The 144179-nt window shown below is 44.3% G+C and overlaps 2 protein-coding genes across 10 annotated transcripts; one reads left to right on the forward strand and one right to left on the reverse strand.

The window, feature by feature from the left end:
• Positions 1–8540: 8540 nt before the first annotated feature.
• On the reverse strand, positions 8541–10138 carry LOC149124656 (DNA-directed RNA polymerases I and III subunit RPAC2). The gene is made up of 2 exons (XM_089304291.1): positions 10020–10138; positions 8541–9136 (listed from the first exon to the last, which is right to left on the reverse strand). The coding sequence occupies exons 1-2, from the start codon at positions 10043–10045 to the stop codon at positions 8761–8763; spliced, it is 402 nt and encodes a 133-aa protein (XP_089160417.1). The 5' UTR covers positions 10046–10138; the 3' UTR covers positions 8541–8760.
• Positions 10139–11333: 1195 nt separating this feature from the next.
• Positions 11334–105855, forward strand: LNX2 (ligand of numb-protein X 2). Of its 9 annotated transcripts, none has more exons than XM_008275210.5 (12): positions 11334–11576; positions 59366–59474; positions 61898–62006; positions 65604–66122; positions 80725–80972; positions 82181–82380; positions 87688–88056; positions 91982–92122; positions 96032–96209; positions 98366–98597; positions 101763–101921; positions 103647–105855. In XM_008275210.5, the coding sequence occupies exons 4-12, from the start codon at positions 65716–65718 to the stop codon at positions 103780–103782; spliced, it is 2070 nt and encodes a 689-aa protein (XP_008273432.1). In that variant the 5' UTR covers positions 11334–11576; positions 59366–59474; positions 61898–62006; positions 65604–65715; the 3' UTR covers positions 103783–105855. The 9 variants fall into 9 exon arrangements, with proteins under 9 accessions (XP_008273432.1, XP_008273433.1, XP_008273435.1 ...); XM_089304287.1 differs by lacking the exon at positions 11334–11576 and adding an exon at positions 26029–26146; XM_008275213.5 differs by lacking the exon at positions 61898–62006 and having other exon boundaries at positions 11367–11576.
• Positions 105856–144179: the final 38324 nt, after the last annotated feature.

Raw genomic sequence — 144179 nt, forward strand, 5'->3', positions numbered from 1 at the left:
GGACTTGTATTCTGGTGGCTCTCTGAATATAAAAGGATCAGTGGATGAGTGAACAAAGTATGTCATTATGAATCAGTAGTCCTTCTTTGCAGTTTCTCCTCTCTGTTGTGACAGTCATACATTCCTTCACTGACTTGAATGAATGTTAATGAGAGCCAGCTTGTGCATCTCACATGGCCTTTTATGTGTTGGGGACATAGAGGCAAACAAGGATAGTGTGGCTGCCCTCAGGGAGCCTTTATTTGACTTAAACAATAAACAGGGGCAGTGCTGTGGCATAGAGGGTAATTTATGGAGCAATGCAACTCAGTTTTAAATTCCATTTTCTAATTTAAAAAAAATCTTAGGGGCCAGCGCTATAGTGCAGTGGGTTAAATCTCCAGCCTGCAGTGCCAGCATTCCATGCTGGTTCGAGACAGCTGCTCCACTTCCTATCCAGCTCTCTGCTATGGCCTGGGAAAGCAGAAGATGGTCCAAATCCTTGAGCCCCTGCACCTGCATGGGAAGACCTGGAAGAAACTCCTGGCTCCTGATCGATGCAGCTCTGGCCATTGCAGCCAACTGGGGAGTGAACCAGTGGATGGAAGACCTCCCCCCCGGCCCCGCCTCTACCTCTCTGTCTCTCTCTGGTAACTCTTTCAAATAAATAAATAAATAAATCTAGAAAAAAATCTCAATGCCCAGAGTCCTATATAAACTCTTCCCTAACACTCCCCTCCAAACCGATGCTTTCTTTAAAAAACAAAACAATAAACAGATAAATATACAATGTAATGTCAGTGAATAATGAGCACTATGAAGGAATACAGCAAGCCAACGGGATGGACGGTGATGGAGGCTTGTATGTAGGCATACATGCACACATACTATTTCAGAGGTGGCTGTGGGAGGTGGCCTCGAACATGGTGCCAAGGATCCCATCTTCTGGTATTCAGATCTTGCATAATCTCCCCTTGAGTGTGGGCTAGACTTACTGATTCATGGATGTCACTTGTGAGATTAGTGTATAAGAAGGCTGGCTTCCAGCTTGAGTTTAACTATTTTGGATTTCCTACTCTGGGGCCAGGCAGCTGCCATGGAAATCAAGTAGTTTCACAAGAGTGGAACTGAATCCTCACCAGGTGGGCCTCACAATGGCAGCCAGGTGACTCCACATCAGGATCATTAGCCAAGGCCACCCAGATGCCTGACTCACAGACTGTGGGAGATGTCTGTTGTTCCTGCCACTAAGTTTCAGAGTAATCTGTATGCAGCAATGGGTAACTAATACAGTGGTATGAGCAAATGACCTGGGAAAGGCCATGTGAAGATTTAGGGGGGCCAGCACCGTGGCTCACTTGGCTAATCCTCTGCCTGTGGCACAGGTACCCCAGGTTCTAGTCCTGGTTGGGGCACTGGATTCTGTCCTGGTTGCTCCTCTTCCAGTCCAGCTCTCTGCTGTGACCCAGGAAGGCAGTGGAGGATGGCCCAAGTGCTTGGGTCCTGCACCTGCATGGGAGATCAAGAGGAAGTACCTGGCTCCTGGCTTCAGATTGGGCAGCGCGCTGGCCGTAGCGGCCATTTGGGGGGGGTGAACCAATGGAAGGAAGACCTTTCTCTCTGTCTCTCTCTCACTGTCTAACTCTGCCTGTCCCCCCCCCCCCCAAAAAAAAAAAAAAAAGATTTAAGGGAAGAGAGTTCCAGGAAAGAACAAGTGCCAAGAACAGAAACAGGGAACAGCTCAACATAACTTAAAGAAGTCAGGCAGCCTGGTAACCAGTCACAGGTGATAAACGTGGAAAGAAGACATGGCCAACTCAAATGAGCAAGCCCTGAGGGCTCCTGTGGTCAATGAGACACAACCAATACTGTGAAGACTATTATTCTACCACCACTCATTCATCACAATAGTCCTATGAAGTAGGTGCTATTTTATTAGTCCAATTTTACAGATAAGGAAACTGAGGCTCAGAAAGGTAGATTCCCTCACATTTATAAGCCATTGAGTGATGGAGCCACCAGGCCCTCCAAATTCAGTCCCTACCTTTGCCTCTATATGACACTGCCTTCAAAGAAAGGTCTCTAGGGAAAAGACAAGTCTTTCCTACCCTTGAAATAAAAACAAAAACCCAACCCCAAACTGCTATTTAAGCCAGGTGGTTCAGACTCTGCCTGATTAGATGCTCCAGGCAATTTGACTTTCTCTTAGAGTCCTTTTAATAGAATTGGTTGAGGTATTTTCTATATTTTTTCTTTTTTTTGAGGTTTTACCTAAGTCAGGAAGCAAAAACTTAGAAATGCACCCACATAGGTTTTCTTTTTTGACATATGCTAACATACAGAGAATTTACTGAGGAAAATATCAATAAAGTCTATATTAAGCAGTTTTAGGCTCACCAACCCAGAATGAGCCCTGGCCTCTGACCAATATTCTAGATACCTGGCACCAAAACAGGTATCCATCTGCTAGATTTGCTTTTCCTTCTTCTTAATCTTTATCTTGAAGCTTGGGAAGGATTAGGAATGTTCCATCAGAATCAGTTTATTTTTGAAAAGAAGAGAAACACAATCCATTTATCTTTCACTTTTATCTCTATTCTATAAATAGGAATGCTATTTTAAAATATCTACTCAAAATCTGTAACAGACTGGTAACCTCAGATTTGTAGAAAAGTGCTGTCTTTGGCTAAAAAACCCCAGAAGGCCATTAAGGTTTTTTGTTTCAAAATTTACACCAAGAAATACGACCAAATCAGCTTGCTTAACAGAATTCGTAACATTAATTGTTCACATTGATAGAGAATATGCTACACATGTCAGGCACTATCCTAAAGCACTTTGAATATGTTATCTAAATTAATAGTTAAAACATCCCTCTCCGAGGGCTGGCATTGTGGTACAGCAGGTTAAGTTACCACATGTAACACCAGCATCCTATGTTGGAATGCTGGTTTGAATCCCATCTACTCAGCTTCTAATGTGCCTGGGAAAGCAGCATATGATAGTTCAAGTACTTGGGCCCATCACCCATGTATAGGAGACGCAGATGGATCTCTAGACTCTTGGCTTGGGCCTGACCCAGCACCAGCTGTTGTGGCTACTTCAGGAGTGAACCAGTAGATACAAGATCTTTTTTTTTTTGTATTTGTCTCTTTCTCTTTCTGCCTTTCAAATAATTTTTAAAAGATTTTAAAGATCTTTAAAAAATTTATAAAGATTTTTATTTATTTATTTGAGAGGTAGAGTTACAGACAGTGAGAGGGAGAGACAGAGAAAAACGTCTTCCTTCTGTTGGTTCACTCCCCAAACGGCCACAATGGCCAGAACTGTGCCAATCCGAAGCAGTGGCCAGGTGCTTCTTCCCAGTCTCCCATGCAGGTGCAGGGACCCAAGCACTTGGACCATCTTCCACTGCTTTCCCAGGCCATAGCAAAAGAGCTGGATTAAAAGAGGGGCAGCCAGGACTAGAACCAGTGCCCAAATGGGATGCTGGTGCCGCAGGCAGAGGATTAACCTACTATGCCAGGGAGCCAGCCCCTCAAATTTTTAAAAAATACACACATAGATTAAAAGCAACACACATTTAGGCGCTAATAAAAACCATACACATGGCCGGCGCCGCGGCTCACTAGGCAAATCCTCCGCCTGCGGCTCAGGTACCCCAGGTTCTAGTCGCCATAGGGGCGCCAGATTCTGTCCCAGTTGCTCCTCTTCCAGTCCAGCTCTCTGCTGTGACCCAGGAAGGCAGTGGAGGATGGCCCAAGTGCTTGAGCCCTGCACTCACATGGGAGACCAGGAGGAAATACAGCACAGGCCGTGGTGGCCATTTGGGGAGTGAACCAATGGAAAAGGAAGAACTTTCTGTCTCTAACTCTGCCAGTCAAAAAAAACAAACAAACAAAAAAAACCACACACACACAAAAAACAAACAAAAAACATACACACATACAGAGACACAAATTTAAACTGCTTATTTCTTTCAAAAGTTTCATAATATTAAGGTTTCTTTTTAAAATTCTGGGCGTCACTCTCGTTTTTGGTCTCCTTTTCTCTGCTCAAATGATACAGCCTTGGGGACAGTGCTGTGGTGCTGGCATCCCATATGGGCGCCGGTTCAAGTCCCAGCTGCTCCACTTCTGATCCAGCTCTCTGCTATGGCCTGGGAAAGCAGTGGAAGATGGCCCAAGTCCTTGGGCCCCTGCAGCTGCATGGTGGACAAGAAGCTCTTGGCTCCTGGTTTGATGGCCGTTGTGGCCATCTGGGGAGTGAACCAGCAGATAGAAGACCTCCCTCTCTCTCTGCCTCTCTGTAACTCAGCCTTTCAAATAAATGACTTAATTGTCACTAATTGTTCAATTTCTCACTGCTATCATTCTTTCACTTCCTCTTTTAACTAAAATTGGATTATATATGTATCCATGTTTCTTTATTTTCTGTCTTTGATATTAGAAAATAAACCACATGTGAGCCAACCTGTTCCTTGTATTCCTAGTCCCTAAACTGCATCTGCATATAGTACTTGGTCAATATTATAGAACAGGGGTGGACATTTGGCCTAGGGTTAAGATGCCCATATCCTATTGAGAGTATTTGAGTTCTATTCCTGACTACAGCTCCCATTTCCACTGACTCTCCTAAGTAGGAACAGACTGTAGGGGAGAGGAGATGGTAAATACTGGTGTGCTTTTTGGTCTGAGGGAATGGCAGAGAAATAAAGGGGTAAGTGAACATGGATATGGGGCTCCCAAGAATTCTGGGGTCATTTTCAACCGTTCTCTCACCTTTAATTCTATACAGAATCTGATTCTTAAGTTACTTATTTTTCAGCAGAGTTTTATGTTCATCCTTTATCTCCATCGCTACAATTATACCTTCCTTTCATTACCCCTGGATTATTCCAAATGCAACCTAACTCCCTGCTGTCCTCCTGTGTTTCCTTCCAATCATCCTTTCTGCATAAGCATGGGTCAAAAAACCCAAACTTATGACACTTCCTAGTTCAAGCACCATTAATAGCTCCTTTATTCTGGGAAAGAGGAAATCATTTACTCTGCAACACAATTTTATGCCAACTTTCTAACTCTGTGAGTTACTAACAGGCAGACTGTGCCTGTCTGGTTTGCTATCCTCAGTGCCAAGACAGTGACTGGCAGAGTGGGAGCTCATTACAATCAATTCTTCAATCATCTCTCATCTATTCCATTGTACATCCAGTCATAATCCCCTGTACAGTACATTAGGTCACTTCACTGTAAATACAATTTGTTTTCTTTTTCATATGTACAACTCTTGAATTGCATTATGAAAAAAATACATAACCACACAGTAACTATAGCAGCAGATTATGAATTTTAAAAGTAGCAAAATGAAAATCAGCATTGAGAATTTGAGTGGAAAAGGTCTGGAACTGCAGGCCTTTACAAATACTTCAAAGCAGACAGGTAGATTTGGGTAAACTTCTGGGAGCTCATTTTGAAGGTGGCACAAAGATTGCCTCCAACTCTAAATTATGCTAACCTAAAAGATGACTTTTGTCCAGTGATCTGCAGACTGTAATATTAACAAATAATTAAGGGAAACAGAAAGAGTGGGAAACAGAACTTAATATGCTTTCGTATTTCTTGAAATGCAAGACACACTTTGGATTAGTACTGACTGGGTCATTTTTTATGTAGACACCTTTTCACCTCCACAGAGATTTTATAGGAACCTGTGTGTTATGTCTATTAATTTAGAACACTTAGGTGTTATAGCTACATGCAATTTATAAATAATTAGTTTTTAAAGTGCTTTGAAAATGGAAAGTGCTAGGTAAGTACTCAGAATTAGGTATTAAAAGCCTTTGGTATGTAATCATATTGTTGAATAATTGGCTCTTTAAAAAGCATAATTCACAGCTGAACAGAATTTCTGACCTTGAATGATTTTTGTGAAATGCTAGTAAGAGAGCAAATCAGAGACATGATCAAGGTATTTTCTCACAGAATATACAAATATAACACATCCTTTTTCCTCATCCTTGTGTAGACAAAGTGAGATTTCCCTCGATTCCTAGACTTCACACAGTGATTCCTTTCACATATGTGGGACACTTGGCTATCCTGCCCTGTTTCTTCCCTTGGCCCATCTGCCATCTGAAGGTGTTTTATATGAACCTGTGTTCAAGGCTACCCCAGGTTCAAGACCACATGCCACATGATCAATGACAATAAACCCTTTTAGGCATGATCAAAATGTGGTGGGTAGTCACTTGTGGGTGCACTTTTCCATGTATACTCTTTATTATTAGTTCAGTCTACTATGATCATTCTGTGTTTACTAATTGGATTTTGTTTCCATCTCCTGACAGGCTTTGGTTCAAAGAAATTAAAACTGCAGGCAAAGAATCCTGTTTACTATTTCTACAGGTCCAACCATGGGCAAAATTTTGGGAGTGGCAAAGAAATTTTTGTTCCTTTTCTACTTCGCACTTTTGGGTGTCCTTGCATCTTTTAAGTGCTAATGCCCGTATACTGACATTGGTTTTCCAGAATCTACATTGCCCTAGGAAAATATTCTACCTCCTTGCTCCATGTTTTTGATCTTTCCTAATCCCTGCTATTACCCAAATCTACCTCTCCACTATCCTCTGTAAATTTTCCTTGTCTGCGAAGCCTCAAACTAAGCAATTCCTCTGGAGAAGGAGTGTTTACTCCCCTCTGGCACTAAATTAACCCTAACCCTGTCCATCCTCCAGCGACCTCCACCTTAACTCCAACTATTTTTTTGTGCTCAACTGATTCATCCAACATCACTCTCCCCTCTTGGAAACTCTTCCACAACTCTTACTTTCTGCATTTTCCTACCACCTCACCAGTTGCCCCTCTTTTATCCAAACTTTAATACTGAGGTTGTTCAAGTGCTTGGTCCTGGGCCCACCTCTCTGTCACTCACTTTTTATGGATTATCATCTTATTAGCTTATCTCCAGCTTAGATCTCTTCCTTGACCTTCAATTCACATAAATACAACCTCTGGAGTTCAAAGAAGAAATTTGATCACCTATCATTTTTCCCACCTCCCATCCTTTTTGCCTCTTTGAGCATTCTCATTTCAGTAATTAGGGCCCTAACCTCAGTAAGTCATCTTTCTATTTTCTCATCTTCCATATCCAATCCCTGAATTGGTACAACCAATTCAGTTCCAAATTCTACTCTTTCCCCCATCATAGGCTTCTAATTGTACCAGGCTGCTTCAACTCTTACAGTTCTGTCTTTGCATTAATCTGACCACTCTATAATTCATTTCCCCTCACTATAATCAAGAGGTCATTCCCATCACACCAGCTTTCTCCCATCAGTCCAGAGAATAGGCCTCATCCTTGCCTACTTGCCTACAATCAAATCTTCCTTCAATACCTTCAGTTTCCCAGACCACTAGTTTTCTGCTTCAGGGCCTCTGTACATGCTATTCCCTCACAATGTTAATTTCCATCATGAGAGCCTTCTCTTCCTGTAATCTTGGGAAGAGCTTCCCTGACTTCCATACCTAAAGCAAAATTCTCTCTCATGCTTTCTATCTTGATATTGTATTTTCTTCCCCAGAATTACAACTTTTTAAAAATATTGTTTCTCTTATGCAACACTTATTGTGTCTCACTATTATACCTATCCCCAAGGTACAAACCAGAAGCTCTATAAATAAATATCTTTAAAGAGGCTCTAGGGCAGCTCAACTAAGAGTTACTGAAAAGCTAACATGCCATAACTACCTACAGGGATTCATCTCATATTTACTAAGTGTCCACCTGCTGTCCAGTGTTGTGCTAGGTCCCAGGATCACACGAATAAATAGGATCAACTAAGGCCCCAAAGCACAGTGCATTGGGATATGGGAGTGCTCAGGCTCTAGGGTTGACAGGTATTTAGGATAATTGAAGAAGGAAGTTCTGGTATGACTGGTATGAAAGATGTTGAAGATGTAGACAGATACAATGGCTCTTGGATGTGATTTCACTAATATTTCAAGTTTTCCAAGTCATTTTCTCCACATGGTATTTTCCCTCTGTGTCCTTTCTCTCAAATAGTGTTTCTTCTATATGACCCTAGGCTACAGTTGGATACCTACTTAGACTAAAAATGTAATTTGCTCATTCCAGGTTTCTCCTCAGGCAGTAAACAATTATTCTATAGATGGTACAAAGATGGAGCTGGATAACTCCTGAGACCCTCATGTGAAACCAGAATTCTCAAAATTCTTTCAAATTATTCCCTAACCTTACCCAATCCCCTAAGAGAAAAGGATACAACTTTCTCATCAGTAAAATATCTAAGAAGCCAAGTCCACATCCTGACCTTCTTTCTTTTTGAAACCCACCAGTCTATCTGCGTAATGGTCTATTCCATCTCCTCTTTGCCTCACCACCCCAATCCTAGTCAGGAATGTATACTCCTTTTGATTCCCATGATGAAACCACTATTTTGGGTGCCTGATGCTCTGTTTTATCACTTTAAATGTTGGCTCTACTGCAAGCAAATAAAGTCATCCTTGAGGATGTTGCAAGGAACAGAAACCACTCAAAAATAGTTTCAATAAAAGAGGGAATTTATTAGGAGAATACACAGGTTCTTGCGGGGATTCCAACAGCTGTGATGAATGGGTCAACAGCTAGAACCATTTTTTTTTTTTTTTTTTGGAAAGATAGAGCAGGTTGTTGTAATCACAAACTTCTAATTCTGGGTTCTGCACAATCATGAAGAAGAGTATCCCAGAGATTAGTCCTCCTTGTATCCTGCACAAGGGACTAGAATGTGGATTCACTTCTGCTTGCTTTTTGATCCTTATAGTGCTTTATGCTGGCCTCAAACTTGTCAAGCACATGTTGGCAGACATTCATGAGCTCATTCAGCCCTCTCTGAAATGGCTCAACAGCTGGAAGAGCACCTCGAGTCTGAATGCGCAAATTAATTTTGCTCTCTGAAGGATGGGTCGTAGTGTAACCACAAAATTCCACTTCCGGGTTCTTCATAATCATGTAACGCAGAGAATTTCCTAGGGTATGGTCCTCCTCGTGCAAAACAAATGTCACACAGTGTCTATCTGTTCCAGCTGCCTGGACCATTTCCAGGGCTGTCTTCCTCTCGCCTTCGGCCATTGAGGTCTTCAATCCAGACATTTTTCTACACACATATTTTTTATAAAAGTGAGATCATACTGAATATTGTAACTAGCTTTTTTTTTCATTTACTATATCACAATTGCCACACATCATTACTCTAATCCACAGCAATTACACACAGAACTGTCAGCCTCTCTCTTTTCTGCCTCCACCACTTCTACCAATGAATATTTAATTTGCTGACTCCAGTTTCTCCCTGCTCCATTAACTATCCACGTGGGCCACACGGAGCATCTTCTTAGAAAAACATACACTTAAGTGTCTGCAAAGACATTTCTTTTGGAAGAGTCACAAGAAAGGGATATAGCATAGGGTGAGCCCTGCTGGAAGAGGAAAAGGGAGTTGAAGGTGTAGAAAAACACAAGATTGCTCCAGCATATAAACAGAGACTACAGATTATCAATGTGCAGGCCCAACTATGGCTTCCACTTGCAAGAGGTAAGGAAGCTAGGAAACGGTAAGAGCTGAAACAGTACAGCGGGAGGGAGAAACAGAACTCAGCGCTTTGAGGCAGGGCTACACGGCTAACAGTCTGCACGGAGGAGGAGGGAGAGCGGTAGTGACGGGGGGGCTTAAGCCGGACTGAATACGCCGCTGTTCTAACGGGGTTGGGCAGTTTCGGGACCCAACTCTGCTCTGCCAACTGGTCCGCCCTCCTCGAGAACTACTGTCCCTCGGAGCGCCTCTATTCAAACACATCCACGACTCCTCCCTTCTCCTCCCCGTCGGGCCCCGTTCCCTCTCTCAGCGTCCCGGGTCGGGCCCCTGCTGCTCTGCAGGGCCGCGGAGGTTAGGCCCGGGCCGGGCCGCGTGCCCGGTACCGCCCGCTCCCCTGCCTGGGCGCGGCCTACTCCGCCCGCCCCGCCCGCCTTCTCGGCCGTTACCTCTCCAGCTCTTGGTCGTCCTCCATCGCGGGTGCCGGTTCCAGGATCCTCAGGTGGTGCTGGCCGATCGGAGGCTCTGCCCCATGCCGCGAGCTGAGCGGCTGAGGCAGGAAGGAAGGAACGACGGACGGAAGAAGGCGGCGACGGAAGGAGGGAGGAGGAGCCGCAGCGGCGCGGCAGGGTCCGGGCGCTGGGCGGGACGTGGAGGCTCCGCCCCCGGCCCCGCCCCCGGCGCGAGGAGGGCGGTGGCGCCGGGCCCGAGCCGCTCACCTGGCGCGCCCCCAGCCTGGCGGCGTGCGGGGCGAGCCGGGAGGAGGGCGGCGGAGGGCCCGCTGGCGTCGCACCCGGAGGCCCCGGTCACAGTGCGTGCGCCCGAGCTCCACCTTTGGTACCGTCTCCCCAACTGGTGGCGAAGGGGGCAGGGCCTTACCTGCCGCCCCCACATCACCTCCCTTCTTGGGACCCAAGTCCGGCCTGCTAGACTCGACTGGAACCCTGTGGCCTCCCGGGAATCCAACCTCTTGTGGGACCGCAGGCTTGGGCTATACCGTCCTTAAATAGGAGGGGCTGAGTCTCGTTAACAGAACGTGGTGCTTCAAGACAGTACTCAGTGGGGTTCTTGCAGCTAAGCATCTCCCCCGGGACACAGGACAAGCGTTTACCGTTTTCCTTAGGGGAGAAGTGGGAGTTTGGGAGCACACTCACCCACCCCGTCCTTTCCTTCCCCCGGCCATGCACCTCCCTTCCACCCTTTTCTTTACCCCTTCTGCACCCCACCCCCGGGGAACCTCCCTCTCATCTTTGTTCCCAGGCGTCCCCTACCCCGCTTCGGCAGCCTTTCCTCGGCGGGGTTCCCTCTCCGGCCCCTTCCTCTCTGGGAGTGTTCAGTGCTGCTCCCCGCTGCTCACCCCCGGCTCCCGCAACCTCTCTAACGCCGGCCAGCCCCGGTCGCTGCCCTCTACCCCGGCTGTCCTCTCGCCCAGCACACCTACACGCCTGCTCTCCCGCGCCACCTGTTCCCCTCGACCTCCCCCCACCCCGCTCCGTGCGTCCCCTGCTCAGCTGTCCCGCTGTCCCCGCGGCTGCCCGGCGCTCGCTCACACACTTGCCGAGCGCCTTCCACAGAGGAATCAGGCGAGCGGCGGGGACAGCCCCAGGCGGGTGGGGGAGGGCGAGGGGCGAGGGACGGAGTAGGTTCACTCTAACCTAGGAATGACGGCCCCTCCTGGTCCGCCCCCTGCGTTCTCTGATAGGTGGATCCGCCTCTGATCCGCCCCCTCCCCGCCCTGTGGCGCCGCCGATTGGCCCAGCAGCGTGTCGGGTTGGGCCGCTCAGCCCGGCGCTCGCCCCCGGGAAGGCAGCAGGGGCGGTTGAGAAGTGTAGTCTTGGCCAGAGTTTGCTTCTTGCCGGGAAACCCGCGACTGCGGCGGCGGCGATTCCCGGAGGAGCGGAGCCTGGCCGACTCCCGGCTCCCTCGGCGGGCCGCGGAGAGCGGGAGCTGGCGCCTGGCTGCGGCGCCGGGAGCCCCTGCGCGCCCCGGGCAGCCGCGCTTTCCCAGTGAGTAACTTTGCCTTGCCCTCCCCGCCGTGCGCTCTCTTCGCCGGCTGCCGGCAGCCGCCTCAGGTGCGGGGTGTGGGGCAGCGCCGCAGCCCGCGCTCGAGCCGCCGTCCTCCTCGGCTCCGTTTGCTCGCCTGGGCTGCGGGGCCAGCGCGGAGCCGAGTGCGGGGCTGGCCAGGCTGGTCCGGGGAGGAGGGGACGGCTGCCCGGCGCCTGGCTCCTGGCGCCCGGCGCCCGGCTGGCGAGTGGAAGGCGGGCGGCCCGGGGTTTGGCATTGGGTGGTTCTGGCCACCGCGGTGCGGATCTTTGCGTCGTTTGCTCTTTAGGGGAGACCAGAGGTGGTGGTGATTTTTTTTTTTTTTTTAATTTCGCGTGTGTGTTGGGAATGAGTGTGGCTCCAGCTGCTTCCCCGTCGGATTTCGTGCCCCTGGAAAGCAGTGGAGGGACATCGGCCCCAGCCTGTTGCCCAGGAATCCTCAGGCTGGAGACGAACTCCTGGGGGTAATTTCAAAATACGGATCTTGATTTGGAAGCATTGCACACAAAGCAACATGAGGCATTCAGGAAACACATCCCTCTCTTTATGCCACGTCTTAGACAACTACTTCCAACTTAGATGTAGGGTTTCTAATAGTATTTCAGTTATGGATCCTGACTTTTGGATTTGCCTAGAGTTAAAGTACATTCATGCATGGGCTTCCCTGTATAGATTTTCCTTTTTTTTTTTTTTTTTTTTTTTAAATCACAAGAATCAGAAACGAAGTTGAAAGAAAAGTGGTCTTAGGGCAGGAGGAACAGTTGTGAGCTCCAGTTTATTGGAACTGGCCTCACTAGGAATTTCGCATTCTTGAGGCAATAGTACTTACTTGCAAACTGGCCTTCTTCCCAGGAAAGATTTTGATTTTTCTGTTGCACACACTGTGACACAGCACTGATGCAGTTGGATACCAGTGGATCAATTTTAATGCACTTTGAAAGATTTGTTTCCCACCCCCACAGCCCTTTGGAAAGAGGACTTTGGCAGGTAAAGGAGGAAGGGGGAGGAGGGATCTAGTATCCTGTTGGGCCTGTCAGAGCTTTGTTGAGCCAGGAATAACAAAGTTTGGCCTTTTTAGCTTGTCCAACTCTCATATGTGAGTTTTCCCATAGGGATAAAATCTAGGCCAAGTCAGAGCCAAAGTAGAATAACTCTGCTCTTTATTTGGCCCACTTGTGTGTCAACATTCTTAATTCTGTATCTTGTTCCTCTCTTCATGAAATTTTGGAATTTTTCATTATTCATTCAAACCACTGATAAAATGCCTACTGCATGCCAGGCGTTGATGGCAGGGTCAGTTCTTGCTCAGAAGTTGCTCGAACTCTCATTTGGAAGCTGGTCCTCACCTCTGGTCCACTGCTTATCAGAAAGTAACTTGAACAAAGTGCTATGGGAACTTAGAAGATGGAGCATTTGCCTGGGGTTTGTTAGAGGAGGCCTCACATGGGCACTCTTCAGGTTGGTGTGGGATTTTACCAGGTACAGCCTAGGCCAAGGGACTGACATACATGCCCCTTGCAAGTGGCTGCATGTGTTAGAGAGTTGCTTTATGAAATCTGTGTTTGGTCAGCTTCACCAAGGGACACAGTGTCTGTAGTTGAAGTAGTAGTCAGGGGTGGTATGTTACTCATTTCAGACTTAGCATTTTGCCTTGCTTACAGCAGGCACTCAAATGCTTACTGAACTGACTTCAGCAGAAAAATGGAGGATTTTGCATAACGAATTAGAAAATTTGGACCTCATCCAGTCAGTGATATAGAGCTGCTAATTTTTAAGCAAGGAAATATCATAACATTTGCGTTCCAGAAAGATATCTGCAGTGGCCTGGGGGAGGATGGGCATCCAGGTGGGAGGTAGGGAGACAAAGTCAGAGGTTGTTAGAATGTAGGGGTTAAGTCCTCAGGGGCTTTTTATTTAGATATTTGGGTTTGAACTTGGCTGTGTCATTTACTGCACAACCTCTTTGTTCAGTAGGTTCTTCATCTCATAGGGCTCGAGGGACTAAAATGTAAAAGAAACCCCAAAATTCTGTATATTAGAATAGTGTGTGGCATGCATTGAGGACTTAGTATATACTAATTGTCTTTCTGTATGAAGGCAATGGCAGGACAGGTGATATGGCATTTAGGAGGTATGGCTAGGAGGCTGGACTAGGTAAGTGGGCAAGACTAATGAGACAAGGATAATGCCTGGGTTTTCTGACTTGAGGCATTGGCATGTACAGTATACAGGTTAAGCTGGCTTTGGAGTCAGAACAGGGGTTGAATTCTAATTCTGTCACCTTCCCTTAGGATTCCTGTCCCGAGTTTGGATTTCCTAACATTTCGGAGATGATCCTAGTACCTGTTTATTAGTGTTTGCGGATCAACTGAAATTACACATGTAAATTCCCTTGGAACAGTCAAGTGCTTAATAAATATTAGTTGTTCCTTTAGTGATGATGACATTAGTGAGAGAGTAGAGGGCAAGGGGATATAAGAAGGAGCAGTAAAAACAGCTTATAGGCCAGCGCCGCGGCTCACTAGGCTAATTCTCCGCCTGCGGCGCTGGCACCCCGGGTTCTAGTCCCGGTCGGGGCACCAGATTCTGTCCCGGTTGCCCCTCTTCCAGGCCAGCCCTCTGCTGTGGCCCGGGAGTGCAGTGGAGGATGGCCCAAGTGCTTGAGCCCTACACCCGCATGGGAGACCAGGAGAAGCACCTGGCTCCTGCCATCGGATCAGCGCGGTGCGCCTACCGCAGCACGCCGACTGCAGTACGCCGACTGCAGTACGCCGGCCGCAGCGGCCATTGGGAGGTGAACCAACGGAAAAAGAAGACCTTTCTCTCTGTCTCTCTCACTGTCCTCTGCCTGTCAAAAAAAAAAAAAAAAAAAACCAAAAAACAAAAACAGCTTATGGTAGAGGTGGGGAAGGCAGGATAACACAGTCAGTTTTGGATACACCCACAACATACCGAGTTGGATGCTTGAAGAGCAGTTGTTGGATTACATATGTCCAGGAAGAGCTGGAAAAGAATGGAAAAAAGAGTTCACACAAAGCCTTTGAACTTTATGGAAGATTTGGGGGAAAACGAAGCAAATGAGATTTACAGTGTAGTGGTACCATGAGTGTTAACATTTAAAAGCAAGTGTCTCTATGCTTAAAATGGAATTTGGCCACCAACAAAGGAAAACTCCAGGCTCATATAATCTAGTTGGCACTGTTCCCTGCTCCATTTTTTTTCTCTGATTGCCCTCCAAAAATCAAAATACATTTAAATTTATTATGCAGAGCCGTTTAGCCTTTCCTCTTGCTTATTGCACCACAGTTCCTTCCAAGCCCACCTTCCCTATCAAAACCCAACAAGGTTTCTCAAAGACCTTGTTGGGTTTTGATAGAGAAGATCTCATTTCATAGACTCCACACCACTTATGAAGCAGTGTTGGTTGAAAAACATAATGCGTATATCTTGCCTGTAGAAAACAGGCCTAGGGTGATCCTGTGACAAGGCCTGGAAGTTTTACCAAACAAATCCCCTTTAGCTGTCTTGTCTTGTTTCTTTCCCTCAAAGTACTAAGCGAGAGAAAAATCTATGGCTACGTAAGTTTCTTTGCTTGATTGAATTCAGAAAAAAATGGCTATTTTTATATTAGTCTAATGGGACATTATTAGAGGATTTTAAAAAAAGTTCTTAAACTTTTATTTGAAAGGCACAGTTTCAGAGAGAGAGAGTGAAAGAGAGATTAATCTTCCATCTGCTGGTTCACGTCCAAAATGGCCCCAATGCCAGGGCTGGGCCTGGCTGAAGACAAGAGCTTGAAACTACATCTGAGTCTCCCACATGGGTGGTGGGGGCACAAATACTTGGGCCATGTTCTGCTTTCTCAGGCACATTAGTAAGGTGCTGGATTATAAGTGGAGCTTCTGGGACTCTAACCAGGACTCATATGGGATGCCATTATTACAGGTGGTGGCTTAACCTGTTGCACCCCAACTCTGATCTCTGAGGATTTTATTTTTAAAAAGCAAATGCTCGTGATGGTATATTACAATAATAAATTGTCCTGTGGTTATTTAGGGTGCTCTTAAGGAAGCAGGCATTGTAGGTTCTGCTCTTTAGAAAGTATGCTTCCTAGAGCAGGGATCCCATCTGTTCTGCTTACTGCAGAATCTCAAAGCATATGGAACAGAAGATATTAATTTACATAAAAATGAATGAATTGGATTTATTAGCTTTGATCTGTATTGACTCACAGACTTCTCCAATCTTTGATAAGAGGAAAAGAGAGAATTGATTGAACAAGGAAGCTTCAAGTGCTTCATGTACTTACTGGAAGACGCAGGAACTGTAACAGAATTGATGGCTGTCATGATTCAACTGTTTTAGCACCAGATGCAGTAATTACTTGCATAACCTCCTTTTTATTGCCATACTTGTGGAGTGCGGTAAGGAGGAACAGCCTTATATAGCCATACAGCTTTATTCCGAGGTAGACTGACAACAGCTGCCTTGGAAGTTTGACCTCTCTGGGTCGTCAGCAAAACGCCAGGTCTTTGGGAGTCTTTTCCGATAGAGGAAAGATAGCTATGGCAGTGTTGTGTGCAGTGGCTTAACCTTTTAGCTTCCTTCACAGCCTGGAGACTTAGGACTATTACTGCTAGCAGTCAGTATCCCTCAGTGAACTAATTATGTGAAGAAAAAGTTATTTTTTTTCCTCAATATTAGGCTGAGTAGGAGAAGACAAATAGAAGCAAGTATAGAAAATAATAGACAAGCAACATGCTAGAAAGTATTTAAAAAGCATATTGCCTTCAACAGTAAAACCAGTGAAATTTTAGTTTTTTTTCTGTATTGAAAGAGTAATCTTGTAGTTTGATTAAGTAACAAAACTCCCTAAAGTGTGTAACTGGGGCCATTGTAAAAAAGTGTTTATAATAAGTTTTGAAGACCCCTGTCTTATGTAAAATAGGATGTACTTAGCTCTACTAAGGACCTGAAAACGCTAATTGTTACTTTGTTTTCCACATAAAAGTAAGGCAAGTCTTGAAACTATTCACACACCCTTCCTCCAGATTGGGATTATTAGCTGCCAATCTTAAATTAAATTTAAAATTTAATTCTTTATCAGAACGCTTATCAGCTAAACCACACAAATAACTATTGAACAAATAAATTGGAGCCTTTCACTTAAATCTTATTTCAATAATGTGACCATTGCCACTTTTTCTCCTATGTGATTTTACTGTTTGAACTTTGGCTTTCAACTTAATTATATATAACAAGTCCCTAACATACATCTTGTGATCAACACTGGACTGTGTGGCATGCAAGATTGTGTGTGTGTCCTTGGAGAACTTAAAATCTTGACATTCAGTCACAGGTAAATCATTCAAAGCAAAGTGACTAAAACCTCTGTCTTCGAATTCCCTGGTTCCTCAACTTCGGTGACCTTCATTTCTACCGTGTCATTAACATTTATTTGGTACCTTGTCAGTTCCCCAGATTTTCCACATTAGAGTCCTTAAACTTACATACCACTGTCTCCTGCACGAGGAAGCTGTGTATTGCCCACACTGTCTTACAGAGCCCTTCCTCAGAGTCCTGCTTTGCCAATCCCTTTATTCCACCCCACTGCTCCTCTCTGTTGCAGTGACTTCTGTTGGCCTTGCAGTCCTCCCTCTCCCTACCTGGTTTGGGTACCTGGAATCTGCTTTCACTGGCACTTATGCCTTCTTTTTTTTTTTTTTTTTTTTTTTTTTTTCCTTTTTAGAGTTAGACAGTGAGAGAGAGAGAGAGACAGAAAGGTCTTCCTTCCGTTGATTCACCCCCCCAAATGGCCGCCATGGCCAGTGCCAGGAGCCAGGTGCCTCCTCCCGGTCTCCCATGAGGGTGTGGGGGCCCAAGCACTTGGGCCATCCTCTACTACCTTCCTCGGCCACAGCAGAGAGCTGGACTAGAAGAGGAGCAACTAGGACTAGAAGAGGAGCAACTAGGACTAGAACCTGGCGCCCATATGGGATGCTGGCGCCGCAGGCAGAGGATTAACCAAGTGAAGCATGGCGCCAACCCTCTATGCCTTCTTTGAATTTGGCTTTGTGTTGTATCTGCCAGGTAATGCCCCCTGATCAGATTAACCCTGCTATTGTCTGTCCTTGGATTGCTTTGGTAACAACATTAGTTGGCTAGCCCTCAATCTAGGGAATTGTCTTAAACACCTCTGCCTGTTCCCCTCAGTCGATTTTGTAAATATTTTTAAAAATTTATTTAATTGAAAGAGAGAGATCTCCCATTCCCTGGCTCACCCCCCAGATGTCTGCAGTTGCCTAGGCTGGGCCATGCTGAACCCAGGAACTCAGTTTGGGACTCAAGCACTGGAGCCATCATCTGCTGTCTCTTAGGGGGTGCATTAATGGGGAGCTGGAATGGAGAACCTAACTGGGACTCAAACCTGAGTACTTTGACCTGGGGTTCAGGCTTCTCAGAGTTGGCTTGACTGCTGTGCCAGGTACCTGCCTCAATTTTGTAAATGTTTATTTGACACCAACCAAGTGCTCTGACAGTGAGCTAAGAATTCTCTGGTAACCTCATAGAGTTTATAATTTAGAGGATATAATAAATAATATCCTCTAAATAATAATAATAGAGACCTTACATAGTTACAAACCATAATAAGTTCTTTGAAGAAATAGTATAGTACTGTACTGTCCAATATTTTAGTCACTTGCCACATGTGGCTACTAAGCTTTTGAAATGTGGCCTGATTTTGAAGACTTGGTATCCAGAGAACCATAAAAATACCTCATTAGTGATTTTTACGTTGATTATATCTTGAAATAATATTTTGGGGACATTTGATTAAATATTGGAAATCATTCACCTGTTTTTTACTTTTAATGTGGCTTTTAGAATATTTTAAACTTGGCCGGCGCAGCGGCTCAATAGGCTAATCCTCCGCCTTGCAGCGCCGGCACACCGGGTTCTAGTCGCCGTAGGGGCGCCGGATTCTGTCCCGGTTGCCCCTCTTCCAGGCCAGCCCTCTGCCATGGCCAGGGAGTGCAGTGGAGGATGGCCCAAGTGCTTGGGCCCTGCACCCCATGGGAGACCAGGAGAAGCACCTGGCTCCTGGCTTCAGATCAGCGCAATGCGCCAGCCGCGGCGGCCATTGAAGGGTGAACCAACGGCAAAAAGGAAGACCTTTCTCTCTCTCTCTCGCTGTCCACTCTGCCTGTCAAAAATAAAAAAAAATATAAAAAAAGAATATTTTAAACTGTACATGTGGCACATGTGTTATTGTTTGTGGCCAGCACAGGTGTTATTACTGTTGGCCAGCGTAGATGTGGAGTGCTATCTGGGTTATAAGGAAGGGAAATAACCTAGTCTTCATGGGGGATCAGTGGGGCTTTCCCGGAGGAAGTTGTCCTGGGACAAACAGTTGGCTGAGTAGGTGTTATCCAGAGAAACCTTCCTCAAGGCAGCAATGGGAGGTGGGTAGGAGACAGCAGGGACACTGGCCTGGGATGAGGCTGGCAGAAGCTGATCAGGTAAGCCCTGTTAGCTCCAATGAGGATTTTGTTCTTCATCACTCATGGATTGAGCCCAACATTTAGAAATCCTTTTATCCAAATCCTCACCTCTGTGTAGTGGGTAAATAATCTGATCACTTCGTGGAGAAAACTGAAAGGATCTGCTGTGATTCCTCTCAGGTTTCTGTCCCTCTCCTTCCTGGCAGACTACCTAAGTGTCAGACCTGATGATGGCTGACTTTTCCATGGGAGCGCTCTGTCCCCGTCCTTTAATGGGAGAGGCCTCCCTCTTCTCAATATTTACTTGCTTCCTCCTTACTCACTTTTTCACACTGACCTATAATAAGCATGCTGCTATCTTTAACCTCAGAAAACAAACACACCTTAGTTGACCACACCTTCTCCTCTAGATATTGTTCTTAAAGTATAGTGACTTTTAAAACATCTAACATTTTATTGACAGTGGCATGTTCAAAATGGTATTAAAGGGGACCAGCATTGTGGCTCAGCGGGTTAAGCTGCCTCCTGTGACACTAGCATCCCACGTGAGTGCAGGTTCGAGTCCAGCTGCTCTGCTGCCCATCCAGCTCCCTGCTAACACCCCTTGGAAAGGCAGTGGAAAATGTTCCAAATGCTTGGGCTCCTGTACCCACGTGGAAGACCCAGATGAAACTCCTGGCTTCAACCTGGCCCAACCCGGGCCATTACAGCTATTTGGGGGAGTGAACCAACTGATGGAAGATCTCTTTCTTTCTCTCCTTGACTCTCCCTCGCTATAATTGTGATGGGTGGAGGTAATAGAGTGATGCAGTTTCCTTCCTGTTCAAGATGGAAATACTGCGCTGTAATGTAATATATACCACACTTTGTTTATCCATTCATCTGTCAGCTGGACACTGGGGCTGCATCAACCTCTAGGCTATTGTGAATTATTTGCCATAGAACTCAATCTGGGTCTCCAGGTGAGTGGCAGAAACCCAGCTACTTGAACCATTACCTCACCTGTTTGCTCCCAGGATGTATATTAGCAGGAACCTGGAATTGGAGCCAGTACTTGAACCCAGGTGCTTTGATATGGGATGTTGGATTCCCAAGCAGTTTCTTAACCACTGTGCCAAATGCTCACATCTTTAATCCATTTTGGGTCATATTTTTTAAATGGTATAAGGGTCCAAACATTTTGAACAGGTTTCTGATGCTTTGTTATGGTAATGAGACAAAAATCTAAATTAAAAAGTATTAATGGGGCTGGCGCCGCGGGTCACTAGGCTAATCCTCCGTCTTGTGGCGCCGGCACACCGGGTTCTAGTCCCGGTCGAGGCGCCGGATTCTGTCCCGGTTGCCCCTCTTCCAGGCCAGCTCTCTGCTGTGGCCAGGGAGTGCAGTGGAGGATGGCCCAAGTGCTTGGGCCCTGCACCCCATGGGAGACCAGGATAAGTACCTAGCTCCTGCCATCGGATCAGCGTAGTGCACTAGCCGCAGCGCGCTGGCCGCGGCAGCCATTGAAGGGTGAACCAACGGCAAAGGAAGACCTTTCTCTCTGTCTTTCTCACTATCCACTCTGCCTGTCAAAAAATTAAAAAAAAGTTAAAAAAAAAAGTATTAATGGAAAGCAGGGGAGTTGGTGTCAATGTTAGAGCTGCTACATAGTTCTCAAATAGTGCTTCATTGTGTATTGTACTGTGAATTTCTCTGTCCTTTTTGTTTCTCATAGCTGTATGACACCAGTATGGAAACAATTAATAGTCTTGATTTATTTTTAGCAGTAGCTAAAATATAAACTTAGTGAGGAGAAGCTAGTAGCAGGAGTATGTGTGGCTACGTTCTTAGCCTCTGTTCATAGTGTATTTGCTCAGGAGTTGTTACGCATACTTTTTTTTTTTTAAAGATTTATTTTATTTATTGAAACACAGAGTTACAGAGAGAGGTAGAGACAGAGAGAGGTCTTCCATCCGCTGGTTCACTCCTGAGATGGCCACAACTGCTGGAGCTGCTCTGATCCAAAGCCAGAAGCCAGGAGTTTCTTCCGAGTCTCCCACATGGGTGCAGGGGCCCAAGGACTTGGGCCATTTTCTACTGCTATCCCAGGCCATAGCAGAGAGCTAGATTGGAAGAGGAGCAGCCGGGACTATAACCGGTTCCCATATGGGATGCTGGCGCTTCAGGCCAGGGCTTTAACCTGCTGTGCCACAGTGCTGGCCCCGCTATGCAAGCCTTTTAAGATGATTCTGTGAGTGCCACTTAATAGGTTTCCAAAGGATCCACAGCAATTAGTTCGCATATGAAATATTTATTACTTTCATTAATTTCACTAATTTTAGGCTTTGTGCTTTCATTATAGATGAGATACATTAATTGACACTTCAGTAGGCTAATTTCAGATTTTGTTAAAAATAGACTTAATTCTTCTGGGGGCTCTGACCTGTTCCTTTTCCACATATATGGAGTACATTTGTCAGTATATTCAGATGACTTTTCTGCCTTTGGAGAAATTAGCATTGAGAAAGCTTTCAGGATTTATTCTTTGAATCTGGATTTTTTTTAATCATATAGTAGCTATTTACAGAAAGGATTTTCTTAAAAAGATTTATTTACTTGAAAGAATTACATAGAGAGAGGGAGACACACACACACACACACACACACACACACACACGGAGAGAGATATATCTTCCATCCACTGGTTTACTCCCCAGATATCTGCAATGGCTGGGTCTAGGCCAGGCCTGAGCCAGGAGCTTCTTCTGGGTATCCCACATAGGTGGCAGAGGCCCAAGTACTTGGGGCATCTTCTGCTGCTTTCCAGGTTATTAGCAGGGAGTGCATTGGAAGTGGAAAAGGCAGGACAGGAACCAGCACTCATATGGGATGCCAGTGTCGCAGGTGGTGCCTTTACCCACTATGCCACAATGCCAGCCCCTACAGAAAGGATTTTTTTTAAAAAGTTTTTTTTTAATAAGTCCATTTTTGCAGAGTACAGAAGGGTGGTGCAATGGTGTGGATATGGTTTGAATGAACCCCCAACCTTTCCCCAGGCTTCTTGTGTTGGGAGGTTGGCCCCGACTGTGGCGGTGCTGAGATGTGGTGGGATCTTTAAGAGGTGGAGCCTACTGGGAGATGCTTGGATAAAATTACATTGTCCTCAGAATGGAACCCTGGACTCCTGGATGAGTTATTGGGAAGGCCACTTGTAAAAGCCTGAATTTTGCTCCTGGAGTAGCCTCTTGGGCTTCCTGTTTGGAGATAACATCTCTTCTTCTCACAAGGGCTTTTGCCCTCTGTCATGAGGCCTTCACCGGAGCCAAGCAAGTGCTGGTGCCTTGCCCTTGAAGCTTCAGAGGTGTGCTCTAGAAAAGCCTTTCTTTATAAAAGTTAGTCTGCCTCTAGTATTTTGTCCCAGTAATAACAAAAACACACTATTACTGATGGCCAAATCTGAGTACTCTCAAACATCAAAGTCAACTTTCAAGGCACATATATTGTATTATCATGTGGCCTTATAAAACGTTTACCTGTTATAAAGTTGCCCAGGTTGCTTTTAGTGTTTTTAAATGTGCCTGAATTTTCTTTCTCTATAGTTTCAGTTCACCCGAGGCAGTAAATCAGTTGATGCTGGAGGAAAGCAGCCACCACTCAGTTATTCATAATACATCAGTGAAGAGCGCCTGCGAGTGAAAACAAAGTTGGCAATTGTGCAGGTGCTGCGATAGCCCAGTTCGTGATTATATCTCCTTTTCCCACTGGATATATATTGAATGCCTGCTATATGCCAGGCTCTGGTGAGAATATAGGAATGAGCAAGATAAGTGAGAACCCTGTTCGGATGGAGTTCACACGCTGAGGACACATATTGTATATTACAAACAATAAAGAGGTGCGGAAATTAGAAATAAGGATAATGAAAAGCATTAGGAAGAAAATAAGATGATGTGGTTTGATCTTCATGGCCTATACTGGTAACAGAAATCTACATCTGGTCCCCAGATGTCCTTTCTGCTATCAGTTTGCTGTCTTTATCGGGAAAGCTTTTTAACTAATACTACCAAAACAATGTCATGTTATTGTCCCCTTGTCATGCCTCTCCTAGAATGTTCCTACTCTGTGGCTCTGTGGCAAAAGTTGGAAAGAATGGAGAGCAAAGCACCTGGAAATTAGTTTCCCTGATAATTTGGCTTTGTTGTAGAGAAGGGAGTTTGTATAAACTTGAGTTTGTATCTGTCACTACCTCAACAGTACTTTAATATTCTTGTGCTCTGAATGAAGAAAAACATAACCCTGCCAGTTATTGGGGAGGGGGAATAATTTTATCAAACCTTATGGAATTTGTTGATTTATTATAAGTTTTCTCGCATCTTGAAAACCTATCATCTATGTCACCTTATCAAGAACTCTTGGTTTGTAGCTTAGCTTTTTCGTCAGTCTTTACAGTTGTCATGTAAGACTTTTGTGCCCTGCTTTCCTTTGACAGGAGAGTTTGGAATGTGACCCTGACTCATCAGTTGACGTTGTGGTGCATTTTTAGAAACAAAGGATGTGACAGTAGATTTCCCCTTAGCAGAAGTAAATACAAGGAAACACAAATGTGTCTAATCTGTATATTGTGTGATTACAGCTGTGTGTGGAACTGGTTATAAGAAATGTGTTACAACATTGGACATTTGAATACATCAGTATAAACTGTATGTCTGGCAAAAAGGCTCTTAATTGTGGCAATAATTATCTTCCTCCCATTTTTATGAATGTGAAATAAGTATGCAGATAAAATTCTTAGAATTTAGATTTGTGTTTGTCTTATTTTTGAAACACAGAGATGCAAAAGCATTGTCTTAGATATGCTAATACATCTTTAGTGCTCCATAGAATTGTTCCTGTTATTGATGTGGACATACTGTTTGTTTGCTTTGTTAAAAAATTTTTATTTAAGAATCAAGTTTGACTGCATTTTCCTTCCTGTTTTCCTTTATTTCCTTTTGTGCTTGTTCTCCTGCTCCTGCAATAGCATACTCTAATCGACAAGAAGTCAGTCTGTACAAATAGTGAAAAATAAGTCTCAAGCCTGCCCCTTTACCTAGCTTCCCTGGTCCTCCAGAAAACTGTTAGGAGTTTTTGGTAGGTCTTTGTGGGCATATTTTGTGACTGTTTTAAAGCACATAATCTGTAACTTGATTTAAATTAGCTCAAAAATTCATTTTCATTTACTAGTCTTTTTTGAAATTAATTTGGTCACCTTTTAATTTCTAAATCTCACCTGAATTATAATAAAGTAAGTTTCTGTCTCGAAGGAGATTGTTTTAGTCCACTTTTTGTCACTTTAACTAAAATAGGAGGAGCTTTTTGGGAGAGAAAAGGTTTATTTCAGCTTATGGTTTGGAGGTCAGAGCTCCAAGTCGACAACCCCCATAGCCTGGTGTTTGGTGGAGGCTGGTCATTATGGGCACAGAGGAAGGATCACAGTGTGATCCAGGAAGCAGAGAGAGAGAAATCAGCTAGGCAGAAGTTGTCCTCAAAATAACCAGCATACTTGTGGAGAACCACCCTCTGCTGGCACACTCCCAGTGACGTAAAGACCTCCTACCAGCCCCACCTCCTAGCTGCCACATTCGATCTCCTCCACCCTTAGTCCATCTGCTGTTAAGACAGTAGAGTTGAAATGTGTGCATGAGTTATGGGACAACAAACCTACTCAAACTATACATGTAAACATTAGCATGTGAGGTTTTCTTTGCTGGAGAAGATTATTGTCTGTGTGATGTTGCCAGGCAGAGCATGTGATGTCTCCCAAACTGAGCAGGGATCCTGAGACCCAGAAAGGAAGCAGGCAACTCCATAAAAGAATAGGAGTTTATTACTTGCTTAACATGTCTGCTTGCAAATTGGAAATCTGCCTTGTTAATTCTGGATGTAGTACCAATATTAGTGTTTGTAGGGGACACTCTGAGAATATCTTTGATTTTGAGATGTGTTGGATTGTCGCCCCCCCCTCTTCGTGGAGGAACGACACAGGACCCTGCGCTGTTCTTTTATCTGCTCGGCCCTCCCCGGGTTTGCTGCTGGTTCTTCCCGGGTTGGCTACCGACCCTTCCACCTCCGTGGAAGGGCGGTTCCCCCTGCCACTTTCCCCACTTCCGTGGGGGAGCGGCACACCACCGGCCGGCTCTCTCGGGGGCTGCTCAGGTGTTCCCTTTAGATAGATGTTCCTGGTGCATGTTGTCTCTCTCCTCCTTTATAGTCCTCTTCCACCAATCGCAACTCTGCTATCCACACGCCGAGTACGCTGCTCTCCTCCAATCAGGAGCAGGTCCTACAGTTTATTGGTTGAACTGGAGGCAGCTGTGTAGAAGCTGTTTCCAACTGGAGGCAGCTGTGTAGAAGCTGTTTCCTCCTCTCCCAGCGCCATATTGTGGGAGAGCAGATGCATAGAATAAGTCTTAATTCCAGTAACTTAGTCTAGTCCGAGTTGCTCCCCACATTGGATGAGTCCATTTTCTACTAAAAAAAGAGGGGGGAAAAGGTGGTCTTTTTGTTGAATACAATTAGAGTAAGGTGTTGGATTTGGAGGGAGAAAAGCTAAACATTTTCAGTAATGAATATAATGTAATGAATATCTACATAAGAAGGCTTTGATATTTTCGATATTATTGCCTTTTTGATTGTGAAATATAACAACAGAATTCTATAACTTTTGTTGACATTTAAGCATTTTTAGTGACACAGTGTTTTTTTGTTTTTGTTTTTTTGTTTGTTTGGTTTGAGATTTATTTATTTACTTGAGAGACAGAGTTACAGAGAGAGAGAGAGAGAGGTCTCCCATTGGTTCATTCCCCAATCCGCTGGGTTCACTTCCCAAAAGGCCTCAACAGCTAGAGCTGGCCAGGCCAAAGCCAGAAGCCAGGAGCTTCTTCCACATCTCCCATATGGGTGCAGGGGTCCACCTACTTGGGCCATCTTCTACTGCTTTCCCAGGCCATCAGCAGGGAGCTGGATCGGAAGTGGAGTAGCTGGGACATCCATATTGGATGCTGGTTCTGCAGGTGAATGCTTAACTTACTACGCCACAGCGCCGGCCCCTATGACTGCAATATTAATCATAGTAACTACTATTTGCATAACTAGTCCATGGCTGTCACTCAGCTAAGGGCTTTAAGTTTGATTCAGCAGTTGATTGTCAGAGTAATCCTGTAAAGTCAAGTATTTTGCATTTAACAGCTGAAGTTCAGAAAGTTGGCACAATTTCAAAGGTAATGTACATTTGGACAAGGTAAAGTGGTTACCTGTGATTGGAGACCAGACCTATTTGATGTAAAAACCATTTTACTCTTAACTCTAATAGGCGTCTATGAAAAGTTGATCATGTTTAGATAGAATCATAACTGTTTTCTTCCTTGTTGCTAAAAAAAGACTAAAACCAGCCTAATTACAGCCAGGATGCAGGCATAATAGGCTGCAGTTGTGTTCTCAGGATGAGATGATTTCACAAAGGAAGCTCACTGAGATTGTTTTGTTGTGATGCAGTTAAAGGGTTTTATAGAAACCATGATTTCAGGGCCGGTGCCGCGGCTCACTAGGCTAATCCTCAGCCTAGCGGCGCCGGCACACCGGGTTCTAGTCCCAGTTGGGGCGCCAGATTCTGTCCCGGTTGCCCCTCTTCCAGGCCAGCTCTCTGCTGTGGCCAGGGAGTGCAGTGGAGGATGGCCCAGGTGCTTGGGCCCTGCACCCCATGGGAGACCAGGAAAAGCACCTGGCTCCTGGCTCCTGCCATCAGATCAGCGCAGTGTGCCGGCCGCGGCGGCCATTGAAGGGTGAACCAACGGCAAAAGGAAGACCTTTCTCTCTGTCTCTCTCTCTCACTGTCCACTCTGCCTGTCAAAAAAAAAAAAAAGAAACCATGATTTCAGTCATAGTGAAATGGTTGAAAGTTGGTTGATTGCCAAGTCTCTCTCCCTGCCTGCCTGCCATTCATTTATTTCTCTGTTAAGCCTAGGGAAGGGAGTAGTTACTGTCTTCATGCTGCTTCAGCTTCATGTTTGATTTTGCTTAGTGATCTTGGAGCCTAAGTGGTGGAATGTTTGGAAGGGCAAAGATGTGGGTGATTTTTTTTTTTTTTTGGTTACAGGAACTGGCAACTGAAAAATCTGTCCCTTGACTAAATCTGTCCCTTGACTTTTGTAGTGGGCTACCATCAAGGACTCAGATTTTAGTTTCTCAAACCCTTCTTGTAATGATATTTATGGAGAGATGTTTACCTGTGTGGTTCTGTGTATTTAGTTTATATGGCATTTTTAGACAAGGAATTAAATTCAATAGAAAATAACAGTTTATGAGTAAACACAAAAAGGGGTTGCAACAAAAAGACTAACATTTTCTTAGCTGAGGCATTCTTTTGTATTGTTTAGTCATAGATTTTCCTTATCTTTTTTTTTTTTTAAAGATTTATTTATTTGAAAGTCAGAGTTACACAGAGAGAGAAGGAGAGGAAGAGAGAGAGGTCTTACATCTGCTGGTTCACTCCCCAATTGACCACAACGGCCAGAGCTGCATCAGTCTGAAGCCAGGAGCCAGGAACTTCTCCTGGGTCTCCCATGCCCCTACACAGGGGCCCAAGTCCTTTGCCATCTTTTACTGGTTTCCCAGACCATAGCAGAAAGCTGGATCAGAAGTGGATCAGCCAGGACTTCAACCGGCGCCCATGTGGGATGCTGGCAGTGTAAGTGGTGGCTTTACCTGCTACACCACAATGGTGGCCCCTCCTTATCTTTTTTTTTTTTTTTTAAGATTTATTTTATTTATTTGAAACACAGAATTACAGAGAGAGGTAGAGACAGAGAGAGAGGTCTTCCATCTACAGGTTCACTCCCAGATGGCCACAACGACTGGAGCTGTGCCAATCCGAAGCCAGGAGCCAGGAGCTTCCTCTGGGTCTCCCACGCTGATGCAGAGGCCCAAGGACTTGGGCCATCTTCTACTGCTATCCCAGGCCACAGCAGAGAGCTGGATTGGAAGAGAAACAGCTGGGACTAGAAACGGTGCCCATGTGGGGTGCCAGGGCTTTAACTTGCTGCACCACAGCACCAGCCCCATCTCCTTATCTTTTTTGACTTGCAGTTTATTTTGTGTACAGCCCCATCTCCTTATCTTTTTTGACTTGCAGTTTATTTTGTGTATTAATAGAACTTTTCACTTTTTATATCTTAAAAATAATTAAAATAGATGTTCATAGAAAATCTTGAAAACAAGAGTTAAAAAAAGTGTAAAACCAAACATATACCATGCATCCCTCTATCTACAGTTTGTTTTCTTCACTCCCATTTATCATTGTTGGACAATCTTTTTTTTTTTTTTTTTTTGACAGAGTGGACAGTGAGAGAGAGAGACAGAGAGAAAGGTCTTCCTTTGCCGTTGGTTCACCCTCCAATGGCCGCCGCGGCCGGCGCGCTGCGGCCGGCGCACAGCGCTGATCCGATGGCAGGAGCCAGGAGCCAGGTGCTTTTCCTGGTCTCCCATGGGGTGCAGGGCCCAAGCACCTGGGCCATCCTCCACTGCACTCCCTGGCCACAGCAGAGAGCTGGCCTGGAAGAGGGGCAACCGGGACAGAATCCGGCACCCCAACCGGGACTAGAACCCGGTGTGCCGGCGCCGCTAGGCGGAGGATTAGCCTAGTGAGCCGCGGCGCCGGCCCACAATCTTTTTTTTTTTAAAAAGATTTATTTATTTACTTGAGAGGTATAGTTATAGACAGAGAGAGGGAGAGCAGAGAGGTCTTCCATCTGCTGGTTTACTCCCCAGATGGCCAAAATGGCGGAAGCTGAGCTGATCTGAAGCCAGGAGCACAGAGCTTCCTCCAGATCACGCACGCACACGGGTGTAGGGGTCCAAGGACTTGGGCCATCCTCTGCTGCTTTTTGAGTTCATTAGCAGGGAGCTGCATTGGAAGTGGAGCAGCCAGGACTCGAACCGGCACCCATATCGGATGTTGGCACCACAGGTGGATATTTAACCTATTGTACCACAGCACAGGCCCCTGTTGGACAATCCTGTAACCTACTCTGAGATTCATTATGAGTGCAGTTTATGATGATCTTTATTGGGTCAAAGGACTGCCGCTAGCCCTCTTTGCCTTCTTGTTTCTGACTTTGTACCCTCTGTTGCCTCAGCCTCTACGGTAAAGTTTTATCTTAAAGTGAGAGATACACAAATCCTCATCCTTCATTTTCAGCACTGTTACTCACACCTAGTTGTTGTGGCTCAAATCCATTACTGCAAACATGCAATGGGAGATGGAAGCGGAGAAAACAGTGCACTTTGCCTAGCATGGTTACTTTAGGATTCCCTGGTCACATGCCTATTAAGGAACCTTTGCCTGAGGTGTGCTTGCTGGCCATGCCTGCTCTCCACGTCTCTCCTTGCAAGAAACATTGTATGCCGAAAATATATGTGCTATGAAGGTTTGGTTTTGTTTTGTTTTCTTACATAAATACATACTTGTTTGCTTTTTAGTAAGGAAAATGTTTTAGAAAACAAGAAAGCCAAATTGGAGCCTTGCAGAATAATAATACTAATACTAATGAGTGTTCTAAAATAGCAGTTGACTGCCTGCTTTTTGTTGGGGGGGTGGTGATAACATTAATTGTAGTCTTTTTTTTTTTTTTTTTACCAAATTAAAGTGCAAGATGTAATGATATTAGGCTAGTCAGGAAGCGTTTGTGTAACTCTGACTTTCCAATAAATAAATAAATTTAAAGAAAAAAGCGTTTATTAAAACTTTGTGTCTCACTGTTCACAAATGTGTGGAAGAAAAATCAAAAATAGTTATGTAGACGTTGGCTGTCTCCTGGCGTGCTGTGAACGTACAAAAGTGTATAAAAAGAACAATCTGGCTGTGAAGCTGTTTACCTGTTCAAGCAATGCTAGGATTCCTAAGCTGCTATTGTTAGTATTTCTTTGTCATCAGCAGATGGCAAGTTTACTAATTTGGACTGTCACTTGCCACGTTCTCTAATGGCATCAATTACATAAGTACACCCTAACTGAAAGTGGTCATACTCTAAGTGACTTGTTCTTGTTGCTAGGAGGGTTTTGTTACTTTTACATGCTAATTTGGAATGTGGACATCTTTGTTACTTTTATGTGCTAATTCAGGATATGCAATTATACCAAGGTATTTCCATTTTCATTTTAAGGTGCTGTGGAGTGGTATTAATGTTCTAGAACATCATCTGGAGCCAGTGTTGTGGCACAAGGGATTAAACCACTGCTTTTGGTGCTGGCATCACATATCAGAGCGCCAGTTCAAGTCCTGGCTGCTCTACTTCTGATCCACTTCCTGCCAGTGTGCCTGGGAAAGCAGGAGAGAGTGACCCAATTGGGAGACCAGGATAGAATTGCTAGCTCCTGGTTTGGGACTGGTCTAGACTGGGCTGTTGCAGCCATTTGGGGAGTGAACCAGCATATGGAAGAACTTTCTGTCTTTTCCTCTTTCAGGTGAATGAATGAATGAATTAAATCCTTAAAAATAAATAAATAGGGGTCAGTATTGGGTTATAGCAGATTAAGCCAACATTGGCATTTCATACAAGCAACAGTTCATGTTGCTCCACTTCTGATCCAGCTCCCTGCAAATAGCCAGGAAAAAGCAGCAGAATGTAGTTTAAGTGCTTGGGCCCCTGCCATCTATGTGGCAGTCATGGATGAAGCTCTTTGCCCCTGATTTCAGCTTGGCCCAGCTCTGGCAATTGTGACCATCTGGGGACTGAACCAGCAGATGGAAGCTCGCTCGCTTGCTCTCTCTCTCTCTATCTAACTCTGCCTTCCAAATAAATGCATAAAAATACATCATCTACAATTCCAAGACAGAATTATGTTGGGTAACGTGATGACGTTATTTTGGTGAAGAAAACAGGAATTAGGTTTCAAAGTATTGATCTAAATTATAGGTTAAATGAGTGATTTTTTTTTTTTTTTTTTTGACAGAGTGGACAGCGAGAGAGAGACAGAGAGAAAGGTCTTCCTTTGCTGTTGGTTCACCCTCCAGTGGCCGCCGCGGGTGGCGTGCTGCAGACGGCGCACTGCACTGATCCGAAGCCAGGAGCCAGGTGTTTATCCTGGTTTTCCATGCGGGTGCGGGGCCCAAGCACTTGGGCCATCCTCCACTGCACTCCCTGGCCACAGCAGAGAGCTGGCCTGGAAGAGGGGCAACTGGGACAGAATCCGGCGCCCCGACTGGGACTAGAACCCGGTGTGCCGGCGCCGCAAGGCGGATTAGCCTATTGAGCCGTGGCGCCGGCCGTGATTTTTAATTATGATAAATCATTACTGTTTTTTGAGTAGTAGTGATTAATAAAAGGAAAAGTTACTATTTTGATAACCGTTTCCTAAGTTTACATTTTTTTAAAAAGATTTATTTATTTATTTCAAAGGCAAAGTTAGAGAGGCAGAGGTAGAGATAGAGTCTGCCATCCACTAGTTCACTCTCCAGATGGCCACAATGGCCAGAGCTGGGCAGATCTGAAGCCAGGAGCCAGGAGCTTCTTCTAGGTCTCCCACGTGGGTGCAGGGGTCCAAACACTTGGGCCATCTTCCAGTGCTTTCCCAGGCCATAGCAGAGAGCTAGATCGGAAGTGGAGCAGCCAGGACTTGAACTGGCACCCATAGGGGATGCCAGCACTGCAGGCAGTAGCTTTACCCACTACACCACAGTGCCGGCCCCTGTATATTGCCCTGTATTTTATAGATTTCTCAATTATTCCTGTGCTATATAATCTTTTTTTTTTTAAGATTTATTTTTTATTTGAAAGAGTTAGAGGAGAGATAGAGGAGATAGAGATACTCCTTCCATCAGTTTGCTCTCCCAGATCATTGCAACAACCAGGGCTGGGCCAGGCTGAAGCCAGGAGCTGCTTCTGGGTCACCCAGGTGTGTGGCAGGGGCCCAGACACTTGGGCCATCTTCCACTGCTTTTCCCAGGCCAGAAGAGGAGCAGCTTTACCAGCCATGCCTCAATGCTAGCCCCCCTATAATCTTACAAATAGATTTAGCTCAGAAGTAATTAAAATGTTGATTATAACATGCAACACAGTGGTCAAAATTTAAGAGTGACAAAATCAGATATTGGCAAAGGATATGGAAGAACCAGAACTCGTCCATCCTTGATGGGAACATCAAATGGTATAACCACTTTGGGAAAGGTCTGACAGTTGTTTATAAAAACTAAGCATATGCCTACCCTGTGATTCAGTCCTTCCACTCTTGGTCATTTGCCTGAGAGAAATGAAAACACGTGTTCATAGAAACTCTTATTCATAATTGCCTGAGCCTGGAAACATCCCAGTTGTCTACCAATAAGGAGCATGATATTATGGGATACTACTGAGCAATGGAAAGGAACTAATATATATCACAACATGAATGAATTTCAAAGAGTACATGCTCTGTGTTCCCATTTAGATGATGTTCTAGAACAGGCAAATCCGTGAGGGGAAAAAAATACCTCACCAGGGTTTACCTGTAGAGATAGCAATAGTAGGGATTGACTGAAGGGGCATAGGAGCCTTCTTGGGTGAAGATTCTGCTCTGTATCCTGGCAGTGATATATGTTATGTGGGTGTGCAGTCAAAAACTGAGTGCATGTATATTTAAGATGTATGCAGAATTTGGCATTTGAACTTTATTGCCAAAGAAAAATGTAAACAAGCATGGAGCTCCAGTTAATGATATGCTTGCTAAGTATACCAACTTCAGCAGTTGACTTTGAAGTGCATGAAAAGATAAAACAGGAAGATGGGTTGATAGGTGATGAGGCAGGGATGGTAATGTGTTAATGGTAGACTTGGAAGATGTAGGTCTAGATTGTAAAAATGTTGAACTTTGCTATATATTTGGAAATTTTCATATTTGTGGAGACTTGAATTGATAATGAGACTTACTGGTCTTTTCATATGTGATATATCTTATAAACTTTATTTTTTCTTTGCTTTAGTGATATGCATTTCACATATGAACTTGTGGCTGTCTGAGAATTTTTGAGTTTTTCTCTTCAGTTAATTATACTAAATTATAGCCTTATTTGAGAAGTCACAGTACAGAGAAGTATCATTCCAGCTTATCAGTATAGTTGTCTTCCTTTGGGGCTATTACCAATCCCTTGGCAGTGTCTTTAGATAGAATGTTCTAAATCTTCTGGCACCCTTGGAATCCTGTGCACTTTTTTGTTTTGTTAAGATTTATTTTGGGGCCGGTGCTGTGGCTTACTTGGTTAATCCTCTGCCTGCGGCGCCGGCATCCCATATGGGCACTGGGTTCTAGTTCTGGTTGCTCCTCTTCCAGTCCAGCTCTCTGCTGTGGCCCAGGAGGGCAGTGGAGGATGGCCCAAGTGCTTGGGCCCCGTACCTGCATGGGAGACCAGGAAGAAGCACCTGGCTCCTGGCGTCGGATTGGCGCAGTGCCAGCTGTAGCGGCCATTTGGGGAGTGAACCAATGGAAGGAAGACCTTTCTCTCTTTCTCTCTCACTGTCTATAACTCTACCTGTCAAAAAAATTTTATTTTATCTGTTTGAAAGGCAGAGTTAGAGAGAGAGGTCTTCCATTCAGTAGAACACTCTGCAGATGGGTGCAGCAGCCAGGGCTGGGCCAGGCCAAAGCCAGGAGCCGGGAGCTTTGTCCAGGTCTCCCACAAGGGTGGCAGGAGCTCAAACACTTGGACCATGTTCTGCTGCTTTTCCATTAGCAGGGAGCAGCCAGGACTGGAAACAGCACCCATATGGGATGCTAGTTCTACAGGCAGTGGCTTAACCTGCCACACCACAACACTGATCCCTCATATTGATGTGTTTTCTCTAATGATGGAGAAGAGGGAAGAAACAATGCAAATTTCCCAATTTCAGGTAACACAGAACATGAACTTTGGAATTAGAATGAAGTTTGAATCTTGTCTCTGTCACTTAAAAGAATAGTTTAAAAATTCATAAAAAATATGAATCATTAGAACATTTTATAGATTTTTAAAAATTTTTGCACCAAAATAAATGTCTTTTAATTCCATTTTTGCACAAAAATTTTGAAGTACCCCTCCCCGTCTCCATAGAGCCTAGTTGTTTTAAACCCCCTGAGTCTCATTTTTCACCTGTAAAAACTGGTGATGGTAACTACTTCACAGGGTTTGTTGGGAAGATAAAATGAAATAATGCTAGTAAATGAATTACTGTAGTATCTAGCATGTACTGACGATGAGGAAAGAGAGTTATGAGGGAATGGTTGGAAATGAACTTTAAGATCATTGCAGGTTGTTGGAGTAGGAAGTAAAGCAGTAAGGTAATACGAATGAAAATGAGCAAGACGTGTGACTGGTTCTGAATGGACACTTATAACCCGGGAATGATATCTGTGTATTCTTTCCTAAAGACTTGGGTCCCATAAGAAAGAACCAGTGCCCCAGTGTTTGTCACTTAGAGTGTGCTTGACAGTGGGAAGAATTGAAAGTCATGGCATGTGCTATTTTGATGTTTAGCCTCCATTACCTTACTTTCAGCCACAACCTCTGTTTTCCTTTTTTTGAGATCTCTTTTGTCTAACTTATTCTGTGGGCCTAAGAGTAGGTTGGCTGAGTACCTTGTTTCAGAAGTAACTTAGATGTGATTAAAGCATCATGTGTCCTTGGCTATAGTGATTGGCTTAGGAGAGGTACGTAACCCAAGCAAAGCTATCAGAGATAGGAAGATGGAATTCTGGGGCCCATGACATTACACCCTGAAAACTGCTGGGAACCTGTAGCCTAAGAATGAACCCAATCTGAAGGAGGCAGAGGCTGGGAGACAGAGTCCTGAGTCAGCCAAGCCTGTCTTGTTTTTTACTGAAGCCAGTTTCAGTCTGGGTTCTCAGGATTGCTACTTGATGCTTCCTACACATTGTTGCTCACTCAGTATGCTTTCTACTAATGGTATTGTTGGGCATTTCCTTACTTACCAATTCTGTGGCTATGCTTTTTTTTTTTTTTAAGATTTGTTTTATTTATTTGAAAGGCACTTACAGAGAGTTGGGGAGAGACAGAGAAAGAGAGGTAGAGAAAGATCCTCCATTTTCTGGTTCACTCCAAATGGCTGCAACGGCCAGGGCTGGGGCAGGTTAAATCTAGGAACCAGGAACTTCTTCCTGGTCTCCCATGTAGGTGCAGGGTCCCAAGGACTTGGGCCATCTGCTGCTGCTTTCCCAGGCTCATTAGCAGTGAGCTGGATCAGAAGTGGAGCAACCAGGACACGAACTGGTGCCCATATGGAATGGCAGCATCACAGGCAGTGGCTTAACCTGCCACACCACAACACAGACCCCTATAGTTGTGCTTAGACATTTCTATATCACGTACTCTTTGCTTGTGTGCTGATTACTGGTTATTCTTTAAAATATTCAAGAGAAGGAACTAAACTCCTCTTTCCATACTTTCTTTCCTCTTTGTGGTATCTATGCTTTTGCTGCCCTATTCGACTATTATGCCCTAGCCTTATGGTTATTGTTTATTTGAAGTGTGGCTACTCCTAATTGACATGATCTAAGTATAAGATACACACTGAATTTCAAAGACCTAGTTGGAGAAAAGAATTTAAGAGGGGCCAGTGTTGTGGCATAGTGAGTAAAGCCTGCTGCTTGTGACCCCAGCATCCAATATGGCCTTCAGTTCATGGCCTGGCTGCTCCACTTCTGATCCAGCTCCCTGCTAATGGCCTGGGAAAGACAGGAAGATGGCCCAAGTGTTTGGGCCCCTGCCACTCATGTGGGAGATTTGGATGAAGCTCCTGACTCGTGGCTTCAGTGGGTCCCAGTCTTGGCTCTTGCAGCCATTTTGGGAGTGAACCAGTGGATGGAAGATCTCTCTCGCTCACTGTTTCTCCCTCTCTTTCTGTAGCTCTTTCAAATAAATAAATCTGGGGCCGGCATGGCATAGTGGATAAAACTGGCTTCAGTTCATCACCTGTGATGCTCACATCCCATGTGGGCACTGGTTTGAGTCCTGGTTGCTCCACTTCCGCTCCAGCTCCCTGCTAATGCACCTATGAAAGCATTGGAAGATGGTCCAAATGCTTGGGCCCCTGCACCCACATGGGAGACCCAGAAGAAGCTCCTGGCTCCTGGCTTCCATCTGGCCCAGCCCTGGCCATTGCAGCCATTTGGGGAGTAAACCAGTGGATGGAAGATCTCTCTCTCTCTCTCTCTCTAACTCTGCCTTTCAAGTAAATAAAATAAATCTTTAAAAAAAATCTTTCAAAAAAGAATAAGCTATATCAATAACTTTTGACATGTTGATTACACAGCAAATGATAATTTTCTCTACATTGGTTGTGTAAAATACAGTTAAAATTGATGTCATCCATTTAATTTTGTAATGTGGCTACTGGAAAACTTGACTTCTATGTAAGCTCTGTGAGGGTGGGGCCTGTCTGTTTAGCGTCCCCTAGTAACCTTGTCCCCTAGCACAGTGCCTGACTTGCAGTGTGTAATTAACAAGTATTTGTTGAATGAGTTAGGAATTTACTGCTTAATTTGTGTACCTATTGGTTACATGTCATGCCAGTTAAATAACAGGAGGAAATAAAGTGTTTCTTTAAAAAATTATTATGTTTAATCCCTAGGTTTGCTTCATTGAGAGTGTTTCCATGGGAACGCGAACCACAGGATTGTCAGGGTTGTTCTAGTACTCTTTGGGTCACATTTTCTACCATTGTTAACCAAGACCTACATGTTTAAATATTTACACAGGTGCTTCATGAGTTTGGGATTCAAAGTGTAAGACTAATTTGAGAGAAGGTTCTTTTTTTTTTTTTTTTTTTTTGACAGGCAGAGTGGAGAGAGAGAGACAGAGAGAAAGGTCTTCCTTTGCTGTTGGTTCACCCTCCAGTGGCCACCGCGGGTGGCGCGCTGCGGCCGGCCCACCGCGCTGATCCGAAGCCAGGAGCCAGGTGCTTCTCCTGGTCTCCCATGGGGTGCAGGGCCCAGGCACTTGGGCCATCCTCCACTGCACTCCCTGGCCACAGCAGAGAGCTGGCCTGGAAGAGGGGCAACCAGGACAGAATCCGGCGCCCCAACCGAGACTAGAACCTGGTGTACTGGCGCCGCAGGCGGAGGATTAGCTTATTGAGCCGTGGCGCTGGTGAGAGAAGGTTCTTAAACATTTACTTTTGGGGGCAGGCATTTGGCACAGTGGTTAAGTTGCCAGTATGGACCCCTGCATTGCATTTAGAGTAACTGGTTCTCGGTTTCGTTATCTGCCTTCCTCCAAATGCACACCTTGGGAGACAGCAGATGAGGGTCCAAATGCTTGGGTCCCTACCACCCATGATGGAGATGTGGATTGAGTTCTAGGCTCCTGTCTCTGGCTCAGCGTAGTCCCAGCTGTTGTGTGCATTTGAGGAGAGAACCAGGAAATGAAAGATCTCTCTTTTTCTCTTTACCTTTAAACAAAATTGAAGATAGATTGTAGTAACTCCTTTTTTTTTTTTTTTTTTTTTTGTATTCTTTAAGTTCTTTTTTTTCCATTGAAATGGTTTTCTGGAAAGTCAGTGTTGCCAAAGCATGTGTGTTGTTTTGTTCCTACTAGATACCTGTGTTGTTTTAGTTTATATTGTCTGTTCTCCCCTAATGAATACCTTGTGAAGATAGATTACTAATTGACTTTGCCTTGTTAGAAGATAATTATATTGTCTGCAATCTAAGTAAACTTGCCCTACTAGAATCATTGAGGATTCCAGTAGGTTGGGGCTAGTTACATCCAACAGGATTTCCATAACCCAAAGGCATTGGCAAGAAAAAAAAAAGGTGGGATTCCTGATCTCCAGGCATTAATTTAGATGGTATTAGATAGGTAGCCTTTGATGATAGTGTTGTTCCATTGAAGAAACACAAAAGCCAAGGTGGAAAGCTTTAAGCCTAGCTAAAACATTTATTTATAGATGAAGGTTACATTCAGAACTTTCTAAAAATTTTATGTCCTTGGGCCAGCATGTGGTATAGGCGGGCAGAGCCACCTCCCGTGAAGCTGGCATCCTATATGGGCGCTGGTTCGGGTCTGGCTACTTTACTTCCAATCCAGCTCCCTGCTGATGGCCTGGGAAAAGCAGTGGAAGATGGCCCAAGTGTTTAGGCCCCAGCCACCCAAGTGAGAAACCTGGATGAAGCTCCTGGCTTTTGTCTGGCCCAGCCCTGGCCATTGCAACCATCTGGGAAGTGACCCAGTGTATGGAAGATCTCTCCCTCTTTCTGTCTCTCCCTCTCTGTCTGTAACTCCAACTTTCAAATAAATAAGTAAATCTTTAAAAATAACTTTTTTGTGTCACGTGGCAAAAGTAAGTGAATGTTTTCCAAGAAGCTTTTAGAAATAGACATCTCAAGATTTGGGATGCTATTTAGTTTGATGTTCATTCAGTTTGAATATGATATCTGAACATAGAAACACCAAGATATTTGAATTTTGGAGATGTGAAAAGGAATGTCAATCTTGAAGGCTCCATTTTTAGCACAATACAAAATCAAAAAGGCAAATAAAAATTGTGGGAAATTGCTGTGAAACTGCAACATGAGGTCCATTTAGCATTTTGGCCCTTATGCTAATAGAAATATGTTTTCTTTGGTAAGTCAGCTTCCCTGCTGCTAACAACAGAAAATAAATAGTTTCCTCATGGATCTACCATCCATTTGTTTATGTAACAATATACGTGTGTATATACCTTTATGAAGGTATTTCGGAAACTTCTTGGAAAATAGAATTGAAAGGTAAGTGTCAGGGCAGGCATTTGGCCAGCACAGTTAGGTCATTGTTTGGATGCCCACGTGCCATGTGAGTGCCTGGTTCAAGTCCCTGCCTCTTTCTAATGCACATCATGGGAGTCATTAGATGATGGCTCAGGTTTTTGTGTCCATTACCCAAGTGTCAGACTTGGATTGAGTTCTAGGTTCATGGATTTGGCCTGAACGAACCCTGGCTGTTGCAGTTGTTTGAAGAGAGACCCACGAAGATCTCTTTCTCTACCTCTCTAATAAAAATAAATAAATAAAAAATTTAAAAGATAAGTTTATTTGGGTACAATGCATTTTGAAATCCATGCATAGTTTTTTCATGATACACATTTTGCATGGACTTTTTGAAGACCACTCCTATGCATGGATTTCAACAAATTTTTATGCACCAAAATAGCATCTTTTCATTCCATGTTTTCAAACTTTTTGGAGTACCCTGTCTATGAGTATATTTTGGTTTGTGCAGCCTCTACATATTTACTATATACTCATGTACTTAAAAAATTACACTTCTGAAATCAGACCTCCTGGTAGGAGTCACATTCTCATCAGTTACTAGCCTTTGGATTTTAGGCAGCTTACTTCCATTTAGTTTCCTCATCTGAAAAATGGGAAGGAAAGTGAGAATATTACCCAACTCAGGGTCTTGTGGATTATTTCCCCATCTCAGTTGATACCATGCCTCACACATAGTAAGCACTCAGTAAATGTTAGCCACTTTTATCTCCCCAAATGTGCTCTTTTTACATATCAAAATTGACCTCATGAGTTAATCTCTGGTTTTTTAGACTTTATGGCATCAGTCCTGTCCCCTTTTGTTTAACACCAAGAAAGCTAACATTTTGTTTTCCTTTTGTGTGTGTGGTTTTTTTTTTAAGATTTATTTATTTATTTATTTGAAAGGCAGAATTACACAGAGGCAGAGGCAGAAAGAGAGAGAGAGAATCTTCTCTCCACTGGTTTACTGGCCACAACAGCCAGAGCTGATCGGAAGCCAGGAGCCAGGAGCTTCTTCCGAGTCTCCCATGCAGGTATAAGGGCCCAAGGACTTGGGTCATCTTCTACTGCTTTTCCAGACCATAGCAGAGAGCTGGGTCCAAAAAGGAGCAGCCAGGTCTCAGACCAGTGCCCATGTGACATGCCGGCACTGTAGGGGCGGCTTTACCCACTATGCCACAAGGCCGGTCCCTTGGGTTCTTCTCTTTAATGGTTTACATTTCAGTTTTTTTCCTGCTACAGTGGTTTCTTTAGATAATTGAGTGTTTATATTCCATTCAGATGTGGGCCATAGGAGTTGACTACAAAGGATGTTTGCTCTTTCTTGTTTCATTAAGCAGGACTGAGGAGGCCGGCATTGTGGCACAGTGGTTGAGCCTCTGCCTGGTTCACCAACATCCTATATTTGAGTGCCAGTTTGAACCCCAGCTCTTCTGTTTCCAATACAGCTTCCTTCAAATGCATCTGCGATGCAGCAGTGCAGTTCATGGCCCAAGTACTTGAGTTCTTGTTAGTCACATGGGACATCCAGATGGAGCTCCTGGCTCCTTGCTTTGGCCTGACCCAGCCCTAGCTGTTGGGCCCATTTAGGGAAGTGAACTAGTGGATGGAAGATCTCCCTCTGTCACTCTACCTTTCAAATAAGTTAAAAAAAAAAAAATTAAAAGTAACCAGACTCTTCCTGTTAAAGACCTCCGCAAATTGTTTTTGAAGAGGAGCTAAAGAATCCCAAAACTGAGCTTGCCTATGGTAGTAGAAGAAAGTAATTTATTTTCAGTGTGCAGACTGTTAACCCAATTCCTAGACTACCAAAAGGAAAGCAAATCTTAATAGATCAGAGCTGAGGTTGAACAATGCATGGCATCTCTGGTTGGTCCACAATGCTCTTGACCTTCTTTTGATCAGCTGGTAACAGGAGGCCAGCATGCTGTTCTGAGGTTGTTGTGATGACACAATGGGCTGGGGTCACCTGGGTTCTATGGGTGGATTGGTTATTACTTTACTTGATCAGGGCTTGAAGTTCTTGCAAAGCATCTCAAGTGAAAGTCTTGCATTAGGATGTTAGCTATAGAGGTGATAATTGAATTGAATTCTGGTTCCTGTTGGCCAGTCTGACCCTTGCCCCACTCCATTGATTTAGTCAGTTAATCTTTAGTAAGAAGTTGACTTGTAGTCACCGCAGTGAATACATAGAAACTGTAAGCTGAGGGAGAGATACCAGGCCTTAATCAGGTCTGCATCAAAGCCATTAGGAATGGAGCTGGGTTTCAGTCCCGTTGCCCTGGTGATGTGTAGAAATGTTTGAGCAGGAAGAAACATCACTGGCTGCCTAGGCCAGTGTCCTCATTATTCAAAGCAGAAGGTGAGGGCCTGAGGCTACAACTCTTGCTGATGACCGACATTCTGTGTAAATCTGGAAAGATACTTTATTTCTCAAAAGTATAATCCTGAGTAAAATAGTGAATGCACTATTAAATTTTGGCTTTTTGGAGATACCAGAAAATTCTTACATTTATGACCAACCACTCCTGAATTATGAGAAACCATTCCTGAATTACAGGAAATGTAGGTATATTTTGATGGAGAATACAAGAAAAGTTCATGTATAATTCTTTTTCTAAAATATGTGCTGGCTTTGGTATGCCACCTCCTCTTGCTCCCCTGCTTCTCACTTTTTAATTTTTTAAAAATTTTCCCACCCAGAATGTTTCTTACATTTGTTCTTCCTTTGATCATTGCTGTGGTTTCCTCTTTTGCCTTCTGTCATTATTGCCTCCCCCCCCCCCCCCTTACCCGTACCAAACAGTGCTGCCAGAGTTACCTTTCCTGACACATAGATCTACCCACAACATTTCTTCCTCTGGAACTCCTCCAGGGTTAGCCAAGGCCTTCAGCTTTCTTACCACAGTCCATCCCTTTGGCCCTCTCTGAACATTTACCACCTCACTTGTGTGTGGTGCTCTGACTGTTCTCAAAATACTTTGTTTTTAAACCTTGTCCCTTGTCCCTTGTAACTGCCGGTTGAGGTTCCCCCTGTTGTTTCTGAGCCAGTGCATGTCTCCAAGAAGCTTCCCTGAATTCTGTAGTAGAAATTGTTCCTCCTCCACTTGCATATCGGTTACACTTGGTTCCTTTGTTCCAACTTGACCTAGACATCACTGTACTGAGTGTCTGATTCTCCTGTGTGTCATAGCAGTGCTTCTAAGTTGCCATCTTAAAGTGCTGATGTACAAGGCCTGATGGGGTACCTTATTTTAAATGAAACTAGGAAAACAAGGTTCCAGTGAAGTTGGCCATTTATAAAAGAAAGGAATGGTTGAATTCTGATAACCACAAGCCTTAGAGCCCCCTCCCCCCTAGCAATAAACAAGTGACATCAGGCTTTATTTTAAAAAGTGAGCGTACATTCACAAATGAGTGTAGGCCACCCCACACGAAGATACCCTTCATCAGTGGGCCAGAGAAGGACTCACTAGCATGATAGTAGCCCAAAAAAGAGAAAGGCCACTCTGTCTCTTTTATGAGATAGGGGGTGGTGCCCTATGAATGTGCAAATGGAGTATAGTTTAAGCATAAGGCTTTCTGGGAGTTTCATGGCTCCTCCTCATGGAGCTTAACTTCCATTTGGCCGTCATGGTGTCTCCTCCTTCCTGGTCCTGGATGAGACACAGGTGCATCATGGTACGGTGGGTGTACTGGACTGACAGGGTGTGCAGTTACAATGCAGGGCTACACAGAAATCGTGAGAAAATATTCCAGCTCAACTATCCTAGCTGATCTTTCCTCCTAGTTCTGGAATATACAGGGGGACTAACGGAAACATTATTTTTGCAGGTTTGATATTAGTAGATATATATTTGGATTTGGTACTCTTACATTTGGGATTTTAGGAGTGCTAGGTGTCTTTTTGTATGTTAATGAGTTGACTGGTGGCCCAGCACCCTTATGTAACTTCAGGGTAAGGGCTGGGCTCCAAAAGGACAAAGCCTGATTAGAAGCCTGTGACTTTTAGCCCCACCCTGCCAAGTCCAAGGAGAGGGGAGGGACAAAGGTCAGGTTGATCCTCCAGGCCAGTGGTTTAATCAGTCAGGCCTGTGTACTGAAGCCTCCATAAAAGCCTGAAAGCACAGGATTCCTGGAGCTTCTGGAGGGTGGCAAGCCTGGGGAAGTCCTGAAAGTTCTTGCCCCCATGTCATGCCTTACATCTCTTCCATTTGGCTATATATCCTTTGTAATAGGCTTTGTGATGAACCAGCCAATGTAACTCCAGTGTTTACCTGATTCTGTGAGCCTCCCTAGCAAATTAATCAAATCAAAGGAAAGATATTCCCATTCTTACCAGTCAGAAGCATAGGTTAAAACACTCGGAACTTTCGATTGACATCTGAAGTGGGGGCAGTCTTGTGGCACTGAACTCTCAGCCTGTGGGATCTGTGATAGTATCTTCAGGTAGATGGTGTGTCAGAACTTGGTTGAGTTAGAGGACAGCCAGATAATGTCCCCTGCAGAATGGTTTGCTCTGTGTCTGAAACCACCGCCACCCTCTTAGTTTGGCTCTAGAAGTTCCATCTGTTGATCCTTGGTCAACAGTTTGAGGTTTTTTTTCCCTACACATCTGCTGTGAGCATATACATGAACCTGTGTTTGCCAGTTCTGTATCTGCTAAGAGGGAAATGCCTGCTTTTAGGAGAGGAAGGTAAACCTTCAGAGAATCACTGTATAAGGAGACTTAAGTGGACAGGTATTGGTTACATGTTGAGAAGATCTTGTTAAGTTGCCTCCATTCAGATGTACTCCTTGGCAGTGTTTCATATTTTTTTTTTTTTTTTTTTTTTTTTTTTTTTATTTTTGACAGGCAGAGTGGACAGTGAGAGAGAGAGACAGAGAGAGAAAGGTCTTCCTTTGCCGCTGGTTCACCCTCCAATGGCCGCCGCTGCAGCCGGCGCACCGCGCTGATCCTGGCAGGAGCCAGGAGCCAGGTGCTTTTCCTGGTCTCCCATGGGGTGCAGGGCCCAAGCACCTGGGCCATCCTCCACTGCACTCCCTGGCCATAGCAGAGAGCTGGCCTGGAAGAGGGGCAACCGGGACAGAATCCGGCGCCCCAACCGGGACTAGAACCCGGTGTGCCGGCGCCGCAAGGTGGAGGATTAGCCTATTGAGCCACGGCGCCGGCATGGCAGTGTTTCATATTAATAGAGGATTTGTTGCTTGATAGTTTGGTCCAGGATTTTGTGGTTTTTTGTTTTTTTTTTTTTTTTTCAAGATTTACTAATTTATTTGAAAGGCAGAATTACACAGAGAGGAAAAGACAGATCTTCCGTCTCCTAGTTCACTCCCCAAATGGCCACAGTGGCTAGGGCTGGGCCAGGCTGAAACCAGGATCCTGGGGCTTCTCTCATCAGAAAAAAAAAAAATTCAAAGAGAAGACACAGATAAAGGTGGCAAAGGAATAAGATTTATTGTTAGTAAACTGAAAGTATACACAGGAGAGGGAGTATGGGCACACTTGAGAGTGAGTTGCATCCAACAAGGCTTGGGGTTATCCCTTTTTTATGACCTGAAGAGAGTGGAGGAACCACATATTACAGTGTGGTATTAAGGGCGGGATTTGAGTACCTTTGAGTGCCTTTTTTGGAAATCTCAGAAGTGTCATGGTGTCAGGTGCATGAATGGGAGTAGGAATGTCAGCCATGATAATTTTACTCCAATAGTATGTATTAATAGTTAATTGTAGGTCCTTGCAGGCATGCAGTCAGCAACCATTGTTGGATGTTTTCAGTCTGCATAGGTTCTGGGTGATGGTTTTGAGAAAATGGCTGTTTTGGGTTACCTCAGCTGCAGCAAAAGGTGAGTGGTTTAGGTGGAGTAGGCGGGGTCACAGGAAGGGACTGGTGACCTCAGCTCTATGCTAGCTACCTCCTTGTCTATATCAGATTTTTTCCTTTAACATTTAGCTTTGTTTCCTATTATGTCCTTAAAACTAGCTGATGTATTAATTTTTATTAGATGTATGAAGATCACTCAGTTGAGACATTTTCTTAAAGTCATTTTATTTGAAAAACAAAATAAAAGCAAATAAGGATAGAGAATGTCAAAATGGAATCTGCAACCCCACTTCCTCAAAAACATTGTCTAAACAGGTAAAAAGATAATAGTATTTGAGAGAAAATTTTTTAAAAATCAATTCCCTCACGTTAATTCCTTCTCTATTAGAAGTTAATATACTCAGTAACACTGCTTTTATACCTTTTTCATTTTTCCTTTGAAATTTGATGTTAGTAGTTGCAGGCATTGTGAATTACTGTATTAAGACTGACTCATCTGCCCTTTTGATTCGTAAGCATGCATCACAGCTAATATTTTCTGTTTACATCTGAGTAGCTAATAACATTTCATCTACTTTAAAAATAGTACATATATTCTTAATATAATTACACTAAGCCTAATCACATGTTATTATATAAATAGTATTTTATATCTTATACACCTCATTTCTCTATATACACATACACACACTTTTCATGTATATTTTGTACTTTTTGTTTAAAGATTTATTTATTTATTTGAGAGGCAGAGTTACAGAGAGAGAGGTCTTCCATCCACTGACTTACTCCCCAAATGGCTGCAATGGCTGGAGCTGGGCCAACTGAAGCCAGGAGCCAGGAGCTTCTTCCTGATCTCCCATGTGGCCCAGGTTCTTAGATTGTCTTCCACTGCTTTCCCAGGAGCATTAGCAGGGAGCTGGATTAGAATTGTAGCAGCCAGGACTCAAAACTGTTGCCCATATGGGATGCTGGTACCACAGGCGAGGTTTAACCACAGCGCTGGCCCCTATTTGAACTTCTGCAACCACTGCATAATATGTGACTAGGAGAGCACACAAGAGAAGCCAGTGGTAATGAGCTGTTTGTAGCCTGTTAGCGTATGTTCAATAAAAACATGGCTGTAAATACAGATGGTTAATACCAAAATACTTGTTTCTATGAATTTATTGTTTGATTTTTTAACAATGGAAGTATGGTTTCTAGATTTCTGTATTTCCTTTTAATTTTTGTTAAGGATTTATTTTTTTATTTGAAAGATAGAGTTACAAAGAAAGAAAGGAGAGAGCGGAAGAGAGAGATGGATCTTCTTCTGCTGGTTCACCCCCCACATGGCTACAAACAGCTGACAGTGGACCAGGCTGAAGCAAGGAGCCCTGAACTCCATCTAGGCAAGGACCCAAGTATTTTCCTAGGCACTGGATTGGAAGTGAGCATCCAGGACTCGAATCAGTGCTCCAATATGGATGCCGGCTTCTCAGGTTACAGTTTAACCCACCGCACCACAACATAGGCTCCCCGATAAAAATTGTAAATGGCTATCCAATAATATACAAGTAGAATCTCATTTTTGAAAAGAAGAAGTAGTGTACTTATAAGGGATCTAGAAGGATATACCTTGCTTCTACTTTTCTTTACCTTTGTACTTTCTTTTCCACACCTCAGAGGCTTAATACAGTTGGGTTTAAGAGCAGACTGAAGACCACACCATGGAGTTTGTGCCTCAGTTTCCTCAACTGGGCCTCTATTTCTGTACCTTTTTTAAAAAGAAATTTAATTAGTTTTTAACAGATTCAATATGGTGTGTAGATACAGTTCTAAGAACTAAATAATATTTCTTTTCTTCCTTCCTCCCTTTCCCCTTTCTCTCTCCTTCCACCTTTCTCCCTCCCACCCTCCTTTCTTGTCCCTTGTTTCAGTTTTTGAGATAACATTTTAAATTTCCATTACTGTAAAAAAGCTTAGTGCTTTACCTAATAAAAAGTTTAACAAAAAGGAGAAAGGTCGTATTTTTGTGGGTATATAGATAGACTGGTTAAAAAACAATAATTGAATTGAAAAATGACCATTTTACTCTTATATGGTAAACTTTAAAGTAATCACAGATCATTAATACTGTAGTAGTATTACTTTCTTTTTTTTTTTTTTTTTAGATTTATTTTATTTATTTGAATGAGTTACAGAGAGAGGTAGAGACAGAGAGAGAGGTCTTCATTCACTCCCCAGATGGCCGCAACAACTGGAGCTGTGCCAATCTGAAGCCAGGAGCCAGGAGCTTCCTCCAGGTCTCCCACGTGGGTGCAGGGACCCAAGGACTTGGGCCATCTTCTACTGCTATCCCAGGCCATAGCAGAGAACTGGATTTGAAGAGGAGCAGCCGGGACTAAAACCGGCGCCCATATTGGATGCAGGCGTTTCAGGCCAGGGCATAAGCCCGCTGCACCACAGCGCTGGCCCCAGTATTACATTCTTACCCATTGGTTTGACAAAAGTATAAAACAAAGTTTCAGTGCCAGCATTGTGGCATAGTGGTAAAGCTGCCACCTGCAGTTCTAGTATCCTATAAGGGATGCTCTACTTCTGATAGAGCTGTCTGCTTGGGCTATCGCCTGCTATCTCCCGGGGTGTGCACTAGTAGCAAGCTAGAATACAGAGCAGAGCCAGGATTCAAACCCAGGCACTCCAATATGGGATGCAGGCATCCCAAAAGGTGGCTTAATCTCTAGGCCAAATGCCCTCTCTTCTACAAACTCTTTGAAGAACCCTTGTGAGAATGATGACTTCATCTATAAATTATTTTAATTCTGATCAGTTTGATTCCTTTTAATATATATAAATTTTATAAAAATATTACTTTATTTTTCTTTTAATTTCCATCTTTTAAATTCTAGCAAAAGCACACATGATTATTATCCTTTTCACTTACAAAGTGCATTTTTAGTATCCTTGATCCCATTATGTTCTTCTATTAAATAGTAGTGTTTTTCTTATCGATTGCTATGGACTCAATATTTAAGATAACTCTTGGGGCCAGCGCTGTAGTATAGCGGGTAAAGCTGCCGCCTGAAGCGCCAGCATCCCATATTGGTGCCGGTTCGAGTCCCAGCTGCTCTACTTCCAATCCAGCTCTCTGCTATGGCCTGGGAAAGCAGTAGAAGATGGTCCAAGTCGTTGAGCCCCTGCACCCACTTGGGAAACCTGAAAGAAGCTCCTGGTTCCTGGCTTTGGATCAGTGCAGCCAATTGAGGAGTGAACCAGCAGATGGAAGACCCCTCTCTGTATCTATTTCTCCTCTTTCTAACTCTGCCTTTCAAGTAAATAAATATTAAAAAAAAAAAGATAACCTTTACCCACATTACCATAATTGACTTTTTACAAGCTCCTTTACTTTTTAGTTGTCTGCTGGCATAAAGAAGTTGCCGGTTTTTGTGTGAATTAATCCATTCATTTTGTCCTTTGAGAGTACTTTCACTACTGTTATGTCCTCCTTCACAACCAGATAAAATAAAGATTTGCCTCTGTTGTCTTTCTCTGTACAGTTTTTAAAAATTCTGATTATCACTGTATTCTGATCTGTGCATGGTATGAGGAAAGATCTATTTCTCCCCAGCAGTTAAAGTTTCTGTGACTCACACTCATGTATAAAAACTGTGTCGTTCCAGTCACCCTTTGGCTTCCTAGGAGGATCAATTCCAGGATCTCCTGTAGAAACCAAAATCTGCAGATGCTCAAATCTCTTCTACATTACTTAGAATACCTATAGTACAGTGCCCATACATCTCTTCACTTGTGTAGATTTCACATAAGAACCAAGTCTTCCTTACTGGTCTTTATAGGGCTATTATCTCACAGCAGGTGGCCAGCAAGAAACAGAGGCAATGAAAGATGGAATGAATGAACAAAGGAGTTCTTAGCTTTTAGTTGTCTCACCAAATCCTACTGATTTGGGGGCTTTAGAGGTTTTGTTCTGACTACAGCTGTTCTAATTCAGGTCCTACTGCTTTGTGATTATATCCTAAATGCATTTAGTTTCACCTCTGCATCACAAAAGGTGGTCTCTTAACATAAATAACTATAATTCTATCATTTTCATTCTCCTACCTCATAATATATTTATATGACAAAGGCCAAGTATCTTAACAGACATCCCATTCTCTGTCTATATGTCCTGTGCCACGTCCAAGTCCCCAAACCTTGTGCTCTAACCGATGTCACTTCAAACCATTCAAATCTCTGCTCCCAAAAGTTGCTGCTTTGTCTCTACCTGGATAATCTTTCTTCTTGCTGTCTCACCTTCCTTTCCCTTTCTTTCTCTTCCTGCCTACTCTGCCCTTACATCCCTTACTCCCACCCCCCTTGCTCTTCCCACCATATTCTTAAGGCTTTTTTTTTTCCATTATGCACTTCCCAATCTTCTTAAATAGAAAATTCTAGACGTAAATTTTCCTCTCTGCTTCATTATTATAACTCTCCATGGTTTTTCTATACATAGTACTCCAACAGTGTTTCCTTTTTAGTTTTTCTGCCATCTGTTACCCATCCCCTCCATACTTTCCAGCCACACACACAATATACTTGAAGGTTGCTACTCTGCTGCAGGCTGGGCATTCAGAAATCCAAAGTGACAAGGAACCACATGGCAAAAGGAAGCTCAGAAAAGGAACAAAGCATGTGGCTTCAGTGCAGCTAACTGGGAACAACTGTTTATGGTGTGCAACGGTCTTTTCCATGAAGGATGTAGAGTATTTCTTGCTGGATTTGAGTGGCGGCACAGTTAAATTACCATAGTTGTGCCCTAGCTTTGTGGATTAAAAAACCCATTTATATCTGTTTACTCAAGATTGGTAGATTCCAGTGAATTGAATCACTCCTTCCAAAATGCCAGTTTATCAAGAGAAATGTTATGTGCCAAACAGAGCAGATGGAAGAGACCTGATGTTTGCTTGGTAAACCCCGTACTCTTTTTTTTTTGTTAGATTTTATTTATTTATTTGAAAGGTAGAGTACAGACAGAGAGAAGGAAAGACCGGGAGAGAGATCTTCCATCCACTGGTTCACTCCCCAGATGGCTACACTGGCCAGGCCAGTGCTGAGCCAGGCAGAAACCAGGAGCTTCTGGGTCTACCACGCAGGTGCAGGGGCCCAGGAACTGTCCCAGGCCACAAGCAGATAGCTGGATCAGAAGAGGAGCAGCTGGGACACGAACCATATGACGCCCTTGTGGCATGCTGCCACCACAAGCAGAGGTTTGTCCTGCACCACAGCACCGACCCCAAACCCCATACTTTTACTACATAGGCTACCCTGCTATGGTATTTGCTACTGTATCATCACCATTCATCCCCTCAACTTACATTTTACATTGCACAAAGGTGCAGGCTGGTTTTCGCCTATGAGGTTCAGGTTAGCTAGTTTCAGTCACAATATACAGAGAGAAATTTCTGGGGGAGATGAAAGTGTAAATCATAGTGTGGAGCAGGATTACTTCTGAAACACTTTCCTCTAGAACTATTCTCAACCATGGGATGCAGATCATTCTTAGAGTTCTCAAAGGCTGATAACTCTTGACCTTGTCTTAAACACTGGGTCTTATTGCCCTGTTAAGGGGCTTCTCCCTATAGAGAGATTTTTATGAGAAGTGTTTTGAAAGTGGTAACAATCACAGAGTTTTCAGTGGTTTTATTCCTAATAATAAGATATTTTAGGACAAGAATGGTCTAAGTAAGAGATTTCACAGTCTTAACAGTTCTTGTATCCCAGTCCTAAATAACCCCCCACAAGAACCTAGTGGTCTTATTTAAACACACACACACACACACACACAGTTCTTAACATTTAGGATTAAAGTATTTTTAGGGGTGGACATTGTAGTAAGTGGGTTAATTAAGCCTCTTCTTGGTTGCCTGCATCCTATGTAGGAGTACCTGGGTTTGGGTCCCCCCTCTGCTTCTGATCCATCATCCTGTTAATGCATATTCTGGGAAGGAACAGATGAGGCTTAAGTGCTTGGATCCTTGCCACCCACTTGGAAAACCTAGATTGGGTTCCTTACTCCTGGCTTCAGGCCTGGCCCAGCCCTGGCTGTTGCAGGTATCTGGGGAGTGGACTAGTAGATGGAAGATCTCTCTCCTTCCCTTCCTCCCTCCTTTTTTGAATAAATATAAATACATTTTTAAAAAATCTACAGCAAGCATGGTTTTGTGTTTCGAACATAGTAGAGGTAAAATGAAGGTGGAGGAAAGGAGAAGAGTTGTAGAATGGTGAATAATGAAACTTGCTAGAGGGAAAGGATATTGAGCCCATGTGAAAGAGAGAGACTAGCCTTTAGACTGGAGAGGGAGTGGTCTGATGAATTAAGAGTGGATATAGATGCAAGTAGTACACTTGTAAATTGGGATGAAAAGTACTTTGTTAATGGAGGTGGGTGGGGTGCTGTCATCTCTGATCCTCTCAGTTCCTCCCAGAATATACTTTCCCCATTGCTAGTAGACATACTGTAATTGATCATTCTTCCCTTCCTGTTCTCACTTGAACTCATTCCAGAGCCCATTCTTCTCCTGCCATTCCACCAAAACTCTGTATCCAGGTCACAGATGTGATGAATTCCATGTTGCTAAATCCAATGCTTAATTCTCACTCCAAGTCATTTTACTTGCCTGCAGGATTTGACACAGGTGAACATTCCTTTCACCTTACAACAGTCTTTGTTTGGTTTCTCTATACCACACTCTCCTAATTTCCTTCCAATCACAGGCTGCATTTCCTCAACTTGGTTCCTCTTCATCTCCCAGATCTTGCATTGTTGAAATCTCCCAGAGCCAAAACCCCCTTCTTTCTGCTTTCTCATCTACTCTCCTTTGGTGATCTTTTCCAACCTGTTGGCTTCCCATGCTATCTGTACATCAGTGGCTCTAAATTTATGTGGTCATTCTTTCAATTGGACATGTGTATTTAAATGCCTATTCAGTGTCTCTTCTGAACTATTTAATAGGCATGCCAAATTTTACATGATCAACCTTGAGCATACACCTTGAACCTACTCTCTTACAGGTTTCTGCATCTCAGTTACAGTAATCATGACTTTCTAGTTGCTCTGACCAAAAATCTTGGAATCAGCCTTCACCTGCAGTCAGCACATTTTTTTCATCAGCAATCCATATTGGTTCTGCCTTCAAAATGTGTCTAGAATTGAGTCATTTCTCACTATCTCAACTGTGTCCATTATATTTATCTACCATCATTTCTTGCTTGTAATATTTCAGTAGGTTTCTAATAATTCTGCCTCTGACTGCTTCAGGTTGTTCTCAACATAGCAGCCAGAATGTTCTGTTAAAATTCTTACTCAGCATAAAAACCTAATTTTTTAAGGCCCTGCAAGATTTAGTCAGCTTCAGGTTCTGTACTGATCTCTTCTTCCCTCAGCTTGGCCCATTTCATCCACGTCGGCCTTCTTACTGTTGAGCACACCTGGTATATCCTGATCATAGGGCATTTGTACTTACTGTTTCATTGGCCTCTAACGAACATTTTTACATCAGATACCTACAGGGATTTCTAGTTGCTTTTTTGGTTTTAATTCAGATGGTGCCATCCCAGTGAATTCTTCCTTGATCACCCCCTTTAAAATAGGTATCCTTCTCCCAGTACTGTATCCTCCCTATTTTATTTTCTTTTGTCCTATAATGCTTTTCAGCATCTGAAATAATGTATATTTATTTATTTGTGTGTGTGTGTGTTGTCTCTCCCTCCATCCCCCAAATGTAACTTCACAGAGGCAAAGATTTTGGTTTGTTTAGTCGTGCCTGTACGTGGGCTAGTTTCAGTAAATCATGGATAAGTGGGAGGATGTTTCAGAGATCAGGTTTGAAAGTCTGCTGTGGCCAGGGAGTGCAGTGGAGGATGGCCCAAGCACTTGGGCCCTGCATCCCATGGGAGACCAGGAGAAGTACCTGGCTCCTGCCATCGGATCAGTGGGATGCGCCAGCTGCAGCACGCCGATCGCGGCGGCCATTGGAGGGTGAACCAACGGCAAAGGAAGACCTTTCTCTCTGTCTCTCTCTCTCTCACTGTCCACTCTGCCTGTCAAAAAAAAAAAAAAAAAAAAAAAAAGAAGAAGAAGAAGAAAAGAAAGTTAGGGAGAAGAAGAATTAGTTTGCCTTGGTATGTATTTTGTTTGTAAAAATTCCCTAGTAGAGATGTCAAAAAGGCAGGTAGTAATGTGTTAAACCTGGGGTTTTTGTTTGAATCAGTTTTGAAATGTGGGAAAAGTGATAAAATTTGGGGTTCATTATTGATCATCTTTATGACTTCAACATAGTACAGACTCTATTTGTGGCTTAACTCTACAGATATTTTACTTCCAGTCATGTGATGCTAAGCATTTATATTATGGACATTTCATTTGTAACATGTGAATCTGAATCATGAATTACAATATAGGGAGGGTTTTGTTTTAATTTTTCTCAGTATTAGAACTGTAGCTCACATTTAATAGACTCGCTTAATAAATCAGAAGGCCCTCTGGTAGCTCATGGGAATCAATCTGGATAAATACCAAGGCCAGTAAGGTTTTGGTCTCTGTGCCCCTGAGGCTATTGTCTAAGTAGACTAGCCATGGGAAAACGCAGACATCTGGTCCACTTAGTGATGGTCTGCTGAGGTCTGGCCCAAATTCATTCTTGATCCGGAAATTTTTAACTTTAAGTATTTAATCTTAAATAAAATCTATACTTTATTTATTGGTGTCTGTCTAGCTTTGAATGCTACAGAACTTAAATTATTTTTTTTCTCCATAGTTAAGATAATGAAGTCTGGGAATCTTTTTTTTCTGAATCTTATATTTATTTCAGTCTAGAATGCTTTTATTTTTAAAAAAATCTGTATGAAGAGAATAGATTTCATGCATTTCCTGGGAAATCTTAATTATTACTAATAGCATCACTATAAAACCTATCCCAACTGATTTAATTCCACTTTGTTTATTTTGTTGTAGGACTTTGATCACAGAATAGCAGTGTCCTGCTGATTCCTTTACTTTTGTTGAAGGAGATAAGACTGAAAAGTTTGTCCTTCTGTCGCTTTAGATTTTTTTTTTTTATGAAAAAGTACAAGATTCATTTTGGAGCAAGATTTGCCTTTTAAATATATCTATTTATACTACTAATAGTTACTAGTGCTTACTGTTAATGTAAACAAACCTTATTAGTCCTTCAGATAGATGTAAGCATGGGCTTCTAACTATCACCTCACCTGAGAACCAGTAGAGAACTACTTTTCTCTGGTAGCATTGTAGCATCTTACATAATTTTGTCATAATAAAAGTGTTCAGTTATCTGTCTTGTGTTACTCCCTTGATATGTATGCACGTACCCATGATAATAAAACTTTCAGGTCATGGAATTTAAAATGTCTGGTACTGTGAAAACAAAACCTTGGCTGGCACTGCGACTCAATAGGCTAATCCTCTGCCTGTGGCGCCGGCACCCCGGGGTTCTAGTCCTGGTCAGGGCACCAGATTCTGTCCTAGTTGCTCCTCTTCCAGGCCAGCTCTCTGCTGTGGCCAGGGAGTGCAGTGGGGGATGGCCCAAGTGCTTGGGCCCTGTACCCCATGGGAGACCAGGAGAAGCGCTTGGCTCCTGCCATCGGATCAGCACGGTGTGCCTGCCCCAGCGGCCATTAGAGGGTGAACCAATGGAAAGGAAAACCTTTTTCTCTGTCTCTGTCTCTCACTGTCCACTCTGTCAAAAAAAAAAAAAAAAAAGATAGGCTTTGGATTCAGATCATTTTTATAGCCAACAGTATTGGACACTGCTATAGAAACATGTTTATTCTGTTGTAGACACACACAAAAAGAGTATGTGCTCAAAGGACATTTCTGGAATTAAGGAATTTGAGATGTGGTTTGGTTCAGAAGCTGTGAAAAGGCTGTAGAAGCAGGTGTTACAGTGTGGCTCAGGTGATCAATCCTGGAGCTGGGAATCAGATCCACACCCACCACCCTGCCAGGCGAGGGGAAGAATGTGGGCTCCCCAGGAATCCAGCATACCTGCTGTTATCTGCATTATCCTGTACAGTCATGAATTTAATAATAAGTTATTATCACAACCGCCTTCTGGCTGTTAAAAGGATTTCTGGCAGCGTGACATTTTTTACTTCACTATAACCCTGTGTCATAAGCAAGGTGCCATTTCTATTTTTAGCAGGAGGAAATGGGACTTTATAGACATTTCAGTGTTAAGCCACGTCATTATGTGACTCTGCTGGTTTTTGAGTGGCCCAGCCAAGTTTTGAACCCAAGTCCTAACTCCAAGTCTTGCTCTTTTGATGACCTTTACTCACTTGGATGATTGTTACTCAAAATTATGGAAATGAAGGACTTAATGAACTTTGAAAATAAGAAATCATTAATCATTTGAAAGCAAATGTTTTCTAGAATTTACTGTGGAAGTAATTAAACCTTTGAAGACTTTCATCCTTTAGGGGAAAAAAGGGGAGAGCTTTAATTGATTACAATTAGGACAATTGTCTTTGAATATAATATCCAGAAGCACTCAAATCATATCCAGCAGATAAATTAATCACAGCTGTAAATCCACACCAATGAAAACATCAGTGATCTTCACCTCCTCCCTTTTATGTATTATATAACACTTAGAAGTTGCCCCAAATCAGCTGGCTAGTGAGGAGTGCTGTTGGGGAGAGCCCATGTGATGTAGGTGCCATCAGTTCTGCCTTTTCAGGAATAAAGTGCTTTCTGTGGGAGTCTTTTTATTGAAAGAAGTATGCCGAGATACTTAGCTGTGTAGAAATGTTTAGCATGCCATTTAGTATATTCCTTTTCTTGAAATAGCTTTATGTAAATTATCTTTTAGGTTACTCTAAGATAATATTTTAGCATGATTTTTAAGAGGATTACTTTTGCAGCTAGCATTGTGGCACAGCAGATTAAGCCACTGCCTGTGATACTGGCCTCCCATATGGGTTCTGGTTTGAATCTTGGCTGCTCCACTTCCTATCCAGCTCCCTGCTAACATGCCTGGGAAACAATGGAAGATGGCCCAAGTGCTTAGGACACTGCCACAAATGTGGGAGACTCTGATGTAGTTCCAGGTTCCTGGCTTTAGCTTGGCCCAACCCTGGCTGCTTAGGCCTTTTGGGAATATCTCCCTGTCTCTCTTCTCTCTCTCTGTAACTCTGCCTTTCAAATGAATAAATAAATAATTTATTAGATAACTTCATTGTAACTATCTGAGTGTAGGAATGGGCACTTAACCCAGTTTGGGTTGGCTTTGTTTTTGTTTTCTTATGTTTTCACTTTATTTGAAAGGCAGAGATACAGAGAGAGAGAGAGGGACAGACAGATCTTCAATTCACTGGTTCACTCCCCAGATACCCACAACAGTGAGGGCTGGGTCAGGTGGAAGCCAGGAGCCCAGAACTCAGTCTGGGTTTCTCCAGAGGGTGGCAGGAACCCAAGTCCTTGAGCCATGGAGTGTTGCCTCCCAGGGTGTATACCAGCAGGGAGCTGAATCGGAAGCTGTGGAGCCAGGACTGAAACCAGGAACTCAGGTATGGGATTTGTCTGAACCTCTGAGCCAAATGTCCATCCCCACATCCCAGTTTGGTTTTTGCCTTTAGCCTTTTGCGTTAAAGAAAGCTTTTCATCATCATAGCTTACTGGTTCAAAATTAGAAGAGCTAAAAATAGAACAACATTTCAGATCTGTAAATTTTCTTTTTTTTTTTTTTTTTTTTTATCTTTTATTTAATGAATATAAATTTCCAAAGTACGTCTCATGGGTTACAATGGCTTTCCCCCCCATACCGTCCCTCCCACCCACCACCCTCCCCTTTCCCACTCCCTCTCCCCTTCCATTCACATCAAGATTCATTTTCGATTATCTTAGTATAGATCTGTAAATTTTCTACTAGCCACCATGACTATCCTCTTTTTTGAATATTTGAGAGATTAAGGCAATTATCAAAAAAATTAAAGCTAACACGTATTGGGACTAAAAGTTAAGTATGACATATCACTAAGTATTTTATTATATATAAAAACAGAAATAAAAGCACTTTGGAGCTAGTTGTAAATCTGTGTGTATTGGGGACGGGGGGCATGGAGGGGTAGGCACCTACTGTATAAGCAAAGCTGATAGCTTATAGCCAGAAAGCCAAGGCACCAGAATATCAGAGTAGACATTGGGTAAACATGTGGTAAATGAATGAGTGCATTGTGTAGTGACCTAGTTACCCAGCTGGCATAGAGTTCAGGGCCTAAGTTTCATAGCTTCTAGCATTTTTTACTTAATTTACTAATTCTCTAGATTATTAAATAGACATACAGCTAACACAAGTAGCATGAGAATGCTTAAATCTAAAATGGTCTTTCCACTGTTGCTTCAAGGGGAAAAGAAGGAAATAGCTGCGCGCACTGAGTTACAGTTTTCTGTAGAGAAATGAGAGTGAGTGGCTTAGTAGGTTAAGCATATGCCTGTGGCGCTGACATCCCATATGGGCAGTGGTTCAAGTCCCAGCTGCTCTACTTCTGATCCAGCTCCCTGCTGATGGCCTGGGCAAGCAGTAGAAAATGGCCCAAGTCCTTGGGCCCCTGTAATTGCATGTGAGACCCAGAAGAAGTTCCTGGCTCCTGGCTTCAGATCTGCTCATCTCTGGCCTTTGCGGCCCTTTGGGGAGTGAACCAGAGGATGGAAGACCTCTCTCTGTCTCTCCCTCTCTCCGTCTGTAACTCTGCCTCTCAAGTAAATAAATAAATCTTTTTATTTTTATTTATTTATTTTTTTTGACAGGCAGAGTTAGACAGTGAGAGACAGGCAGAGAGAAAGGTCTTCCTTTCCGTTGGTTCACCCCCGAAGTGGCCGCTACAGCTGGCGCGTTGCGGTTGGTGCGCTGCGCCGATCTGAAGCCAGGAGCCAGGTGCTTCCTCCTGGTCTTCCTTGCAGGTGCAGGGACCCAAGGACTTGGGCCATCCTCCACTGCCCTGCTGGGCCACAACAGAGAGCTGGACTGGAAGAGGGGCAACCGGGACAGAATCTTGCCCCCCAACCGGGACTAGAACCTGGTGTGCCGGCGCCGCAGGCAGAGGATTAGCCAAGTGAGCCACAGCGCCGGCCAAAAAAATCTTAAAAAAAAAAAAAAAAAAAAGTTGTGGAGCTGTTGGAAACATAATTGGTAGTTTTCCTAGTAGTGTACAATAGAGAGTAAGTGTTGATTAATTTAAGGGTAGAGTTTTGATGTGAGGCTTCCATGTGTTATGCTAGATATTTCTATACAAATATCCAGATATGCTGCTTCTGATAGGAAGAGGCTCTGGGGGAAGAGCTTTATTCCAGTAGAGATAGACTCCTAGAACAGGGTTCATCCCAATTGTTTTGTTTTGTTTTGTTTTGCCCCCTCAAATGCATTGTCTGTTATGGGCTGCTGTTTGTTTTGAAAGAAAGGTATTAGAGGTTTTTAATGTTTTGTACCATTTGTTCACCCCATTCTCATTCATTTGGTCCACAAAATCAAAATTGTTTTCGTAGTGCCTTTCTCTCATTCTCACAAGTGTCCAGTAGAGTTTTCTAGAATTTACATGTGATCTCATGACACATTGAAAACAAAACAGATATGAGACTCCAGATTTACAAAAATATAGAATAACACTTTTATTTTTATTTTGAAAAATTAATCTTCATAAAAATGTTAACCTGTTTATTAACAAATGAATATTTAAACATTTTAATTACTAATTCAAAAATAGAGAAATACAAATGAGAGCTCTTAGGAATCTTCAACAGTAACTTTTTCTTTTGAGACAATTGTAAGTTCATATCCAGATAAAAGAAGTAATACAATGATATATCAAGTACCCTTTACCCGTTTTCCCCCAAAGATAGCATCCTGAGAAACTGTAGTACAGTATCAAAACCAGGATATTGACAGGAGTACAAAGTATAGAACATTTCCATCACTATAAAGACCCTTCATGTTGCCCTTTTGTCTACCCCATTTCTTAACCCTTGGCAACAGCTGATCCCGTAATTTTGTAGTGTCAAAAATGTTACATAAAAGGAGTAATTTCGCGTGGTTCTGTGGCTATCCCTCCAGGTAGTTATGTGTATCGATAGTTCCTTTATGCTGAGTAGGATTCCACGGTATGGATGCAGCACAGCTTGTTCAACCTTTTACCTGTTGAACATCTGGGTTGTTTCTAGCTTTGGACTGCTACGAAGTTGCTGAAAGTTTTCTCTGCTCTAGGATAAATGTCCAGGAGTGATATTGTTGGATCGTATGGTATTTATATGTTTGTTTTTTAAGAAATGGCCAAACCTGTACAGAATGCGTAAAAGGATCCTGAGGGCAGAATGTCTGGACAACCACTGCTTTATCCAAAGGCAGCTATCAAAGCTAATATGTGTTATGTAAAACAGGAAAATTTTCTTGAGTTGATATCAAGTAAGGAAACTTTTCCCCTCTGCCTTTTGAAGATTAAAGGGAGGAATACTATATTCTTTAGCAAACTACAAGGCAGAGCCCAGTGTGTTGATTGCTTCTTAGTACCAAAATTAAAGCAGCAAGTTTTCTCATATATGTAGTTAACTAGACTGTCATTCATTTTAGGCTCACATATGACCCTGAGAACAATTTTTTTTTCTAGGACCTGTCAAGAGTGGGAGTACAAAAGATAAAAAAGATGCTATCTTTATCCTCAAAGCCAAGAGGATTCAGATAAGCAAACGTGCAATCTAATAATTGCTGAAATGAAGGTATGTGTCAAGAGGAGCAGAGCCTAAGGGAAGGGAAGGGCCCCCATGAGTAGGAGGAGTCTGGTGGAGGAAGGAGGGTTTGAAGCTGAGCTGAAGGGAGAGGACTCCTGGCCTTTAGAGTCAAAAGAATCCTAGAGGCTTTCTCTGCAGCCATCCTTAGCTGATGAACCTTAGCTTGTCTTCTTTCCCCCTGAGCTGGGGTAAGGCCAGAGGACTCTGTAGATCTGAGTCAAAAGTAACATCAAGAGGAATGATCTGGGGTTGGTGCTGTGGTAGAGTAGGCTAAGACTCCACCTGCATCATCAGCATCCCATATGGGCACCAGTTCCTGTCCCAGCTGCTCCTCTCTCAATCCAGCTCTCTGCTTATATCCTGGGAAAGCAGTGGAGGACAGTGCAAGTGCTTGGACCCTTGGACCCACATGGAAGACCCAGAAGAATCTGGTGGCTCCCTGCTTCAGACTTGCCCAACTCCAGCCATTGCAGCCATTTGGGGAGTGAACCAGTGGATGAAAGACCTTTCTCTCTGTCTGCAACTCTACTGCTCAAATAAATTTTAAAAAGAGAGAAATGATCTGAATAATATATAGTTTTGGATATGCAAATTAATGTTGAAAACCCATAATTCTTTCTGAGAGTCTTTGTGCTTACCAGGATATTCTTATCCCATAAGCCAGGAAGACCAAGCATACTCATCATGACTGGAATCAAATAAAAAATATGTCTTATAACTCCTTTTCTATCGCCCCAGCTACTTTTCAAGATGCTATCACAAATATGTTGTAATAACCCCAGCCAATTAAATAGCTTCCTTCCCTTTACTGTTCTTAGATATTGCTGAATAGATAATATTGTTTGTAAAGCTACACATTATGCTACCTTTTACCTTTATATTTTGAGAAATGTTTGAAGCTAATATTTATTTAACTTCTATTTTAATATCTCAAACTGTGCTCATAGGTATATAGATAGTGTCTGAAATCAAAATTATATATAAACTTGGGCATATCCTCCCATAATGTAGTTCAGCTCACCTAAGCTCACTAAGCCTGTTGTCATGCAGATGGTCATTCAGCATTTATTGAGCTTCTCCCCTGTGGGAATTCTAGCTCTTAGAGTTCTTTGTCCATTTTCTGTTGGTTTAACAAAATATCTAAGGCTGGGTACTTTGGACAGAAAAGATTCAGGAATTTATTTAGCTCACAGTTCTGTTTGGGCTCTGGTGAGGGGCACCTGGCTGCATCACAGCATCACAGAGGAACAGAAGGGGGAAAGGGAAAAAATAGCTGTGTACAGAAGGGATCACCTTGTGAGAACCAGAAACCAGAGCAATTTAGGGACCAGGCTCACTCTTTCCTAACAACTCACCCTCGTGAGAACTAATTGGGGTCCAGTGAGAACTATATTACTCTTCTGAGGGTTATCCTCCAGCAACCTAGTAACTTTCAACTAGGCCCCACCTCTTCAGGTTCTACCATATCAGTATTGCCACACTAGGGAACAAGCTTCCAGCACATGAACCTTTGGGGAATGCATTCAAACATTTTCCAAACCACAGCAAACTCTATTATTTTAGAGAGGGACCCCAAGGAGAGAAGAAGGGTAAGGCAGAGCAATGGACTTGCACGCAAAGTAGAAAGAAAATCATCCACCTGTGGGCCTGGGGATTGGAGGAGTAGGGTCAGTTCTTATAGAACTCACACTCCAAAGCTGTCACGAAATACCTTTCCTTTTTCCCATAATCATTTAATTTATTATTGAGTTATTTTTAAGCAAGAAAAAATTGGGTTTATCTGTCTGAGCTTTTATTTCTTTAATGATAGCTAACAGTTATATTTCACCTATGATATGTTAGGCACTGTTTTACACCAAGTACACTCCACGCATACACACACTCGCACACACACTGCCTTAGGAAAAGTCCATTGAAAATGGAATTAAAAGATAAGTTTATTTCTGGGGCTGGCATGGCGTAGTGGGTAAAGCCACCTCCTGCAATGCCAGCATCCCATACAGACTCTGATTCGAGTCCCAGCTGCTCCACTTCCAATCCAGCTTCCTGCTAATGGCCTGGGAAAAGCAGCAGCAGATGACCTAAGTGTTTGGGCTCCTGCCACCCACGTGGGAGACTCAGATGAAGCTATTGGCTCCTGACTTTGGTGTGGCCCAGTACTGACTCTTGTAGCCATCTGGGGACTAAACCAGCAGATGGAAGAGTTTCTCTCTCTCTCTCTCTTTCTCTCTCACTCTCTCACTCTCATTGTGTCTCCCTCTCTCTCACTGTATCTCTGCCTCTCAAATAAATAAATCTTAGAAAAAGTTGATTTTGATGCAAAAATACTTTGAAATTTATGCATTGTTTTTTCATAATATGCATTTTTCATGAACTTTTAACATTTTTTTACATTTCATTCTGTCTGAAAGGCAGGGAAATAGAGATACTCCTTCTACTGCTTTCCCCTCCAAATGCCACAACAACGAGGACTGGGCCAAGCCAAAAGCAGGAATCTGGAACTCCATCCAAGTCTCCCAGGTGGGTAGCAAAGGCCCAAGTACTTGAGCTATCATCTGCTGCCTCCCAGGGTGCACATTAACAGGAAACTGACTCAGAAACAAAGGAACTGGGACTTGAACCAAGTGCTCAAATATGAGATGCAGGTATCCCAAGTGAGGTCTTAACCAATGCTCCAAACACCAGCCCCTCCATAAGCTTCTTGATTGCAAAATATTTTGCACTAAAATAAACTTATCTTTTAATTCCATTTTACGTGAATTTTTTGAAAACCCTTGTGTGCATGCATACATACATGCATACTTGTGTGAGTATTTTTTTAAAAGATTTATTTATTTATTTGAAAGAGTTACACAGAGAGGGGAGAGGCAGAGAGAAAGAGGTCTTCCATCCGATGGCTCACTCCCCAAGTGGCCGCAATGGCCGGAGCTGCACCGATCTGAAGCCAGGAACCTCTTCCGTGTCTCCCACGTGGGTGCAGGGGCCCAAGGACTTGGGCCATCCTCCACTGCTTCCCCAGGGCACAGGAGAGAGCTGGATCATAAGTGGAGCAGTCAGACCAGAACCGGCACCGTTTCAGGCCAGGGTGTTAACCCACTGTGCCACAGCACCGGCCCCAAGTGAGTATTCTTTATATTAATCATCCTAGATAGGCACTGGTGATATTCCCATTTTGCATCTGAGAAGGAAATGGGAATATATTAAGAAAGCAGGGCTAATGAGTGACCAGCAAAGATTTGACTCCTCAGACTCCTCTGGGGTCTGTACTCTTTAACTACTTATGCTATGTAGCAGTACAGTCCTTTAATCAATATTTATAGCACATGCTAGTGATTCATCTATGTTAATTTTCATTTTAATGTTTGCTTCATGCTAACATAGGGGTATTTCAGGGGTGGAGATAATGCAGTTATTATTTGATATTTTAAATGGGAGCATGCTAATTGTGCTTGTGAAAAGATTTTGTGATAAAATTAAAATAATCAAAGATCTAAAGTTATTTAGAGATTTAGAAAGTAGCTTGAATATAATAGTCTTAAGTGCTGTCTTAGTCATTATGTGGGAGGTTAAAATTGCCATATATTTTCTTGAGGAAAAGAAAAATTAGAGTAAGCGCTATCACCAACAAAGAAGAGCAAAGGGTATGAGTTTTCTTGCTGAGTGGGAAACAATAATCTGAAGAAATCCTGTATTAAAATACCAGTTCCAACCACCCTGTCTGCCCAAGATGAGACACACGATGTTTCTCTCCTTAACCTCACTTACCTTGCACCGATGTCCAAACATTGTGGCATTCAGAGGGTAAAGAGCAGGCTCCGTGAGTTATAACATACAAGAAATGTTGTCCGATATAGTTACTGATGAGGGTTTAGAACACAGGCTGTTCTTAATATTTTATTTTATTTTTTTTTTAAGATTTATTTTATTTATTTAAAGGCAGAGTTACAGAAAGAGGTGTGTGTGTTGCGGGGGAGATCTTCCATCCACTTGTTCATTCCCCAAGCAGCTGCAATGGCCAGGGCTGGGCCAGGCCAAAGCCAAGAGCTTCCTCTGGGTCTACCATCTGGGGGCAGTGGCCCGAGCACTTTGGCCATCTTCCACTGCTTTCCCAGGTGCATTAGCAGGGAACTGGATTGGAAATGGAGCAGCTGGGACTCCAACAGGTGCCCAAATGGGGTGCCAGTGTCTTAGGCAGTGGCTTAACCCCACTATGCCACAATGCCAACCCCTGTTGATAGGTTTTAAAAAGTCTTATTGGTAGTTTTAAAAAAAGATTTATCTGAGGTCAGCTGTCCTACCGGAATCCTTTCCTACCCCCACCTGATTCATGGCCATTCTTATTAAATCTGTTAAAATGTTTATGTTATTTTTCTAAAAAATATAATCATAATATTTCAAATAAATACAATAGCGAATACTTACACTTGACAGGGGAGAATTTTATTTATTGAAATACAAGCACTAGCACCATCAGCATGGTGTTCTGGCCTTCTGTTCTTGTTGCAGGGATGCTAATTTTAGAATTCCCATGTCCTGAGTGTGTTTTCTTTGACCTGAATGTTTTACCTACCTCAGATTCCTCGTGAAAAAGAAGCTCTTGCTAATTAAGCTTTTGTCTTGCCCAGGATCCCCTGTCCCATTTTTATTCTTTCTAACGCTTCCTGTCACAACTCAGCAGTCCAAGTTTTTAACCCCTTTTGAAAGTATTTCCTGCCACAGAGGAAAACACAGTTAAAAGGCAATTCTCTTCATCATTCCCATACTCACATAGCATCCTGGGAATAAATTTAGCATAGCATACTTATTACATTGAATTTTATTAACAGGTTTTCTTGGACTCTCCCCTCCTTACCACTCCTCAACGTTTGGCACATACCAGAAGCTCTGTAAGAGCTGCTGCCTCTGGAGATGGATTTTCAACCTGTGGTGCTCACAGCAGGAAGTATGGAAGCCCTTCCATGAGGGGAGCAGTCCCTGGCAGGCTGCGCAAACCTGGGTTAGGCTGTTGCAGACCTCGAGGGAGGGAGATGGCTGCCCTAGTCTGCAAGCCCAGATGGAAGAGTGGAATAGTGTGAGGTGGAACTGAAAGTTATAGCAGGTTTCATCTGCTTAAGTGAATTACAGTACATTTTCTCTTTGGAATGAATTACTATTATACCTTATGAAGTTTCCACAGGTGTTTTATATATATATATATATACACAAACACACACACACACACACACACACACACATATATATATATATGTATAAGTCAGGTACAGAAACTATTCAAATCATACATATTTTGAAATCCATTTTTTTAATATAATGCCAAACAAAGGTTTCCCTTAGCAGATTGAATTGTCCATGAGAACTGTATTTCAAAGACATAATCTTTGGTATAGTACTGTAAATGCATAAACTCAGAACTGTAGGCCATGATTGGGTTGACAAATGTAAATGTGTTCCATAATTTCAAATTGCATTTTTAGCACCTTATTAATTGACTTTCAATTTTTTTTTTATATTGAGCTGTGAGATATTTGGGGATTTCAGTCAGTAAAACAAATCAACTATTTCTATGTCATGTAATGAACGGCATCTTTGTTTTTGACCACCAGTTCTTTTTTCATTGAAAACCTGGCAGTGTACGTCACATTTCTTAGCCAACTAGAAAATATCTTAATTCCATCACAGTCATCCCTCAGTATCTTTGGGTGATCAGTCCCAAAACCCTGACAGATATCAAAATCCACAGACACTTAAGTCACTTAAAATAAATGGCCCAGTATTTGCACAGAACATATACACAGTTTAAATGATCTGTAGCTAACTTGTAGCCTTGTATGATGTGAACATTATATAAGCTGTATTGTTTAGGGAACAACGACAAGGGGGAGAAAGTCCGTACATGTCCAGTGCTGTTTTTTGTTTTTCTGATATTTTTGTTCTGTAGTTGGTGGAACCTATGGATGCAGAACCCACGGATACAGAAGGCCAACAGTGTTTAATTTTTTGTGACTAGTTTCTTGGCTGTTCTAAACTTTAATTTTGTACTGCAAAAAGGTAACTAATAATATTTTGTTGACACTTTGAACCTGTCTTGATTAATATTCCATTTGTTTGTTTATGCAGAAAAACGGACCTTGGCTGCATTAGTCAGATATATCACTTCCTAATAAAGGACACCAAACCTGAAGCCGAGTCTGACATATGAGACAAAAGCAGCTGCTTTAGCTGATGCAAAATGGGAACGACCAGTGATGAGATGGTGTCTGTGGAACAGACCTCCTCTTCCTCCCTAAACCCCCTGTGTTTTGAATGTGGCCAGCAGCACTGGACAAGAGAAAACCACTTGTACAATTACCAGAATGAAGTGGACGATGACCTCGTCTGCCATATCTGCCTTCAGCCTCTGTTGCAGCCACTAGATACTCCCTGTGGACACACATTCTGCTACAAGTGCCTCAGAAACTTTTTACAGGAGAAAGATTTCTGTCCGTTGGACCGAAAGAGACTTCATTTTAAGTTGTGTAAGAAATCTAGTATTCTGGTTCACAAACTTCTAGACAAATTATTGGTCTTATGTCCATTTTCTTCAGTGTGCCATGATGTAATGCAACGCTGTGATCTGGAGGCACATCTTAAAAACAGGTAAGCCAAAAGTATGAGAATGTTACAGAGAGGTTGTTCAAACAAATTTAGGCTTGATAAAAAGATACAAAAGTACCAATAAATAAATAAATATAACTGTCGAAAACAGAAGACACATAGTAAGTAAGTTACAGGGAGCAGTATCGAACATGTTTATCAAAAATATGAATATAAAAGCTACAGTAAAATACCATTGAATAGTTGTTAGTATCTTTATTGCTGTAATATGAAACTCTTACTCAAATGGGTGAAAAAAGTATAATGATAGACTCTTCTCACAAGGCTATATGGCAGTTTGTTGTAAAACACTATAAATATTCTGTTACCTGATTTACTGTCCTAAAAATAATCTAAAAGAAGAGGAAATTGTGTACAAAGATGTTCACTGCAACATTGTGTATAGTTTGGCAAATTAGATTCAATCTCATTACTTAAAAATAGGGAAGGGTTAAAAATTGATAGCACATCAACTCACTGGGGCAATATTCAGCCAATAAAAATGATAATGCTTTTACAGTGTAGAAATATGCAGCGTTTTATTTGCTAACATCCTGTAAAAAAATTCTCTTTTTAGTCCAGACTTCGTAAAAACTAAGGATTGGGAAAATTACAAACATTTAGTGGGGAGTTTTGTTCTAATGAAAGCATTCTTTTTTTTTTTTTTTTTTTGAAGATTTATTTATTTATTTGAAAGGCAGGGAGGCAGAGGCAGAGAGAGGTCCTCCATCTGCTGGTTCACTCCCCAGATGGCCACAACGGCCGGCCAGAGCTATGCCAATCCGAAGCAAGGAGCCTGGAGCTTCTTCTGGGTCTCCCATGTGGGTGCAGGGGCCCAAGGACTTGGGCCATCTTCTATTGCTTTTCCAGACCATAGCAGAGAGCTGGATCAGCAATGGAACAGCCGGGTCTTGAACCGGTGCCCATATGGGATGCCAGCACTGTAGGTGATGGCTTTACCCATAATGCCACAGCGCCAGCCCCATAATAAACGCTTTTTAAAAGATTAAGCAACTTAGGGGGCCTGCGCTGTGATGTAGTAGGTAAAACTGCCTACTGCAGTGCCAGCATCCCACATGGGTGCAGATGCATGTCCCAGCTACTCCTTTTCCAATCCAGCTCTCTCTATGGCCTGGGAAAGCAGAAGAAGATGGCCCAAGTCATTGGGCCCCTGCACCCGCATGGGTGACCCAGAAGAAGCTCCAGGCTCCTGGCTTCAGATCGGCACAGCTCCGGCTGTTGCAGCCATTTGGGGAGTAAACCAACAAATGGAAGTCTCTCTCTCTCTCCTTCTCTCCCTCCTTCTCTCCCTCCTTCTCTCCCTCCCTTTCTCCCTTTCCCCCTTTCCCTCTTTCCCTCTTTTTCCCTCTCCCTTTCTCTCTCTGCCTCTGCATCTCTTTAATTCTGCCTTTCAAATAAATAAATAAATCTTTAAAAAAAAAGATTAATCAACTTATTTTACTGATTGATGAGTTTTATAGTAAGACTTGATCTTTGGGATTATTTGTACCCATTGGAAAGGTTAAAATACATCTCATATCTGAAGAATCACATCAAATGATATAATTAAATGTATTAAATCTAAACTTCAAATTAAGGCTTGTGTCAGTATAAATCTGTACTCATCTTGATTGCTGTGAAAAACAGTGAATAGTCCATCAGGTTGGATCTAGATATAAAAGTGTAGAATGAATTGTCATTGTACTCACTTGTAAAATCACAGAATTGAGGGTTAATCTAATTCTGCTTTTTAATAAATAAGGAAACTGACTCATAGACTTAGAGATAGTTAATGGCAGTATTCCTGTGTGTCTTCTAATGTACCATGTGGGCTATACCAGAAGTCAAACCATGCTCTCTACTATATATATATACATTGACTTTCTCTAAATATTAGAAAGAATCCCACAGTACTCATTGGAAATAATTAAGACATATGAAAACAATGGGGGGAATAACGAAAGAGATGTTATTAAAATGTTAGAAATTTGGGTTTATACAGCAATTGCTTAAATCTAAACTATGTTTTCTAAAAACAGGAGCTAGGAAGAGTAGGATAGACTTTTGAGAATGCATGGTTATGTATACAGCCTTACATCTTGGGGTATCTTCTGCCATCAGCAGTCATAGGATCTGAACATAATAGTGGATACCTCCTGGAAATTGACACCAGACTTTTGAATGTTGTAGTCTGGATCAGGCCTCTTATGGTGAAAAATATTTTAAGCTCCTTCTCTCAGTGTAACAGTTCTTTTTAGGGTGTAGGAGTGTTCTATGACTTACCAACATGGGTTATGAAATGTTAGAGGAACTGAATGAAGTTGCAGTTTAGTTACTTACTATTCAGAGAGCAATGACATAAAGCTTTCATAAAACTGACAGTTGCAAACCATCCTTCCATTTACAGATTGGTAAAGGCTAAGCAGCTATATTCCATTGAAAGTTCTATTTTCCAACTATGTTGATTAATGTTTGAGATGTTTATTTTTTAAGCTAAGGTTTTTATTTCTTAATTTTTAAAAGTTTTGTTTATTTATTTAAAAGTTAGAGTGACAGAGAGGGAGAGACAGAGAAAAAAAGATCTTTGGCCAGGCCAAAGCCAAGGGCAGGAACTCCAGCTGGATCTGTATGAGTGACAGAAACCATGAAATTGGGCCATAGTCTACTGCCTCGGAGGCTCATTAGCAGGAAGCTGGATTGGAAGTGGAGGTTCTGCTCAATCCCAGGCACTCCCATATGTGATGTGGGCATCCCAAGCAATGGCTTAACCTACTGTTTTTAAGCGCCCACCCCACACTATTAATTTAATCATCTCCAGATTGTCTAAAAGATACAATGAAAAGTTGCACGATTAGAAAATGTGATAATTTCCCTGATGTAAACAGCTAAGAGTGATTACTGAGTATACAGATTTACAAAGGTTGAATTATAACATTTCATGTGATTTTTACATCCTATTTGAACAGATTTGTGCTAAACAGTCTTGAGCTTTCTCCAGTCTCTTCATCAAAAATGTTGAAATTCAGGTAGAAATGTTTGCTATTAAATACTCAACCCTACTAATGTTCATTTGTTCATTCACTCAGCAGATACTTATTATTAGCTACTGAGAGCCAGACAGTGTTCTGGCTGGTAAGTAGTGTGCAGGCTGGCAGCAGATAGAATCTACTGCCAGGTGGTAAATTCCTTTAGGGCCAGGACCATGTCTGTACTAGTCTTTGAATTTGCCCACTCAAACTTGACACTCATCAGATGCTTGTTCAGTTAAATTGTTGATCTCTGTTCCAGTTACTCATTGCTGAGAAATTAACCACCCCAAACACAGAGACATAAAACAGGCCTTTGATTCTGCCCCTGGATGGGGATTCAGACAGGATGCAGCAGACATGGCTTGTCTCTGCTCTGTGAAATCTGAGTTATAGCTGGGAAGAGCTGAAAACCAGGGACTTCAGCAGCGGGAATGAGAGAGCCTACTTCCAAGATGGCTCCTGCTTCCCACGTCTGGCACCTTGACGAGGATGACTAGGAGCGTGGGCTCAGCTAGGACTTGTCAGCCAGCGAGGCCACAAAAGCCTCTCGGGCATGGCAGCTCAGTGTATAGAGTTCTAACGTTGTGGCTCAGTATTCAGTGAACAAGGAAGAGGTTGCGTGACTAAGGATGATAAATCCTTGAAGTTACATGGCTTTCTTCCTGCTGTTACTGTGTTGGAAGCAGTAGTGGCCACCCAGAGCCAATGGGAGGAGATACAGGTTACTACTTCACTTTGCAATGGGAGTTGATTTAAAAAAAAAAAATTGCAGAGGCTGGCATTGTGGAATAGTGGGAAAAGCTGCCACCCGTGACATGGACTTCTCTTCTGGCGCTTGTTTGTGTCCAGGCTGCTCCACTTCTGATCCAGCTCCCTGCTAACAGCCTGGGAACCCAGTGGAAAATGGCCCAAGTGTTTGGGTCCCTGCACCCATGCACGAAATGAGGATGAAGCTCCTGGCTTCAGCCTAACCCAGGGCTGGCCGTTGCAGCCAAATGGGCAGTGAACCAGCAGATGGAGAATGTCTCTTTCTCCCTCTGTCTCTTACTCTGGCTTTCAAATAAATACATCTTTAAAAAAAATTGTAGCCATCTTCCAAAACCAACACAAACTAGAATAACAAAGATGACACAAGACACAGAGTATGATTATTATGTGACATCTCTACACAATCTTGTTTGTTAGAAAATGATGTTTTGTCTGTAAGTTTCATTGAAATTCATAGGATTTTAGCATTAGTAACAGTAAATCATTGTATAGAAGTTCATGGCTATCACATGTCTTTTTTGTTTTTGGATTTTGGGGACTTGGAAATTTCTAAATTATTAGTAGAAATAGAGCATTGGCAGTAGTTTGTAAAGTATGGTCATTTCAAATTTAATATCGCCTTTCCTATTTACATGAGCTTTTACGCTGGGGAAATCTGTTCTGGATGAGAAGAGCTAACATCTTTCTCCTATAGAAGGAAGTAAAATATTTATGAATAATTACTGTATTTTAAATAAAATTGTTGTTTAACTGAGTATATGTTAAATAATGAAGAATTTTAAGACATAGGGCAGCCTTTAAGAAATACTAAATGCATAATATACTAAACATGTAATATTTTAATAATTCATTTGTGAAATTCTGCCAAGCAGAAGCTGTAAAGCATTCTTCCTACCCTCTTCTACCCAGCCCCCCAACCCACCCTCACCAATTTAACATTTAAAGTTTATGATGATTGTTATTGTTACTTTAAAATTGTATATTTATGTTCTTTTTTATGGTAAGGTTTTGAACCATTTTTCTTCTCATCTTGAAAATTATAATTTAGGGCCTTGGGTTGTAGCACAACAGGTTAAACCACCACTTAACGATGCTAACATTCCATATCAGAGTGCCAGTTTGAGTCCTGGCTGTTTCTCTTCCAATCCAACTCCCTGCTGATATGCCTGGGAAGACAGCAGAAGATGGCTCAAATAGTTGGGCCCCTGCCACCCACATTGGAGACAGATGGAGTTCCTGGCTCCTGGCTTTGGTCTTGTCCTGCCCTGACCATTGTGGCCATTTAGGGAGTAAACCAGCAGATGGAAGATTCTATGTCTCTCCCTTTCTCTCTGTTGCTGTGCCTTTTAAATAAATGATGTCTTTTTTTTTTTTTTTTAGTTATAGTTTAATATAATTATAAAAAGCTTTATTTGGGTGGAGTTTGTCAGCAGTTATTAAGTTGCTACTTGGGATGCCTGCATCCCATATCAGAGTACCTGGTTTGACTCCTAGCTGCTTAGCTTCCAACCCAGCTTCCTACTGATGCACATCCTGGGAGGCAGCAGATGATAACTCAACTACTTGGCCCCTGCAACCCATGTGGGAAACCTGGATGGAGCTCCTGGCTTTTGGTCTCACCTGGCCCAGCCCTGGCTATTGCAGACATTTGGGGAATGAACCAGTGAATGGAAGTCTTCCTGTTTCAAATCAAATTAATTAATTAAAAAAAAAATGTTTGTGGGGTTGATGCTCTGGTATACCAAGTTAAGCCACCACTTGGCAGTGCTTTCATCCCCTATCAGTACCATCTGAAGTCCTGGCTGCTCCGTTTCCAGTTAGCTCCCTGCTATTGTTCCTGGGAAGCTCACGGAAGATGACTGGGCCCCTGTCACTTCTGTGGGAGACCCGATGGATTTTCTGGCTTCAGAAGCATGGCATACACCTTGTTGTTGGTGGTCATTTGAGAAGTAAATCAGCAGATGGAAGATCTCTTGTCTCTCCCTCTCTTTGTATCACACTGCCTTTCAGATAAGTAAATCTTAACAACAAAAAAAGTCTATATAATACAAAACATTTAAAGAAGTCCTTTTCCATGCTGAGACCTTTTTTGGTTCATCATCTGGCTTGAAACCTGAGGAGTTGGGAAAGGCTGAGTCTAAACTGTGTTTTTAAATACACATTTTAACACAGATGGGACATTCTTATTGGCATTCTTTTCTTATGTATCATGTAAAAAGTATGTGTGTGTATGTATTTTACATGAACTTTTATATGTATGTATAAAATATGTATTTTTGGAGAAAGTATGTGTGTGTATTTACAGATGTATTTATAATTCATGTCTATAAGGATTTAGTATCCAGAATATATAAAGAACTCTTACAAGCCAATTGTTAAGCAAAAGAAATAATCTAATGTGAGGGCACTTCAAAAAGTTTGTGGAAAAATGAAATTAAAAGACACGTTAAAAAAAAATACTCATGCGTAGTTTTTATCATAATACAAATGTTCCATGACCTTTTGAAGACCCCTCATAGAGTGGATTTCAAATCTTTCTGCACCAAAATAAACTTACCTTTTAATTCCATTTTCCATGAACTTTTTAAAGTACGCTCATAAGTGAATAATTTAAGTAAATACTTCTCCAAAGAAGATAAGTGGTCAGCAAGCACATGACAGATGCTCAACTTCATTAGTCCATTTTTATATTGTATCTTTTTTCTTTTTGCTAAATTGTAAGAATTTTTTTCCAGATTTATTTATTTATTTGAAAGGCAGAGAGAGATTTTGCAGCTGCCAGGAGCTTCCTCTCAGTCTCCCACATATATGGCAGGGGCACAAACACTTTGTCTTCCAGCTTTTCCCAGTCCATTAGCAGAGAGCTGAATCAAGTGGAGCAGCTGGGATACGAACCAGTGCCCATATGGGATGCTGGTTTCACAGGCAGAAACTTATTCCTATACCACAGTGCAAGCCCTGTAAGAATTATTTATATATTCTGGATCCTTATCAGATAAATGATTCGCAAATATTTCCTTCCTTTCAGTTGTCTTTTAACTTTCCTATGTCCTTTGTTGTTGTTGTTGTTTGTTTGTTTTTTTTTTTATTTATTTATTTATTTATTTTGACAGGCAGAGTGGACAGTGAGAGACAGAGACAGAGAGAAAGGTCTTCCTTTGCTGTTGGTTCACCCTCCAATGGCCGCCGCGGCCGGCACGCTGCGGCTGGCGCACCGCACTGATCCGATGGCAGGAGCCAGGTACTTCTCCTGGTCTCCCATGGGGTGCAGGGCCCAAGCACTTGGGCCATCCTCCACTGCACTCCCTGGCCACAGCAGAGAGCTGGCCTGGAAGAGGGGCAATTGGGACAGAATCCAGCACCCCGACCGAGACTAGAACCCGGTGTGCCAGCGCCACAAGGCGGAGGATTAGCCTAGTGAGCCGCGGCGCCGGCCCCTATGTCCTTTGAAGGACAAACAACTATTATTTTTCAGGAGGTCAAATTTATCTATTTTTTTCTTTATATATTTATGCTTTTGGTGTTGTATCTGAGAAACTGTTGTGAACCAACATCACAAAGATCGACACCAGTCTTTTCTAGGATTTTTGAACTTTAGCTCTTACATCTCTGTGTTTTATCCATTTTGGATTATTGTGATGATAGGAAATAATATTTTCTTAAAGATTTATTTATTTATTTTTGAAAGAGTTTCAGAGAGAAGGAGAGACAGAGATCTTCCATCTACTGGTCCGTACCCCAAGTGGCCACAACAGCCAAGACTGGGCCAGGCTGAAGCCAGGAGCTTCTTCTGGATCTCCCACATGGGTGGCAGGGACCCAAGCACTTGGGCCATCTTCCACTGCTCTCTCAGGTGCATTAGCAGGAAGCTGGATCAGAAGTAGAACGGCTAGAACTCAAGCCAGCATCTATATGGGATGCCAGCATTGTAGGCGGCAGCTTAACCAGCACCCATAATATGTTTTGATCCTGTAATGAAATACTTGACACAGGTTCCTCTTCACAATTTTGGAGGTTCACAGTCCAAGATCAGGCAGGCCCTGTTGGTTTGGCTGTCTGGTGAGGCCAGATGATAGCAATGGTGGAGCACATGTGGAGGGTTGATCACATAGTAATCCAAGAAGAAGAGTGATTAGGTTCAACTCTCAGATGTTACAATCAGCCCTGTTGTGAGAACTACATCCAAGGGCGTGCCCCCATGACCTAAGGACCTTTCAAGAGAGCCACTTCCTAAATCCCATAATTGGCTTAAGCTTCTATCCTTAGTATCATAGATTTGTGACCTTGGAGTATAAAAATCTGCATGAGTTAATGAACCCTATCCTTTTCAAACTGTAGCAAACAAACAAAAAACTGTAGCAATGTGTTATTCAGTTCTTTACATTTTATTGAGGCTTTGTTTTTTAATGACCTAATACATGGTCAATCCTGGAAAATATTCCTGTTGTGTTTAAGAAGAATATGTATTCTGCTGTTAGCAGATTGAGTGTTCTATAAATGTCTGTTGGGTCTGGTTGGTTTGCAGTGTTGATACAGTATTATTTTCTTTTTTTTTTTTTTTGTCCCACTCTATACATTATTGAAAATGCAAATATTGTTAAATTGTCTGTTTTTCCCTTTGTCATTTTTTACTTATATTTGGAGGCTTTATTGTTTGGTACATTTGTGTTTTAATCATTATTTCTTCATGATAGATTTAACTTTTCTTTTGTCTAAAAGTCCATTTTGTCTGAAATTAGTGTGGTCTTCTATCTCTTACTTTTGGCCCATCTCTGTATTTGAATCTGAAATGTGTCTATGGTAGACAGTATATAAGCATGAATTGAGAGCCCAAGGCCCTTTTAGTTCTTTTCTTGTACACACACCCAGCTCTGGATATACCCAAACCTCTATGAATGTTACATTCTGCAGTGTTCCCTTAAAACCTTTTGCTTAGCCTTTTTGTCTCCCTCAGGCAGCTGCAATATTAAATAATTGCCTCTGAATTTTTTTTTCCCTGACAAATGTCCTCAGTGAAAAGGCTATTTGCACTGTGTGAGCACTGTCAGGTCAGATAGAGATAGCCTTGCAAATGGAATCTTCTAGGGAACCAACAGACAGGTCAGTTAATGGCAGTTCTCTGGGAATGGGGCTTTGGAAGTATTCTAAATCTGTTTCATTGTGATTTGGGCTGTTGCTTTCCCAGTCTGTTGTGGAGCTCTGGACATGAGAATAGCAGTGGAGCAAGTGCTGATGCCATGGTGCTCTCTGTTCTGAGAGTCAGCCATTTTTTTTGAATGAATGTTCATCAGACTATTATAATCCTTTAGCTAATTTCCAGAGTTCATCAATTTGGATGATTTCTTCCAGTGTTTTTATTGCTTTTGTGGGAGAGAGGCTTTTCCAGATACCTTTGGTTCACCAGTTTTGTTGTTAACTTGAATTGATTTTTATATATTTTATTCCATATATGATTCTTTTTTTATTTTTTTTAAAGATTTATTTATTTATTTGAAAGTCAGAGTTACACAGAGAGAGGAGAGGCAGAGACAGAGAGGTCTTCCATCTGCTGATTCACTCCCCAGTTGGCCACAATGGCCGGAGCTGCACTGATCCGGAGCCAGGAGCCAGGAGCTTCTTCCGGGTCTCCCACGAGCTCGGGTGCAGGGGCCCAAGGACTTGAGCCATCTTCTACTGCTTTCCCAGGCCAGAGCAGATAGCTGGATTGGAAGAGGAGCAGCCGGGACTTGAACCGGCGCCCATATGAGATGCTGGCGCTTTAGGCCAGGTAATTAACCTGCTGGCCCACACCGCCAGCCCCATCCATATACCATTCTTATCTTTTTTGTATTCTAATATGCTCACATTCCTTCAGTTTCATTAAGTGCCTATCATTGTGTGGTACTTAGCATGCCTCATTATTTTTTTAAATTAATATTTTATTTATATGAAAGGTAGAGTTACAGAGTGAGGGAGAACAGAAAGGTCTTCCATCCACTGGTTCACTCCCCAAATGTCCACAATGGCTGGAGCTTGGCTGATCTGAAGCCAGGAGCCAGGAGCTTCTTCCTGGTCTCCCAGTGGGTGCAGGGCCTCAAGCACCTGGACCATCTTGCACTGCTTTCCCAAGCTGTAGCAGAGAGCTGGATCAGAAGAGGAGTAGCTGGGACACGAACCGGTGCCCATATGGGGTGCTGGTACTGCAAGCAGAGGCTTAGCCCAAGACACCATAGCAGCTAGCCTGCCTCATTTTATTTTATTTCTATATTATTACCACCACCACTGCTAGTACTAATACTGTTGATAATAATGTGTGTTTTGCTACATTGTATGGTTCCTAATGTGAATTAGCTCATATACTGTTGTTAGAATTCTGAGAATGATTCACTATAGCAAAAATCAAGTTAGTCCATGTGTAATTTTCCTCCATAATGAGAACCAGAATAGTTATAACAAATGAATAATCTTCAGCAGGAAAGGGGGAAAAAAATCTGTCCATTTGGCTCTTGGCTCCCACAGGAGCCCTTTAGCATCTAAAGACTCCCCTAGGGAAGGATAACTCTCAACCTGTGGCAGGTTGCACACTGCCTCTGACATCCATGTAATCTCAGCAAGTGCCCATCCTGATCTGATTAGATGTCACCTGCATTTTTTCTCTTTCTTGACTTATTTGAGAGGCAGAGAAAGGAAGACAGAAAGAGAGCTCCCACCTGCTGGTTCACTGTCCAGATGCCTACAAAGCCAGGGAAAGGCCAGAGCCAGGAGTGGACAACACAGTCCAGGTCTCTTACAAAGGTGGCAGGAGCCCACTTATTTTGGCTATCTCCACTGCCTCCCATGGTCTGCATTGACAAGCTGGAGTCGGGAACTAGAGCCACAAATCAAACCCTGGCAGTCCATTGTGGGACGTGGTTGTCTTATCTGCTAGGCTGAACACCCACTTCTGTGTGTATTTCTATTCTGTTGTTTTATTCATTCTTCATATCCTGTGTATTGGTCTCCTGCTACACTGAGTTACTTGGTTGAGTAAGCCAAATTATCTCCCCCAGTGCCAGGTGCAGTTTGTGGCATTGTTAAATACTCAATTTTCAGTGATCTATAGCTTTCTGTTTTTGGCTATCGCTTTTGTTTTGTACTGATCACCAAGGCTCTTCCAGCTCTAAAATTCTAAGTGTTTCTAGGTACAAGTTGGTAAAGCAAATCCAGTTGTACTTCAAGGCCTAGAAAAAGCACTCTAATATGATTGTTTAGTATGAGACAGTAGAAGTAGCAGGAGCCCTGGGAATGTGATCTGGGCTTGTTTGGATTTTGACTTTGCAAGTAAGCAGCTTGTGGTGGTGGCTTTGTCAGTTAAGTTCCAAGTTGCCCATTTGTAAAACAGAGTAGTGGTGAGGACACTGTGAGACAGTGTATGGAGAGATGGCTGGACAGTGACTGGTACAAAATACACACTCCCCAGGTGTTGGGCTCTGTCCTTTTTGATTCTCATTTCTCTTTCAGTTTCAAATGTTGACAGAGTTGAAAGATGATGGCTCCAGGCTGTCTGTGGTCGTGAGCTCTTTGTACAAACCTGCTGTGATCTACTCGTTGCCTAACAGGTTTTTCTTTTTTTAAAGATTTATTTTATTTATTTATTTGAAAGTAGAGTTAGAGAGAGAAAAATCTTCCATCTGCTGGTTCATTCAGCAGGTGGCCGCCGTGGCCAGGCCTGGGCCAGGCCTATGCTAGGAACCTGGAACTCCATCCAGGTCTCCTATGTGAGTGGCAAGTCTCAAGCACTTGGGTCATCTTCCACTGCTTTCCCAGGTGCATTATCAGGGAGCCAGATAAGAAGTGGAGTAGCCAGGACGTGAACCAGGGGGCCCGTATGGGGTTAACCCACTACACCATAACGCCAGCCCTTTTTTTTTTTTTTTAAGTAGTTTCATAGAGATGTATTCCACGTAGCATAAAGTTCACCTCTTTATAGAGAACAGATCAGTGTTTTTAATGTATTCACAGAATTAAACAAGCATCATAATAATCTACTTTTTAGAATATTTTCAACTTCCCAGGAAGAAACCCCAGGGCGATTAGCAGCGGTTCCCCATTTCTGGGTGAATGGCTGATCCTACCTGTCTTTTTCCCAATGAGTTTTAGTGTTTAGGTTTTGTAGAATGCAGATGTTAACAGAAGTGCCTGTGTTATAGTCTGGGCTTTTACCTCCATGACTGTGAAAGGGTTCTTTCTGAGCTTGTTATGACCTTCTAATTGGCATTTGAAACCTGACACTTTTTAGTCCTCTTTTTTTGACTCTGTTGTGGCATTTGCTTCATCGGCCACTTTTTCTTGATTGACACTCCTACCTGCCTTGGCCATGTTTACGGTCCTTAGAGCCTTCTCCGTCTGGTTGTTGTACCAGTCTATCTTGTTTAAATATGGGTGTTCCCAGAGGATCTATCTGTAACCTTCCTCTGATGCCCGATGAGGTCACTCTCCCATGTTTTTACATGATGCCATTTTTTAATATCATTCCTCTTCCTGTTAGCAGTTTCCTGTTCCCTTAGCAATTTGCTGTCCCATCAGAAATTTAAGTATACCTGTTTCTTTACTACCTTCCTAGCAACTTTAAGTTTTTCTTTTTAAATTTGTTTGCTTGTTTAATAATTGTAAGGTAGGCCTTCTATAATTTGTGGGGAGTTGGAGTTGTTAGCTAGATGAATTCCTAGATATTTGCATTCCATTCATATTTCTTATGCCTGGTCCATTTTTTCCATTGAAGACTAGCTGTTGCCCATACATACATTTCTGGATGATACATATTTTGGAAATTAAATCTTTATTTTTTTCAGTCACAATGTCCAGTTATTGCCTCAACTTTTTTTTCCATAAAATACCTTTAAAATGTGTTTGTGATTAAATGTGCTTGACAAAGTGATTTTTTTTTTGAGATATAATTTTCAGAAATTCTTGTCAGACTCTTGCAAGAACATTCCCTGGAGTGCTGCACAACAATGCAGAAAGGCAAAATCAGTTCTCCCCTTAACAAGGTGCAGAGAAGATGTGAGAGGAAGGTGAATGAAGAGATGTCATAGGGATCCATTTAAAGAACTTGAAATCTAAGATTCAAAATAGTTCACAGGGGAAAATGTATTACTTCTTCAGCTAAAGGGTAGTGTTCAACATAAATTGATTCAATCCTATATTTTATTAGAAATTTAGATTTTAAAAAATACTGCCATTACACAGCAGGTTAAGCTGCTGCTTGGGACGCCCATATCTATATCCAAGTGCCAAGTCCCAGCTGTTCCATTTCCATTTCAGCTCCTCTAATGCATCCTGGATCCAAGTGTGGAGTCCTGCTCACCCACATGGAAGACCCAGGTGGAGTTCCAGGCTCCTGGCTTCAGGCTGGCCCAGCACTGGATATTGTAGGCATTTGGGGAGTACACCAACAACATATGGAAAATCACGCTTTCTCTCTCTCTCTGTCTCCCTGTCTCTCTTTCCCTCTCCCTCTTCCACTCCCTCTCCCTCCCTTTCAAGTAGGTGAAAAAATAAACATTTAAAAATACATATATTGCCACTGAATGAGAGTCTGCAACTCCAGGTATAAGACCCCGCCCACACTCTCTGCACTGCCCTACCCCACCATGGAACTAAGTGGTATCTACAGAGGTGTGGTAGGTGCTAAGGCTCCTTCACTAATCCCCTTGTCCTCCTCCCACTCTTCAAATTGGGCATTATTAGTCACCTTCTCCAATCAAGGTATCAGATGGAAAGGAACTGGCACCTTGTCGTCATTTCTAATTAATCTGTTACATAAAGCCTTTGGATGTTTCGTTGGTTATAGGTTTAAACAAGCATCTGTCTGCTGTCTCTGCTTAAATAAGTAAAATCAGGCATGTTAGCAGTTCTTATTTCTTGGTGGTTATATAAGTTGCCCAAGTATTTGGAATATATGCATTAGGTTATATAGCGTGTCAGCACTACTGCAATTCTAATTTTACCACTAGAAGAGCTATATTTTTGTCTCCTTCCATATGTATCATAAAATAAATTATTTGGGACATTGCTACGCCTTCCTGCAAGTCTTAAAGTGTCTGATGTGCTTGTGTAACACAGCATGAAGAGTCATCATGCAGTCAAGGTCTAAGTCAGGACACAGCCCTGGTGATGGAAGAAGACTCGTGCTGATCGGCACTCCTGTGGTTAAGCCACTTTAGCTGTGAAAAGGGTTGTATAAGCAGAATTTCAGAATCATTCCTGCAGTACAGAGACAAGTATTAGGATCCTTTCTTGTGACTAGTGTATACCTAAATACAATTTTGTCTGCTGTGTGGAGTGTTAAGAATGTAGCTTGAGTGGAGATTAAGATTAGAATAGTGTACAGCTGAGGCTGACACTGTGTCATGGTGGGCTAAGCCTCTGCCTGCGGTGCCGGCATCCCATATGGGTGCCGGTTCAAGTCTCAGCTGCTCCTCTTCTGATCCAGCTCTCTGCTGTGGCCTGGGAAAGCAGCAGAAGATGGCCCAAGTCCTTGGGCCCCTGCACCCACTGGGAGAACCAGAAGAAGCTCCTGGCTCCTGGCTTAAGATTGGCTCAGCTGTGGCTGTTGCGGACATTTGAGGAGTGAACCAGCGGATGGAAGACCTTTCTCTCTATCTTTCCCTCACTGTCTGTAATTCTACCTCTCAAATAAATAAATAATAAAATCTTTAAAAGAAGAATCTTGTACAGCTGAGTTCTTTTTGCATAGAAGCTACTGCCATTCTTTTGTTGTGCTATGTGCTACGACTCCCTGCTTTCTTTTCACATCATCCAGAAACCACCGGTTCTTCTCATTCTAGGTGTCCAGGAGCTTCTCATCGGAGAGTTTCCCTAGAGAGACGGAAAACTAGTAAAACGCAGACCGAGATTGAGAATGAAAATGGACCCACGATAATAGATCCTCCAAGTACTTTACCCCCAGAAACAGACTGTCCCAGGACAGGTACCCTGGCCACTGAACGGAACTCAACATCAGGAGCCCTTCCCGTGTGGACAGAGGAAGCTGGTCTGGACAACCCTGCCTTCGAGGAGAGCGCTGGGCCCGACAGTACGTGCACCGCCCCCATGCTTGTGCGTCCCATCTCTCTGTTGCCTGCCTTCTTGCTGCTCTCTCAGCCTACACGGCTTTCCTGTTTAATAAATTATGTCACTGAGTTGTAGTTTCTGTAACACCCCTTTCACTGTACAATTCTGCCTACCAGTGTGTATTTTAAAAACAAAACACAGGGTCTTCCTCTCTTGGAGCCCCTCTCCTGACTGCTGCAGTAGGAGATTTCTGACTTAAATAAATTTTACTTTGCTAAAAAAGAAACAAAAAGAAACACGCATCTTAATCCCAGAGGAAGGGGAGCCTTCTCTGTCCCTTTTCTCTTGTAGTCCATGAACTTGCTAGTCCTTCACATGGGACTTAATATTGGCTCAGAAATTTATTTACTTGACATAAGAAGTCAGATATGAGAATAACAAGAGGGATAGCTTAGATCAAGGCTTTCTCTGTCAGCACTAAGTAAGCACTTTACTACTAACTAATTAAATGCTTGAAACAAGGCGATGTGACTTGTAAGCAGGTAAGAGAGCTCTGGCTTCAGCAAGTACTTGGTCAGGCCCGTGGAGTAGATAGGTGGAAGAGTTTGATTCCAAGAGCATGCTTCTAACCTCAGAAGCCTCTGGTGTCAGCCACTGCTCTGTCCTCCATAAGGAAGTAAACAGAAAACCTGTAGCCAGAGATCTTGGGCATGCCTTTTAGTAGGCCCTGGGGTACTTACTTCTAAAAGTACTTTTCTCTTAACAAACTCCAATTTCACATTTTTCTGAATTTCAAGGGCTATGAATCTTTTTCATCTCCTAAGAGTCAAGGTTAAGGCCACCTCTTCTGAGGAGCTAAGTGTACCTGCTCTTTCAGCACAGAGTGCTTTCTTTCCACCACCTTGCAGTACTGACTGCTGTTTCCCGGCCCAAACTTGCCTCCTCAAGACGACTTTCTGTTACTGTTTCTTCATTAGACCATTGTGTCGGTGGCCCTAGTGATCTTTTAAGTAGTGGCCGTTGGTTGATTTCTTACTGATCAGCTTTGCAAGAGGAAGTTTGTAGATGTTCTTAACATAGTTTGTCATTCTGTTTCTTATCAGTGGTATTGCTTAGTCATTAATCATCTGTGTATGAACATATGATGACTTGACTTACCTGAAGATAATCAGAATATGAAATGTTGTTTTCCTCTTTGTTGTTCACTCTCTCTCGTTTTTAACTTGGCAGCCATACAACAGCCACTTAGTTTACCAGAAGGAGAAATTACCACTATTGAAATTCACCGGTCCAATCCATACATTCAATTAGGAATTAGCATTGTGGGTGGCAATGAAACGCCACTGATTAACATTGTCATCCAGGAAGTGTATCGGGATGGGATCATCGCCAGAGATGGGAGACTCCTTGCTGGAGACCAGATTCTTCAGGTACCAGTTTTAGTGATTCTGTTAACTTGTGTCTTTTTGTTCTTGTTCTAAATTTAAAACTCAGAAAATCTGGTATTGTGGAATCTGCATTGTATAAAGATTCATTTTGATGTTTTCTTATGCAAACAGAACTGGATTTATCTTTAACTTCTCCTTTTACCAATCTACCTGGAACTTTTGTGGGTTTTTTTGTTTTGTTTTGTGCCTACCTTAATCTCAATCCTGCATGTGACTTGGCACATGGCACTCGGGCTCTCTGAGCTTGCTGCACTTTTCCTGTCTCGGGCTGGAGGACCACCTTCCGCCGTGCTGAGACTCTCTTACCCATTGGTTTAATTCCATGCCCAGTTTGCACATCCCTCTCCTGCCTTCATGGATGATTTTACGCTTCTCTGCGCTGATGACTGAGATCTAGAGAAGACGACACCATAGCGCACTTCTTCAATTTCTAAGAGTTCAGGAATCTCAGTTAGCTCTCGCCGACTCTATTCTGTCCTCACCCAGCACTCTAACTGCATTTTCTGTGATCTCTGACACTGTTCTTACTGTGTTCCCTTTCAGAAGAAATACAGACTTAGAAAGGGAGAACACCGAATGTGGAACAGGCTGTTTTATTGGAGGGTGTGTTGAGATGGGATGGGGGTGATGGAATGCTGGGTAGGACTGGAGTTTTATGAGAAGACTGGCCTGACACTTCTGTGATGCAAGAGTGATGATGGTTGAAGCTGAAAACATGGATGACTTCTAGAAGGAGAGAGAAGAAATAGACACAATCAAGATAAAATGTCCACTCGGACCCCAACCCCAAGGTCTCTGCCCTCCTTGAATTGGTTGCTCAGGTCCTTCCGCAGGATCTGTTAACATCAACCCCTTATTTCCACGTTCCCTCGCATCTTTCTAGCCACGCCTTCACTACTTTGTATCTGGTTTAGCAGAGTATGCCATCAGTGTCTGTAACTGCTGTCCTTGCAGAGGTTTGGCAGGAGCATCCAGTCCAGACTGACTGAACTAATAGTTGAGATCCCCTGTGGTTTCTTATACAGCCTGACTTTAATCTTAGATCTTTCATTTGTGTTTCTGGTACACCAGGTTGTCCGTTTCTTAAATGTTCCTTCCTTCCCAGCTCCTAACCTGTTCAGGGAGGAGACTCATAACTGGTTTCCCCAGCACATCCGCCCAGGCGTCTTGGACACCTTGGTGGTCAAAAGCAGAAGGAGGAAACAAATAACCCCTTTTTGCAGCCTGCCTAGTGTCCTTTAGCTCCCACCTCTGGCCTCTCTAGCTATACTTTGTTTATTTATTTAATTTTTTTATGTGTTTTGCTTTCTTCTACCAACAATGTTGTTCAGCTCTGAGTATTACTGTCTTTATACATTACTGGTGTTTTTCTTCCCCTAAATTTCTTTGAACATAATTGAGATTAAATCATTTTTTCCCAAGTTTTTATGACAGTGGGCTTTTTACTCTTATTTCAGAGAATTGTTTAGTAACATAACTGGATTTTTATGCCTCAAGTAAAACTATAATTACCTAAAATTATTAACCATATTTTTGGGAAATAACCCAAAGTTATTGTAAGAATTCTCATGTGTTACTGAGGTTTGTGGAGACATACATACTAATGACACTAATAATGGCAATGATAATTCCAGTTTAAAGATTTGAATTGATAGGAAAAGTCTGGCCGGCACTGCGACTCAATAGGCTAATCCTCCACCTAGCAGCGTCAGCACACCAGGTTCTAGTCCTGGTCAGGGTGCCGGATTCTGTCCTGGTTGCCCCTCTTCCAGGCCAGCTCTCTGCTGTGGCCCGGGAATGCAGTGGAGGATGGCCCAAGCGCTTGGTCCCTGTGTCCCATGGGAGACCAGGAGAAGCACCTGGCTCCTGCCTTCGGATCAGCGCAGTGCACCGGCCGCAGCATGCCACCCGCGGCAGCCATTGGAGGGTGAACCAACGGCAAAAGGAAGACCTTTCTCTCTGTCTCTCTCTCTCACTGTCCACTCTGCTTGTTTAAAAAAAAAAAAAAAAAAAGTCTGAGCACATAGCTGGATTAATGAAATCACAGAGAGTCTCCATTTTTTTTTTTTTCCCAGATTTATTTATTTATTTGAAAGACAGTTACAGAGAAAGAGGGAGAGACGGAGAGGGAGATCTTCCATCCGCTGGTTCTCCCCCAATGGCCACAGCATCTAGAGCTGAGTCAGACCAAAGCCAGGAGCCTAGAGCTTCATCCAGTTCTCCCATGTGGGTTCAGGGGCCTAAGCACCTGGGGCATCTTCCACTGCTTTCCCAGGTGCATTAGCAGGAAGCTAGATCCAAAATGGAGCAGCCAGAACTTAAACTAGCACCAAGATGGAATGTTGACATCACAGGCAGTGGCTTAAACCACTATGCCACAATGCCAGCTTTGGTTTCTAGATGGCTTTTAACTTGTGTGTTGGTGTCAGTAAGTAAAACCACACCCAAATATGGAAATGTATTTATGGGCATTTAAATGTAAATACTTGGAAAGAGTCCTGTTTTTGTTTTTGTTTTTGTTTTTGTTTTACTACCTTAGTCCCCTCGAACTTAAATATACTGGAAAAATAATAAAATAAGCCAATTTAAGAACTGCCAAGACACACTAAGATGGTTCGCTAGCCATGTACAATAGTAGTGTGTGGCTTTGGTTTTCCCATAGTAAGAAAATACATACACAGGTTAAGTGCCTATATCCAGAATTCTTGGGACCAGAAGTGTTTTTTTAGATTTTGCATTTTGTTTCTCAGATTTTGGAATATTTGCATAGACCTTATCAGATGGCATTCCTAATCTGCCAAAATTCAGGACATTCTTGAGCATTATGTTCGTGCTCAGAAAGTTTTGGATTTTAGAGAGTTTCAGATTTTGGCTTCTGAGATGAAGGATGCTCTCCATGATAAAAGCATCCATGTATACTTATGTACGTACAGCCATGTGCATATGTATGCACACATACCCACATACACCAAGTATATTCCATTAAATAGCCTCTGTGGAAAGGAGGACAATATGCCCTTGGAGCCTGGCCCTTTGCTACTCTTCAAAGAGATTCATAGTCAGCCTTTGGAGCAGTTGTGAAAAAAAAATAACTGCTTTTAGAAATCTCATCTCTTTATCACAGGGCCAGCCCTGTGGTGCGGCAGGTTGGACCATAGCCTACAGTGTCGGCGTCCCATTTGGGCACCCGTTCGAGTCCCAACTGCTCCCGCTTCCCACCCAGCTCCCTGCCGATGCACCTGGAAGGGCAGAGGCGGATGACCCAAGTACCTGGGCCTCTGCACCCACGTGGGAGACCCAGATGAGGCTCCTGGTTGCTGGCTTTGGCCTGACTTAGCCCTGGTTGTTGCAGCCATTTGAGGAGTGGACCAGTGGATGGAGGATCACTCTCTGTCCCTCCTTCTCTATCTGTAACTCTGCCTTTCAAATAAATCTTAAAAGGTGAAGAAGAAATCACATCGATATCATTATTGAAAGTAATATAACTGGGTCTGGTGATGTGCTGCAGTGGGTTAAGCTGCTGCCTGCAATGCTGGCACTCCATATGGGTGCCCGCTCGAGTCTCGGCTGCTCCACTTCCTACCCAGTTCTCTGCTAGTTTTTCCAGGCTTCTGGCTTTGGCCTGGCTCAGCCACAGCCGTTTTGACCATTTGCGGAGTGAAACAGCAGATGGAAGATATCACTCTCTCTCTTTCCCTCCCTCCCTCTGTCTCTCTGTCTTTCAAACAAGTAAATCTATCATTTTTAAAAAAGTAATATAAATTCCTAGAACATTATTAAGAATAGGTATTTTCATTTTACTCAGGATCATTAATAAGTAAGGCATTTTCAGTTTTGGAGAAAAATAATTACAGTCATGTTTTGGTCCTACCAGTAAAAAGGCACATTCAGCCCAAAAATGTGATTGAGTTTAGTGTACTGGTCCTGTGTTTACAAGACCTAAACCAGCATTTTTGTGGTTCCTGCCCTTTCTGAAATTCACTGGCAACCATCCGTTCATCCTTTCCCAGGTATAGGTTATTTGCCAGAGAACTTCATGAAAATACTACAAGGCTGCACACTTGCACATGATCTTCAAAACAGAAACGGGTTTCCATTCAGCCAGGCATTTTACAAATCACTTGTGATGTGTCTGATCATAAGGAGAAATGTGAGTCCAGAGACAGGTAGTGTGTAGCTGAGTGGCCAGAGTAATGAGTGCACATCGACCTGGTTTTCTAATGGAAGCCGCCATCCTGCCCCCTTTTTGACCCCATATTGCTCAGTATTTTTGTTAAAGACTTGGGTGACTACCAAATGCATGGATGCTGCAAATGTGTGACAGCTATGAGTTAGATGATTGAATTTTAAAAGAGGCCAAAATTAAATATATATGTATGTATGTATGTATGTATCTGAGTTAGTAGTGTTCAAAAGTATCAGGTAGGAAAGAGAAGCGTTGCTGAACATGAATTTCTATGAAAAATATTTTGGGATTTTAGGTGATCACAAATCCCTAACCTAGATCTTACTTCATAATGTATGTTCAAAAAACCTTTATTTCATCCTAAACTGATTCAGAGAGGAATTCTAACTGTGACAAATGCTAAGGATAATGCTCATCTTTTCCTGTAACTAGATGAGTAATTGAAGCTGCATATATACTTTGTCAGTTATGTTACTTATCCAAGGGCTAATCTTATTTCAAGGTTATGAAGTTTAATAAATAAAAAGTACCTAATTATGCTTAATGTGTATTAGGTATTTATTAGATACTAAAGAACTGTAGTGAAATTTTAATCATCTGTTTGTCTTTAAAATGGCTGAGCTGAAATAAGGATGTGTACCCGGAACATACCACTTTCTTTAAGATTGTTTACTTTCCGTAATCCAGTGGAACTTTAATTTCTGTTGCAGTTGAACTAGTATTTCATTAACACTTGGCCATGTACTTTGTTGTCTGTTCATTTTCCTATGGGTCCTAGTAAGTAAGACAGTAGATACATTTCACAGATCAAGAGACAGTCAAGTTATGGAATTTGCCAGAGGTAGTCAATTCGTAAACAGAACCGAGGACTCTAGTTCAAGACTGTCATTAAACCTGCAATCCTAACCACCATTCTTATTTGATGTTAGTCATTGTAGTTAACTTTAGAAGCTTTGTGGTTAGAATGTGATTCGAGTGGTTTCTTTGTAAATAATGATGGTATAGCACTTCTACAGTGTTGGTTTCCTTTGGAAATGTATGCATTTCTACAAATTAGGAAGGCAAAAGATGATCACGCTTTGGTCATTGTCCTGTTTTTCTAGGTCAACAACTACAATATCAGCAACGTGTCCCATAACTATGCCAGAGCTGTCCTTTCTCAGCCCTGCAGCACGCTGCATCTCACCGTGCTGCGAGAGAGGCGCTTTGGCAGCCGGGCGCACAACCATTCCGATGGCAGCTCTCCACGGGAGGAGGTTTTCCAAGTGGTTCTTCATAAACGGGACTCCGGTGAACAGCTTGGCATTAAATTGGTCCGAAGGACAGATGAGCCAGGCGTTTTCATTCTTGACCTGCTGGAAGGAGGCCTGGCTGCCCAGGACGGCCGACTCAGCAGCAACGACCGAGTGCTGGCTATCAACGGGCACGACCTGAAGCATGGCACCCCGGAGCTTGCTGCCCAGATTATCCAGGTAGACTGCACAGCCACGGGGCAGTATTTGTTTCAGTGACAAATAACACCAGAATGCAGGGAGCACTCGATATTTCGTTAGAAAATCAGATGTGACTACCAAGATTCTACAAAAGCCACACCGCAACTTCACTGCAGATAAAGCCTTATCCCTGTGGCCTTTGGGGCTGGCTGTGGGTTCCACAGTTTTACATTCACCTCTCATTTGATCTTTAGTAAGCCAGACTCCACAGATGGTGGCATCCCCCTTGAACAAGGAGGAAAGCAGGGTTCGAGGGAGCTGTGATTGCCAAGGTTGTGACTTAGCTAGTCTCTTGACTCTCCTTCAAGATCTATATAATAGCAGAAAAATTCCTTTCATTGAGAATAACTCTTGTCTCTGTTGTGCATTGTGTTTTTATTTTTTAAGGAATTCAAAGTGTTTTAAACACATAAAAGTTTGCCCTGATGGTATCCCTATGAGGTAGGTGAGGATAGTCATTATTAGAGGAAAACACAGGTTTGAGTAGCAGCATGAAGACAGATAAATTGGAAAGTCATCCTGAGAAGATCTGCAGGTTCTGCAGCATGCCATGGCATGTCCTGTGGAGACAAGGATGGAACACAGGCATAGGGGAAGCAGAGCAGAGCACTGTAAAGGAAACCAAGCATCAGCAGGCCTGAGCATCAGGAATTATATACGCCAATAATCACTAAAGATGTGTTAAGCACAGGATTAAATAATAATGAATCCTTGAAACTATGGAAAAGCTCGGGTCTCAACCCCCCCCCCCCTTTAGGGCACTGAAAGGAGATTCAGGGGTTACTAAACTCATTGTATAGATTTGAGGTTTAAGGAAAATACCCCCAAATCAGAGGCAACATTGGGACTTTTACCCCTGTGGGTATCAGCCAACTGCTTCCCCACTTATAGGAATGGAGACTGGTGGGGGGGTGAGGAGCAAGAAGACAAAGAAGAAGGAAGCTAATAGAGTTGTGGGGTTTATTTGAGGAAACAGAAGAGTGGAGCGAACTTTGATGTAGGAAGTTAGATCAATAAGAGAAAGCAATCGATTGACTGCATATACACAAGGGATCTTCAGAAAGGTCATGGAAAATGCCATTATGAAGAAACTATGTATGGGCTTCAGGAGTTTTTTGTACCATCTATTAATTCCATTGTTTCACAAACTTCTTGAAGTCCCCTTCTATATGTATTTCAGGAAATATTTAGATGCTCTAATTCCTAACAATAGACAATCCTCACTAAATTTCTAGCCAAAAGGTGGAAAATGCTTATATACATAAAATGTCAGTATATACAATATATACAGTTAAGATATATATCTTAAGTTTTTCATGATAATATTTTGTTTTGATTTTTTAAGTAGTTATTCATTAAGTAGTATTTCATCTTATAATTTTCCTCAAACTCTCAAAAACTAAAGTTGCTTAATTTGTCTTTTGAAAAAAATTAAGTCTTTATTGTTTTTGTATTATAACACATTTCATTCCTAAAAGGGAGAGTAATGAAGAAAAATACAGAAAGTAAAATTACATTCAATATGAACATCCAAGGCTAGCAAAATTAATGTTTTTGAATGTAATGTTTTATGAATATTTCCACAGGTGTATAATCACATATTAACCCTCTTGCTGTGTTTAAAACCAAAAGAATTAAATGCAGTCTTTTTAAAATTAGCTTAAACCCAAATGTTGTTTTATCACTTAAATTATTTTTTTTCTTTAAAGATTTATTTTATTTATTTGAAAGGTAGAGTTATAGAGAGAGAGGTCTTCCATCTATTGGTTCACTCCCCAAATGGCCACAAGGACTGGTGCTGGGCCAGGCCAAAGCCAGGAGCCAGGAGTTTCTTCCAAGTCTCCCAGTGAGGTGCAGGGGCCCAAGGACTTGGGCCATCCTTTGCTGCTTTCTCAAGTACATTAGCTGGGAGCTGGGTAGGAATGAAATGGAGCAGCTGGGACTCAAACTAGCACCCATATGGGATGCCAGTGCTGCAGGCCAGGGCTTAAACCTGCTGCACCACAGCACCTACTCCTCATCATTTAAATTTTAAATGTTCGCTTCCATCAGATTGACAGTGTTGAAAGATCAAGCATTTATTTCTGTTCATATGAAGATATTTCCCAAAAGTTCATGGACAAATAGAATTAAAAGAAAATTTTTGAAATCCTTGCAAATGAGATCTTTAAAAGGGTCATGGAAAATACATACTATGAAAAGCTTTGCGTGAATGTCAGTTTTTTTTTTTTGTTTTGTTTTTTTGTTTTTTTTTCATCAAAACAACCTTTTAATTCCATTTTCTTTTTCATGAACATTTTGGAGTCCCTCATTGGTTTGTGTCAGCAAGAGTTTTCCAGTAAAGTTGGCATACTGATTATGGGATATTTGGTGAATATAATGAAAATTATTCTGTATATTGAAATACAGTCCTAAAGGGAGCTTGTCCCCACTTCACACAGACCAATCTCATCATCTCAAGTGTCTGAAACGTGTCAGGACACTAAACATCCTGCCTTGGGCTTGCCTCATAGTTCAGGTCCCCAGACTCTGCCCGGCAGCCCAGGGGTGATCAGCGCTGCTCCTCTAGCCCCTGTGAAGGATGTGTCTGAAACGATTTCATTTAGTAAAATGCTTGAGTAACGTATGACACTTAGGGCATTAGAATTGTTCATCATTTATTTTCCAAGGTACGTTTTTTTGTCTATAATTATGAGGGAGGGTGTTCCATTTTCTACCACAATCCAATGTCGGCTATTATGTTTCCTTGTAGGAATAATACAGTTGAGAATTGTCATGACCAAGAGTCACCATCAAATAAATGAGATCTGTACTTGAAAAGCAAGGATGGATTAATTTTTTAAAATATGATAGATATGAATGTGTGCTTAAAACCTGGTAGATAACAGCCTTTTGAATTTAAAATAACAGTCATAACCCTCTAAAATTAACCTGTAAGGATGCATATGTGTGTCAGTCGCATTCACATACTGTTTAGGTATCTCATTACACAGGAGTTCTGTAGTCCTTCTCAGGATTGTTTACATTAGTGTTCTGTTGTTAACTCAGACCTGTAGCAAGCACACACTCCACTGTGCAGTTTCATTGATGGTTATTTCCAGATTAGCCACCATGGGGTTTAATCAAGTTTTGAAGTAGTTATTCCTTTAATTTTCTTTCCTTTGATCTCTAACCTCACAAAAAATATCAGGTCCAACCTTGCAGAGGCAGAGAAGTGTTCAGAGATCCTGGCAGGGGGTGGGGGGTGGTGAGGGCCCAGGCAGTTTCGATGTTGTGTGTTGGTCATTGTGGAAGTGGGGTTGCAGAGGGCAGGCCCAGGAGCTTTGTGTGTGTTTCAGCTGCAAAAGTTTTAATAAAATGAACACCTTTCCTCCCCGGCACCGGGTCCTTGCAGTCACCGGCCAAGTGAGGCCCTGTGCAGTGATTGACAAGTGCCTTGAAAACCACACTGCCAAGAATCTTTAAGATGACAAGCCTTGGGCCGGCGCCGTGGCTCAATAGGCTAATCCTCCACCTTGCGGCGCCGGCACACCGGGTTCTAGTCCCGGTCGGGGCGCCGGATTCTGTCCCGGTTGCCCCTCTTCCAGGCCAGCTCTCTGCTGTGGCCAGGGAGTGCAGTGGAGGATGGCCCAGGTGCTTGGGCCCTGCATCCCATGGGAGACCAGGAAAAGCACCTGGATCCTGGCTCCTGCCATCGGATCAGCGCGGTGCGCCGGCTGCAGCGGCGGCCATTGGAGGGTGAACCAACGGCAAAGGAAGACCTTTCTCTCTCTGTCTCTCTCTCTCACTGTCCACTCTGCCTGTCAAAAATAAAAAAAAAAATAAAAAAAAAAAAAAAAAAAAAAAAGATGACAAGCCTCATTTCTGCTGGGTGGTGATATGTGTGTGTGTGTGTTTTCTCCAGGCCAGTGGAGAGAGGGTGAGTTTAACAATTGCTAGACCAGGGAAACCTCAGCCTGGTAATCCTGTCCGAGAATCGGGAACTCACAGCAGCAGCCAGCACCAGTCCCAGTCGCTCTATCCCAGCAGACCAAGCTCTCATAAGGTGAGGAGTTTGTTTTTGGTGGTTGTTGTTTTGTTTAATTCATGCCAGCCTCAAGGGATCATTGTTACAAGCTGATTAAATTTAAATAAAGGCCTTTTGTGTGTCAGTCATAATTCAGTAAATTGGTTTTTGTGGAAAAAGGCTCTTACAGTGTTGGAAAAGGTGAACGTAGGTGCTTGGGATGTGAAAGGTACATGGGTTGCCGCCTTAAGACATTGACTGGCTGTCTCAGTTTTGCAGCCACTGGAGGTAGTTTCGTGGCGGGAAAGGTTCCTCTCCAGGTGTTGACAAGAAGTGTGTGCTCTTCCAGAAAAATACTGTTTGTTTAGCCCTACTTGAAAGTTAGATTTATCTTGGGCTGCTCATTTACATGTAAGCGTTGGTTACATGATTGGAAAAACCTGATGAAGACACAATCAACAAGTCTGTACTTAGCAGGTGGGCACGTTGCCTACAATAACAATTAAATATGTGAATATTAAACACATGAATCATAAATTTTACAGGCACATCTTTTTGTGTTATAGCTTAGAAGACTATTATGCTAAGTCATTTAAAATTCCCGTAGGTTGAGCTTTGTCACTGCTTCCTCAGAATCTGTATCTCCGTTGCTTTTATAATCCAAGGTTGTTTGTGCCGAGAATTCTGATGCCATCTCAATTTCATCACAGAAATCAGAAGAGGATGGGTCTTTAGCATTCCTCATACTGTTATGCTCACTTGATTTTGTGAGTTCAGTTTGGGGTAGACCAGAAATTTTTAAACAGTGATACGACGCTCACCTTGTTATATGAAAGTGTAGGCTACAGATGAGCTTCCAAAAATCATTCTACTTAAATAAAACCAAATTGCTTAACTGTGAAAAATTATTTATTGATCTGCTCAAAAAACATAGGAATTCCTTATGCCCTACTACTGCTCTTTAACATAAGTACCCCCTTGGAGGGAACCTGTCACTGGTGTCCTATAAAAGCATAGAGGAAAGACATAGCATTTTGGCCAAGCAAGTTTATCTGGTCCTGAGCTAAGCACGGACTTGTCCCTGGCCTTTGATTCAGTTAATATATTAAAGAAATTATAACCACAGACTTTGTTCTCATTTCTGAATAAGACCCAAAAATTTTTGAAGGGAACCTATAATTTTGCCTTCATAATGATGACTGTGAAAAAGGGAACAGGAGCTATTGTTTGAGCAGGAGTTTTGAATCAGTGTTACTTCACTTAGTAGTCCTTGCTTTACAGGAATTGCAATATAAGGCAAAATTTGGGAATTGAATCTTTCATGTCATTGAATTTTATAATTGAGATACGAGTATCTACGTCAACATAGTTTTAAAACAATTTAAAAACTACTTAATTGTTCCAATATTCATGTAGAGTACTGTGCTTATTTAATCCTATTTATTTGTTTTGGGCACATGAATCTTTCTGTCATCTCTAATTCTTATTCTCTTTCATTTTAAGTGGCAATGCTGAATGTATTCTTATTCCAGGTACTCTGCTTCCCTGGTTGGTTAGAATAACCACCTGGAATGGAACGTGTTAACGTAGTATTTACTCCTAACTCACTGCATTCGCTGTGTCAAATCCTGATGTAAAAAAACAGGTCTCTTGGGGAAAAAGCACAGACATACTCTACAACAGCCTGTTCAGATTATAATCATTGTCTAAACTTAAAGTGTGTATTGGTCTACTCTCATGGCCTTCAGTAGCTGCTTAGATAAACATTGAGGTGGTGTTGTACCCTTAGGAAAAGTTCACTAAGTATAATCTGATATTTAAAGTGATTCCTGGAGGAAAAGTGCATATATTTCAGCCATCCAAAGCAATAAAACAAGGACCATTAATTGGTTAAATAAATAGTAAAGGCTGAAACTGCTTAAATAAATACACTCAATGCTGAGTTTACCTGCATTGTTTTCTTGTTGAAGTTGTGTTTGCCCAGTTTTGAAGGACACTAGCATAAATTTCATACCTGTAGATAAGAAACTGCCTAAAGATGTTTACAAGTTTCCTACAGTCATGACATTCTCTAGGAACGTTATGCAACTATGGCGAGTATTTCCTTTGATAAAGTTTCAAGAGCATGTGCATTCTGGGACCAGAGAATGGCAGACAGGCCTGGAATTCAGAGATGTGGTAAACAGCATTACCAAAGAACACATTAGCTCTTTAATACAATGCCATTAAAGGAAGTGCTGTAATTCTGTAGGTATAAGTCATATTCTCATTTCTCATTATTTATATTGTGACCTATAACATCCTCTTAATAATTGATAAGTGTTAAAATCTTTTGAGACATTAGCTTCCAGTGTTGCACTTAATGAGATACCTGTGTGGGTGCATGTGTATAATACGTGAACACAGGAAATCACACTATATGCACATATACATAATCCTATTAATATGTCGTATATATAATTTAACACGTGCCTTGTACATGCCAAGCCCTAATACGTACTAGATATTGCTAATTTAGTATTAATCTTGTATATGTACGCTTTGTGTCTGTAACTGAATTCTAATAATAAATAATATTTTAAAATTCTTTTTCTCCCAGGAATGTGTCAGTACTAATTAGCCACAGATGTCAGTAAAAATGGATTTTCCCTGAAAATACTGGTCTGTTGGAAATGTATTTCCCTGTCATTAATTTTTTTTAAATTCCGCTATCGCCTTCGTTTTTAGCTTTTCCTGCAGGTTTTAAAGGTAGATTTGTAGTTGCTTCACCACTGAGCACTCACAGTCCTGGTCAGTAAGGAGCAGAGAGAGCTGTAGCTTTTCTCTGGCAGTTAGCAAAATCAGCACTTTCCTTTTGTCAACTTCTTTTCTCTCAAAGAATTAGGGAGAAAGATAGAAGTAAAATTAATTGGCTTATCTTCAGACTCTTAAAAACATTGTTTACTTTTATAGAATCCATCATATCTAATAGCTCAAGATAATTATACAAACGATGTGCTTATTTTGCTTTGAGTTTTTTTTAACATTTAATTCGAATTTCAGGGAACCCTTTTTTTTTTTTTTTTTAAGAAGATTTATTTATTTATTTGAAAGGCAGATCTACAGAGAGGCAGAGGCAAAGAGAGAGGGAGAGAGAAAGGTCCTCCATTGCTCATTCATTCCCTGGATGGTCACAGCGGCCAGAGCTAGGCCAAACCAAAGCCAGGAGCCAGGGGCTTCCTCTGGGTCTCCAGTGCCGGTGCAGGGGCCTGAGAACTTGGGCCATCTTCTACTGCTTTCCCAGGCCACAGCAGAGAGCTGGATCAGAAGTGGAGCAGCCGGGACTCAAACTGGCGCCCATAGGGGAAGCCGGTGCTGCCGGTGGTGGCCTTACCCACTACACCCCAGTGCCGGCCCTGCTTTGACTTTCATGTCAACAGTCCTGAGTGTTTTCAGTTGCATGGATGGCACATGAGAGCACAGTAGTCCAAAATACGACATTGACCCACAGTGTATCTGTTTTCAGTCCTAACTCAAGGCTAAAAAGATAATTACTATATAAATGCCACAATAAGGGGTGAGCCTTTGGCTTGGTGATTAAGATGCCTGCATCCCATATCATAGTACATAGATTCAAGCCACTCCTGGCTGCAGCTTCCTGATGATGTGCACCCGGAAGGGAGCAATGACAGCACAAATATTTTGGATACCTGTCCCCTATATGGGAGACTGGAATGTGTTTCCGGCTCCCAGTTCCAGCTGTTTGGGGAATAAGCCAGAATAAGCCAGTGGGCTCATTCTCTCTCTGCCTCTCTCCTCCCTCTCCCTCTCTGTGTTCCTCTCAATTAAATTTTTTTAAAAAATGCTTAAAAGGGATAAATGCCATATAAGTTACCTTAGTCTAAGCAAATCTTTACTTCACCCCTCCATTACTCGTTATCCAATAATTTTTTTCCTTTCATATTTTAGGATCTTACTCAGTGTGTTACATGCCAAGAAAAGCACATTACTGTAAAAAAGGAACCGCATGAGTCCCTCGGAATGACAGTGGCTGGGGGCAGAGGAAGTAAGAGTGGTGAGCTGCCCATCTTTGTGACCAGCGTGCCGCCCCATGGCTGCCTTGCACGAGACGGCAGAATCAAGAGAGGTAAGACAGGGTGGGGAGCAGTTTCACCACCTCTTCTCCCTTAACTCACATTTTTACAAGAATATCTACAAAATTTTCTATTAAAGGTTTTTTTTTTCTTTTTAAACATCCTTGTCATGTGAAAACAGACAGTCTTTCTGTAAGGCCAGAAAAAGACCCAAGGCAAGGGAACATTGCCTAATCTTGACAATTGTCCTGGAATTTTTTTTTTTTTTTTAAGATTTTACTTATTTATTTGAGAGGTAGAGTTACAGACAGTAGAGGGAGAAACAGAGAGAAAGGTCTTCTGTCCGTTGGTTCACTCCCCAATGGCTGCAATGGTCAGAGCTGCGCCAATCCGAAGCCAGGAGCCACGTACTTCTTCCAGATCTCCCATGCAGGTGCAGGAGCCCAAGGACTTGGGCTATCTTCTACTGCCTTCCCAAGCCATAGCAGAGAGCTGGATTGGAAGAGGAGTAGCCAGGAATAGAACCCGGTGGCCATATGGATGCCTGTGCTGCAGGTGGAGGATTAACCTACTGCATCACAGCACCGCCCCCCCTGGAATTTTCTAACAGTTACTCAGACTGTTGGATTATTTTATCTTGGAGATCATCTAAGAAACTTACACAGGGCTGGCAATATGATGTAGCAGGTTAAGCTCCTGGCTGCTTCACTTCCCATCCACCTCCGTGCTAATGCACCTGGAAAAGCAGCAAAGGATAGCCCAAGTGCTTGGGCTCCTTCACCTACATGGGAGACCCAGACAAAGTTCCTGGCTCCTGGCTCCTGGCTTTGGTCTAGCCCAGCCCTGGCCATTGTGGCCATTTGGGGAGTGGACCACCAGATGGAGGATTCTCTCTCTTTCTCTGTGTCTCCGACTCTCTCTGCATCTCTGCCTTTCAAATAAATAAAATAAATCTTTTAAAAAAAGAGAGATATCTACCCTCCCATATTTATAAAAAAAAATACTATTCAGCTATAAAAGAGAATGGGGCACTGAAACATGACGCTAAGGGAAAGAAAGCCAACCACAGTAGACTGCCTGTGCGCTGAGTCATAGGAAATGTGCAGACTAGACAAATACGTACAGACAGATCAGTGGCTACTGAGGGGTAGGGAAAGGACTGGAGGGATGGATAATTCTGAAAGCATGGTGACAGTGGCATGTCTATGAAAATACGAAAAACCAAAAACTCATGTTAAATGGATAGGTTGAATGTGTGTGGATTATACCTCAGTCCTGTGCTTGGAATGCTTCTTCCCAAAATTCATGTTAGAAACTTCATCCCCAAATTCGTGTGCTGGTAGTGTTTGGAGGTGGGGCGTCTGGGGGGTGATTAGGATTGAGGGAGGCCTGAGGGTGGAAACACCCCCCCCCCCATAATTTTGTTTCCTTGTTGTTTTTTCATGTTTTCCAAGTTTTCTACAATGAGAATGTTTCACATTAATAATCTGAAAAAATACATGATAAATTGAGAACAGGAGATTTTCTGTGGACTTTGTAGCACAGATACCTACTTCCTACAAAACTAATCTTTTTTTTTTCCTTCTTAGCCTTTTATATAATCCTCGTTGCCCTGTTTTATTATATCATTTGGTAGAGCAACACTTTTTATTCCTCAAAAAAGGGCAGATATCTGAATCACTAGTTTTATCTCTTTGTGTGGGCCCAAGAATATCTTTTTGCAAATACTCATATTCTGGCACGCTTGCCCTGAGTGAACCACACAGGCCGTATTTATATATGAAACTGCAGAAGTGCATTAGCAAACTCACCTCCAGGAGCAAAAGATCAAATTGTTTTTGAATTGGAAAGAACTTCAGAAATCTCCAAAGCTAGCTCAAATAAGAGAAAATGTGCCTTGTGTACTGGACCCGTACACAGCTCAACTCAGGCTAAGGTCTGAACTTCCGGTCAGTGGAAGATGTCAGAAGCCGTACTCTTTGCTAAGTGTTATGACATCATTTTAAATTTGTGAGTGGATTCAGAATGTTTTCTGTGAATTGAGTTTTCCCTCAGCATTGTAACATTTACCAAAAACTATTGGTAAAATCCTCATCTGCCTTATCTCGGTCATGGAGCTAACCTTTCTGGATTCGCGTACGAGCCTCCAGGTTCGCAGGAGTCCTCGCTGGGAGGCTCAGCCCATTTCCTTGCTGCTTCGTTTGAACAGGTGACGTGTTGCTGAACATCAACGGCATCGACCTGACCAACCTGAGTCACAGCGAGGCCGTTGCAATGCTGAAGGCCAGCGCCGCCTCCCCTGCTGTGGCCCTGAAAGCGCTTGAGGTCCAGGTGGTGGAGGAGCCGGCCCAGAGCTCCGAAGAGCAGCCCAGCACCTTCAGTGAGAACGAGTATGATGCCAGCTGGTCCCCGTCTTGGGTCATGTGGCTCGGCCTTCCGAGGTACTCACAGCTGTCCTGTTGTCTCGCAGATTAATCCTAATTGCAGTTTTGATCAGCACAGCCACTTGACCCATTCTGACCAAAAGCCTTTAGTTTGGTAAAAACAGCAACATCATGTCAAATCACAAAAGCAAGAAGTCATTCTTCGGGTGTTAGAGTTAATAAAAATACAGCTTCAAAGACATACCTGTTTATAAAGATGTAATTCTTTACATTCCTATTAGGGAATGTAACGTAATCTTTTCCCTTCCTCTTAGGGACCTCACCGGGTAGCCATGAGGTTGCCTACCCAGAAAAGCTGTCGTTTACCGGCATTGATTTTGAAATATACTTAGACGGCACACTCAGTTTTCTCCAGAAGAACCAAGCCAGTACTTAGGGCCTTGCCCCATCTTACAGACCTCTCTAAAAGCTCTTTTGAACTCTCCCTAAGAAGTTTTTGCTGGGCACGTGTGTCTCAAAGCCAAACCGTTGGTATTCAAGAGCAGCTGTTCCACCATTATAAGGAGCTCACTGCTCCCATCAGTGCCTAAGAAGACAATGTGCAGCTCATTGACTCCGGGGAGCCCAGCAGCAGGTGGGGGGCCTCCAGCCGCCTCCCTGGCTGCACACTCCTCTCCAGGCTGTTGTGTTATCTGGTGTTGAGACAGGTAGAATGTGTGTCACACTTACTATTTCATTCCAGATCAGTTTCAATTGTCACTGTATGTAGCAGTCCTAAAACTGAACTCTGAACTGTGACTTCTAGGCTGACAATTGCTGATTTCTTTAAAATAAAAATAGGCAATAAGAATGCACCAGGTTCTGAGTCATTTGACTTATGTGGAATAAATTTAAAGTAATAACTAGCATTTATGTAGTACATGATGGCTTATATAGTACTTTTCATATAAAGAACCACAGAGAAAAGCAAGGATATTATTGGCTCTTGTTTGTTGATAGCCTGAATTATCTCTGAGTTAAAAATAAAGGGCAGATGTTGGGCCTGGTGGTGACAGATACCTGCATCCCATAGCAGAGTGCCTAGGCTTAATGGTCCTCACCTGTTGTGCCAGTCTAACTGTGGCATCAGCACACACACACTGACTGCTGTGCGCACAGCATCTCCTGGTATAGCAGGCAGAATAGCCAAGGTTTCAGGAGAGACGCACAGAATAGTAAAATCTATTTTTTAAGTCAACCATACAGAAAAAAAAAAATACCTGTCAATAAAAGGCTGCGTGCTGTGGCTTTTCCAAGGTCTCTGTTGTAGGCAAACCCATGTTCAGCAGCCATGGGTCCTCCCCTGGGGAGCAGGTGGCTGCCCCAGGAGTGGTTTCAGCTCTGCCTTCCTGGAAAGGGAGATTTCTACTGCAGACTGCTGGGGGGTGCACCAGGGAACTGCTGGCTTGGTTGCTGTAGAAGAGGCAGAATAATGAAACTAACCTACACTGCCTCTAGCAATCCAGGCCAGCTCATAAGCCTCGCTGCATCCCCTTTCTAAGAGCCCTTTCTTTCCAGGGACCTGGGAGACAAGACCAGGCTGGAACTCGTGGTGGGTTATGTATCACTTTCCAGAATCAGCTTGCTTGCTTTCTTTCTTAAAGATTTTATTTATTTATTTATTTGAGAGGTAGAGTTACAGACAGAGGGAGAAACAGAGAGAAAGGTCTTCCATCTGCTGGTTTACTCCACAAATAGCTGCAACAGCCAGAGCTCTGCCAATCTGAAGCCAGGAGTCAGTAGCTTCTTCCAGGTCTCCCATGCAGGTGCAGGGGCCCAAGGACTTGAGCCATCTTCTGCTGTCTTCCCAGGCCATAGCAGAGAGCCGGATCCAAAGAGGAGAAGCTAGGACTAGAACCAGCGCCCATATGGGATGCCAGCGGTGCAGGCAGAAGCTTAGCCTGCTAGACCACAGCACTGGTCCCCAGAGTCAGCTTTCTTAAAACACCTGTTAAGGGGTTAAGAACAGAACACCTATAGGCCCAAGATCAAATTTCACCTGAAACTGAGGATATTTATTTACCATAGGTTCCTCCTCTGTATCATTTAGATGGGGTTCTTTGCTTAAGTTTCTACTTGCTACTTGTTCCCGGGTCCATAAAGCTATGGGAGCATGAGTGGATTTGATTTTATTTCTCCCTCCCTGCACAGTGTCCTCCTGGCAGTAGCTTGGAGTAGCAAATCAATGGCATGATGTAGAAAAGAAGGGAAAACCAGATATGTTTTGTTAGTGTTTTCCAGGTTGAGCCCCCTGTTTTGGCAAGTAGAGTCTCCCTTAAAACAAAAGCATTGCAGGTGAAGGAGGAATGAACAGTAAGTAACTCCCGTCTAGACTAAAGGTGGACCCTGCGGTGTGCCTGCCACAAAGGGGGAAACATATCTCACACCCTTCTGGAAGCTACATCTCTGGTCATTTTCTTTCATTTGAGCGCTGAAATCAGCAGTCCTGGGACCCCTCTGTACCATGTCATTACTCTTGTAGATAGCAATGTGTGTTAGAATTGAAGACTTTGTCCACAATGCAGTGAGCAAACATAGGCACAGAAGCTTTTGTGCAGAGTTTTGAGTTATAATTGGTAACCAAGTTGATTTAGGCACCTCTGTAGATGTGTTTGTATGTATGTTTTCACTTGGGGAGACTAAAGAGTTGGAGAAATTCATGTCTACCTAGGACTGCATCTGTACTTTCTGGAAAGGAGGTTGTCAAAATTGTATATTCAGAGGGCAATAAAGGATCTTTTTTTCCTTCCATCAAGAGTGGTGAGTGTATGGGGCCAGCATTGTGGTGGAGAGGGTTACACCGCCTCCTTCAATACCGGCATCCCATAGGGTGCCCGTTCAAGTCCAGCTGCTCCACTTCCATTCCAGCACCTTGCTAATGCTCCTGGGAAAGCAGCAGAGGATGGCCCAAGTGCTTGGGCCCCTGCACCCAGAGGAGGCTCCTGGCTCCTGGCTTCTGCCTGGCCCAGCTCTGGCTGTTGGCAGCCATTTGGGGAGTGAACCAGCAGATGGGGGATCCCTCTGTCTCTCTCCTTCTCTGTCTCTGTAACTCTGCCTTTCAAATGAATAAAGTAAATCTTAAAAAAAAAATGCGGCAAGTGTAGCATGGTAGAGGTATAGCAAGGGTGATCTGGCTGTAATAGCCTCACGTTTGTTTTTCTTCATTTTTGTGTTTGTCTGTAGTGCCCTTCACAGCAGCCATGATATAGTTCTACGAAGAAGCTACTTGGGAAGCTGGGGATTTAGTATCGTTGGTGGCTATGAGGAGAACCACACCAATCAGCCTTTCTTCATTAAAACCATTGTCCTGGGAACCCCTGCTTACTATGATGGAAGACTGAAGTGAGTGTCGCGCTAGTGAAGGATCGATTGTTGTCTGTTGTGCCAGACGCGGTCTAGACCAGGGGCAGTACCGCGCGAAGCCCTGTCGTCGATTTCTATAGATAAACCGTTAGTGCTACCCACACGTGCTCATTTGTGGCCTCGTCTGTGACTGCTTGCGCACCCCAGCGGCAGAGTCGAGTCCTCGTGCCAGACACTGTGCAGTTTGCAGCACCTAAAACTTACCATCGGGCCCTCAACGGGGAAAAATTTGCCAGCCCCTGATCTAAGCTGAAGTTTCTCTTTCCCATCTTGTCTCTGTCCATCGCTGACGGGACCTGGGCCTGTGTCCTTCAGACGCATTCTGATCGGGCAGCCCGCTCGAGTCAGGTGCAGGCCTGTCATCATGACTCTGCTTTACGTTCCTCCGCAGCGCTCCTCTCTGCCTGACAGCGTGTTTACCCAAGCCCCGTGAGGGTGGGATTCTGTGGCTGTATTGTTCTGTCCTCAGCAGTCTGACTGTGCTTTGCTTAGAGTAAGAACTCAATAAATCTTGGGTGGACAAATGTGCAGAGGCTTCCAGTATGCCAGGCCCAGCGCTAAGTGCTGTGCGGGCGTTATTTAATCTTCTTAACAACAACCCTGTGAGGTTAGTGTCATTACTATTCCTGCTTTTCAGACTCGATAACTGAGGCTTGTCCAGGATCAAGTGGCTGAAAGTGGCTGGCTGGCACACAGACCAGGCCGTCTGGCCCCAGCGCCTGGCCTCAGCCCTCTGCTAACTGCCGCCACCGGGCAGAAGGCACTTGTCCTGCCAGCCACAGCCACTTTTCTTTTCCAAAGCTTGGGCACTAGGAGAAGAAAGAGAAGGTGCCAAGAAAATGCCTCCACCAGGGGAAGAGGCTGTGTGTTAGCTTCTTAACGGCCTCGATTCTGATGGAAGAAGCGGCTCTTAAGAAGGAGACACTGACGTGCTGGACGGAATCCTGCACAGCTAGAGCACTACCTGTCCTCCAAGAGAAAGTGGCCCCACACACTGCTGTGACAAGTCAGGCAGGAGCCGTGAGCTCCAGGCCAGTCTCCACTGGTAAAGGTGAAACATCTTCTCAGTCTAGGAAGAGTAGGGGAACACTGAGCTGCTCCTCTTAGCTGTGCTGCTCAGCCAGGCCTGGATCAGTTTGTCAGTGTACATTCTGCCCACTTCCGAAAAGAAATTAAAGTCGATACCACTGAAACGGCATCTTCGTTCACGTTACAAACTGAAGACCAGAACTCCTAAGGCTACATAGGATCATTACAGCCATAAGGCTAGAAGGATCCTCGGATTCACCATCCATCTATGGTCATGCTGCTTAGAAGGCATTGAGTGCCATTAGCTGGAAGAAGAGGAAGTGCGGGTCTTATTCTCAGTTTAGTTCCACTCTTGGATGTGTGAGCTCTGAGGACAAAAACAGAAATACAGTCAGAACAATAGCCAGTTCCCTTCAAGTGCATTATTCGTTGTTTCTTTAAAAGAGGGAAATTATTCTGCATGTGCTTAAGATGTCACCTGCCAGTTATGGGAGTAGATGGCCCAAGGGGCGCAGGTTGGTTGGCAAGGGGAAGCCAGCATGGGCCTCAGAATCGCCCCAGATGGCTCTCACAATAAGTGACATTGCAGTTTTCACCCTAAGCAAATCTCAACCGGGATAATGTTTTTAATGCCATGGAAATGGTAACGTTCTGTTTCTGTCTGTCTTTGTCCAGGTGTGGAGACATGATCGTGGCCGTGAACGGCCTGTCCACCGTGGGCATGAGCCACTCTGCATTGGTTCCCATGTTGAAGGAACAGAGGAACAAAGTCACCCTGACAGTTATTTGTTGGCCTGGCAGCCTTGTATAGGTCTTGGAAATCGGTTGCCAGCCTTGCTTGCATCTTCCTTTTTCAGGTTTTTGAAAAAAAACCTTTTGGTTTCGTTGTGTGTCTGGTTCCGCACTACTGGCACAGCTGGTACACACGGGGCCAGAACCCACCGTGATTGTCCTTCTGTTTGTACTTCAATCATTTCTGTTAGCTCCGAAGCAGTCTTCCACTCACCCTTATGAGCTTGTTTTTTTTTTTTTTTTAATTCAGACAATCAGTTGTTTAAAAATATTACTTACAGTAGTGAATGAAGCCCCCTCGAACTGTGACCCGGCGAGCTGATGAAAGAATTTCTGGTGGCTCGGTCTTCAGTACCGAGTCACACAACAAGTTACATATCCCAGGACAGGCCTGCCGTGAGTGCATGCCTTTCAAATACGCGTGATAACCATTTGCCATTTTTCATCAGTGCCAACATTTCAGAACTTCATCCTGTTTATAATTTCTCTGGTATGTGTTATTCCTACTTTAATCTCTCAGTACTTAGAGATGATGCAGACGTAAGTCTGATACCACTAAATAGACTTTAAAACAAAAATAGGGAACTATTATTAGAATAGTAGAGAATAAAAGATGTTATCCAATGACAAAGGAATTTAGAAGGTAATGATAGTTTAGTGCTGGAGATGGAGAAAAGCTGTGTTTACTTGAATAGTCCCCAAGCATTAAAGATTTACTTCCAAAGGAACATTTTGCTATGTGGGAAAAGTTTGAAGCAGTTTTTGCTAAAAATCATTTCTAGGGTTTGTGTTATACTCACCAGCAATCTTGGCTGGACATGTTTTTGTGATTCATGTAATTAAGCTAGATGATAAAGCTAAAACCATATTGCTGTTAAATATACAAACATATATCGCAGCTAAGTAGAAAGGAGACCTCTTTATTTTACTCAGATAAGAGTCTTTCTTGAGTGTCTTAGAAACCTTTATATTTCCTATTATTTCTTATGAGCCTAATTGTTTCAAACAAGAGTCAAAGCAGTTCTGTTTTTTCTATGAAATTGTAGATTTTAGATGTTAATGTCTTTGAATCAGCTATTGGTCACTAGACTATTTCATATTTTTTTAAATACTATTGAAATCTATGGCCTATTTTGTTTGTCTTTATTCAATATGGTTGTCCTTTGGAGAACACATAAAGGAGTGAATAAGAAAAATTTTTCACCTTCTTAATAATTATGCATACTTGAAAAAAATGTTTCCCTTAGAAACCTAGTTCAGAATCTGAGCTAATTTACAAGTGACCTCTGTAATAAATGGTATTGATCATCAGAGAATGTATTTGAGAATACTACCGTGTATTATGAAGCATGAACACTTTATCTTCAGACTTAGCAACTGCATTGCTGGGGTTAATTGTATCCGTAGCATGTCACTCACTGATTATTACAGTTTTTATAATGACTTTTTAAAACATATGTCTTTGGAATAAATAAGAAATTAGCGACAGTAATTGCTACCGACCTTGATCCCTTAGTTGTGCTATATGGTCAGCCCGTGACCAAGAGACAGTGGAGTGCCCATACAGTATATTACTGTTATGTGATGACTGGCTTTTGAAGCTATTGAATATTGCAGTGCTCTGATGTTCTAATGGACACGGAACAAGATTTCTTTCTGCTCCCCAAATGGAATTTTGTAAACAATTTTGCTATTTTTTTAAGCTGTTTATAAAGATGTGTCATTTCTTAGGGAGGGGCTGTCCATCAACAAATATCATTACTACTACTTACATTCAACCTGGTGGTATAGTGTTTTGAAAGAAGACTTTTTTTCATTGTTTTTAATCATGGAAATCTTGGAATCAGCTTCAGTGTCTAGATATTACAACAGAAGACTACAGCTTTTGGTAAGAATGATACTTGGTGACGGAAGCTTGTTCGTAATTTATTATTACTATTAAAGTACTTGGATTTTTCTCACTCTCTCACAGTTAAATATTTTGATTTGTCCTGTGCCTTCAGTTTAAATTATTTCAGGATTTTTCAGATGTGTTTAAACAATGTTGTGATAATCGTTCAGGATGGAAATAAAAGTCATCCTTTCTGTAAAAGTGACCCTTTCTCCCTTCTTAGAAGACAGCAGATGTTAACTCAACTTCGGATCCTCAGGACCACAAACGCACCTGCGTGTTCTCATTCCCGTAGGCAGGACCCAGAGAAGCTACTGGCATGCGGGATTTTTACCAGCACAGCACCTGTGGGCCGGCGGTGTACAGTGTCCGTGGCTGCTGAGCACCTGCAATGTGACCAGGGCTCGATGTTGGGCCCACAGAGTCCACCATCAGAGTTTAACTTCACCAGTCGCTCCTTACGTATTCCGATGTGGCTCTGGAACATTTCTTCATAACGCCTGATCCCTTCTTTGGTAATCCAACCTGTCTTCCATTTGTCCAGAGTTGTTGATAAGCCAGGCCACCAGCATAGACTGCTGCCCCGCTCACAGACCAGCAGTTCATGAACTGAGTTTTTTTTTTTTTTTCCTTCTCTGCTGGGGGAAGGGAAGGTTTCAGCCCCTGGGGGTCCTTAGTAGGTAGCTCTTTTCGCCATTTTCTAGTGTAAATCTGTTCCATTTAACCGCACTGCCAATTAATTTCTATGGCAACACAAGCTCTTCAGAAGGCAAGTTGTGCATGTATGTGTAATACCTAATATCTACAAAGTGCCTGAAATAAGAGAGGCTAGAACTTGAATGACATGCAAGCATAAAAGACTAGCGTGGGCGCTGCGTTGGAGAAGCAGTGCATCGCGGGTGGCAGAGAGCGTGCCCTCTCCCAGGAGAAGGTTGGCTCAGCCCAGGGTGTGGCTGACTGGGAAACACTGGGAGATTGTCCACCTGAGTTCTCCTAACACCCACAAACATCACTTTGAAGACGGGCTGTTTCACACACTTGGGTCAGTGCTCACCGTGCTCCTTGAATCCAGCCAACCACAACCCCCTTCTGAGGTTTCCCGAAGACTGACCAAAACGGTCAAGTTAGAAACGTCTGTTGCTTAGACTGGGGGAAGAGGAGCGGCCATTGTCCAGTGTCCTGCTTGTAATGGTGGGGCAGCTGTTAAAGATTTTATTACCTTTGCCCAGATTTTATTGGAAATTTAAATCTACAACCTACTCTGCAACTAATCTGAGGCTGTCTCAGGTCGTCGACTCGTGCCTGAGCCTCCCCACCAGCAGACTTCCCAGGGGAGTTACACTCCAGCGCGGGTTTGTAGGGTGGCCCTTCTCTGTTCCCATTCCTTCCCCGGGGCGCGGGCCCTCAGGGTGAGGGCTCAGCTCCTTGCCAGGCCTCCCAACAGCCCTGGACCAGACACCTACTCCTGAGGTCTAGCTTGTGCTAAGCTAAATGGGCACCAGAGGAGGGTGGGGGGTGCTCACTGCCACAAAACTTACTCTGAACAAAATCAGTAAACGTTTGAGGAAGAGGAGATCACGCCACCTCTCCTGTCACTTCGAAAGATGGGATGTCCTGGTGTCATCCGAGTCCCTACACCCAATATAGTCATTTCCCCCGTGGATCCCAAATCAGAGCCGTGGAATTGGAAGTGCCTTATCCATCCTTCGGGTGTAGGGATCATTCTGTGACATGGGCATCTCTTGCTCGAATGCTTCCCACGACAGGGACCTCCCCACCTCATCCCATGCTTTTGTTCTGTTGGGGCGTGTATATTTGTAAGCGCTTGTGTTTTAGTAATGGTTTGTCCTATGCCCTCTCCCTGGCTTGAGTGTCGAGACTGGGAGGAAGACAATAGCTTCATTTATTACCTCTAATATTTAACTAAGAGGGATGCACGGTACACAAAACATTTCTTGATTCCTCTTTTTGTTCCACAAATATGTACTGGGCCTCGACTATGAGTGTGCGCCAGGCACTGCTTGAAGGGGCTCAGAATCCACCAGTTCCCAAGGGAGTTGTTGCTGCCTCTGTGCTTACATTGTAAAGAGGGGACGTAATCAAGGCTAAGAAGGAAGAAACGTAATCTCTCACGGGATAAATGGAGGGAAGAAAACCAAGCAGGTAAACGAGGAAGGGAGGTGGGGAGGAACCATGCGGAGGACGAGGGCAGAGAAGGGGCACTGAGGAAGCACTCTTACCTGTATGAGAAGAATGAGCCCTTGCTCAGTTGCTGTAAGTTCCCAGGAGTGTGGCTGACGCCCTGTGCTAACTGGTGGTGGGTAGTTATGGCTAGAACTCACTCCTGGGAATAATCACAGCAAGTGACATTAATTAAAACAACTTTTAGGGTGCCAGCGCCGTGGTGTAGTGGGTAAAGCCGCCGCCTGCAGTGCCAGCTTCTCATACAAGTGCCAGTTTGAGTCCCGGCTCCCGCATTTCCTATACAGCTCTCTGCTATGGCCTAGGAAAGCAGTGGAAGATGGCCCAAGGCCTTGGGCCCCTGCACCCACATGGGAGACCCAGAAGAAGCTCCTGGCTCCTGGCTTCAGATCGGCCTAGCTCCGGCTGTTGCAGCCATCTGGGGAGTGAACCAGTGGACGGAAGACCTCGCTCTGCCTCTGCCTCTCTGTAACTCTGCCTTTCAAATAAATAAATAAATCTTTAAAAAAAAAAAAAAAAAAACTTTAGAGGGTGGATGTCTGGCCTAGCAACTGAGATACCATTTGGGACACCTGCATCCCATATGGGAACACCTGGGGTTGAGTTCCAGCTCTACTTAAAAGATTCCAGCTTCCTGCAGACCCTAAGAGGTAGCAGGTGATGGCTTCCTGCCACCCACATAGGAGACCTGGTTCTCAGCTTCAGCCTGGCACAGGTGGATGTTCAAGGAGTGAACTAACAGGTGAGGGCTCTGTTCTCTGCCTATCAGAGAAGTAATAAAGCGACTTTCAGAGGTTCCTCTGACCTCGGACATCTGGTCACCCTCCATATTTTATGTTTCCCTAAATACAGCATGCTAGTCAGCAGGTTCAGGCAGCATCCTGAGCTGCCCAAGGACCAGGCTTCTGCCAGGCATGCCTGGGCCTGCTGATTGTCTGGTCTGGCCCCAGCCCTGCCAGCCCTCCAGCTACCCTCGCGTTTCCATGGTTCCCATCACAGCACACAGACCACACCTGTCCTGCCTGCACTCTGCAGCTGTGGACTCCACAGTCTTGAGTATCCGAGTACCCCTACTCAGCTAACGGCCCCTGCCACGTGGCACCCATGCGACGCCCCTGGCTACAGAAGCCAGGGGAGAGGAAGAGAAGCAGTCCCTGGGCTTACCTCCTCCATGATTTAGGGGAATAGATTCCATAGCCTGGGGGAGCTGGGAAGTCCGCCGGCAGAGGGTCACAGGGTGGATGCCGGGGCAGCCAGGGAGCACGTGGCTGCTCATGCAAGGAGGGTGGCAGAGTGCGCAGGTGCCTCGGCTGAGATGACTTGACGTCCAGGATTTGCTTTCCAGCACTCCCGCAAGCAGGGGGGAAAGAGTAAGGGAACGGACAGGAGTAAGGGAGGCTTGGAATTCCCGTAGGAGAAGTACATCAATGGCGGCAAAGCCTCCACAGTCTGGAAGTGAGAGAAAAGGCTGTCACTCAGGCCCCGTGGTTGGAAGTTGGTAGAGCGCTCATTGCAATTCCTGCTCGCACCTCTGCAATTACGTCTTCGCAGAGACTGTGTAAGATGAGAACTTGACGTTGCAGAACTCCAGCAATGCAGCTTCTCTGCCTGCAAAGATGCCCTAGGCTTTGGTGGCGAAGGAAGATTACAACAGTTAACACTGATTGGCAGCTGAGTATGTGCCAAGCCTTTGTCCACTGAGTCCTCATGACAAATGCCCAAGGGAAGTATATGATGATCCCAGTTCCACGCTCAGAGGGGTTGGGTCACAGGGCTGGAAACCGATGGAGAAGCCAGATCCCAGGCTGGGAGCCCACCGTGCATCGTCCTGTCCCCCTCTCACAGGAGAGCCACCCCAGGCCCACACTGACGGCGGCATGCACCCTTTGATTTATGTGAGTGCTGGCTGGGAGCACCCTCTGCACATCGGATCCTGGTCCCCATGCGTGTCACAGTCCCCTTGTCACCATCATCCGACCTGGGCTCGCAGCAGAAGAATGGCTGAGATGAGCCTTGCTGGGTGCTAGCGTGGAAGCAGCCCCTCCTTGGAGTGGTTGCGCCACCAGGAAAGAATTCAGTCGGCCCCCTAGTGTGTAATTTGCTGCCTCTTCAGGGTAAGCACGCTCCTCCATGCACGGCTGTTTCCCGTGGTCTGACGGATGGGCTTTCCTCATTTTCAAGAAGCAAATGAGAGAATGGGTTTGAAAATACCATGTGCCGTTCGGCAGAAGTGCCCCTTTTCCCAGTGTGCCCTGGCAGGGCCTTGCCCTCTGCAGCTCAGCCCTCCCTGCCCTGTGCCCCAGGGCCCTGGAAGAGTTCTGCTGGCTCCACCGGCCTTTGCCTGGCCTGCTGCGGGCATCTGCTGGGGCTGGGGGTGCCGTCCGTGTGGTCGCTGCCACGCGTGTGAGGCCTGACACAGGGGCTGCCAGTGAACAAAGTGTCGATGATGGGGGGCTACCCGCCACCCACCTGCCCGCCCCGCCTCTCCAGGCCTCCCCACCCCCACCCCGCTTTCTGTCCTTTCCTGTCTCCCTGTCCTCACCTGGCCTTGCTTTGTCTATATTTTTGCTTCCACCGACCTGAAAACCACACTGCTCTGAGCTACACCTTTGTCATTGTCTCTTTCCCAGGGCTCTTTTCTGTTGCCTATTGGCTGGGTTTTCAAAAAGTTTGAGGCTGAGTTTCAAGTGCTCCTTTATCCCAGGGAAACAGAAGCCGTCCTTCCTCTCTCCCTCCCTCCTTACCTCACTCCTTCCCTCCATTATTTATTTATTTAGAAAGCAGAGAGAGGGAGATAGAGAGAGAGCCCAAGCTTATTTGCTGGCGCACTCCCCAGATGCAGCTGGGCCAAGTGCAAAGCCACAAGCCACTCGGTGTCCGTGGCAGCACCCCAGCCACTCTGAGCCATCACCACCACCTCCCAGGAAACTGGAGTCAGGCGCTGGAGGTGGGACTCAAACTCAGGCACTCTGGTGTGGGATGTGGGTGACCTAACCGGCCTCTTCACCACCAGCCCAGGGACCTAAGCCACCACCGGTGAGGCCGGCATCCCAAACCAGCAGAGCACCTGTTCCAGTCCCATCTGCTCTGCTTCAGATCCACCCTTCCTGCTAATGTGCCTGGGAAGGCAGCAAGTGATGGCTCTCGTTGCTGGGCTCCTGCCACCCACACAGGAGACCCAGACAGGTGTCCCTGGCTCCTGACTTTGGCCTGACCCAGCCCAGGATGCTGAAGCCATTTGGGAAGTGAATTAGCAGATGGGAGATCTCATCCTCTCTCTGCCTTCCCCTCTCTCTGTCACACTGCCTTCCAAATAAATAAATAAATAAATAAATAAATAAATAAATAAATAAAAGTGGAGGCGGGGGGAACCCTACCAGCACCAAATGCCCAGCTGCTCTCTCCTCTTCCCTCCCATAGACAATCCCGCCCGCTCTCCCCAGCCCTGTCCATCACAGGCTCCTCTACTGGCCCCACCCACAGTCCGTGACCACTGCCAACTCCACCTGCAGGGACGGCCCACAGGTACTGTCCCCTGCGTGTTGGTGGCGGCAGCTCCCACGTTCTGCTTCCCTTTCATAGTTCTGGACCTGCAAGATGACATGCCAAGCTTCTGGAGGGCAGGTCCCGGATGAGGTCCCAGTCCATGCCCAGCCTTGCTGCTGATGCAGCACCAGCTGTAAGCAGCTCAGGGTCCAGGTGTCCAGGAGACAGTCCCTGGCCCCCTGCCCATCCCCCCTGGTTCTGAGTACACTCCCCACCCCTTCCCACCCCCAGCTCTGTCCCCAGCACAGCCTGTCTGTCCTCAGATCCCCGGAGCGACCTCACTCCGAGCAAGCCCAGTGCAGAGCTCTGAAAGCCACAAACCACTCCGCTGTTTCAGAGCAGCCGTGTGGGTCAGCTTCTGTCACTGTGACTAGAATCGCTGCGAGCAGCCTCTCGGGGGGGAAGGGTTCATTCCACTGGCAGAGCTGGCGGTTCAGACCACGCAGGGACGGCCCTGTGGCTGTAGGCACGATCCCAGATCCTGTGGTGACCCAGGAAGCAGGCAGCAAAGCTGGGCCACACTCCGCTCACAGAGTCACCCCCGACCCCAGCCCGGAGTGAGCTGTTAACATCAGGCTTCGGGGTTTAAACCTCTCCGGGAGGCTGGGGGGCCAGATCCAGCTCCAACCTGCAGGGCACAAAACCCTCAGGAAAGAGTGATCGGCATTCGCTTCTGTACAGGAAAGTCGGCTCGATCATTTTATACAGGCACACGTAGGCACGATCCTGCCATGGCAGACCCCTGAGAAAGCAAAGTAGGAAAGCCAGGAAAGCATGATAATGGTGAAACAAAATTTTAAATGGTTTTAGTGTATTAAAAGTACAAAATAGTGGGGCCGTCATTGTGGCTTAGCGTAGTGGGTAAAGCTGCCGCCTACAGTGCCGGCATCCCATACAGGTGCCTGTTTCAGTCCCAGCTGCTCCACTTCCGCTCCAGCTCTCTGCTATGGCCTGGGAAGGCAGGAGAAGATGGTTCACATCTTTGGGCCCCAGTACCCACGTGGGAGACCCGGAAGAAGCTCCTGGCTCCTGGCTTCAGATTGGTGCAGCTCCAGCCGTTGAGGCCAACTGGGGAGTGAACCAGCCGATAGAAGACCTCTCTCTCTCTCGCTCTCTCTTTCTCTCTCTCTCTCTGCATAACTCTGACTTTCAAATAAATAAATAAAGCTTTTTTAAAAAAGTACAAAATAGCTTCTCTCACTAGAGTAGTTGTTGATCTTACGTTGTTAACGAGACAAGCTTCATTCTTTTTTTGAAGCTTAACTTCACGTGCAGTGTGGAGGAGGGCTGGGTCTAGAATTGAGTTTCTGTTAGTCGCCGGTTCACAGCTGTCCCAGCCCAAAGAAGACCTCTCTTCAAGATCGGCTGAGCCCTCCTGGAGCGCCCGCACGTCACACCAGCGTCCTGTGTCCATCTGCCGGCTCTGCAGCTTCTCCCTCTCCTTGAGCGAGCTTTTGTAACCGTCGGCTCTTACATCCTAGCGTGAAGGTTTCAGGGAGGCAGGTGTTGGCCTAGCGGCTAAGATGCTGGTTTAGACGCCAGCCTCCTACACCTGGGTACCCGGGTTAGATCCCTGGCTCACTCCTGATGCCCAGCTCGCGCCACCCGTGTGGTCGACCCGGACCGACCGCCTGGCTCTGGCTTCAGTCCGGCTGAGGGCTGTTGCAGCTGTTTACAGAGTGAACCGGGTGTGGGGGTGGGAGCAAAGGAGCACCCCGGGGGGCAGAGGTGAGTGCCTCACTGTCTCCCCCTGCCCCATGCAGCTACGGTGTCTCACATCTGGCCATGTCCCTGTCAATGCCCCTCACACTGCCTCTGGTTCCTTGTGGCCACTTGAATCAAGTTCCGACTCCTGTTTCTAGGGGGCCCGTGGCTGGTGGGCCCCAGTCTGCCTTTGCCACTGCCCCTCGACTTCCAGCTCTGCCTGGGACTGTCCCCTCTGCCTCCTGCAGCTGGGGCCACACCTTCCCCCAGCCAATCCAGGAAGTGGAGGTGGAGTCTCCCCACCCCGCGGCCGCCCCACGGGTACCGGGGGTCTCGGGGGTCTCGTGGTGGTGAGGACGCTCAGAACTCCCCAGTGAGCAGGGCTCAGGCCTGCCCTCCCATGCTGCTCTCCTTCCTTGGAGGAAGTGGAGGTGGGAGGCTCTGTGGCCAGTGGAGGACAGTCCTGACCACTCGCCTGTGACACAGGAGCAGTCTGGAAGCAGGCAGCAAGCGGAATGACTGGGTAGGTTTCGCCCCTGGACTTAGCACAGCCGGGGTCTGAACCCAGAGAGCTCTGCGGGTCAGGGATGGCCACGACCTGGCCTGGTGAACGCTGTCGCTTTCTAGCGCCCTCTGGTGGCCAGACTGAGTAGCCACCTTCGCCTGCTGCTCCCCAGGTTTGCCGCCCCTGACTCCAGCGAGGCCACAAAGAAGTTGATGCAGCAGAGGGGGCGCGGGCATAGCTCCCTCCCGTGGGATACGAAGAGTCACATGGTTGGGATAAAACAGAAGAAAAGGCAAGGTGTGCAAACACTGTCGACCTTCCCCATGGCCGTCTCTCCACCGAAGAGTAACTAAGACGGCAAATTTGCCTCATTGCCTGCCTGTGAGTTTAGCGTCTATGGTATAGCGCTCTTTGAATGTCAATGTCATTGAGGTTTTGATAATTATGCACCTTCAAAAGATGCTCAATGTAATTCTGATCATACTCCTCTAAAAAAGCCTCAGATTAAAAGCTTTTGCTGGCTCTTTAGACCGTGTGCCTGCAATTATAGAAAATGAACTGCATTTTAGCTTCCCGTTGAAATTAATAACAACAGTTCCCCAGTTGACTCTGTGAATAGTTAATGGAACAAACAAGATACTTCAGTACAATATGAGTTGGAAAGCCATTTGAGCGAGATTCTGGGTTTCAAATGGGAAAATAATTCCGACAATGCAAACCTTTTTCACATGTATGTCGTGCAGGAGGTGTTTCTCCTGAATAAAAGCCGAACTATTTAACGATTGATTAACCATGCGTCGGTTAGCATATTCCCTGGTAGAAACTCAACTCAGGTAAATAATCCAGTACGTGCTACTAGCGCTGCGAAAGACCGCAGAGATGTCCTTAGTGGACCATGAAGAAGCACAAGGCCAGAGAAGCTGAGCATTCTCCACAGTCTTCCAACAACGGCCACCACCAATGCAAAACTCAGTGAGAAAGTGGGCAAGGGACTCAGATGGTTCTCCATAGAGGATAGACAGATCGCCAGTGGGCACGGACATTCAACGCCAGTCACCGTTAGGGAAATGCAAATGACATCCACCAGATGCCACTTCAGACTCATTAGGTTGGCTGCTACTTGAAAACCTCGCACAATAACACATGTTGGTGAGGATGTGAGGAAAGTGGAATCCTGGGGCCGCTGCTGTGGCATGAGGCACTGTGGCATGATGCCTGTAGTGCCGGCATTCCGTATGGGCACCAGTTCGAGTCCCGGCTGCTCTACTTCCCATCCAGCTCTCTGCTGTGGCCTGGGAAGGCAGTGGAAGATGGCTCGAGTGCTTGGGCCCCTGCACCTGTGTGGGAGACCCAGAAGAAGCTCCTGGCTTAGAATTGGCGCAGCTCCAGCCATTGTGGCCATGTGGAGAGTAAATCAACAGAGAGAAGATCCCCCCCACCCCCCGCCTCTGCCTCTCTGTAACTCTGCCTTTCAAATAAATAAATAAATAAATATTTTTTAAAAAAGAAAGAAAGTGGAATGCTTGTCCCTCACTGGTGAAAGTGTGCAGCTGCCATGGAAAACAGTGTTGTTGTTCCTCGGAAAACTGAAGATGGCATCGGCACGCGATGCAGCAGTTCCACTTCTGAGTATAAACCCACAACACTTGAAAGCAAGGACTCGGATATTTGTCCACCCAGGTTCGTAGCCACATTATTCACGACCACTAACTGCTGCAAACAACCCAAATGTGCGTGCACAGATGGATGGATAAACACATGTGGTCAATCCACATAATGGAACGCTATGCGGCCTTGAAAAGGAAGGAAATGATGACATAGCTACAAGGCGGGTGGGCCATGAGAACGCGACACTACATGAAGCATGGCAGGTGCAGCAGGAACAATCCTGTATGGTTCCGTTTGTATGAAGTCCCTGGAGCAGTCAGATTCATAGAGGCAGAAAGTAGGGTGGGTGTTGCCAGGGTCTTGGGGTCAGGGGAGCAAGGCGTGGGTGTGTAATGGAGGCAGAGTGTCCTCTTGGGGAGATGAAAAAGTTCTGTGGCTGGGTGATGGTGGCTGCACAAGAATGAGAATGTACTTGATAAGACTCAGCTGTACATTTGAAAATGGTTAAAATGGTAATTTTATGTTAGGTGTATTTTACCACAATAAAAGAATGGAACTATCATAGAAATGTAATTATTGAGACTCAGAGATGCTTATAATATGAGAGAGAAAAGCAGTGTGTTCAGGTTGTAAAAATTTTTTAAAATATTTTTTAAATTATTCATTTATTTATTTGATAGGCGGGGGAGAGAGAGAGAGAGAGCGAGCGAGCAAGCAGACACACAGAGAGATACACAGGGAGAAAGCCAGAACTCTCTCATCTGTTGGTTCCTTCCCCAAATGCCCACAACAGCTGAGGCTGGGCCTAGCCAGGAACTCCGTCGGGGTCTCCCCCATGGGTGGCAGGGACCACACTGTTTGCACTGCCATCTTCCGTCTCCCAGCGAGTGCTTTCCCAGGAAGCTGGAGTCATGAGCCGAGCCCCAGCACTCTGGTATGGAATGCAGGCGTATTACATGGTGGGCCAAAAACCGGCCTCTGTATACACGCTTTTAAAAGAATATGTGTGCATGAGTGAATATGCAGCTGCACGTTAAGATGATTTGAAAGGATGTTTCAAAGTGCTAACGGCGGTTAGATCTGGGGCCGGCACTGTGGAGCAGTGGGTTTGCAATTCCAGCATGCCGTATCCGGATGCTGACTCCAGTCCTGGCTGCCCAGCTCCCTGCTGAAGTGCCTGCGAAGGCAGCAGGTGAAGCCTCCATCACCTGGGCTCCTGCTACCCTCGTGGGAGACTTGGATAGAATTCCTGGCTCCTGGCTTCAGCCTAGCGCAACCCTACAGAGTGAATCAGCAGATGGAAAATCTATCTCTGCCTCTCCCTCTCTCTCTGTTGCTCAGCCTTTCAAATAAATAAATCTCTTTTAAAAAGAACGTGAAAGCAGTGTTGTTTTTTTTTTTTTTTGAAGAGTTGTTACCTTCGATAGTGTAGGTGATTTTGGTTGACTTCTCAGAATTTTACCTTCTTTTCTCACGGTGAACGTGAATTACGTATGTCTTGTGTCCAAACTGGAAGAAATGCTCCGAGCATGCGCAAAGGGGAGGTGCTGCTGCCCGTGGCCCACTCATCACCCAAGAATGTGAAAGGAACTTAGATGCAGACACGCACAGGAATTGTTCTGTTCAATCCTCACAACAAATGGACGCAGAAATGAGGCTAAGGTAACTTGCCAAGGTATGGCTCCTCAGCCTGTCCCCTGCAGCTCCTTCTCGTCAGAGATCCCTGGAGTGGTGCTTGCTCATGGGACTGGGGAGGACTGTCCCTCCATCCCCCGCAGTGGGCACCTCTCTCCCTAGCCGGTGCCGTAGCATGCAGCTGGGAAGGGGCTTGAAGGACTTTTTGGTTGATATTTTCAACTTTGACTCCTTCCTGCCACACCCAAATCACCTCCTTTCTTCTGGATTGCATCATGACGGTGGCTATCGGCGTAAAGGCACCGGTGGTTCAGAGAAACCAAAGAGGGATAAGGATGAAAAGAATTCAAGCAACACTAGCGTTTTATTTAGGAGCTCAACTGGGTAACGGTCGTGGCTCACTAGGCTAATCCTCCGCCTAGCGGCGCCGGCACACCCGGTTCTAGTCCTGGTCGGGGCGCCGGATTCTGTCCCGGTTGCCCCTCTTCCAGGCCAGCTCTCTGCTGTGGCCCGGGAAGGCAGTGGAGGATGGCCCAAGTGCTTGGGGCCTGCACCCGCATGGGAGACCAGGAGAAGCACCTGACTCCTGCCTTCGGATCAGCGCGGTGCGCCGGCCACAGCCATTGGAGGGTGAACCAACGGCAAAAGGAAGACCTTTCTCACTGTCTCTCTCTCTCACTATCCACTCTGCCTGTCCAAAAAAAAAAAAAAAAAGAGTTACTAAGAGAGAGAGATCTTCCACCTGCTGGGCTGGCCCAGGCTGAAGCCAGGAGCCAGGAGCCAGGAGCTTCATCTGCGACTCCCATGTGGGTGACAGGGGCCCAAGCATTTGGTCCATCTTCTGCTCTTCTTCCAGGTGATTACCAGGGAACTGGATTGGAAATGGAGCATCTGGGACTTGAACCAGTGCCTATATGTGATGCAGGCATCACAGGTGGCAGCTTTGCCCATTGTGGCTACACCACAACATTGATACCAATGTTACACCTTTTATTTTAAAAAACGATTTATTTATTTATTTATTTGGCAGACAGAGTGATGGAGAGAGGAAGAGATAAGAGAGTGAGAAAGAGAAGAAAGAGAGAGGAGAGACAGCGAGGAAGATCTTCCATCTGCTGGTTCACTCTCCAAATGGCTAAAACGACCAGGGCTGGGTCAAGTCAGAGCCAGGAGTTCCATCCTGGTCTCCCACGTGGGTGCAGAGACCCAGGCACCTGGGCCATCTTCTACTGCTTTCCCAGGTGCATCAGCAGGGAGCTGGATTGGAAGTGGAACAGCAGGACTTGAACTGATGCTTTGATACAGGATGCCTGAGTTGCAGGTGACAGCTTAACCTGCTCACCACAATGTTAGCCTCCATGCTGCCTCTTTTCACACCCATTCATACCTGTGCCACTCACCTGGGAAGGGGGTGAATTACACAGAAACATTACACCTAGAATGCAGTGGGAGTCTGGAGAAATCAGTGAGGTGTGGTTGGGCACTTCCCAAAGGTCTCACTATAGCAGGCATTCATCTTCGTGCAAATGTAGTAATGAGAATGACACTCCTGCCCCAGCCGAACTGGAGATGGGCCTGGAAGCTCATCCTTCCAGCCAGGGTGAAAGTGATTAAAACATATTTCTGAGGTGTGGGATGGATGTTATTGCATCCAGAGCTGTCGCAGTGTGGCTGATAAATAATAATAGATTCCAGTGCTTGAGAGGAGACTCATGTCATTGGTCAGAGCGCTATCCTGGGGTTGCTCCATTATACTTTCTATTTCAAAATGGACAAAGCCCAGCAGAAGAGCTAAAAGATTAGTTGACCGAATACCAGGATTCAGAAAAATCTTAAGCCAAAACTGAGAGGATGAACTTTTAAACAATAAAGTATCAGGGTCCGTGCTGTGGCGTAGCGGGTAAAGCCATTGCCTGCAGTGCCAGCATCCCATATGGGTGCCGGTTCAAGTCCCTGCTGCTCCACTTCTGATCCAGCTCTCTGCTAATGGTCTGGTAAAGCAGTGGAGCATGACCAAAGTGCTTGGGCCCCCGCCCCTCCATGGAAGACCTGGAAGAACCTCCTGATTCCTGGCTTCGGATTAGCTCAGCCCTGTCCGTTGTGGCCATTTGGGGAGAGAACTGGTGGATGGAAAACCTCTCTCTCTCTCTCTCTCTCTCTCTCTCTCAACTCTGCCTTTCAAATAAATCAATCTTTTAAAAAAGCGTCTCATTTAAAATTAATTAATTGCATAAGTGTGAAATAGATAAACAGAAATTTTAGACAGCCACGAATTTGGTGTGGTTTGGCATATAACTTGGCTACTGTGTAGCCTGCTGCCACAGCAGCACAAGTGGAGTGTTGTGTCTACATGAAGGGAGGGAATAACCACAGTTGTGCTTTGTTCTCAGCACTCACGCCCAGGCCTAATAGACACTCTTAAAAGTGGGCGTGGGAATCTGGATGGTGTCCATGAGGGAGCTCTGGAAACCCCACTGTATGAGATGTGACTGAGGAAACCACAAATGTTTGCCCTGGCAGGACCTGGCTCACACCCCAGCTGTCTGCAACAGTTTGCAAAGCTGCCCAGGAGAAGAGAGTTGATATTTTCTGCAATACTTCAGGGGGCTGAACTACTGCTCATGCTTGGAATTTCAGAGTGAGGAGGCCCTTTCCTAACAATTCTGGGCATTTTGGCATGCAGCCAGCATCTCCAGAAAGTTCCATGGAGAGACCAAGTGGGCATCAGAGGGACAGTTGCACTGAGAGAGAAATTGAATGAGGCGGTCTCTGAAGTTGCTTCTGACTCTGAGATTTTGGCCATGTCTCTCTCTCTTTTAAAAAAATCCAAATCATTTTATTATTTAACTGACTTACATATGATGTGAGTGACTTCAAAAGATTACAGTTAAAACACAAGGATCAAGGCTGGCACCATGGCGCACTAGGTTAATCCTCCGCCTGTGGTGCTGGCATCCCATATGGGTGCCAGGTTCTAGTCTCAGTTGCTCCTCTTCCAGTCCAGCTCTCTGCTGTGGCCTGGGAGGGCAGTGGAGGATGTCCCAAGTACTTGGGCCCTGCACCCGCGTGGGAGACCCAGAAGAAGCTCCTGGCTCCTGGCTTCGGATCGGCACAGCTCCGGCCATGGCGTCCATTTAGGGGAGTGAACCAACAGAAGGAAGATCTTTCTCTCTGTCTCTCTCTCATTGTCTGTAACTCTACCTGTCAAATAAATAAATAAAATCATTTAAAAAAACACAAGGATAACATACTTTTCTAAAAATGAAGAAACACAGGTAAAAGGGAAAGAGAATGGAGGTAGAATGAAACTCTAGGGAATAGAGTCACACACGTTAACACATGCTTTGTGATTTTTTTTTAATTCACAGGAGGGTCTCAGATTGACCGCTAAACTTTCTAGCAGTCAAGAAGTTGAAGGAAAGTTGGTTAGTTACATGATTAACGATGTTGACAAGATTTAAATCAAACATATTCTGGAGAAGTGTATTCCTGAAATGTAGGCCAGCCAGAATTTTCCCCAACTGATCTTTATCAGAAAATTCTGTAAGATTAAGACAAAATATCCTTCCATTATGAGCAGGCATAATAATTAAGATATCTTTTGGGATGCCTGCATTTTGTATCAGAGTGGTTGAGTTAGAGTTTTTGGCCATGTCTCTTCATCATGGCCCACAGACTCCTTTAGATAGCATTTGGGGCTGGTGAAAGGATTTCTTGTGGGTAATATTCAAAGGGAAAGCATTTTGGGACAATTGGTGCTTGAAGTTATGCAAAACAAAAGTGAGGATTCCCACCCTGCCCAACCCCAACTCCGCCACTACACACACACACACACACACACACACAGAAGCACACACACACACCTTCTTCTTCCTAGAAGGCAAAGACTGAGTAAAGCATTTATAGAACCAAGTTCTCTGTTGCAAGGCACTTCTGGAAATCTGCTCAGAGCACAGAGACCGGAGAGAGGGAAATAGCGCTCTCCTCCAGAGCACCTGGCTGTGCCAACACTCCTTGGAATTAGTGTCTCTGCACATCCTTGGCTGACATTGCCTTCATCAGCCAGTGTCAGCTAATGGGGACAGTGTCTTGTGCAGGTCATCTGCACCCCTAAGAGGCTGGGAGGGACAGACAGGCCAAGGGTCTGAAAGAGTGGGGTGTGTGTGGAGCAAGAGTTAGCCGTTCACAGCCCTGTCTCCTACCACAGAGCCTCAGTGTCCTGTCCCATGGATGGCACCTGTCGGACAGGTTCCCGGGAGCTAATGGCTGGAAAGACCTCTGTGACCTGATGGTGCATGTTCACTTGTCTTGGGCCACCCTATCAGAACGCTACCTGCTGGGTAATCTATACAGATTTCTTGGCTTATAGTTCTAGAGGCTTGGAATTCCGAGAGAGAGGGAGATGTTTTCCATCCTTTGGTTCATTCCTCAGATGGCCACAAAGGCCAGAGCTGAGCTGATCCGAAGTCAGGAGCCAGGAGCTTCTTCTGGGTCTCCTACGTGGATGCAAGGGTCCATCTTCCACTGCTTTCCCAGGGCATAGCAGAAAGCTAGATCGAAAGTCTAGCAGCCAGGACGTGTAACAAGGCCCATATGGGATGCCAGCACTTCAGGCTGGGGCTTTAACCCGCTGTGTCACAGGGCCAGCCCCTAAGATCTATTTTCAATTAACTTTATACACATACGATTAACTCTATGTTAAGTAAAGAGTTTAACAAATAGTATGGGGGAAAAAACCCTGTTCCTCAACAGTCAAGACAAGGGCTGCTCAAAGTCATGGCTTCTCAAAGTGTCAATTTCACTTCTACAGATCGCCTTTTAGGTGCTCTGCTGATTTTTATAGGTCAGGGAGAATATATGGTATTTGTCCTTTTGGGACTTGCTTATTTGCTAAGTATGACGTTTTCTAGTATCATCCATTTTGTTGCAAACAACCAGATTTCTTGTTTTATTTTTACCACTGTGTAGTATTCCACCATGTACATATCTTCCTGGAAATTTAAGAAAATGATGCCCCCAGTTTGTCTCAGGAGCTTCCCAGGTGTCCACCTTGGCTGTCTCACCACTGAAGTGCCTCCCTCCCTAGACTGGGAGCCAGACTCTTTGCCAGCACAGCCAAACAGTCTCTCAAGACTGTCTGCAAACTGCTCTCCACTCCTCAGCCAACGGATCTTCAATTACGCAAGTGAAACAGACGCCTGAGAACAGCACAGAGTCTCCTTGACCACTCCTTGTTTAAAAACATAGGCAGAGCTCCCTCATCCTTTTCAGTTGCTCACCACAGCACCATTCCACAAGTGTACGTAAACTTGGCTTGCCAGTGATGTACTGGTAAGCTGTTTCTGGTGGGGGCTGGAGGAGGAGGAGCCCCGTGGGAGTGCTTGCCAATTCCTGATGTGTAAATACTCTTCCATGGCCAGGTTCAAGCTGCCAGCCCAGTGTCGCCGACTGCAGCGGTGGAAGGAGATGCACACAGTTGGTCTTTTTTTTTTTTTTTTTACTTATTCATTCATTTGAAAGTCAGAGTTACACAAAGAAAGAAGGAGAGGCAGAGAGAGAGAGGTCTTCCATTTTCTGGTTCACTCCCCAGATGGCTGCAATGGCTGGAGCTGCGCCACTCTGAAGCCAGGAGCCAGGAGCTTCTTTGGGTCTCCCACGTGGGTGCATGGGCCCAAGGACCTGGGCCATCTTCTACTGCTTTCCCAGGCCATAGCAGAGAGCTGGACTGGAAGTGGAGAGCTGGGACCTGAACTGGTGCCCACATGGGATGCCAGCACCACAGGCGGCAGCTTTGCCTGCTACGCCACAGCCCCAGCCCCACACTTGGTTCTTAGGAGCTGGTAGAAACACGGCCCCTACCTGAGACCTTTGTGGGGCATCAACTCAGCCAGGTCTCTTCAGGGAGTGAAAAGCTCAGGGCACCTCCTGAAGGAAGTGTCTGAGATATTTTACCAAAACGAAGGCACCAGCGGGTCTGTCAACGGGGAAAGAAGTGGGGTGAGGGCGAGGAGGGGTGGATGTCATCCCCAGGACACCTTGAACCTTTGCCGCCCCAGAGTTTCCTTCAAGGGCATAGCAATGCCTGGAGGTTTTCTGTCTCCAGGAAGGAGGCAGAGGGAGTGCTTGGGAGTCCAGCTCCAACCGCCAAGTTGCTGTGAGCCTTTCCCCACAGGTGAACGAGAAAGAATGTTGGAACAGGAGTCAGAAAGCTTTGACCCAGTTTGGAGTTTGCGCCCACTGCTGTGGGCATTGGGCAAAGCATCTTGCTTCTTTGAACTCAAGTCTGCATCTGCACAGCGGGCTCATGACCACAGTTCTCCTGGCTGCACAAAGTAAGAGAAGACACGCAAATTAAAAACAGATCACGGAGCTGGTGCTGTGGCGTAGCGAGTAAAGCCACTGCCTGCAGTGCCGGCATTCCATATGGGCACCGGTTTGAGTCTTGGCTGCTCCACTTCCAATCCAGCTCTCTGCTGTGGCCTGGGAAAGCAGTAGAAGATGGCCCAAGCCCTTGGGCCCCTGCACTCACGTGGGAGACCTGGAAGAAGCTCCTGGCTCCAGGTTTTGGATCGGCACAGCTCTGGCCATTGCGGCCATCTGGGGACTGAACCAGTGAATAGAAGACCTCTCTCTCTCCCTCTCTCTCTCTCTGTCCCTCTTTCTCTGTGTAACTCTTTCAAATAAATAAATAGATAAATAAATATTTAAAAAAAGCAGTCCATGGAAGTGAACATACGCTGCAATCTAGAAGATGTGCTCTGACGTGAGTTGCTTTTGTTGTCATCTGTGCTTGTTCTCTGTCCACATGCTGTTCCTGTAACGTGTGTGTCCACATTAGAGGTGAGCAAGTCTCAAGGGAAGGTCTTGTGGGCATCAGCTCACCCAGGAGCTGGCACCCTGCCTCTGCGGTTGGCAAAGCTTGTGCTGCTGCCAATGGCCAAGAATTCTGCCTCACTGTTGCTACTGCAGGTTGCTGCTCCGCACCCAGGCAGCCTTCCAGAGGCGAGTCTGTGACAGTGGCACTCAGCAAACTCCAACCCAATCACTTAGAGCCCCTGGCAAGTGAGTGCCACGACCTGTGCTCCCCAGGAGCCAGGAGCATAGACGCAACCAGGACTCTGGCCGGCTCTAGGGAGGGAGACAAATACAAAGGTACTTCACAGAGTTCACGGAAAAACTGTATTGGAAGAGAAGTTTATTTTGGTGCTAAAAAATTGAAATCTATGCATACAAAGGGTCTTCAAAAGAGTTCATAGAAGTGCATATTAGAAAAAAATCTGTGCAGAGATTTCCAAGTTGTTCTGCACCAAAATGTACCCGCTTTAGGTGGAACTCAAGGCTCTGCTTATCTACTCTTCTGGCAATGGAGACAATTTCAGCTCCAGCATCCTTGAGTTAGCCTGGGTGGGGATAAGAAGAAAACTAGAGGAATAAAAAAGGAAGGGGAACAGATGGCGGTGCAGGAGTGGAGATGTTTTGGCAGAAGCTTTTGAGGAAGGAATGGAGCCAGAAGGAAGAAAGCCCAGCCTACATGCGACACGCCGGGTCTGAACAGGGTGAGGGCGCTGCTCTGCAGCAAGAGGATAACCCTTGCATTAGGGGTTCATCCCTGGAAGCTTTCTTGAGCCAGACAGGAGCCTGGAGCTGCAGGTGTATAGTCAAGAGTGGTGAGCATTTGCATGGAATCCCAGAGAAAGGGAAACGTCCCTGTAAGCTGCGTCTGTCGCAGAGCAGGATGGACTTACAAAGGCTGATTGCCACTGGAAGAAGGGAATTCTGGGGAGTTTCTTGCAGATGATCCCTGATCCATATAGGGTTTCTGAGCAAGTAACACAAAGTCAGGCCCACCTTTCCTGTGTCTGCATCCTGCTTGGAATGACTGAAAGACACCTTAGCAGATCCCAGCTCCTGGTCAAAAATGCATTAAGAAAAAAAAGGAGTGGTAGATAAATAATAATGCATATTAAACCTCAGAGTGTTCTTTCATAGGCTTTACTCATTTACTTTGGGGGGCAGATCTTGGCATGAAGCCTCATCATCATTGATACTGATCTCCATAATACTTTCTGCTTTTGAATAATGATGGGGATGGACAAGATGTTCTCAAGGGCTCCACGCAGCCCTGGCACTCGCTAACCCAGGGACTTCATGTTCCAGATGCGGGCCTCTGCTTCTGGACGATGTGGTCCCAAAGACCACGGGGCCTCTGAGACAATGGGTGTCTTGGTGGGGCCTAAATGCATAAATGGACAGGTGTCCACCTGTGGGAATCTCCTTACTGATTTTATTTTGCAGTATACATTTTTTTTTTCTTGACAGGCAGAGTTAGACAGTGAGAGAAACAGAGAGAAAGGTCTTGTTTTTTCCGTTGGTTCACCCCCCAAAATGGCCACTACAGCCGGCGCGTTGCGCCAATCCGAAGCCAGGAGTGAGGTGCTTCCTCCTGGTCTCCCATGCAGGTGCAGGGCCCAAGCACTTGGGCCATCCTCCACTGCCTTCCAGGCCACAGCAAAGAGCTGGCCTGGAAGAGGAGCAACTGGGACAGAATCCGGCGCCCCGACCAGGACTAGAACCTGGGGTGCCGGCGCTGCAGGCAGAGGATTAGCCAAGTGAGCTGCAGCGCCAGCCCACAGTATACATTTTCTAAAGCTTTAAAGAGTGGATACTGGAAGGGGACATACAAGAAGAGCCTTCTGGGGTTTTGTTGGGATTTTACATCTTCGCTTAGTTGGTGGCAACCTGCCTGTTTTCACCGTGTGGTATGCGATTGTGATCTGGGCACTTCCTTTATGTGTGTTACGCCTTACTACATGTTCACTTGTTAAAACCGAGGCATGAAGACTGTGACATTTTGGAGGTTCCATGTGATAATCTGACACATGGATACATTTTGTAAGGTTAAAATGAGGGCACATCTATCTAGCTCCTCAAGTACATAATTTCTTTATGGTGAACACAATCCAGATTGTTTCTTCTATTTTTAAAAATCTAGGGGCCCACGCTGAGGCATAGAAGCCCAAGCCTCCGGCATCTCACCTGGGTGCCAGCTCATGTCCTGGCTGCTCCTCTTCTGATCCAGCTCCCTGCTTATGGCCCAGGGAAGGCGGTGGAAGATGGCTCAAGTGCTTGGGCACCCTCATAGGTGACCCAGAGGAAGCTCCTGGCTGCTGGCTTCAGATTGGCCCAGTTCTAGTCACTGCAGACATGTGGGGAGTGAACCAGCGGATGGAGGACCTTTCTCTTCCTGTCTGTAATGCTGCCATTCAAGTAAATAAATAAGATCTTTTTTAAAAATTTATTTGACAGGTAGATTTATAGACAGTGAGAGAGACAGAGAGAGACAGAGAGAAAGGTCTTCCTTCCGTTGGTTCACTCCCCAAATGGCTGCCACAGCCAGTGCTGCACTGATCCAAAGCCAGGAGCCAGGTGTTTCTTCCTGGTTTCTCATGCTGGTGCAGGAGCCCAAGCACTTGGGCCATCCTCCACTGCACTCCCAGGCCACAGCAGAGAGCTGGACTGAAAGAGGAGCAACCGGGACTAGAACCTGTGCCTATATGGGATGCTGGTGCTGCAGGCAGAGGATTAACCAAGTGAGCCACGGTGCCGGCCCCAATAAATAAGATCTTTTAAAAAATCCATATACACTGCATCATTGTCATCTATAGTTAGCCCACTGGGCAATAGAACACCAGAACGTCTTTCTCGTGTCGCACTACAACTCAGTTCCCATTCACGTCTTTTCCTCTCCTTCCTAAACCAAGGTGCACATGGTGCCTGTTGGAGAAGGAGGTGGAAGTGGTTTGTAGGCTCAGCCAGTGGTGGGTTGAATGGTAGGAGCACCCCATATGGAAGGCAGTCCATGTGACAAAGTCCAAGGAGAGGAGAACTTGGGGACATCCCAGGAACCCAAGGTTTGAGTGTGAGCATCGCAAGGAACTGGGGGAGAGTGAACCAATGACTCAGGGCTGTGAGGGCCCAGGACAGGGACGGTGTCCATGCACACATCACAGTTGGTTGAGCTTTGTCTCAGAGCTGAGGGAACTCCCTGGAAGGCATGATAGGATGGGTCCAGAAGAATCAGTTTTGTCTCTGTTAGTGCAATGGTCCCTCAGCCTCTGCAGGGGAGCCCAGAGCTGTACCTGCCTTCCCCGCACCTTGGCATCCCCCAGAGCACACTGGCCATTTCCTGGAAGGTTTGTCCAAGTGGCTGCATAACCACCCACTATGCCCTATAGATAAGTAGACTAAGACTAGGAGTCTTTTCAAAATTCTTGGTGCAGGGACAGCACTATGGCAAAATGGGCTAAGCCTCCACCTGCACTCCTGGCATCCCACATGGGCACCAGTTCAACTCCCGGCTCCTCCATTTCTGACCCAGCTCTCTGCTAATGGCCTGGGAAAAGCAGTGGAGGATGGCTTGTCTATCCTACACCCAGTCTGTTAACAAGAATGTCGCAAGGACCAGTGGAACTGGTTGAGCTTCCCTCTTCACACCTACCCTCCTGCCTCCTCTCCAACCCTAGGGTTACCACTGTCCTAAATGTTCTCCTTATCAACTCCTTGCTTTTTTAAAAATTCATGGTTTTATGATATAAAGCTGAATTTTGTTTGATATTTGAACTTCAAAAATATACTAAATGTTGGTTTTTCTGAGTTTTTTTATTCAGCAATATTTCTAAGACTCATCCTTATGTTTGCATATTGCTGACTCTCATCCATTTTCACTGCTATATAATATCCTATTGCACGATCACACCATGAGTTCTTATTTATTTTCCTACTGATGAGCATTTGAGTATTTTCAGCTTGGGTATATGCTGAACTCACTTCAGTGATGATTCTTCCAGATGCCTCTTGGCAAATGCAAGAGGATTTCAGAGCTTGTACCTGGGAAAGGCACTGCTGGGCCTCCAAATGTCTCCAGTGTCCACATCACTGAACCTTTCCACCAGCAGTATAAGGGAATGATGGAGATGGGGCAGCATCGAGTCACTGCTTTCCAGTTATCTGGGTTTCACGGGGTTGTCCTCTTGCTTTGCTTGCATGTATCTTGTCTTTCTGAAAATTGGCTATTTGGTTTTTTTTAACTTTTATTTAATAAATATAAATGTCCAAAGTACAACTTTTGGATTATAGTGGCTTTTTCCCCCCATAACCTCCTTGATGGGTTGAATTGGAACCCCCTGGCACATTTCTAACTCTACCATTAGGGGTAAGTCCAAGTTAGCATGTGCCTAACTGTACATCTCCTCCCTCTCTTATTCCCCCTCTTATATTTAATGGGGATCACTTTTCAGTTATATTTAAACACCTAAGAATAATTGTGTGTTAAATAAAGAGATAAACCAATGGTATTAAGTAGAACAAAATAATACTAAAAGGAATAAAGTAGTAAGTTGTTTCTCGACAGTCAGGACAAGGGCTGATCAAGTCATTGTTTCTCATGGTGTCCATTTCACTTCAACAGGTTTCCTTTTAGGTGCTCAGTTAGTTGTTTCCAATCAGGGAGAACATATGATATTTGTCCCTTTGGGACTGGCTTATTTCACTCAGCATGATGTTTTCCAGATTCCTCCATTGCAAACAACGGCATTTCATTTTTTTTGACTGCTGTATAGTATTCTATAGAGTACATGTCCCATAATTTCTTTATCCAGTCTTCTGTTGATGGGCATTTGGGTTGGTTCCAGGTCTTAGCTATTGTGAATTGAGCTGCAATAAACATTAAGGTGCAGACAGCTCTTTTATTTGCCAGAAAATTGGCTATTTGTAACTTTTGCTCATTTCATTGTTGGGTAGCAGGACTTTTTCGTACTGAATTTTAGTAGTTTTTTTAAAAACCAATCCTCTGCTGCTTTTCATATATATATCAAGCATAGATTTACAGATTGCAAAACACTTTTTAATTTAGAATAATTTTAGATGTCTAGAAGAGTTGCAAAGATACTACACAGAGAATTACTACTCATCCAGTTTTGCTGAATGGTAACCTCATCTATTATTGTGGTAATTTTGCCCCTAAATAAACTCATGCTTTAGGTCCATTTTCTGCCTTTACCCTCATATTAACTAAACTCTAGACTTCATTCAGATTTTACCCGTTTTTCTAGAAGCATTGTTTATCTGCTCCAGGATCCAATCAGTATACCACTGTGCACATAATGTGAAGTGTTTTTAATTCTCTTTTATGTTGTCTTTTGAAGCCTGGAGTTCTTAATTTTAATGTAGCTGCACTTACTGATTTTTCCACTTAAAATTAGTGCTTTGGGAAACTTGTTTAAGAAGTTCCTCCTATGCCTGTGTCATCACCATGCTCCTCTATATGTAGGTTTTTGCCATCACATTGAAGTCTTTGATCCATCACAACAGGCTTTTCTGAAGGTGTCAGGCAAGGATCCAGTGTTATTTTGTCTCTAGAATAGCAGCTGTATAATAAGTCTTTATGTTTGACATTAAAGTTCTGCTTTTTTCTTCTTCAGGAATTATTTGTCTATTCTTGGCTCTTAACTCTGGACATAAAATTTTAAACTCAGCTTGCTGTATTCCTTGAAAAGGCCCGTTAGGATTTTTTGTTTGTTTTATTTGAAAGGTAGAGCAACATAGAAAGTTGTGTGTGTGGCGGGGTGGGGGATCCTCCATCTTTTGGTTTACTCCCCATATGCCATTATCAGCTGGGCTGGGTTGGAGCAGGGAGCCAGTTACTCTGTCAGGGTCATTCACGTGAGTAGCAGCGACCTAAGCACTTGGGCCACGCCCCACTGCCTGCCAGGGTGTGCATTAACAGGAAACCAAGTCAGTAGTAGAGGCAAGACTTGAACCAGTTTCAAGGATGTGGGCATCCCAAGCAGCGGTTTAACCACTGTGCCACAAACTCCTGCCCTGGCCTGCTTGGGTTTTGCACTGAGACCATTCAGAGAAAATTTACATCATTACAGTGGTACTTTTACAATATCAGTATTTTTTTTTTTAACTTTTGACAGACAGAGTTAGAGAGAGAGAGAGAGAGACAGAGACAGAGAGAAAGGTCTTCCTTTTACGTTGGTTCACTCCCCGAATGGCCGCTACAGCCGGAGCTGCACCAATCCGAAGCCAGGAGCGAGGTGCTTCCTCCTGGTCTCCCATGCGGGTGCAGGGCCCAAGCACTTGGGCCATCCTCCACTGCACTCCCAGGCCACAGCAGAGAGCTGGACTGGAAGAGGAGCAACCAGGTCAGAATCCGGTGTGCCGGCGCTGCAGGCGGAGGATTAGCCAAGTGAGCCGCGGCGCCGGGCACAATATCAGTATTTTCAATCTAAAATTCATGTTTTTCTCCATTTACTTCAGTCTTTCAAAATGTCTCCATATATTTAAAATTTTTCTCTAAAAAGAGACGGGACGTCTTTTATTAGACTTTTGCCTACATATTTTATGCTTCTGGAGGGGCCGGCGCCGTGGCACACTAGGTTAACCCTCCGCCTGCGGTGCCGGCATCCATTTGGGTGCCGGGTTCTAGTCCCGGTTGCTCCTCTTCCAGTCCAGCTCTCTGCTGTGGCCCGGGAGGGCAGTGGAGGATGGCCCAAGTGCTTGGGCCATATGGGAGACCAGGAGGAAGCACCTGGCTCCTGGCTTCAGATTGGTGCAGCTCCGGCCGTAGCGGTCATTCGGGGAGTGAACCAACAGAAGGAAGACCTTTCTCTTTCTCTGTTTTTCTCTTTCACTGTCTGTAACTCTACCTGTCAAATAAATAAATAAATAAAATATTTTTTAAAAAGTCTCCATATATTTAAATTTTTTCTCTAAAAAGAGATGGGACATCTTTTATTAGACTTATGCCTACATATTTTATGCTTCTGGCGATAATCATAAATAATACATTTTATATATTATTTTCTGATTATTGATGGTGTATAGAAATTCAAATGTTTTGTAGGTTTTTTTCAGTTGAGATAGTCCACAGACTGTACACTTTTAAAGTGGACAATTCAGTGATTTTCAGTATAGTTGCAAGTTACATCATCACCATCAGCCTTATGATTGCAGAACAATTTCATTGTCCCTTAAAGAACTCACCTACAGTCAATTCCCGATCTCCTTTCTCTGGCAAAAGCAAATTTGCTTTCTGTCTCTCTGGGTCTGCCTATTCTGAACATTCTACATAAGTGGAATCATCTAATGTTCAGTCTCTTCTCATTGGCTTTTTGTACTCTGCAGAACGTTCTCAGGGCCCACCCATTTTGAGGCATGTATCAGAACTCCATTCCTTTTTAAGCCGAGGAATAGTGTATCCCACGGATGGATATCCCACACGTTGTTTATTCATTCAGCAGCTGACGGACAAATGGGTTTCCACTTTTTGCCTTATCAAATAATACTACTGGGGACGTTGGTGTGCGCGTTCTCAGGTGGACATATGTTTTCGGTTCTCTCGGGAATATATGTAGACATGGAATTGTTGGATCTTATAACAACTAAGTTCAACTTTTTGAGGAACCATCAAACTTTTCCCGAAAAGCTGCACCACTTTCCATTCCTACTGCAATCTGTCCAATTAGCCACATCCTGGACAACCTTTGTTACTGTCTGACTTTTCTCCGCTGGGCACTCTGTTGGGTGTGAAGTGGTATCTCACTTTGGGTTTAAATCGCATTGCTCTGGTGACTAAGGATGTTGAGCATCTTTTCCCAGGCTTAGTGCCCATTTGTGCATTTGTTTCACAGAAATGTGTATTCAAACCCTTTACACATAAAAAAAATGGACTGTGGCATAACAGATAAAACTGCTACTTGCAGTACCAGCATCCCATATGGGCGCCAGTTTGAGTCCTGGCTGCTCCACTTCCGATCCAGCTCTCTGCTATGGCCTGAGAAATCTGTGGAAGATGGTTCAAGTGCTTGGGCCCCTGCACCCATGTGGGAGACCCAGAAGAAGCTCCTGGATCCTGGGTTTGGACCTGCCCCGCTCCAGCCATTACAGCCATTTGGGGAGTGAACCAGTGGATGGAAGACCTCTCTGTCTCTGCCTTTGCCTCTCTGTAGCTCTGCCTTTCAAATAAATATATGAATCTTTTTTAAAAAAAATGGCCATTCATTGTTTTATTATTGAGCTGTAAGAGTTGCTTCTACGGTCTGGATACCAGTTCTCTATCAGATATTTGATCTGCAAATATTTGTCCCTCGTTCTTTGGGGTGTCTCTTAACTCTCTTGACAGTGAAGCACTAAGTTTTTAACTGTGTTTAATCACTTCTCTTTCACTTGTTTGTGCTTTCAGCAGCTTACCCAAGAAATTGGCGTCTAATCTGAGATCACGAAGATTCAAAGCTACACTTTCTTCTAAGAGTTTGAGCACTTTAGCTCTCCCTAAGGTTTTTGATTCATTTTTATTTAATTTTTCAAATTAATTAATTTACTTACTTTAAAGGCAGAGTGACAAAGAGAAAAGGAGAGATGAAGAGAGAGAGAGAGAGAGAGAGAGAAATCTTCCATCCTCTGGTTCCCACCTCAAATGGCCTCAACATTCGGAGCTAGACCAGATGGAAGTCAAGAGTCTGGAACTCCATCCGGGTCTTCCACGTGGGTGGCAGGGGTCCAAGTACTTGGGTCACCTTCTTCTTTCCTAGGTGTGTTAGCAGGGAGCTGGATTGGAAGCGGAGCAGCTGGGATTGTAACAGGCACTCTGATATGGGATGCCTGCACTGCAGGCAGTGACTTAACCTGATACACCGCAATGTCAGCACCATTTTGAATTAATTTTTTCGATCATTTGTTGAAAAGGCTATTCTTTTCCCATTAAAGCATCTTGGCACCTTTGTTGAAAAGTCATTGGCTATAGATGTGAGCATTTGTTTCTGGATTCTCAATTTTATTCCATTGACAAAGTCCACCTCATGCCAGTAATAGTTTTTAATCACTGAAACTTTGTAGTAAGTTTTGAAATCAGAAGTGTGAGTCTTTTAACTTTGTTCTTCTTTTCAAGATTGCTTCGACTCTCCTGGGTCCCTTATATTTCCCTCTGAATTTTGAGATCAGCAAGTTAATTTGTTAGGGCAGGCTGTTGGGGTATTGATATGAATTACATTAAATCTGTAGATTAACCCAGGAAGAATTGGGCTCTCTTTCCATTTATTTGGGTGTCCCTTCACTCCTTTAGAGTGATGTTTTATAATTCCCAGTGTATGTATCTTGCACCTCCATGGTCAAATTTATTCCTAAGAACTTTTCTTGTTGATGCTATTATAGATGGAATTTTTAAAATTTCTTTTTCAGATTCATTGCTAGTATATAGAACTGCAATTGGTTTTTATATTTGACCTTGTGTCTTACAGCCTTGGTGAACTTGTTTATTAGCTCTAATAGTTTGGGGGAGAGGAAAAGGGGATCCTTGGGTTTCTCTATACACAAGATTATGGCATCTGCAATAGAGGTAGTTTAGCCTCTGCCTTTCCAAAGCTTCCCTTCCCTAATTCTCTTTTCCTTCCCTACTTGTCCTGGAGGGAAGCTCCAGGAGAGTGGTGAAGAAATGTGCTGGGAGAAGATGTCTTCTATTATTGCTGATCCTAGAGGAAAAGCTTTCAATGTTTTACCACTAAATACTGCACTGGCTGAAGTCTCTTCATAGATGCTCTGTATCAAGCTGACATCTACTTCTATTGCTAGCTTGCTGGGTCATGAAAAGGTGATGGAGTTTGTCCAGTGCTTTTTCTACATCTTTTGAGATGAATGTCATGTGGTTTCTGTCTTTATTCTACTCTCACAGTGCATTTATACTGGTTGATTTTGGTATGCTGACATTACCTCATATTCTGGGAAGAAGTCCCACTAGACCATGATGGATAATATCTTTTCAAAGCTGCCCTATTGAGTTTATTGATATTTTATAAGACACCAGGCATATTTGAGTTAACTATTATGGTATCATTAGTTTTGATACCAGAATAATATTTGATTCATAGAATTAGTTGGAAAATGTTTGCTTTTATTCTTTTTTTGGAAGAGTTTGTGAAGGATTGGTGTTAATTCTTCCTTAAGCCATCAGTAGAACTTGCCAGAGAAGCCACTTGGCCCTGGGGTTTTCCTACTGGAAATTTTAAAATATTACTAATTCAGGCCGGCGCCACGGCTCACTAGGCTAATCCTCCGCCTTGCGGCGCCGGCACACCCGGTTCTAGTCCTGGTCGGGGCGCCGGATTCTGTCCCGGTTGCCCCTCTTCCAGGCCAGCCCTCTGCTGTGGCCCGGGAAGGCAGTGGAGGATGGCCCAAGTGCTTGGGGCCTGCACCCGCATGGGAGACCAGGAGAAGCACCTGGCTCCTGCCTTCGGATCAGCGCGGTGCGCCGGCCGCAGCGCACCAGCCGTGGCAGCCATTGGAGGGTGAACCAACGGCAAAGGAAGACCTTTCTCTCTGTCTGTCTCTCTCTCTCACTGTCCACTCTGCCTGTCAAAAAAAAAAATATTACTAATTCAGCCTCTTTGTGTGTTACTCATCTATTAAGATTTTCTATCTCTTTGTATCAGTTTTAGTAATTAATGATTTTCAAATAATTTGTACAGTTCTTCAAGGTTGTCTAATTTGTTGACATACAATCACCCATGGCATTCCTTTATAATCATTTTTATTTCTGTAAGGTCTGTAGTATTAGCCCCTTGTTCATTCTTGATGCTGGTAATTTGAGTCTTCTCTTCATCTTGATGAGTTTTGCTAAAATTTCTCAATTTTGTTGGTCTTTACAATGAAACTTCTGGCTTATTGATTTTCTCAGTTTTTCTATTCTGTTTCACTGTAATCTTTATTATTTCTTTCTTCTGCTCAGTTGGAGTTTAGTTCTCTGTTTTGCTCTCTCACTCTCCCTTCCTCTGTCTCCTTAGTTTCTCATAACTTTAGGTTATTTATTTCTCCTTTTTTAATATATATTTTTACTTATGTAAATTTCCCTCCAGACATTGATTTTGCCATAGTGGAATGTTGTGCTTTGTTCTTCATCTCAGAGCATATTCTAATTTCTTTTGTGACTCAATTCCTTTTTTTATGGGACCTTATATGTAAGCAACTTGCAAAACTTTTATTAATTTTTAATATTTCCTTAGATTCTTGGAATTTTCTACATAAGCAATAACATCATCTATCATAAGAGGCAGATTTCTTTCTTTCTTTGCAGTACAAAAACCTGTTATTTATTTTTTATTTCCTGACTATTTTGGCTAAGACCTTGAATACTATTAAATAAAGCATTCTATGTTTTTTACAAACTCCACTTTCAAAAGTCAGATACATCTCTCTGAAAGTCAGGAATAAGATGAGGGTATGTGTTTGATTCCAGAGCTCTGTGTCTCACTGGGCTGATGATGTGACCTCGGTTCCCTGACCACAGTGACTACTTCCGAAGAGGACACAACCTGCACCAGGCCCCTCAGCCTTGTTCTCTGAGGGCTGTCAAACTGCATCTGAGAGATGGGATTGGTAAACCAGGAATACCAGCCCCATCTCCTGCAGAGGAAAGAAATCTATCTGCAGGAACCACAAAATATACTGTGCTTCTCTCTCTCCCCAGGCCCTGGGGAAAACAGGATTAATTCTTATTTCATAAGTTGCTGTGCATATGAAATACAATAATTATTTCAAAGCATGAAGCACAAAGACTCAATAAATACCACCTGTTGATTTTTTTTCACGTTAATATGCTTAACAAAATATTCTATACTTGCAGCTTTGCGCTCCTCTATTGTTCTTGCCATCCCCTGCAGAGATGGGAAAATCTTCCCTCTGAGGGTGCTGTTGTGGTGCAGTAGGTTAAGCCACCACTTGGTGCAACGGCATCACATGTCAGAGTGCTGGTAGCATCAGTTCCAGTCCCAGCTGCTCTTCTTCTGATCTGGCTCCCTGCTAATGCACCTGGGAATGCATCGGAAGATGGCCCAAGTACTTGGGCACCTATCACCCAAATGGGAGACCCAGGTGGAGTTTCAGACTCCCAGCTTTGACCTGGCCTAGCCCCTGCCTTTCCAGTGATTTGGGGGATTGAGCCAGCAGATTCTCTCTCTCTCTCTCTCTCTCCCTTCCTCCCTCCCTCCCTCCCTCTGCCTTTCAAATAAATAGACCTTTAAAAACACTTCCCTCTGTCTTACTGACTTAAAAAAGGAGGAAATAGGATTCCTTTTCTGACATATCAAGAGACATAACATGTGTGTAAGTAAACACTCGTTAGGTGCTTTGAGCACTACTTTATTTTTTTTGGATGCAGAACATGTTTTATTGCATTCATAACTCTATCTGCTAAGACCTGCTTCTGGAATGCCAACTCCAGATTATTATGACTTTTTTTAAAATAAAAAAAAGTACTCCTTTTAACTGTGGTAATAAGATGCATATAGCATAAAATTTACCATCTCAACAATGTTTAAGTGCACAGTTCAGTGACATGAAGCACATTCCCAGGCTTATCCGGTCCTCACCAGCATCTCTCTTCAGGACTCTATGTATTGCAAAACTGAAACCCTGACCCATTTAGCAGCAACAGTGCCCCATTCCCCTTCTCCATTGCCCTGGCTACCAGCGTTCTTCCTTCTGCCTCCATAAGTGGAATTATACAGCATTTGTCCTTCTACACCTGCCTATTTCACTTAGGATGATTAATGTCCTCAAGGGTTATCCAATGGTGCCACCTGTGTAAAAATGTCCTTTTTAAAAATTTAATAATATTCTAATATATACATATATAATCTCATACATTCTCCTTTTTGAGGTTCAGTAATAGATAGATAGATAGATAGATAGATACATGATAGATAGATATAGATAGATAACAGAACTCACATTGCCTTTTTCTGTCCCTCATTGACAGGCACTTGGGTCGCTTCTGCATCTTCACTATTATGAATACTGCCACTACAAACATGGGTGTGAAAATCTCTCTTCAAGATCTTGCTTTTGATTCTTGTGGGTCTAAATTCAATGACTTATGCAATTTTTCAAGGAAGTGGTTCTGGCCTCCCAACATAACTCCCTGACTGTTAACAGCATCTCCCTACACCCTCCCCAGTGAGGCCCCTGCAGCTCAAGGAACATGGAACTTGCCAAAGCTTCACACACAGCTCATTGAGGAGCAGGGTGTTTCCAGCCTGGTCCATCTGCTCCAATACCAGTGTTCTTCCCACTGTAACTTCCTGTCTTTCACCAAAGAGAAAAGTATTGAAGCTAATCAGTGGGTTCCCCAAAGTGATGTGCCATAGTTGAAATCCAAATACAATCACTTTTCAATATATGAGGGATAAACACAAAACAGTGGAAGGAAGAGATCCTTATCACAAAGGCTTTAAACAGCATACTTAGAAATTAGGCTGGTGTGTGAATTTAAAAATCTATTGAGGGCCTAGCTGGGTGGGCCACTGCCTGTGACCCTGGCATCCCTTATAGGGACTCTGGTTTGAGTCCCAGCTACTCCACTTCTGATCCAGCTCCCTGCTTATGCACCTGGGATAGCAATGAAAGATGGTACAAGTGTTTGGGTCTCTGCCACCTACATGGGAGACCCAGGTAGAATTCAGGGCTCTGGCTTGGCTTGGATCAGTCCTGACCATTGAGGCCATTTGGGGAGTGAAACTGGATGGAAGATCTCTCCTTCTCTGTCATTCTGCCAGTCAAATAAATACATCTCAAAAAAAAAAAAAACCCAAAGATTTATTGAGACAAAATGATCAAATTCTTGTAGAAGAAATAAAGGAAGTGTTGAAAAGTTGGATGTTAGGCCTTGAAGATCAGAAAGCTCCAGTGGCTAATTATAGATAGAATTCAAAAACTACTGAACATTCCCTCTGGAGCTATTCTGAAACTCCTGGGAAAATAGATAGATATGAGCATCACTTCAGAGGAGGAAAATAAAAGCAGAATCAGAGAACTCAATTTTTCAGATAATTATAAAATAAATCATCAAGTGACAACAAGAAAACTATGATTCTGGCCTAAGAACAGAAAAAATAACCAATGAAAGTGTTACCGGAGGGAAGGTTGTGGAAGCCATGGGGTTCTTGTCTTCATGCAATAAAGAATTCAGGCATGAGACAGAGGCTTTACTGTGGACAGGGCATCCGTCAGAATGGACAGAGAGAGAGAGCGCCCAGTCGCTCTGATTGGGGGAGAGCCAGGTTACATGGTTGAATACATGAGAGAATACACCTGGGCAGGCCAGGCCAGCGGCAGCTCAACAGAGAGGGAGAGGGCTGAGCACGCAGTCTGTTTGGACTCCCTAGGTTTCTTAGGGAGTCTGTTTACCCACTTACCCCTCTCCTCCAAGACAAAGGATGGAGAGTCCTGGCAGAAGGATTTGTTGGGTGAAAATTAGCAGATTCCTCCCCAGATTTGCTGGTGCCTGGGCAGAGTAGCGGGGCTTCCCTTAGGGCATCTGAGAAGGTTTTATTGCCTCCTGTTAGCAGGTCAGGTAACCCATTTGGTCCTGAGGAGAGAGAATTCTCCTGGGAGCTTTCCTTGAGGGGAAGGGCTGGGACCACCTGGGCGGTTATCAAGGTCTGGGCAGGAGTTGAAGTGCAAGATGCTGGGCTTCTGGAGCTTTCACAGTGGGTGCTGGTCTTCTGGCCTTTCTCATACACACATAGGCTCAGTTTCTGACATCCTACCTAACAAAGGAAAGTGTAGATTCGAGATATATACCTAAACTATGTGAGAGCTGATAGGAAGACTAACCAACAGTAAGAAAACAATGAGAAAGGAGGTAACTTCTTTTTTTAAATCTTTTTTTTATAAGATTTATTTATTTGAAAGGCAGAGTTACAGACAGAAGGGGGGTGTTTTTTTTTGTTTTTTTTTGTTTTTTGTTTTGGCCGGCACCGCGGCTCAATAGGCTAATCCTCTGCCTAGCAGCGCCGGCACACCGGGTTCTAGTCCCTTTCAGGGCGCCGGATTCTGTCCCAGTTGCCCCTCTTCCAGGCCAGCTCTCTGCTATGGCCAGGGAGTGCAGTGGAGAATGGCCCAAGTGCTTGGGGCCTGCACCCCATGGGAGACCAAGGAGAAGCACCTGGCTCCTGCCTTCAGATCAGCGCGGTGCGCCGGCTGCAGCGTGCCGGCCGCGGCGGCCATTGGAGGGTGAACCAATGGCAATGGAAGACCTTTCTCTCTGTCTCTCTCTCTCTCACTGTCCACTCTGCCTGTCAAAAAAAGGGGGGTGGGGTGGGGAGGGGGGGGAATGAGAGAGATCTTCTCTGCTGGTTCACTCCCCAAATGGCCACAATGTCCAGAACAGGGTCAGGCCAAAGTCAGGAGCCAGGAGCTTCCACATGGGTCTTCCACATGGGTGGCAGAGACTCAAGAACTTGAGACAGCCTCTGCTGCTTTCCCAGGTACATTAGTAGGGAGTTGCATCAGAAATGGAGCAGCTGGGACTTGAACCAGTGCCCATAAGGGATGCTGGCTCTGCAGGCTGTGACTTAACCCCCTGCACCACAGCACAGGCCACAGAAGGTAACTTTGAATTCTTATTATTGGGGGAACTGGGTGACAATAAAATCTAATATGTAATGAGCATTAACTCTGTGCCAGAGGTTATTCTACGAGTAATTACTTATTTAATCCTAACAACTTCACAAGGTGTGCACTACTAGTATCTCAATTTTATGGATGAAGAAACCACATTTCCAAAAGCTTCCATGTACGACCTTGCCGGACGCCTGTATGCAGCCAGTTACCTGGCCGAGCTGGATTCAGTCCAAAGCAGCCTCATCAGGCCCAGCCTTGATTTCATGCCACTGCTGCCCCCTCTGTTTAAATACTCATGCTTTAAAATCCTTTTCACTTATTTGAAAGGCAGAGTTACAGAGAGAGAGAGAGTTACAGAGAGAGCAGGAGAGACAGAGCTTTTCCATGTGTTGGTTCACTCTTCAAATGGCCACAATCACCAGAGCTGGGCCAGGCCAAAGCCGGGAGTCTGGAACTCCATCTGGGTCTCCCACATGGGTGTAGGGGCCCAAGCCCTTGGGCCATTTCCCACTGCTTTCCCAGGAGCATTAGCAGGGAACTGGATCAGAAGTGGAGCAGCCGGGACTCCAGCCGGCCCTCTGATTTGGGATGCCCATGTGTCTCAGGTGATAGCTTAATCCACTCTGCCATAATACCAGTCCCTAAAGTCCATTCTTTTACAAATAAAGGGAAAGCCCTATTTAAATACTTATCTCAAAGATAGAAGTTGGTAAATATGCTGCTCCACTTCCTATCCAGCTCTCTGCTTATGCTTATGGGAAACAGTGGAAGATGGCCCAAGTCCTTGGGCCCCTGCACACATATGGGAGACCCGGAAGAAGCTCCTGGCTCTTGGCTTCGGATTGACTAAACTCTAGCCAATGCTGGCCATTAGGGGAGTGAACCAGTGGTTGGAATATCTCTCTCTATGTCTCTCTCTCCCTCTGTCTGTAACTCTGCCTCTCAAATAAATAAATAAATTAATTAACAAACAAACAAACAAACAAAAAGAACAAGGCAGGTCTGGCATTGTGGTGTGGCCTGCAACAGTACCCCATATTAGAGAGGTGGTTGGAGTCTCAGCTGCTCTGTTTCTGATCCAGCTCTCTGCTAATGCACCTGGGAAAGCAGCGGAAGATGGCCCAAATCCTTGGGCCCCTGTTACTCAAGTAGGAGACCCAGATGGAGTTCCTGGATCCTAACTTCAGCCTGGCCCAGACCTGGCTGCTGTGGCATTTTGGGGAGTGACCCAGTGAATGGAGAGCTCTCTTTCAAATAAATAAATAAATCTTCTTAAAAAAGAAAATAAGGCATGTGTCCTGCCTTTTAGAAAGTCCACTCTCTTGGCAGCATGGAGAAAGGAATGGAGGGTGGGCTGAAAGTGAGAGACCCACGGGAGACCCCTGCAGGAGTTCCAGTTATGGGACTCGTGGTGGGGATGGAACTAGGCAGTGAGCATGGGAAGGCAGGCTACAGTGGCCAGGGTGTGATGCATATTAACAAGCAAAGGGAGAGAGGTGGAAATGGGGACATGTCTGGCCTCAGGATGGGGGCCGGAGTGGTTTCATGCTGCTTGTGAGGCATTTGTGAACGGTGGGTTGTGGAGGGGGTGCAGCAGGCAGCAAGGGACCCTGAGATCTGGAGCGGGGAGGGTGAATCCTCCCTCCCTCTGTCCACTGCGTCCAGGATGCCCAGCAGGTGCCTTGTGAATGTGGGAAGCGCGAGAGGAGGTGACAAGAAAGGAAGGCAGATCGTGATGCAGGGAAGAGACAGATAAGAGAAGAACTGCTCATTGTCCCGGAAGCCACCAACTGCACACAGCACTTGGACTTGACAAGGCTGTCCAGGCCAGCGTGTGGCACTGAGGCCACTGGACAGACTCCTGGGTGATACCACATTTTCCAGGTCTGGAGCAGGAGGCAGGATTAGCAAAGGCAAAGATGGACACGTGGAGGACCGATGGGGAAGAGGGCTTGAATGTGCTGGGCGCCCCTGCGCTGTGCTGACGACAGCTCCGGGAAGAGCAGGCTGGAGACGCAGATCTCAAGGTCATGGGCAACCACAGCCAGAGGGGCTCCCACCCAGCAAGGGCAAAACACTGCTGAATGGTCACAGAGACGCCATGCTCCTGGCAGATAGCTAAGGCAGCAGCTGAGGGATCACCAGAACGGCTGAACAACTTTTAGGATTGGGTGGACGGAGCATATCTTCAAGTTGACATGAGGTGGCAGGGAAAAGAGACGATGGCAGATGGAGATGGCGGAAGTGGTTGGCAAAGCACCAGGACTTGGAAGCAGCAGGAGAACATGCTCTGGGGAGCGGGGGTGGGGGGAGGCTGAGCAGAGAAGGGCCGGGGCATGGGGGTGCCTGCAGACGTCTCTGTAGAGAACCAGACCTGAGGAGGACTGGAGCCCTCCGAAGATTCTCTGAGCAAAATTGTTCACAAGGCACACACAGTCATCCCCTTACCCATGTCACCAAACTCCCGGGGCGTGCCTGAGACCTCAGATAGAACAGACTCATGGTCCACTATGCCTTTTCCTGTACATGCATATCCATGATAAAGCTTGATCTATGAATTAGGTACAGTAAGAGATTAACAGCAATAACAGTTGTTAGCATGGTAGCGCACATCAGTTCAAGTCCCAGCTGCTCCACTTCCAATCCAGCTCCCTACCAACGCGCCTGGGAAAGCAGCAGAGGATGGCTCAAGTGCTTGGGCCTCTGCCACCCATGTGGGAGACCTTGATGGAGCTCCAGGCTCCTGGCTTTGGCCTGGCCCAGCCCTGGCCACTGTGGCCATTTGGAGAGTGAACCAGAGGATGGAAGCTCGCTCTCTCTCTCTGCCTGTCAAGTAAATAAATCAATAAACGTTTGTTAAAAAAAAAGAATAACAAGCAGAATAATTACAATAATACACTGTAATAAAAGTTCCTTAAAGCGTAAATTATTATTTATTTCTGGAATTTTCCATGGAAGTTTTTTTTTTTTTTTTTTTTTTTTTTTTGACAGGCAGAGTGGACAGTGAGAGAGAGAGACAGAGAGAAAGGTCTTCCTTTGCTGTTGGTTCACCCTCCAATGGCCTCTGCGGCTGGCGCGCTGCGGCCGGCGCACCGCGCCGATCCGGTGGCAGAAGCCAGGAGCCAGGTGCTTTTCCTGGTCTCCCATGGGGTGCAGGGCCCAAGCACCTGGGCCATCCTCCACTGCACTCCCGGGCCACAGCAGAGGGCTGGCCTGGAAGAGGGGCAACCGGGACAGAATCCGGTGCCCCGACTGGGACTAGAACCCGGTGTGCCGGCGCCGCTAGGTGGAGGATTAGCCTAGTGAGCCGCGGTGCCGGCCTCCATGGAAGATTTTTAAACCCTGATTGACTGTATGTGAGTGAGAGCACAGAAGTAAACCACCAATCAGGGGAGGAGGCTGTGCTTGGACAGTCCTGAGGCCACTTGACCCTGTGAACTGGGCTTGCCCACACAAGGCAGGCACTGACACATGTCAGCCCCCAGAGGCACCTGCACATCTTCCCCAGGCAGGAGTGGGCGTGCAGAGACACCCCTCCACTGAGGAGTGGGCCTGTGTGTCCGTGCCAAGCCACCAGCAGTGCCCTGCTGTGCCAGGCCCTTGCCACTGTGTGGGACAAACACTGTGCTGCCCAAAGTCACACTTTTCTCCTCTATAAAATAGAGCCCGGGGGACCTCATTCGCATTCAGGTGGTGGATACTAACATGTGAGGACACTTCAGAAGTTTGTGGGAGATGGAATGAAGAGATGTTTATTTTGGCACAAAAATTTGAAATCCATGAAGAAGAGGGGGAGGGGTGTTCAGGAAGCCCAGGGGAAATGTACGGTATGAAAAAGATTATGCGTGAATTTTCTAAAGTTTTTGCACCAAACTAAACATCTTCTATTTGCATTTTTCCACACCAGCTTTTTGAAACGCTCTGCAAAGACTTGTAGAGCTCACGGCACACTGAGGTTTGTGGCCTGTCACTTAAAGCCCGGCACCATGCACTTGCCTAGAGTCAGCAGCTTTGTTTTAAAAAGATCTATTTTATGTATTTGAAAGGCAGAGTGACACTGAGAGAGAGAGAGAGAGAGAGACAGACAGACAGACAGACAGAGACAGAGAGAGACAGAGACAGAGAGAGACAGAGACAGAGAGAGACAGAGAGAGAGATTTTCTATCTGCTGGTTTACTCCCCAAATGGCCACAACAGCCAGGGCTGAGCCTGGCTGAAGCCAGGAGCCAGGAGCTCCATCTGGATCTAACCACATGAGTGGCTGGGGCCCAGGCACTCTGGCCATCCTCAGCTGCCTTCCCAGGGACGTTAGCAGGATTAGAAGCAGAGCAGCCAGGACTCAAACCACCACTCTGATGGGGATGCTGGCGTTGCAGGTGATGGTGTAACCCACTGTGCCATAATACCGGCCCCCGAGTTATCAAAATCTTCAACCTGGAGCAAATCGAGGCTCCAGTGGCTGGACAAGGCTATCCAGCTTGCAAGGCGTCCGTCCAGAGAGCAGCTCTGGACTGTGTAAGTCCACTCGCAACTTTGCTTCTCCCTGCGTTTGTAGTCTCACCTTTAGTTCTCAGAATAGACCCAGGTTCTGTGGAATGAAAACATGCACTTGGCTACCAGCGCAGGTGCTGCTCACAGGTGTACATAGACCCCTCAGGGGCCTCCAGCGGATCCCTGTACTGGGAACAGCCCCCTATTCCAGCATGAGGTCTCCCCAGTCTGTGCAAAGCTCCCCAAGGCATGAGCCTCCTGTTTTATCTTTGTGTCCCCAGCACTTAGCACAGCCCGGCACACTATAGCTGCTCAATAAACATTGTGGAGTGATAAATGCATCCCAGGTTGCTTAAAAATGGCCCAGAGTCTGAAG

The sequence above is a fragment of the Oryctolagus cuniculus genome, chromosome 9, assembly GCF_051225735.1.
Source record: "Oryctolagus cuniculus isolate XC-2025 breed Fujian yellow rabbit chromosome 9, ASM5122573v1, whole genome shotgun sequence".
In the NCBI taxonomy this organism is placed as follows: domain Eukaryota; kingdom Metazoa; phylum Chordata; class Mammalia; order Lagomorpha; family Leporidae; genus Oryctolagus; species Oryctolagus cuniculus.

Excerpts from the sequence above, each read along its gene's own strand:
- LNX2 (XM_008275210.5), top strand. The coding sequence starts at position 65,716 with ATGGGAACGACCAGTGATGAGATGGTGTCTGTGGAACAGACCTCCTCT. Across the intron at positions 66,123-80,724 it reads GAGGCACATCTTAAAAACAG|GTGTCCAGGAGCTTCTCATC; the intron begins GTAAGCCAAAAG and ends TTCTCATTCTAG. Across the intron at positions 82,381-87,687 it reads CTGGAGACCAGATTCTTCAG|GTCAACAACTACAATATCAG; the intron begins GTACCAGTTTTA and ends CTGTTTTTCTAG.
- LOC149124656 (XM_089304291.1), bottom strand. The coding sequence starts at position 10,045 with ATGGAGGACGACCAAGAGCTGGAGAG. Across the intron at positions 9,137-10,019 it reads GACGACCAAGAGCTGGAGAG|AAAAATGTCTGGATTGAAGA; the intron begins GTAACGGCCGAG and ends ATATGTGTGTAG.